The 109,240-nt window shown below is 29.8% G+C and overlaps 6 protein-coding genes across 8 annotated transcripts; 1 reads left to right on the top strand and 5 right to left on the bottom strand.

Moving 5' to 3' along the window:
* Positions 1 to 22,348: 22,348 nt before the first annotated feature.
* LOC137810003 (leucine-rich repeat receptor-like serine/threonine-protein kinase BAM1) lies at positions 22,349 to 26,550 on the bottom strand. Its single transcript, XM_068611102.1, has 2 exons — positions 23,644 to 26,550; positions 22,349 to 23,015 (listed from the first exon to the last, which is right to left on the bottom strand). The coding sequence occupies exons 1-2, from the start codon at positions 26,213 to 26,215 to the stop codon at positions 22,570 to 22,572; spliced, it is 3,018 nt and encodes a 1,005-aa protein (XP_068467203.1). The 5' UTR covers positions 26,216 to 26,550; the 3' UTR covers positions 22,349 to 22,569.
* Positions 26,551 to 42,442: 15,892 nt separating this feature from the next.
* Positions 42,443 to 44,944, bottom strand: LOC137810002 (transcription factor bHLH25-like). Of its 2 annotated transcripts, none has more exons than XM_068611100.1 (5): positions 44,807 to 44,944; positions 44,491 to 44,556; positions 43,831 to 44,406; positions 43,127 to 43,480; positions 42,443 to 42,953 (listed from the first exon to the last, which is right to left on the bottom strand). In XM_068611100.1, exons 2-5 carry the CDS (start codon positions 44,527 to 44,529, stop codon positions 42,876 to 42,878), a joined length of 1,047 nt encoding a protein of 348 aa, XP_068467201.1. In that variant the 5' UTR covers positions 44,530 to 44,556; positions 44,807 to 44,944; the 3' UTR covers positions 42,443 to 42,875. The 2 variants fall into 2 exon arrangements, with proteins under 2 accessions (XP_068467201.1, XP_068467202.1); XM_068611101.1 differs by having other exon boundaries at positions 43,831 to 44,370.
* Positions 44,945 to 52,399: 7,455 nt separating this feature from the next.
* On the bottom strand, positions 52,400 to 55,862 carry LOC137809578 (transcription factor bHLH18-like). Of its 2 annotated transcripts, none has more exons than XM_068610691.1 (4): positions 55,698 to 55,862; positions 55,039 to 55,593; positions 52,723 to 53,064; positions 52,400 to 52,647 (listed from the first exon to the last, which is right to left on the bottom strand). In XM_068610691.1, exons 1-4 carry the CDS (start codon positions 55,731 to 55,733, stop codon positions 52,570 to 52,572), a joined length of 1,011 nt encoding a protein of 336 aa, XP_068466792.1. In that variant the 5' UTR covers positions 55,734 to 55,862; the 3' UTR covers positions 52,400 to 52,569. The 2 variants fall into 2 exon arrangements, with proteins under 2 accessions (XP_068466792.1, XP_068466791.1); XM_068610690.1 differs by having other exon boundaries at positions 55,039 to 55,602; positions 55,698 to 55,861.
* Positions 55,863 to 70,696: 14,834 nt separating this feature from the next.
* On the top strand, positions 70,697 to 73,836 carry LOC137810001 (uncharacterized). Its single transcript, XM_068611099.1, has 9 exons — positions 70,697 to 71,316; positions 71,580 to 71,731; positions 71,824 to 71,919; positions 72,015 to 72,077; positions 72,603 to 72,671; positions 72,787 to 72,889; positions 72,979 to 73,050; positions 73,404 to 73,492; positions 73,608 to 73,836. The coding sequence occupies exons 1-9, from the start codon at positions 70,887 to 70,889 to the stop codon at positions 73,752 to 73,754; spliced, it is 1,221 nt and encodes a 406-aa protein (XP_068467200.1). The 5' UTR covers positions 70,697 to 70,886; the 3' UTR covers positions 73,755 to 73,836.
* Positions 73,837 to 75,689: 1,853 nt separating this feature from the next.
* LOC137810000 (acetylornithine deacetylase) lies at positions 75,690 to 80,817 on the bottom strand. The gene is made up of 10 exons (XM_068611098.1): positions 80,365 to 80,817; positions 80,036 to 80,280; positions 79,772 to 79,880; positions 77,155 to 77,293; positions 77,024 to 77,081; positions 76,923 to 76,940; positions 76,622 to 76,744; positions 76,288 to 76,441; positions 76,173 to 76,206; positions 75,690 to 76,086 (listed from the first exon to the last, which is right to left on the bottom strand). The coding sequence occupies exons 1-10, from the start codon at positions 80,686 to 80,688 to the stop codon at positions 75,983 to 75,985; spliced, it is 1,308 nt and encodes a 435-aa protein (XP_068467199.1). The 5' UTR covers positions 80,689 to 80,817; the 3' UTR covers positions 75,690 to 75,982.
* A 14,785-nt stretch (positions 80,818 to 95,602) lies between these two features.
* On the bottom strand, positions 95,603 to 97,292 carry LOC137809999 (transcriptional regulator SUPERMAN-like). Its single transcript, XM_068611097.1, has one exon. It carries the CDS (start codon positions 97,002 to 97,004, stop codon positions 96,240 to 96,242), a length of 765 nt encoding a protein of 254 aa, XP_068467198.1. The 5' UTR covers positions 97,005 to 97,292; the 3' UTR covers positions 95,603 to 96,239.
* Positions 97,293 to 109,240: the final 11,948 nt, after the last annotated feature.

Raw genomic sequence — 109,240 nt, 5'->3', positions numbered from 1 at the left:
CACATGCGCACAATTAATTAAAAATAGAAATGCTTGATAATTTGGTACGTAGGTAGGTACAGTAGCACAGTCATGGGAGTGAGAAATAGTAAAACCCCACAGCTGAGATGGGAAAATGACAATAACACTACGCATAAGTTGTATTACGGATTTGAAAATAGAATTTTTAAAATACAGAAGTTAATGTTTGGGAAGAATGTGTAGCTCCTGGCTCTGCGTCGCCGTGAAGAATCAGCTATTTGGTACAAGACAGGAGTTGTCTCCCACCTCCTCCCCCTTGCAATGTTGTTCCCGATAGTCACTGTAAATAAAGAAATACTAGTAGTTAATGAAGCTCACTTCTTCCAATTCAACTTCATCAATAGTTCGAATTATACCACTATTTTATGCTTTAAGAGTAGTGACTAATGACGCAAACAATTAGTGGAGTCTCATCCAAACAAAATGTGCCACGGTTTACTCGTTGTTAGCCAAGAAATTACTACAAGCATGCCATGAGAACTTAACCAGCTCTCTCGTGATGGACCCTTTGGCAGCAAATACAGCATCACAAATAATGAACCGTATAATAAATGCATTTGCTGACTCTGCAGTTGTACTGCTGAATATATTGTCACCTTGTCAGTGCAATTCCCTATTAATCTTCATAGGGTGATAGTGACCTTTGCAAGTTGGCAAAAGAATTAGTTGTGAGTCGTGATAAAACATCATTTGGTCATTGAAATACAAAAAAAAGATACCTCTATTTACGCGTCATGAAGCGGTAGAATCATGCCCATTTATCATAATGTCATGGACTTCTTACTGGCTTTGGGAGTGAGGCACTACCAAGCATATGGCATATCTAATGTTACATTTCCTATAATAAAACAACTTGTAATTGAAACAAGAAATTAGTTGACCTACTTCAGCCTTCTGGTTTATAATTAGAGACATTCGCTATCAGATTCCCTGTTGCCACATCTATATAGAATCACACATATAAGCGACAAGAGAAGAAATACTATAATCTTCTGTTTATGGTATAACTTTTTTGACTTGGTTAACGAATATTGGGAATATTATTGTCACTTAGTCATTGGATTAGGTTCCTTAATTAACCTCTAAATGGAAATGGCTTTTAGCACTTGAACTTTTCTACAGCTGTGTTGTGTATGTCATGTTTCGACGTTGAAACAAATGCTACACATGTTGACCTGTAATGACCTGTGTTCAATCGAATAAATACCAAAATCTTAAATATTCGTTTCAAACAATATTCTCTGAAAATGTTTTCTGATTTCTGACTAGGGTTTCAGTCTGGGTTCACTAATTTTGATGCTTTTTATAACCCAAATTGAATATCGGAGTAGGTTAAAAAAAAGGCCTGGTAAAACATGTGAATAACTTGTTTATGTAAGGATAATAAGCAAAAAGAGGGAAATGCCGCACCTTTTGACTGTACTGTAACACCACAGGAAAATTATTTTGAGGTTTGAAAATAAAATAAAGCATAAAGAAAACCGCGTTTGGTATACCACTAGTATTACTCACTTCATTCATATTTGTTATGATGATATACGCTCATTATTCAAGATATACATAAGATATTTGAGATGAAGGAATGCTGAACATTTCAAAGTGAACATTGAAGATGCTATGAATGTCTCACCCACCATTATGAATTACCCCAACCCAAAGAATGAGTTATTATTATTATTATTATTATTTCTAACCAGAATATAAAAACGTAAGATTGGAGTAATTAACTTTTATGATTAGCGACAATAAAATTAAAAAAATAATGGTTAATTAGTGTCATTCTCTGCAACATGAGGGAAGCCTAAGCATGATTTGCTTTGATAAATTTACCACATACATTGAGGTTTGTGTTTATTTGAGGCATTGGTTGATTTCAAGAATGAGTGCTAGCAAGTAGCACCAGTTTTAACTAAAATTTATTTATTAAAAATTATAAATAAACTTATGAATAGAAAACTAGATTTATTAAAGAGTATTATTGTTGATCAATTTTAACCAATAATAAAAGGTATGTTCGACAAAAATATATTATTAGCATTCTCTTGTATACGAACACTTTAAACTATATGAGTTGTTACAAATTCAGCTTCAATAATGTTCCTTTGTTTTAATAAATAAATAAATAAAATTGATTTTATCTTTAAATTCAATTAAATAAACAAACTCAAAATTTTAAAACTGAAAATACTTTAAGTGTGCATTATTGTAATTATCAAAATGTTAAGTAATTAATTATATCAACTAATCAATTAGTATATATAACATGATAAATGGTTTTATTCTTTGAACATGCGATTAAGAGTTTAATTGTTAACTCCGCATTAAGTAAAATCTCAAATTCACTTAAAAGAGTTGTCATTATTATACCATTTGTATGTTCAATTATTATTTTCCCCCTTGCTTTTATCTTAGTATCTTTTAACACAATAATATATATATATATATAATTAATTGGTAAGTTAAAAATACTTTAAAAATATTAGTTTCATAAATAAAAGTTAATCAAGCTATAAATTAAATTAATTGAACTAAAAAAAGTCTGTTCAAGCTTCATAGTTTTATAGCAAATCGGGACTTTAAATTTCAGTTTCTGCTAAATGAGTAAAGTAGTATAACATTACATGTTTTCCAGGTGAAACTTAAGTTTTAAGTGCCCAATTCATGTTCCAAGTTATTGCGAGTACAATTCACATCTTTAACAAATTTTAAATCCATTAGGAACTTTGATTGAAGAAGTTCCTGAAGTAACAGCAGAGCTTGAAAACTGTTTCACCAAAAGAGAAAATGAAGAGGGGATAGCTAGGATATTAACACGAAGAAAAGTTTATCAGCCCTGCCATATATATTTCTTTGTAATCCTTATAGAAGCAGACACAAGCCACAATACAAATCTTCAATATATTTCCTTATGAAAAAATTAAGTGCTACCAAACATATTTAATACTTAGTGGATTAATAGAAAAATAAAAGAAGATTTAGAATCATTCTGATTAAAAACACAAATACTATCTGAACCTAAAAATATGGGTGGATGAAATTTCATAGGAATAATTGATTCATTGCACCGGATTCCTCCTCCGACAGATAAATGATAATCAGTAGCTATTTTCTTGACAAATAATTAATGACAGAACCGAAAGTGCAGAAAAGAAGAAAATAGCTTGAATCCATTATGAATGAAAGTTAACCGAAGAAGAAGGATGGTTATGAAGAAATCACAGGCACAGTATGAATAATTGCTGTGCCCAGAAAATGAGCATAAGTAATCAGAATATCAGATATCCTTATAGATAATGATGATACACGACCTAACCCAAGTGAAAAAAGTTGACCTTTTCTATGTGCTTCCCCTCCTCTTCAGAAGAACAAAAGCAGGAGAAAAGAAATTTGGACCAAATTTATTAACTTTTTCTGCTATAAAAGGGAACCATAAATCTAAAACTATCACTGCCTGGCTCCATTCTGTCTGCCTTTTTTTTCTGTGGAAAATTAACAAAAGAGAAAGGTGGGAAGAGCAAAGTTACATTGCAATCCTGAGGATTCGAAATTGCGGAGAAACGTTAGAAGCTCAGGTCTTGTTGGCGCAGCATGAGAAGGTGAAAATGTTAGCTTATGTTGTTGGTGTGGGTTGTGTGTTGAGGGAGAGAAAGAAAAGGAAGTGTGGAGTAGTTTTGTTCTTCTCTTCATTATTGTTGTCTGTGAGAGAGAAGGAAAAGAAGCATGGGATAGGATAGGAAGAGAATGGTATATAAGAGAAGAGAAGAGAAGGGAAGAGAAGTGTGTTTTGTCTTGTTCGTGCGGCAAAGCAAATGCGTTTTTCGGCCGGTGACGGGCCTTTTTCGGCTTACGCTTTGTCCCCTTTTTTTTTCGTAAGACACAAAACTCTCCTTTTCTCTTTCGCATATTACCATATTAATTATTAATTACATTATCTTTTGATTGTATTGGCGGATTAATGTTCTAGTGTTCGCCATATCCTTAACCATCACATGTGTGTGTATGAGAGAGTGCGGATGCTGACTGATTTTTTAAGCAGTTCTTGGCCGGTTTTGTGCGACAAAAATCGTTTCAAACCCATCCTTCATTTTTTTACTATTTAGATTTGTACCATTATCACTACACTTAACATTCAAAAACCATACAACTTCTCTTTCCAAAGCCTTCTTGTCATGCTTGGCTTTAGGTTAGAGCACTGCATACGACGTGATTAAAACGGAACACAATCATGAAGCATAGCCTAATTCTTTGTCTTGCCCGATCAAGTCTAATGCTCATAACTTATTATCCACAGTATAGCATGGGTCGAATCTGATATCGTATATGAAGAGGTCGCCTACCGATATTCATATTTATTGACATTAATGTTGAATCAGCATAAATCAAGGGATCTTGGATAATCAACCTTAAATTGGAGGAAACAATATTTATTACTGAATTAAGTCAATAATAAAAACAAATACAAAGAGAAGGAAGAAAGAGAAGGAGGAGATCACTATCCTATATAAGAAAAAGAAAACAAGTCACAATACACACAACAAACTGGAAGTAATTCCAACTCATATTTTATACCATACTCGCTATATTTTATGGTCTTACTAACTTAAACGTCGGAGTATTTTCTACAGGTGGATCTCCCTCATTCCTTGGAAGTTGAACCACTCGAAACCTACCCGGATTTCGACCGACCTCATCTCGGCGATAATATTTGGAGTCTATCGTGGGGATAGTAAAACTTTTCCTACCTCCGTAATATATATGTAAAAATTTTCTTATTCCACAAGGCAACACACCACCCATAATGGACTGTCCTACCAAAGTTGATACAATTTGCAGCCACTGTGCCAGGTACACCAGCCTTGCTTTTAATTTTTAATGAGTATATTAATTTCTATTTTGTTATTATTTTCATTATGATTGACCACCTTGAACTCAACAATCAAATCATAATGGAAAAACATGTGTGAATAGATGAATGGAGTAAAATGGTCACATTGGTATACCTTGAACGTCATATATATTATTCATTGATTTGGTGTTCATGATATGTTACATAAATTTATCCGAAATTTTTCTAGATAAAAGATAATTAAAACTCAAAAGAAATATCATAATAAATAAAGTAAAATTGAATTAAATTTGTAATATGTATCAAATAAATTAAAATGGATGAATGTACTTATATCACTCTATAATAAGTTATTATTTTTATTTTATAAATTAGAAATATTGCCTCTTTGTGTCATCATAAAATATAATAAGGTGTTTTTATGAGTAATGAAGTTAACTTTTTATAAATGTTAGTATACCAAAGAACCTATCTTTTATCTAATTCTAAAATATTCTAAAATATTGTGTCCTATTGGTATGAGAATATGTTAAGAAATGTATGTTTCTATACAGGAAATCATGTTTATGTGATTCGGTGTCTGAATTCATTGTTATGACTTATGTTATTAATGTTTTGTTTATTTCCTATTTTAAAATATTAAGAATTAGTTAATGAAATATTATTTTGATGTTGATTTATAAGTATTCTATTTTACTTATGTTGATTAAAACAATTTAAGTATTAATTAAATAATTAAAGAAATTAAAAAGAAAAACTTTAATTTGATGGCATGTTAATAAATTCGAAAATTATTATTGTAATTTAATATATAAATTCTTAAAATTCTATTATAAATGAAGAAATAAATACGGCCATACTTTTTTTTCAATTAGAAGCATGAATTTATACGACTACAAATGAATTATTTTAAAATATATTTGGTAAGAATTAGGTAAAAACAATTTTGGAAATTTTTTTGAAATTTTTGTTAATGGTGTTTATAATACATTTCTAGACTTTAAGAAGTTTTTTACTGTTTTTAAATGGATTTAATTTTCTATTGGTTGAATTTGTCCCGTTTTGGGTTTTATTTGGTTAAAACATTCAAGAGATGTTTATGGAAAACTAGAAGAAATGTTATGTTAATAATGTATGGTGTTTATGATTTTTTCTAAATTTTATATATTCACTTAATAGTTTATAATAATATAATCTGTACACGGCGAATTTAAGTTTTTAAAATTTATGAAAAGTGAAAAAAAAATAGTATTATCACCCTGAAAGTTTATCCGGATGTTTACAAGTATTTAAATATGTTTTTATTATTATTAAGGTGAATTTTTTTTTACTATAAAATTATCTTTTATGTTATTATATATACATTAGAAAACTTATACAAAGTATTATGATTTTTTTTAATATTATTTGATTTTATAACAGATTTAAAAAAAAATAAAAATAAAAAATGTTTTGCTTATTTATTAATATAACTTACCCATTCATCCAGACCTTTTTCTTCTATAGTTTTTAAAGATCATGTCATATTTTGTTATAAAAAATCACTATATTACAATGTTGTTCTTATTAAAGAAAGAGTATAGAAGTAAGTGAAAGAGGGAAAAATAATGATGGAAGTTCAATTTTCTGTCAAGTTTATTTCTTTTAATTTTTATATTTATTTATCTTGATTAAGAGTGCATACACTATTTATTCACTTTATTTTACATACCAAATTTAAAAGAATGGGTTGGCACGTTTGCACTATGAGTCATAAGATTTTGTCCTGGTGATGGATTATGTTGTTGCATTATTAAATATATTTTGACCAACAAAAAATAATGAATCTCATAAATTTTGAAAATCCATTTGATAGAAAGTTTATTAAGTTAAAAATGTCAAAATTCAGGAATTAAAAATGGTTTCTTGTATACGAACAAATAGCAGTTACAAAATATATAGACTATTTATGTTTTTGAACAGTTTCTCTTACAATGATCATTCCGTTGGAGAGTTTTTATTTAGTTGTTTCTAAATTATTTGATAGGAGGTTATACCAAGGACATGGAATGTGGTGAATCTACGTTTCTATTATAGTTAAGTTTTAATTATTGTTTGTAATATGAGGGTTGGTTGGTTTGTGTTTTACAGCTTGAGTTATTTCAAACACACTCACCATCTAAGGGTTTTAACCTTCCATGGAGTTGAACAAGACCTCAACCTACAAATAAAGGTACAAATACTTTGTAAAAAACATATTATCCATGAGTTTTTTGTATGAGTCATTTCAAATTTTGTAGAAATTTATATGTACATTTGGAAGACGAGCAGGATAATTATGAGCTCCTCAAAGAAAATATTTTTATCATAAGTATGTTCAAAATTTGTATATCAATGATGTATATATTCAAAAAATTAGCATAATAAAAGCAACTTTTAGCTTCATTGGCTTATGCTTGAGGCTAGGGGGTTGTAGTGTTATGGGTTGAGCCCGGTGTTAAGAGATATGTAAGTTGATTGTAGATCGTCAGAGTAAACTTGGTTTTTAGCTTCATTGACTTATGCATGAGGCTAGGGGGTTGTAGCGTTATGGGTTGAACCCGATGTTAAGAGACATGTAGGTTGATTGTAGATCGTCAGAGTAAACTTGGCTTTTAGCCTCATTGGTTTATGCTTGAGGCTAGGGGGTCGTAGCATCATGGGTCGATCCCAATATTGCATATGAAAAGGTCGCATACCAATATTCATATTTAAGGACATTAATGTCGTATCAGCGTAAATCAAGGGATTCCGGATAGTCAACCTTAAATAGGATGAGACCAAATTTATTACTGAATTAAGTCAATAATAAGACCAGATATAAGGAGAAGGATGAGAGCAAAATCCTATATAAGGGAAAGAAAACAAGTCATAATACACACAACAAATAGGAAGTAATTCCAACTCATATTTTATATTATACTCACTATATTGTATGTTTTTACTGACTTGAACGTCGAAATATCTTCTACAGGTGAAACCCCCTATCTCATTCTTTGGAAGTTGAATCATTACAGCTTAAAGGAAGACCACTCGAAACCTACCCAGATTCCGACCGACCTCATCTCTACGAGATCATACACCCTTATCATTTGTTAGTCCTCCCTTATCATTTGTTAGTCCTCAAGTGACCAAACTAGTAATCATATCTAACCGATACTTCAAGTTTTTTTTTTCATATACGAAGAAACTAAACTCTTTTCCAATCCTTAGTGCATTAACCTAAAAATCTTAAGAGATTTCTCTTATAAATATACCACAATCCTAAATTAGGTCTAATTGTTTCCATGGATATAAACTCTTTACCCTTCATTAGATAAAAATTATTTTATCTATCTTGTCAGAAAAATCATTTAACCAAAATGTAGTCAATACCTTTCATTAAAAATTATTCTTTATTATTAATGATTTAAAATTTAATTGGTCATTAATTAATTAGTAGTAATTTTTAATTTTAGTTTTTGAATATATACTTATGATAAATATTTTTTTAAAAACTTCAAAATCATATTGTAAACCTCCAAACAAGGATAAAACTTGTAAAACACTTGACATCAGTTCTAAAATCCACAAGGAAAAAATTGATCTTTAACAATCCTTTTATGTTTTTTTAAGGTTAATTTACTTTTGTTTTTCAAATCCCCCTTTTAAGTTAATTCATTTCTTATTTATAGAGAGCTCATTTCAAATCCCCCTTCCAACTTGTTAGGTATAAAAATATTCGAATATAAATAAACTAATGTAGTATGAACATTAATCTTTCATAAGAAAGAAAAAAAAAATTGAAAATTTCTCTCCTTGGTTTAGAGGAACTTTATAAAAATTTGTTTGGTTTAACAAACGTGGTCATTGAATGTGCCGTGTGAATGCGACTGAAAATGGGATTTGCATTTACTAACACGAACTTAGACAACTTCTGACGCTCACCGTGTTTACTGGAGTGTGGTGGAGATTCCTAATTCAGCCAAAATGAGGGGAAAAAACACCTTACATTATACTCTTGTATTTTGTGCCTTTGTGTTTGTGGAACTGCAAATATTATTAAAATCATTGAATGGAACAATCAATTAACAAAGTTTTGGCACGTGCGGTCTTAAGAAGTGGGAACCACCATTTTCTTTGACTGAACAAGAGGAGTCATTAGGAATTATTTAAAAATTTAATTTTAAACTATCTTAGTTCAATCAAACTAAATTGATGTTTAGAAAAGTTCTCTCAAAAACAAGTTACTGAAATATTTGCCCAAGAAAAAAAATCTATAAATTAAAGTTATCTTATTAATAAAAGATTTATATAAAAGGTAAATACAATATTTCTCAACTCAAAATCTTAAATTAATGGGCTTCTAGATCTTTATGCTTATAAATTGATGATCTTACTTATTTATAAATTCTTACTTATAATTAAGAATTAATGGACATGTGTGAATATCTATTTATAACTATGTAATAAAATGATAGTGTTAATATTTCACCAAATTGAAGATATATACTAATTGAAATAACGAATTTGGATTATCATTCCATACAAGATGAACAATGATCGGATACCAAAAATAGAGTAATTGAAAACTAAATATAAAAACTAAGAGAAAAGTCAATGCTAAACATCTAATTAAAATTGTGGATATTTGATTGTGACCCAATTCTTTACATTTTGAATTACATTTGAATTTGTTTACACCAACTAATTCTACTTGAATTCTCTTATTTAGAAGTGAATTTAAGCTTAATTTATCCTCATATAATCAACTTGTAAGATGAGTTATATCCCTTGTGTAATTCGATCCTCTCTTTCTAAGGCATTGACATCTCAGGTGTGAGATTAGATATTTGTAGACAGTTCAGTAAGAGTTTAATAATAATAGATCCAACAAATCTTATTAAGATAAATTTTGATACCATATTGATATTATCAATGTAAAAATAGAAGAAATGGAAGAAAAAGAGAGAAACAACAAAACATGTATTCCTCAATGGATAAAAGAAATTACAAAGCTATGCTTAAATATTGGGGTAAAAAGAAAATTTATAGCAACCTAGCTCTATACAGAATAAATACAACTATTAAATCTAATAGGCATGAATTCCTGGTACATTAAAAAACAACTTTGTTTTATCCTTCTAACATACTTATGATAATGTAAATGGATTTCGCCACGGTTCTACTTGGCAAAATTTGTGAATTACGATTCGCAGAAATCGCATGTATTCCCAACATATTTTCTCAATGACGAATTTTGTGAACTATTTTCGCTTGGGGTTGGTTTCACAAGTTGGGGAAAGTTGATTCTGTATATTCAAGTTCCCGTAACAGAGGGTACCATGAAAAGAAAGTTGATTTTGAGTAAGTAAAAACTTTTCCTTCTTTTTGGTTCAGGCGATATAATGGGGACAATTGCACATTAGTTGAGAACGTGGCTTGCTTGTTAAAAATTCAGCTTCACACAAATTCTGCTTCAATGGATAAGATATGAAATTATATGACTCTCATCCTATATAAGAGAAATACACATTAGAGTATACAATATGAATTAAATAATTAAATTAAAAATATCAAGATTGAAATAGTATGTGTACATATTCTAAAACGGAAAAGGAATAAAATTGTAAGTAAAAAATTCATAATAAGAACAAGAAATAAAAACACGAGTAAATAGAATCTAAAATTTTTGCCACTTCAAAACATAGAGTCCAGACGAACACCAAGTTAGAGGCCATTTGATGAATGTTAAAAAAGTGTGTCTACAACTTAGGAAAGCAGACTTGGGCCTTACGATTTTATTATACGGACTCGGCTGCTTCTTCCTACCTCCATGAGAACACCCATACTAGATTTGAAAATATTTTGTTTTGTAAAAAAAATAAATTAACTTTTAAAATCTCACATTCTTTATATTCTGGATTAAATTATTTGAAAGAATTGTTCTCCTGATTTACCCAATCCAAAAGTAATTTAAAAAAAATATTTTAGATTTCATAATCTAGAAACTAATCTCGAATATGAAAATAGTTTCTGAATTATGTAATTCAAAATATATTTTTAAAAAAATGGTATTCTGGATTATGTAATTTGAAAGTTAATCACGAATCTAAAAAAAAAAAATTGGATTACATAAATCAGAAGTTAATTACGAATCTAGAAAAATACTTCTGAATCGTATAATCCAAAATATAAACTACACTTTAACATTTTTATAAAAAAACATTTTTAGAATACAAAAATTTATGGGGCGGCACAAAAAAGTATAGAGGTGCATGAAGAAGTAGGTTACGGATTCAGAGAACAATAATGTTGGGCTACGATACAGGCCTTCACACCATAACATTAAATACAACAAAATAGTGTTTTCTTCCTACACCTCCACAGTTTATTCTTCATGTCTGTAATTATTTTAATTTCAAAACTATCCTTCAGATAAAGGTGTTTGTTTTTTTATTTTCTAATTGTATGATCTGTAAATATATTAAATTCTATAATTCAGAATACAATCTATTTTAAAAGAATTTGAAAAGTATTTATAAATCTAAACAACATCTTCTAAATTTTACAATTCAAAAAAGATAAAACAATTTTTTCACAGAAAATACAGAAGAATAGAAAAAAAAATGTATGGAAGTGCAGGAAAAAACGTTAAACAAAATTCACAACTGAATGAAAATAAACTCTCTTAAGAATTGAACACAAAGTAAAAAAAGATTAAAAAAAACATGTATAGTAAGTAATTCAAAGTATAAATACAATTTAATAATTTCACATCATTCAATAAAATATTCTTGAAATACATTTTACTTAATTTAAATTTCTATTTTTAATGACTTCTTTGATTTTTATGGTATCAATCATATGATTTTTAAAAGGGGAAATTTCTCGATTAAAACCTGTTTATTATTAAATTAATTTTTTTCCTTGATTAGAATGAAGAAGGCATTTTGGAGGATTAATTTATTTTCAAATGTGAATGAGAAAATTAAATGAAGTGAACCAAAACCCAAGAACATCCATAGATAATTAGTTGTCTTCCTTCATCTGTGAATTTTATAGGGTTCGAATTTCTCAACACGTTACTCTCCCCCAAATACACTGAACATGTTTATTTTAGGATCTTGCTATGACACTGATTACATAATGATTTTTTTATTGAAAATCATATAACAATATATTAAAAATTATAAAAGGCATATTTTTAGGTGTTTTAATTAAAGAATATTTAATCTTTTATCAGTATCTGAAGATTACAAACATGGATCCAAACCATTCAATAAATATTATTATATCAAACGGCGTAGGGCAGTGGGAACAGCCTAAACAACTTAAATTGGGGGATCTGTTCTATGAGATGCATTGTAAGGATTCAGATTGGTTCCCAATTATTAATGTACAATGGAAAAGTGAGAATGGTATCAGAGATTGAATGAACTTAATTACAGAAAAATGAAAGCCCTAAATTATGGAAAAAGGAAGGTACCATGTTTCTTACAAAGGTATCACAGTGTTAAAAGACAAAATTACCTTAGTTCCCACAGTAAAACTACTAGTGCCCAAAAAAATATTATTTGTATGTGGTGGTTTCATAAAAAATTTAAATAAAAATTAATAATTGAAATACGCATGAAGTAAAAAGAAAAACAATATTCCCATAATCAATTATCGTTATAAATATAATATAATAAATTATCTTATATTTTATATATAACATAGACTAATTGATTAATCGATTACGTTAATACTTTGAAATGTCTTCTAAGAATAAGACTATGGAATTCAAGCTTTCAAAATTAATATTATGATTCAAAATAATTAAATTAATTTTTTTATAAAAATAAATGCTTATAAATAATAATGATAATAAAATTTAAAATATTAATAACGTAATAATAAATTTAAAAATTAATAAAATTATAAAATAACTATAATAATACTATAAAATAATATTTAATGAGAAATAATTTATAATATCAAAGATAGTTTAGTCAAAAAAATTATATTATAATTATTTTTATTTAAATTTTATTTCATTTATAAAAAAATATTTTGCATTTTTACATGCATATTAAAAAATAAAAAATAAAAATCATATTAGATAATTCTTATTTTTTGTAGTTAAGTTCAGGAATTGTAATGAGAATAATACTTCAACCAAATGTAATTAATGTGTAATAATTTATTATGGTTCATTCTAAATATAAGAACAATAATCTTACAAATTATCAAATAAATAATTATTTTTTATATATCATCAATAAAATTATTCACAAACTCTCATTTTATATTATTTTAAAGTAATTTTGATCATGAGGATAAAATTGTACAATTATTTTTACTTTTTTTATCAATTTCACTCACCAACTTTATATTCTTTTTCACTTTTTATTTTATTTTCCTTAATACAAAAGTTTCTCCTTATTTCTATCCTTTTCCTCTTTCTCATATCCACTCTTCTAAACAAATACACCTCCTAAAAAAAATAATCTATTCTTCTTTTATGTTTTTTATTAGCTATGCATATTCAATAATATCTTTTAAAAATAATTCTTCAACATATAAACTAAAGTAAAATTTTAATGTTAAAATACAATCAGAATAAAATCATATAATAAAATGTTAGTATAATAAAACTAGTCTTTTTAAAAAATAAATTTAAATAAATTACATTGCAAATTTATATTTAAATAATATTTAGTTTTGCAATCAATTTTAATTTCATAAATAATAATAAAAAATATAAAATTAAATTATAAATATTTTTTATTTTTTAATTATTTTATTATCAAGAAATTTACTTTTAACTATTTGATTGTGAAAAAATACATAAATAAAAAGTATTGATGAACACTACAAGAAAATCATCAAATACAAACCAATTTTTAGATACCAAAATAATTAGTTGCAATAATAACTAAATTAGAGACCATTTTAGAAACTAAAAAAAATGGTTTCTAAATTAGTTTATATTATTGTTAAATAGTTTTTAAATTGTTATATAATTAGCAACCAAGGTTTTAAATACCAATTATTTAGATTCTAAATTTGGTAAGAAAAACTTTGGTTGCTAATTAGATACCCATTTAGAAACTATTTAATAATAATATAAACTAATTTAGAAACCAAAAATTGATTTAGTATCTAAAATACTCTCTAATTAGTCACTGTATCAACTAATTATTTTTTGTCTCTAATATCAACTAATTATTTTTTGTCTCTAAAATTGGTTTCTATTTCATGATTTTCTTGTAGTGGAATAAAATATTATAGTATTTATTTCGTCAATAAATAAGTAGTTAAAATATTTATATTTATTATCTATTAAATATACTTATTTATTTAGATCTATTATGGATATATGTGAAGGTATTTGTTTTTTTTTTTAAAATTGGCATCTTAATACAAACATAAAAGTCAACACCGAATTTTTAGTTCTTTTCTAAAAATATCTTTAAATATTTTGTTCAGATATGAAAAAAAATGAAAAATATCTTTTAAAAATGAAACGGACAAACAAAGAAATAATAGTTTGTATTTTATTTAACTGGATTTGAAAATTAAAAAAATACATTACTACGATAATTATTTTTTCACATTTTTAAGTATACCATGAAATATACATATATCTGATAATAAAGTCCAGTGGTAAAATTTAATATATTTTTTAAGGCTTCCTAATATTATATTAATTAATATTTTAATGCGATATCACATTACATTACTCATGAAAATAAACACATACTAAATGAACATACTAGCTAGTTTAGTATATTTAATAATTTAAAAGTTGATTATAAGAAGTTACAAACAAACACGATAAATTTTTATAGACCACATTTGTGGATTGAATTTATGTCAATTTACTTTCCGAAATCCTAGCTAGGAAATTTATAAGATTTTGATAAAAAAAATTGTATGGTTATTTGTTAGGGTAATTGTTCCTCTTAGAGATATGAACTTAAAGAACTATTGAAGTCTTTGTCTTTCTCCTTCTTTCGAGCAGGTTGTTAGGGTTTTACTGAGATTTTTCTCGCCTTCGTGCTACTCCTTCGACTCTTAGTCTCGGGTGAATGTCAAATGGGGGAGGTACCTGCATAAGACACTCCAACGCTCAAGTCAGTAAAGGGTGTTCGGTACTCGGGTAGGTGTACAGTAATAATGATGTACCTTGTTTTTTGGAATGTGTGTTATTTATATTATTTTAATGGGTTTACCTCATTGAACCTAATTAGTGGAATTGATCACATTTATGATTGTATTACTTAATTCTTAATGGTAATTTAGATTCACTGACCTTAGTTTGAGTGTTAATAATTATATGTGTCGATCGACCTAACCGTGCATGATATCTCAATTCAATCAAAGTGTTCTAGACTCGTCAACATGTCGGTCGAATATATATCAGAATTAGACAAATTCATCAATGAATACTTGTTGACCTTTTAAATACTTCATAAAGTAATAAGAGATAAAAATATATAAGCCAGTATTTCAGAGAAACAACTATTCATGAGACGTGAAACATTATACTTGAACCTTGAATGTATAAAATGGAGTAACTTATTTAAGGGACATTTATATAAATATAGGTGTAGTGAAACACCTACTATTACTAATGATTGAGAAGGAGAAATGAATAGATGTCATAAACATTATAATAACTACTGTGGTGTCTGCAATAATAAATGAAGTCAAAGAAGAGTGATGAGATGGAACAACACTAAAAGATAGATCTTGTGGGCAACCACACAACACGTCAATCACTCCAGCTACTACTTGTACTTCTCATAACACATCTACTATTCCCATCATAACAAGTTTTTTTTTTTTTTTCATTTAAACAGTGTAATTTAGTTTATTTATTGTTAGAATGAGGAGAAAATAAAAGTATTTCTGATTTTGGATAACACACGAGTTCGTTTAAAAGAAGTTGTATTAATTTAAGGCGATTTCAGTTTGAATTAGATGAAATATTAAAGTTGTGTCATCGTATACTGATGTTGATTCAAAAAATTTATAAAGAAAATAATGTATAGTATGCATGATTTTAATTAAAAATGTAATTAGGTTTTTCTGCGTGATAATACAAGTTCTATAGAAAATGATTATTTGTATGATAATATACTTTACAAGCAATAATGTATTGGATACAATATTCAATATATATATATATATAATTTCTTTAAATTTATGATTATAACGTTTTTAAATTTATGAGTGACGATTATGTAAGTTTATTTTGTAATTTTTCTATGTTATTTTAATTTTATTCAAACTAAATTAGCAAATTATTTTTTATAAATACTACAATGTTTCACAACATACTTTTGTTCTTTTTAAAATACTGGATGAAAGAGATGTATATATATAAATATTTATTTTGATATTTCATGTATATTATAGTTTTTAAATGTAAAATAGAGATGTTACATTTCACATTTCTATAATGACACCAAATTTCCATCAATGCATTATTACCAGTTCATAATGTTTCACACATATTTAATATAATTACCTGAAAACAACAAAATACAACACAATAATAATATTTCATATCACCACATCTTAATATCCAACATGAACAATAAGAACAACCTCAAAAATAGAAATGATAATCATATAACATAGGGTCTCATAAATAATAAAAACAATGTTATTAAGCCGGCTCACTAAAACATGGTGTCTACTCAGTCCAACCCAATTGATCCTGGTTTCATACCCAACAATCTCCCACTTGAAGTCACGGAACAATGTTCACCTGCGCTTCAACTGTGTACATGGTGTCTTGTCAACCCAATCCAATTGGTCTTGACTTCATACCCAACAATCTTCCACTTGAAGTCATGAAACAACAATGTTCACATGCACTTCAAACTGTGTACATGTACTTCTATAATCTGTCGACGAAACTCAATGTTCCACCCCTAGTTGTCACCAGCCTTCTTAATCATTTTGAAGACTTCGTTAAAACTCCCCTTAGTCATGTGCTTTTTCAGCGTTTCTTGAAGTTCAAACTGCTTTGGTTGCTGAGTTTTATGGAGTTATACATGCTATGGAGGAAGCTCAAAAAATGGGACTTACTGATGTCTGGCTTGAATGTGATTCTGCCTTGGTTTGTGCTGCGTTTACTGCTAGGACTAATGTTCCGTGGATGCTTCAGAATCGATGGAATACTTGTCTTAATTTTTGTGGGACAATCAGGTTTAGGATAACTCATATTTTTCGTGAAGGGAATGCGTGTGCTGATAAGTTGGCTAATTTAGGATTTATTCATAGAGAATCTTTTCATTGGTATAATAGACTCCCAGCTAGTCTGTTCTTAGAATTCTTTATGAATAGGTATAATCTACCTATGTATCGTTTGTGTTAACATATGGGTTTTGGTCTAGTCCCCCCATATTTTTGTATTTTCTTTCTTTTTTCTTTTTTTAATAATATTCTTTTTTCATGTGATGGCAGATGATTGTTGTTACTTGAGGTGTCAGCTTAGCTGAGATGTCAAGTTGCATAGTGATGCCTAACACGAAAACTTTATAAAAATAAAAAATAAAAAAAAACAATGTTATAATCCACATTTATTTTTAATATAATTTATTTTACGTAATCTAATAGACTTCTTCTATATTTATATTATTTACTTTTTTTGTACTTAATAAAATAATGCAATACCATTTTATTTCATTTTACAACAAAGTTTATTAAATAGTTTTAACATAATTCATTAAAATATTGTAAAGTCAATAGATAATTTTTCAATACATCAATTCTGTACTTCATATACTGTTATACCCAAATTTTAAATAATACTTAATTTAACTTGTTAAATTTAAGCATTCATTGTTACCACACTGCTAAAAAAATAAAAATATTTTGTACATCATTTCTTTACTTCATATATTATTACACATAAATTTAAAATAAATTATTACTTAATTTAACTTATTAAATTATACATTCACTTTTAATTAACACAAATATACATGATAAAAAAATTAACCACTGAAAGAAGTTTTAAGTGGCACAAATTTAATGTTAAATAAAAACAATTAAAGTTACTACATTCATCCATAACTTCAATTAAACCTAATCAAAATTTTAATATTGAGAAAGAGACCTGACTTACCAGAAGTTGTTATAAATAAATTATTTTTTGTCCTTTCTAATAATAAAGAATGAAATTGTACCCCTGAAAAACCTTAAAAGGAAACTTTTTTTAACCCCCAACAAGAATATTACAACCATATAAAGAGTTATATGAGTTTTGTTTAGACTATGTGAGTGTGTTAAATGCTCTTTATTTTCTTCTCCAATATGTGTCAATATAAGTTTTAAGGAAATTAAATGTATGTCAACTTGTCTAGAGCTCACTTTACTCTGTATTGTTTAATTAAAAATAGATAACTAAATGCGCACCTTTGAATGATTCACCACCATTTTTCTTCCAAGAAGAAGAAATATGAGACGTTTAACCTGATTGTGAAAATTTCCAAATGCAACCTGCTAAATAAGAATCTTAAGAGGGAGAGTTTGGGCAAATTCTCAAAACTAGGGCTGGAAATGCGGGTTCGCTCGCCCCGCATAAACTCGTCCTGTTCTTAGTCCACAAAAAACAGGTTGGGTTGACCTGTCCCGTATAAGGGTTGACCTGCGGGTCTACAGGCCAGTCCGCATAAGAAATATTTAAAAAAAAAAATTTTAAATAATATTTTTGAATTTTTATTATTTAGATGTATTAAGTAAATGATCTCATAATATTATTTTTCACGAGACATGTGTAGTAAGATGTTATTAAAATTTTCGGAATGTAAAATATGAGGCTACATGAAGAAAATATGGAGATGCAGAAAAAAAATTTTACATTTTAAAATTATGCGGGTTATGCGAACCAACCCGCCCCGCTCCGCACTTGGCTCACACGGATTGCAAGTTATGCAGGACGGACCTAAGCGGGTCAGCAGATTGAAATAAGCAACCCGTTTCGCATTTTTTTCACCAGACCGCAGACTGACCCGCACGGCCCACCCCACTTTGTCACCCCTACTCAAAACAAATATAACAGTGAGAAAATGCTAAAAATGACCCAAAATTTAAATTCATCATGTTTTATGATATAACTTTTTTAAATACACCCACTATTAACTAAATTCATAAAATAATCATAAAATTTTATCATTTTCATTTTATTCACAATTTTTTACTAAATATATACTAAAATCGTTAAATTTAGATATATAGAGAGACCAATACCATACATTATGTGAATTTGTTTTTTTATCTAGTTTGTGACAGTAAAAATTTGTTATTACATAAACTTTGAACATAAAAAATAACTGAAATCATATATTTTAAAAGGTAGATAACAAAATCCATTAATTTAAAAATAAGCAATCGAATTTAAAAAATCAAAATAAAAATATTTTTCCCTTAAAAAATTATTAAAATAATTCATGTCACTGGAGCAACTGTGCGTGTCCTAGCAAATCCCTTTCCTGTCTGAGTTTTGATAGATTTTTGGGTAAAGTGGTTTGTCGTTTTGGGACATTCATCTCTCCCGTCTTTCAATCTTCATCTATCTCTACTTAATATATTTATTTAAATTATATTTTTTAAAAACATTTTTCATATAAAAAAAATATATTTATTTATTTAAATTCAAGATAATAAGATTAAAATGTTCTTAATATTTACTATTTAATTTAATTTAATTCTATATTTATATACAAAATACATAAATAAAATAAACGACAAACTCCTCTTCCATATAATATATCTGATTTCAAAATATATTTCCAAATCATTAAATTCCAAAAATAGTAAATAATTTGAACTTCAAAGCCGCATTTAAGGGCTTTATTTTGTGTTCTAACGTGTTGGATTTATCTTGCACATAGATGCTTATGGTGTCTTCATTGTGGAAAGCTTCTTTGGTTGAATTCCATGTTTCAATCCTCAATTGTCCAATCATACACCAATAATCACTACCAATTCAACTTATATATATCACTTCTTTTTCTTTTCAATCAATTGTTTTGGTATCTCCACTGTCATATTTCCGTTCATGGAAAAACCAACCACCAAAAGAGATGAAAAATTAAAACAACATTCTATCTTAAAACTAATATATAATGAAATGAAATAAGATGAAAAAAAAAAATTCATTAAAACAACCAAATCAACCCTATTTTAGATTAGACACTTAACCCAAGACTACATTGAATAATTAACCCAAATATAAACAACCAAACTCCTCCTCCCACTTGCAATTTTTTTTTTAATTATTTGGGTGAGTAGAGTTTATTTTTTTCAATATCTTAATTTGATGTCATATTATTTATGTCATTGAATACAAGAGTATCATTTCCGGACCTATAACATATGCTTTTATAAATAGTGTCTCAAAACTTGTGTAACACATTAATGTCATTTACGCCTATATGTTATCGTGTCAATTGTCCATATTTGTGTTTGGTATTGTGCATAATTTATTTCACCTGTTTAAAAATTAAATTATTTAAAATAATTATTAGTTACATCAAATATATGTGTATACACACAAGTGTAAATAGTAACCATGTTTAATTTCAATCTCAAGCTAAATATAAAAATATATTTATAAATATGATTTAAATTAATTATTTTTGTAAATGTTACTTCTTAACAAAAACAATATATATGTTTGATAAAATAAATAAATGATATTTTTGTATTTTGTAGCCAACTTTTCATGAAATTTTTATGATTTTTGTAGTATTTAGACACTATTTGCAAACTTATGTACAAATATTTCAAACATGTAAATGTCACGTTACATTCAATTATATGAATAGTACAATGTGAAACCAAGATGAAAAAAAAACTACACTCTACATAGCGAAACAAAACGGATTTAAAGAAGTCACAATTACTTAAATAAAATTCTATTAACAAAATTTATAAACAAATACAGTTTATTAATTAAAGACCATATTGTTTCAAATTTCCATTTAGTGTGACACTCTAATAATTTACTCCTATAAATTAAATTTTAAAAACTAAGATTAGTAGGTTAGATAAATAAAGTAGCATAAACTAAATTTCAACTTAGTAGCAAAGTTGAAAAATAATAATCTGTAGTCTTTCAAAATGAGACACCAGAATCCTTGGAATCAATAGATGGAATGATTAAATTATTCATATTTGCATTTTTAAGGAATCATTTGGTGATTTTATTTTGGAAAATTAATTGGATTGAATGATTTTTTCCAACGACCTGATTCACTGTATTATTTTTCTTTTATTTTTTTAAAGGTGTGAAATGACAAGACTATTTACCCATCTTACCTTTGTTTTATTTTATCATTTATTTAATTAGCTTGTTTCAAGAAGATAGATACTCTAGCAGCTATTTGAATTTCTGAAAGAAAAAAAAAATCATCCTTATGTTGATCATTCACACAAACCACTTATTAATCCTTCTCTGGGACCACATAAATGTTCAGTCAGACCTAACCAAAGAGCCCCATCTTTAGGACAACCGTGAGCCTTTTCCCCACACATTGCTACACAGTCTATGAACACTCATCTCCTGCATCCTAATTTAACAAGACTTTATGGAAATCCGAAGGTACTGAAACTTCTTTTCAGTTTGGAAATGGCATAGGGCAAGTGGTGTACAACTTTCAATTCCAGTCTTCTTTTTCTTTGTTATTACATACACATGCACCAACCCCATGTGATAAAACTGTCCATGCTCCTTATTTCTCTAAATCTAACCTTTTCTGACCTGACTGTACACAGAAATTGTGGCACAAGATTATTATGGTTGCTAGCACAAGGCATCCCAAGCAAAGGTTTGGCCACATACCAAGACATAGGTTAATTTCCTATGACAAATCACCTGTCAATCTTATTTTAAAAAATAACAACACTTTATTGTAAGATGAAAACTAAATTCAATGGCTACAATTCTCTTGGGATTATATCAAGCCCAGCTACAATTTGTTCCAAGTGCTATGGTCCACAACCAGAGTGATGGGGGGTTAACCCTAGGATTTGACCATTCATATAAATAGATCACAAGATTTATTTGTTTAGTTATCCCCACCGAGCCTCTCTCTTGCTATTGAAAAAGGGAAATTTTTCTATCCTTTTTAATGCCACAAAATCTTGTGCCACTCAGTTAATTTTATCTTTTGGGGGAATGAAAAAGCAAAAAGAAATGAGTTATTAACGAACTAAAGCTAAAACACGCCTGATTCACTCCGATTTTCTGGAAACATGTTAACTTCTTCGAAGTCACAGCTCAGGCTCACAATTCATACTGAGGCAATCCTCTAAGGATTCAACCATAGCATTCTAAACCATAATAGCCCACTGTTTTAATACCCCAACCAGTTTGCGTCGTTGTGTCCCTTTCACTCTACCTATTATTGATCCCCTTGGTGAACAAGAGTACCCTTGAACCCTCCCCAGCGTACGCTCACAGCACAACAACGGGTGTAACATAAAAATTAAAAGTAGCATTTCATGATGAAGACAATGACTTTATAAGAAAATACCCCCACCAATTCTTCCTACTGTACAAAAACCTTTCAGAAAAATCCAAACGCTAACACCTTCAGTTAAAAATAAAAACCAACCCCAGAAGACAGACATAAAAAGAAAGTAAACGAATAAGCTATCATAAACCAAGTGATCTAAAATGAAACCAATAGAACATTTTAAATGCTCAGAAGATCGGGTGGTGGAGATTGAGAAGGATTTTGACGATCTTTAGAGGCTGTGGATGGAGATTCTAAAGCATTGGATGATGACAAAGAGGATTCTGTTAAGTCTTCCTGTTTAGAACCAGGTGGTCTTGGAAGCTCTGTCAGTATTTGGACAACTTCACGCATAGTTGGTCTCTCTACAGCCTGTTCTTCCACACATAGCATGGCTACATAGAAAACATGCATCACATCGTGGAGGGGAACTGACGAAAGCCTAGGATCAAGAACTTTAAGAACTTCTTCCTTGTTAGAGTCCGTCATTTTCCTTGCCCATTGCACAATGTCCACACCGTCACCAAATTCCCCAACTGGTTTCCTGCCTGTGATAAGTTCTAAAAGAACCACGCCAAAACTGTACACATCGCTTTTCTCATCAACTTTCAATGTGTAGGCATACTCTGCAATGGAACATCAATCAGGAATCATAAACTGAAATGAAGCAGGCTAATTAGAAACTATAAGTAGCAACCAAACAAGAAACAGGTATCATAAACAAAATAAAGTAGGCCACCTTAATAAGAAACTAAGTAAAACATAGGCAATACGTGAAAAGTTGTATATAGTTCTATATATCTGATATTTTGCCCATAACCATCAGCTTTCTGTTGCGAATGATTCTAACCTTTTTTTTTCTTATCAGAATGATTCTAAGCTATGACTACAGTATTATCTACTCCATAGGTGTGTGGAGCGGGCTATGGTAAAAAATCAAATTCAAACGGAGCAGAGATACCTACCATTTACTTTCAGTACTTTGGCTTAAAATAAATAGACTACATAAACAAGGAACCAATCAAGTGATCATTTAGGTATGATAAATAATCAAAGTGAAGAAAAACCCCATGGCAATGTTAATTAATTTAGAGGCATTATCTGAATATCAACAGTCAACACCTAAACCCAATGGTGAGTCAATGAGTCAAATTCTCAACAGTAATTGAAGGTACAAACAGTTATAATCGGGCGGGAAAACAAGTTGCCACATCCATGTAGTAATGCATTAATTAGGACAAAATTGAACAGTACCTGGAGCTATGTATCCATATGAACCAGCAATAGCAGACATGCATTCAGATGTCCCAGAATCTTGCAGGAACTTGGCAAGCCCAAAATCAGCAACATGAGCTTCATGATTAGAATCAAGAAGGATGTTGTTTGACTTCACATCACGGTGAACAATGAGCGGAGAACAATCATGGTGGAGATAGCAAAGCCCTTTGGCAGCCTCCACGGCAATTTTATACCTTATGTCCCAATGCAAATGACCCCCCTTCTTTCCATGAAGAACCTCACCCAAGCTTCCATTGGGCATGTACTCATAGACCAAAAGGTTAGTCTCATGATTTGAACAGAAACCCAACAATCTAACAATGTGCCTGTGTCGGATTCGCCCAAGTGTCTGAATCTCTGCGTTGAACCCATGGTCGTGGGAAGAGCCTCTACTCATAGCCGGAAGCCTTTTCACAGCAACATGATCCCCGTTACGCATAGCCCCTTTGTAGACAATGCCTGCACCTCCTTTGCCTATAATATTATCCTCCTTCAAGCACTGCAAAACATCATCAACAGTGAATTCCAAACGTTGAAACGCAGTCAACTTCCATGCACGAGCATCACTGGCCTTCTTCAGTGATCGAGCCTTAAATATTGCCGCCACAGCAAAAGCAATGGAACATAGAAGCAACCCGACAACAAGTAGAAGCTTCAAAGAAGACGAGAGTCCTTTCGCATGAGGATGATGTGCACCATTGGCAACCCCATCCTTGCAAGCACCTAAATAGGGGCCACAGAGGTCGGGGTTTCCCAAGAAAGACGTGTAGTTGAAGTAGCTGAATTGACCGGTACCGGGCACCAAACCAGACAGATTGTTGTACGAAAAATCAACAGAAGTTAAACTTTGCATCGAGGATATTGAAGAGGGAATGCTACCCACTAAATGATTGCTTGAGAGATTAAGGCAATTCAATATCCTCATTCCAGTAATCTCATTTGGGATCTCTCCGGAGAGATCATTCCGGCTAAGGTCTAGAAAAGTTAACAACTTACACTGACTGATTTCAGGTTCAATACGACCCGAGAACTTGTTGCCACTAAAGTCAATCTTTGAGAGCTGTTGCAACCTCCCAATCTGAGGAGGGATCGGACCCGAAAACATGTTACCGTCAAGAAGGAGCTTTTGCACGCTGGAGAAGTTACCGATGGAAGGAGGCAAAGGCCCAGAAAGCTGGTTGTTGGAGAGAGTTATCTGACCAAGATTAACAGCTACAGAACCCGCCTCCGGAAACCCTCCAGAGAGATAATTATCCTGAAGCTCAACCTGGGTAAGTTTGGGAAGTCCAAAAAGCCCTTTCGGAATGGACCCATTTAGAAAGTTCTCTCCCATTCGAATCCGAGTAAGGGATTCACAACTCCCAAGCGCTTCCGGAATTGGACCGAACAAGAAATTCTCGAGAGTTATCAAAGTCTGAAGTGTGTTCCCAGAACAGAGGTAAGGAGGCAGAGCCCCAGTTAATTTGTTAGAAGAAATATCAAGAACGCTCAGTCTCCCGTTCTTGCCTAAACCCTCAGGAATGCTACCTGTGAAATTGTTTTCCCACAATTGCACCACTTCCAGCGACGGAAGTTCCCCTATAAACTCCGGTATTGCTCCATGAAGCTTGTTCCTGAACAGGTTCAGCAGCGTAATATTCTTCAGCTCGCTGAAAGTCGCCGGAATCTCCCCGGAGAGCATGTTGTTAGACAAATCCATCGATTTCAAGCTCTTCAGGTTTCCCAGCTCCGGCGTGAGAGGCCCTGATAGCGCATTCACCTGAAGGAACAGCGTGTCCAGCTTCTGCAGCTTACCCAGCGCCGCAGTAATCTCGCCGGACAAACCACAGTACGCAGCGTCCAGTCTCACCAGCTCCGACAAGTTTCCGATCTCCGGCGGAATGCCGCCCTCGTAAGTATTGTAGTAGCCGATGTAAAGCTCCCGGAGGCTGGTCAGGTTCCCGATCTCTGGCGGTATTTTCCCTTCGAGCTCGTTTCCGGAGACAGCAAGGTACTCGAGGCGCTGCCACTGTCCGTACTCCGGCGGGATCCGGCCCGAGAAAAAGTTCCCGCCGAGATGCAAGTGGCGGAGGTTGAGCATCTGCGCGGCGGCGAGAGGGAGCGCGCCGGTCATGTTGTTGTTGTAGAGGTCGAGGACCTCGAGGCTCTGGAGGCGCGAGAGCTCCGGAGGGAAGGTTTGGTTAAAGCCATTGTTGGAGAGATTGAGGAGGCGGAGGGAAGAGAGGGAGGAGAGTGCCGGAGGGATGGGGCCGGAGAACTTATTGGTGGCTAGCGAGAGATTGGAGAGGAATGGGAGGTGAGCTATGTCGGCGGAGAGAGTCCCGGAGAGGTCGAGTCCAGTGAGGTTGAGAGCAATGACGTGGCGGTGGGAGTCGCATGTGACGCCGAGCCAGGAGCAATAAGAGGTGGAGGCGTTCCACGAAGAGAGAACGGGTGGAGTGGCATCGGTAATGGCTGAACGAAGAGAGAGAAGGGCTGTGTACTCTGAGAATGGCAAGGAAAGGGTTTGAGGAAGATGGAAAAACAGAAACAGAAAGAGGACACGCATTGGGATGATTGGAAGAGAAGAGAAGAGAAGAGAAAGAGAGAATGAGTGATGCCCGAACTCAAACTCACTCAGGCCCCGTCTCTTATCTTAAAGAAGAGGGATTTTTGTGAATCCGAATTCAACTCTTTTTACTTTTTTGAAATAAGGGGAAAAGGTAAAATAGAATTAGGCATCAATCATTGAATCAGGGCAAAGCCATGGTGAATGTTGAATCTTGAGTTGGTGCAGAACTGGTGGATGTGGATCACTCCCTCACCAACTCTATCATTCTTTTAATCAACCCACTGCTAATACATAACCACATCATTATTCTTTCTCATTTAAACAACTTCTCATGCCAAACAACTTCGCCTCTATCTCTTCTGTTAGGTCCTACGGTTAATGCTGCAATTTCCATCATTTATTATCAATTTGATAAAATTTTATTATTTACTTTTACACATGACTTTAATTCAAAGAGGAATCAATGTTAAAATTGTATCAACATATCCACATTTTTACTTGAAATCAGTTTGTAATAAAATTGTGTGTGGAATTTACAAGACTTTCTTTAATTTTTATTAAAGTTGGATCGCATTAACACGATTAATTCAGTGTAAAAAAGTAATAAGATTTTGTTATTTTTTAATTGAAAAAATAATTTTAAAAAAATAATGTTAAAATTTTAACCTTAACCGAAAATATGTAAACTAAAACCCTAAAATATTTAAAAATATAAAAAAAATACTAGTAAAATTTTGGTTTCTCCAATCTCCTTCGAGTATTGCTCAAATCCTTTCTTTTTCTCGTTTCCAGTCACGTTTAACTCGTTTTAATTCTAACTCTTTATAAAATAATTATGACTTTTTAAAGTTTTTTTCTAAAATTTTTAATAATTTAATTAATTATTCTATTTAAAAAGTCAATAAACCTAAAGTCATGCTCTGCGTACACAGTTTTATTAATGTAAATTTCATAAAATTAAAGTCATGTATGAGTAACATGACTTCAATTTATTACTTTTGTATTGAAGTCGTGTCATCTTGTGTAATGAAAGTTGTGTAAGTCTTATACAACTTGAGAACAAATTCATTTTAAACAAAATCATAGACCTATAACACGATTTTAACGTTAAACCCTCTTTTATATAGAAGTCGTGTGATGTTTCCAACAAAACGCTACTTAGTAATATATTTTTTTACCCAAATTTATAATAAATAATGTAAATTGCATGATTGATTGGAAAAATCAATGTGAAACACATAACTATCTTGTACTTCTTTCCTTTTATATGTTTAATACGTTATGGATTTTATAAAAAAAATTAATAGGAGGTTGATAATCACCTTACCCTCTTATACTAAGTTAGTAATTTAATTGTAGTAAAAAGAATAAATATATTTAATAAATTATAAAAATATTAAGATATCAATTGTTTATAATATTGATGGTAGTAATAAGAATTCTATCTCATTTCTTTTTTTATTTTTTTAAATTTTATTTCTAAAGTAATTTTTATCTTTTTCAAGATTATGTTATATCTCGCTATAGAGAGTGAAAGACAGAGCATTATACATTGACACATTTTTTGTTGTTCTAAATTTTTATATTCTCTCAAATTTTTGGATTTTTTTTCTTTAGTATGTTGCATGCATAATTTTACCAAGAGATATAAGGTAAGAGAAATTAATTTGATATATGAAAGTTATAGATTTCGATAATGGTGATGGTAATGAAAGATAATTTGATATGTTAACTTGTAAGAGTGGGGTTGGCAATGCGAGATGGGTCATACAGGCCCGTTCGCAATCCGTTATATGAAAAATATGGGACACAATTATTATTTTTGTTCGCTGACCTGTTTAGGTATATCCTACTTAATCCACAACCCGTGCACGTCAGGGCAGTCTGCATAATAATACAAAGGGTGTTTCTTTATACACTCCTTCATATTTTTTCCTGCACTCCATCAATTTTAGAAATCAAAATTTAAAAGCCAAAATAATTGTTTTAAATTTCGAAAGGTAAAATAGTTGTTTTAAAAAGGTTGTTTTTGAAAAAAAAAATTAATAAGCTGCGTAACAAACACCTTAATAAAAAATAAAATATTACCTCATCCAATTTTTACTATATATATATTACAGGTAAATTAAACTTTTTTAATTGTAATAAAACGCTATTTTTTATATATACTATCACTTATATAAAACGGGACAATAGAGAGTTTGCATTGCCACCAGGTAAGAGCATAAAAGTTGTAGATATTATATAATATGTTTTTAGAGCATGTATTTGGGTTTTGATTAGTCAAAATGAGAAGGAATGGTTCTGTATTTTTAAATTTGAATGAAAATATTTTAGCAACTTGGTAGAATGTATAGAATTGAATTTTTGAAAGTGTGGAAATTTAAGGTGAAACTTATTTTAGGAATTTAGGATTTATTCATAAATACTGTTTTTTTTAATTTAAATTGATGAAGTTAATTATTTTTAGTAATGTTTTGGTTTATTTTTTATGTGTTGGAACATATTAATGAAAATTGGTTGAGTGATTGAAGGTCTTTAATATATCCAATTTAGAAGTTTGAACTAGTTATTTTTAATTAGGATAGGTTTTTATGTTAAGTTTGCATGCAAAATAAGTTGTTTAGAGTGTTTCAAATGTGAGGAAGATTAGAATTATTGGAGATTAGTTTTATTATTTCGGTTTATTTTTATGTGTTAGAGCCTATTATTATTTTAGAGTGTAGTTGAGTTTCCATTAAATGAAAATTTGGTGGCGTTACGATAAATTGAGTATATCCACTAAATAAGTTCGAACTAGTAATTTTTAATTCAATTTAGTTTATATACAAGTTTGTATGTAAAACAAGTTGTTTTAAGTGTTCCAAATATGCGAGGAAGATTAAATTATTAAAAAGATTAATCATTGAATATGTCTTACTTTGGTGAAATTTGTTATTTTCTGCATTTTTCTCTAGGTTAGATATTATTTTTTCCAATAAAAAAAGGGCAAAACAATTTTATCTTGTATAAGTTGAATTTTGCTAGTAAATAATCATTGTTTACACCAAATGATTTCTCTATAACAACACCATGGTTGCTCTACGGACAAATTTTGTTTAAGAAAATTTTGTCTTAAGCACAATTAACTCTTTTGAAATGTTTTTCACTTAAGGGAAGTCACACTTGTGGTGATTTTCAAGATATTATCTAACTTAAATTGAAATATTAACACTACAATGAGAGTTATGTTATTATTTACTAGTACAGAAAGGTACATTAATAGCGATTAAAAATGATATATAAAGATGATTTCTAAATTGTCGTTATTTTGGTTATTATTATAAATAAGTCATTTATAATGACGGTTGTAGAACCGTTGTTATAAGTGAATTATAACGACACGTGTAACCAACTGCCATTACTTTGACTAGTAAGTAACGAAAATTTAAAAAATATATTTATAGAGACGATTCTTTTTGGAACCGTCGTTATAAGTGTGTGCATGTGTTTAATTTTTTAAAAAGAACATGATTTGTAAAGACGGTTCCAAATGGAACCATCTTTATATGTTGCTTTTTAAAAAAAAATATATATTTTACTTTATATACATACACTCTAAACCTACATAAAATATCTAATTTCCATATATAAAAATATTTAATATCATAATTTAAATATGAAAAATACATACAACAAATTAAGTATTAAGTATATATAACATTCTACAAAAAGTTTTGCTAATATATGAAAATGTTTTATGTTATTCTAATAATTTATCTATCTTAAGGTGTTATACATAGTTACAAAATATTTTGATAATGTTGTCGTCACATACTCCAATGTGTTCAAATCTAGCGGTTGAGGGTGTAAGTGGTATCACATGTAATGTACATAAATTACTTACAACCTTTTGGTTATGAAGGAAGAAATTAAGAGCTGCACTTGTTTTTTTGTGAGTGTTGTGACAGGTTCTTAGGTTTTTTGTGTTCGGGTTTTATTTGTAATCATCATTCTTTTTTATGCTTTTGTCTTTTTACATTTACATGAAACACCCTTAATGTTTCTATATTCAATATATTTTTATTTGATATATTTTTTATTATTGATAAAAAACACTCATAATATCTAATAATGATATAAAATAATTGTGACATAAAATTTGATATTAAAATGGTTGTTTTATATATTTGTGATAAATCATTATTATCACTATTACATAGAATACACTAGTGAGAATTAAATTATCATTATTGTTTTATATATTTGTGACATTTTATTATTGTCACTATTACGTAAAATTATTAGTGATAATCATTTTTGTCACAATAGAACTTAGTTTTAGTGACATTTAAAATTATTGTCACATGTACAATAGTGACATGAGTACCAGTGACAATTTAATTTTTGTTAAAGATATTAATAGTGACATATTTATAACATTTAGTGACGAATATTTATATCACTAAAACTAATTTTTCTTGTAGTATAATTATTAAAAACTAAATTTAAATTGCCAAAGTCGGACACCCTCAGACTTAGAATTAGTGTGTTCAATATATGAAAACAATATCTAACTCAGAACAAACACGTTCAAAATATAGTAAATAAAATTTAATATATTATTAAATAAAATAAAAACATATTAAGCTGAAAAGTGGAGCAAAGCTGAAATGGCGAAGAAGCTCGTGCGTACACGCGAGAACTTTGTTAAGAAGCGGGGCAGCAAGGAGGAGATGTTGGCGGTGAGGGAGAGCACTGACGAAGGTCTTCAGAACGAGAAAATGCAAGGTGGGAGGCGCAATGCTCGTGCGGTTCTCGTGCAAAACGGTGGTCGTGGCGAAGCGGCGCTGGTGGAGCTTGCGATGGCGTGTGGAAGGGTGGCGCAAGGTCAATGGCGACAATCTGTAAGAGGGCGCGATGGTTGTGGGGTGAGGAGTGAAATTAAAGAGAGTGCGGTGAAAATGAGTGAGTGAAAATAGTGAGGGAAAATGAGTGAGAGGGAAAGAGAGACTTCTGCTAGTGTGAGTTTAAGTGAGGGAAACACCACTTTTTACGACAGTTCTATAGAGAACCGTCTTTGTTCTCACACAAACTCCAAATTAAGATGTATCTTGCCTAAATTGTCGTTAAAAATATGCATTTTAAAAAAAAAAAATTATGAAACTACAATCGTCTCGCTTATTACAACTGATCTTTAAAGGAAGTCGTAAATTACGTATTCTGTACTAGTGATTGTTTCTTAATTTTAATTAAGCGACTTATTTTGATATGCTAAAAATCCCTATCAATTAAAAACTATAATATCAAACTTATGCGATAATAAAATTCCTTTACTTTGAGAGATGATATTGTATTAATAATCAATATTTATCTAAAATGTATTTTTTATATATTAGTTTATCACCATAATAAATATAAAAGTACATTTTTGAAGTCAATTATAATTTCACGTAAATTTTAAAACAATTATGAAGAATAATTCTTCAATTTTATTTTCTGCAAATGTGAAACCAAAAGGTAGTTAGGATTTTTTTTAAAGTGAAAATGCATTTAATTCAGTGTAACTTAGATAAAGTGGAAGACACGATCAAGTTATACAACAATTTGATGACTTGATTTGAGTTGTTACATTTTGTTAGAAAAATAATTTATAAAAAAACATTATTTTTTGAATTTGTTTATAGATTTGTATTATTAATTTTTGTATGAAATTATGGTGTCATTAAAAACTATATATATTTTGAATATTAATTATTTATTATTGTGATGTTTTTAAATTTGAATTATAAAATTTGATGAATCATGCTATATTTTATAAAATATTGATTTTAAGTATTTTAAATTTGGATTGACTTTATTAAATAATAAGGTTAATGATATATTGTTTTTTTTAAAATAATAATGTTAATGATATATTGTTTTTTTTAGTATAAACTGATTGAATCTTTAATTAATAAATCAATCTCCTATTATTACAAGTTTAATATGTGAGTTATATATTTCATTAATAACTAAAGAAACGAGTCTTAGAACTTTAGATAATTTTTTTTTTCTTCACATCATTATGCTCATCACATTTAAATTATGATTGTAAACATTTTAGATAAATATTTTTTTTCACATCAATGTAGCAAAGACACACACTCACACGGACATTGATACGACACAGACATGAATATACGTATAATCTCTAAAATGTAGGACACGGGAACACATATCTATATACAATATAATTATGAATTATATAAATTCACAACAAAGATTTATGTGCACAAGTATGTTCCAGATTATTTTTTGGAGCAGAAAGATGTTTTTCATAACTGGTTCAAAATGATTTGTTTCTTATTTTTATAATTATAATAAAAATTTATACAATAAGTTTGAGTTTTTAGAAAATTAATGTATTGTTCTTTTTTAAGATTGTGTTAGAACCGTACTAGAATTGTCAAAAATTCAACAAATACTTTTTAACTTGGACACTTCATGGATACGTGTTCTACAAGTGTTATACGAGTGGCGGGGTCCGATACAAGTATCTAACACCGACACGCCATTTAAGAGCAGTGTCTGAGCTTCATAGCTTTATATCGTTATCATGGTCATCACATTTAAATTATTATTCATTTTAAAATTTGGATAAAAGATATTTCGATTAATTAAGAGAATAAATTATATTTAAAATATCTTTCATCTATACTCATAAGTGATTAGAGTATTCAAATAGTAGTAATTGACAAAATTGAAATTAAAGAAAGTGTACTTGACTAGTTAGGCATGCCCTCATCGATAATAAGGAACACGAGTAACAGAGTCATTCCGGTTTTATAGAACAATGATGCCAAAAGGACAGTGGTGGTTTTGAATCCAAGATGTGCAATGTTGACCCACTTCAGCTTTAAATGGCCCGTTTGTTCTTGTCCTTGTTATCCCATTAGGTTCATTATTAAAGACTATGATCCTCACTTCCACTTCTCACTGTTGACCACTTGGATCATAATGGCACAAAAGGTCACGTTACTATACTCTTCTTCATGCTTACTGCAGCACTGCATGTAATCACATTGCACGCTATAACATTACTCAGAGCAAAGAAAATTGTTGTGTTGGTTAGCGAGCTAGAGAAAGTTGTAGGGACACTTCATGTTTCACTCTCTGTAGTTATAATTTTCCATATTATTGAGAGTGAAGTTGAGTTGGTGATTGATCAGCTTTCAGATTGGAATCGCACCACCAGGGTTATATGTCCTTGATGTCACCATTTCAACCCTTTTTATTGGAGATCTCACATCAATTAGAGATTAGAGCCTTTTATAGTATATAAGTAGGTACAAACTTCACCCATGAGCTGGTTTTATGGGTTGAATTAGACTTAAATTCACTTTGTAATATGGTATCAAAGTCATTTCGAGTCTATCCTAACGAGTGTTTGTGTTGGGCCTATCGTGTCACCCACTATCGGACCGCTATCGGACCATCCATAATATATAGTCTCACGCACGAATTGACAGTCTCAGGGTGAGAGGGACAAGCAAGTCAAAAAATTGAGCAAGAATATCCTTTATAAGTTTGCATTTGGCCTAGTTTTTTTTAACTTCAAAATTAAATTTTAAGTTAATGATAAAAATTAGAACTTAAAAAAACAAGCATAAGTTTTTTTTTTTTGTCAAAATTCATTATTTTAACTTAAATTATCCTTTTAAGTAAAAAGCTGATATGTTTTTTCCACATAAAAATGTTAGTTTATTTAAAACTATTGCTTTATCTCATAAAAACAATATTTATAATATAAAAAAATGTGTAAAATTAATTTAATATTTACATAAATTATTCTGATGATAATAAAAACATTATTGACGATTTACGAGATACACAAACTAAAAACGATAAAAATATATAATTAAGAGATTCTCTATTATCTTTCAATAATATAATGAAAGAAATAAATATTTTTTATTTAAATGTAATTCAATAATATTAATAAAAAAATTGTAATTAATATATAAATGTTGAGTATTTTTTTCTCGAAAACCCCTCAAGGAATATCATAAATGTAAGTTAAATTAAAAATATTATTAATTTTCAACTAATATATAAATGTTGAGAAAAATAGCAAGAGTGCGGTTAAAAAGAATAGTGGAAATCTTTTATTGAAAGATTTGCGGAGTCTTTAATTAGAAGATTGCGGAATTTTTCATAGTGAATTTTAGATTTTGTTTAAGAAAAATAAATTAAAAAGTGTGACAAGAGTTTTTCATTGTGAATTTTAAATATTGTTTTAGAAAAACATAAAAATAAAATAATAAAAAAGAGAGTCAAGGTTCGAGAGGCAAATATAAAAAAAAAACACTACAAAACAAATGATAAGCCTTGTTAATTCAAGTTTATCTAGCACTTGTTAATTACTATATTACTTAATATCATCTTTTGAGTAAATGCTTTTCGTGGCAAAATAAAATGGTTGGATGAATAAATTTCATGTTTCTTAATTAAGTTGTTGAATACATAATAATGGATAGAAACTATATTCACTTAATTTTACACACACATATTATATGTATATCCTTCTTAATATTTGAGTTTATTTTTGGTAACTTAAATGCTTTTGGTTAATACAATAATTTTATAATTTTATATTGTAAATGATGAAGCTTAAAATATAGATTGTGATGAAGTGAAGTATATTATTAGCCAGTAGTTTTGAGAGTGCATGCAAGTTGATTATGGGACCACCCTACCTAATAACCCTCAAAGTTGTCCTTACAATACCTCTGTTGTCTTCTTTAATACAACTAATTAGACCTGAAATTGAGAATACCTTCAAATCCATCTTATTCAGTCACCCAAACTTCAAAACAAAGTCTAAACTATTTAAACATCACTGTCCCTCTAATTTGAGAAAGAAGTTTCATGATCCCTAGTTCCTACTCTAATATTTTGTTATGCAACTTTCAGATGAAACAATTATTCTCTAAGTCACCAAAAATTCTCTAAACTCACCAATAGAACAATGTAGATTTCATGCCCTTTATTTAACTTGTTTTATCAGCACTTTTTTTTTATTATAGGCAAAACGGTTAGAGATTCCATATAATTATAATTAAAAGAAATTTTGTAATATAACATATAAGTAAATTTCATTTAATTTAATAATTATGTTTTATAAAATTGAATTAAATTTAAAGTTTATTTTTTAATAAAAATATTAAAAAATATTATATTTTATGAACTAGTTTTATAAAATTGAGTTAAACTTAGTTCAATTCTTAATAAAAACAACTAAAATTTTCCATGTGCATATAATATATTTTTAAGTTTTTATTATACCTTTTTTAAAATGAATTGAAGTATAGAATTAAAGATTGAATGAATTGGTATTTTAACGAGAAGTAATGAGTATGAGATATTATGAATAGAGTAGGAACTATGATTGAGAAATGAGAATGTTGGTTGAGGACGAAGTGAATAGTGAACCTTATAAATGCGTTTTTTCTGTCGTTTTGAATCCAACAATTTCTGCTTATCCGTTCTCCTACAGAGCAATTCCTATCACCCAACAAAATGCACTTCCTTTTTTTCACAAATTTTGAACTTAATATAATTAATTGTTTGAGGGAAAGCGAAAGAAATAGAAATATTATATTTGAATTGTTTATTTGAGATAGAAATAAAAGGAAAGAGATAATAAACATTTCTCTTTTTAAATAGACACTAATGAAAAAAAAAACAATGAGAATTTATTAGGACGAGTGTAGTGTATTTTTACTTGTTGGACCATAATATAATTACTTTCTAAAATGTGTTAACAAGTTATTTATCAACGCAATTTGATTAAAAAAATACCTTAAGGATTTAATGTTAGAATTTATAAATATTCGTTTTCAAGAGTAATATGAGATAGGGTTTAAATGTTAATAAAAGAAATATATGTATATTTTAAGTTAAAAAAATTATATATATATATATAAACTAAAACTAAATTAATTTTTATTTCTTTAAAATTGTTTTCTTTTTAAATCTAAATTGTCTCTCCCTTCTTTCTAATGTTGTGCGTATCTTTTACTCTCTTTTTCCAAATCACAAGTTTGAAGATAAGAGATATTAACTCTAAAGTAGTCAAACAAAACTGTGTTTAAAGTTTGACTTTGCAAAGTAAATTAAGATCGGTTTGAGTATCCCGACACAATCATTTATTAAAAAATAACTTCTTGAAGTAAAGTTATTGTCAAATAAAAAAAAGTAATTTAAGATATGTTTTAAAATTTGATAATATATTAAGTGTATTAAAAACATGAATATATTTATTCTATGTACACATAATTTTTCATTTAGAACATGAAATTGATACCACGTGAAATATAATTTATAAAAAAAAGTACTATTTACGCACTTCTTAAGACACGTATTTTGGCAACAACAAAAAAGTGGAATAAAGGCTTTATATACTGGAATGATTATTATGTAAACCTTTTCATCATAACACAGAAAGTATGAAATTTCAGTCACAATCTGGATGGTGGCCTTGCCTGATTTGTATCTAGCCTATCCTTTTTTCCTTTCTTCATGGCTTTAAGCTAAATTATGCCCTAGCAAGATGCTTAATGCAAACCTTATGTATGCACCATTATGCATAATGCATACCTTATGCAACTGTAAAATAATTAAGGTTAATTTTTTGTAGTTTGAATATGTCACATGATGCTGTTCTGTTGCGGCTGCGAACAAGTAGGCTTATGGAGAGGCGTTGTCTGCATGTCTGTCTGAATCTGTGGGATTGGGATTCCTTCTGGCGATTCCTATGTGCAGAGCAGTGTGCATGATGATGATGATGACGGGACTGCTTTGTTCTTTCTTCAAAATCTATAAACTCAAGTCCTTTTCAATTTTGTCTTTCCTCTCTTCTGCAGAACTTTTGTTTGGTTACCCACATTTGGTCAGACACTAGTACATTACGGATTATTCACAATCATCACCTTACCTGCTTTTATAAAAATTATTTTCGATTTTATATGATTTTAAATTTTAATTCGTAAAAATTTATATTAAGTACATATTTTGTTGGAAATTCTGCATAAACTAGAGATAATAGTCTTTCCTATTATATATATTATATATAAGTGAAGGTAAACTTCAATCTCATGAATCGATTTTATAAGATTGAGTTAGACTTAAAGTTCACTAATATATTTTATGATATATAAATAAATGTAAATCTAGTTTTATAAGTTCAGTTATACTAAAAAAATATATTTTTTAATTAAACCGTGATTGTTTTGTTTGAAAATAGTCATTATCAATTATTCATCACATGAGGATAAAAGAGCTTTAAATTGCCCTGCCCCATGTTAAGTCTAGCAAAGCAATGGAATGCTAAGCATGGGAGAAAGTAAATGGTAAAAAAGGGTGTTCAACATTTAATTCAAAAATTACAAAACTCAAGTAGAGCAAGAAAATGTTGGAAACAAAAATATTTAATAATTTTATTGGATTCAATTTGGTTTTTGAATCTAATTGAAGTTAATTTATTTCCATGCATGTTAAACTTCTATGAATACATTTTTTTTTTACAAAAACAGTATCATATGTAATTGAATAAATATTAATATAGTTATTAGTTATAAAATTATAAAATTAGTTTATCTACTTTATATTTTATATTTTTTTCTCTAAATTACATATTATATTAATGTATTTTTTAATTTATTGATTCAGGTTTAATTTTAAAATATTTCTTAGATCATATCTTCTTAAATTCACTAGTAGAATCGTGAATGGACTTAGTGCTCCAAATAAAACCCAGTCCATCTCAATAACTTTTTTTTAGCAAATTCTTTCTTTACCATATCAATTCTAACATGCATTCAACCTGTTATTGAAAATGATAAAACTATTCTTCTAAAATGACAAAAATAACCTTAAATAAAAGAGGGTGTAAATAAAGATTATTTTTGGAATTTTTTATCTAGAAATATTCTGGATTTGAATATGCAGAACACATTTTTGAATTTTGGAATTTTTTATCTAAAATGCATTTTTAATTTTGTGTTATTTTTTTTTGTCCATAATTTATTTTTTATTTTTTGAATTATATTTATTGTTTCAATGCTTAAATTCAAAATAAGGGTAATTTTGGAAATTTAAAAAGTAATAAGGTGCAAGTTAGAATTGATATGATGTAGGAAGAAATTATTTTTTTTTCGACCATACTATCCTTACACATTCAAAAGGTTGGGCTTCATGGCCCACATAATATGGTGCCCCTTCACATTCAAGGTTTTACAATCTGCACCCCGATAGAAATCAATTGCACCCCATATAATATAATATAAAAATCCATTTTAATTGTTTAAAAATTGTATTTGGGATTGTAGATACCAGAATACAAAAGATATATTTCAGAGTATACATTTGAAAATACATTATTTTTGGATTTTTAAAGTATATTTATATGTTTTTGTAATTAATTTCAAACACAAATGATTTATTTTAAAGAGTTTTTGAATTTTAAAACAAATAGTTTATTTAATAGAATTTTTTTAATAGGAACAATATTCACCAAACCTTAGTGTGAGGTGGGACTGAATGCAATTCTTGATTAGTGAACCAGTATAAACTGTGTGTCATTTTCTTCTCAATCCATGCACTCAATTCTGCATATTTGATAATTTGCAATAAAATAATTCTGTTGATTTGAAATTGAATCTGTTCTTTCTGGGCGGTCATATACTGTTATTCAAGATTCTAAAAAAGTTATTGGTTGTGGATACCTGAATCTGTGTGTTTAAAGAGAGTAATAAAATATTTAAAATAACTTTGTTCAAGATTCATATTCTTTTCAAGATTGGTTGTTAAAGATTCAAAGTTGGATTTCTTGTTGTAAAATCTTTCTTAATCTTTGGTGTTGTTAAGGTGTCTGCACTGTTCTGGGAAATCACTCACTGGATTTAAAACTAATCTGGTTAAGTTTTTGGTTTTGATAAAGTAATCAGAAAATAAATATATTATTTTTAAAATCAATATGTTCTTTTTCTCAGGATTACTGAAAATCAGTTTTGTTTGCAAAAAATTTTAAAAGCTCAAGTCACCCCCTCTCTTTAACTTAGACACTAATAGACCCAACATATACAAGATAAAAAAGGAAAAACTGGAATGCTCTAAACACTCGCCTAAGCCAAAAGCTTTAAGAGGATGCGAGATCACTTCAGAGATGTTGGACTTGTTTTTGTCCAATCACGCCTAGGTGAGAAGTCACTTAGTCTAAGCCTAACTAGGTTAAATATGAGGTGTGAGGTACAACCATAAACATCAATTGGGAGAATATGAGGTGATAGAAAACCCTAAAGGAGGTAGTCATCAAGGAGAAACATTTTGGATCTTCTTTTATTGTTTTCCATGCTTGTAATGATCAACATGAATGGCTAATTCTACCCTTTGAAATTTGGAGTAATCTATTCAAACTCATTGAGGTGATATTTAAATATAATATTTTGTTCTTGATTGAAGATTGGTACTGCATTTTATTTGTAATGCATGTTTATCATGATATAGATCCTTAGATTTGACTGAAAAGTATCTCTAAGTTTCTGACCCAAATGATAATGCTTAACATATTTGAATGCTTGGAATAGATTTGAAATGTTAATTGTTATTAACATCTAATCATAATGCTAAAGAATTTTTATAAATATGTGAGGAATCGATATTTAAGAGACTCTCTTAATAACTTTATATGCGAGGAATCGATATAAATTAATTTTATATGGGCATCAACATCAATCAAATGATAGAATATTACTATGCTTTTCAAAATACAAAAAGAGCAAGAAGGATGAATCTCAATCCCAATTTTCTTAATTGAATTAACAAACTCTTTAACTTGCTTTCTTTATAATTCTTGCAATCATTATAACAAACTTCCAACAAACTTTATTATTATTTTTTTATTTATTGAATCTTATACTTGATAATTCAATTATTCTTTATGAGTTCTATATTTGTCATAGGGACAAATTATTACTTTTGACATTGTACACTTGTCGTAAAGGAGTCATCAATTAGCTAGGCACTTGAAAAAGAACATGATAACATAATAATGAAGATAAATCACCAGACAAGCATACTCATGTTGTGAAGACGATCATGTCAGACCATCATCTAGACTATGTGCTTGACGATAATACATAGGTTGATCTTAGTTTGTCTGAGGAAGTGTGTAGGGATGTGACACTGATCTAAACCAGTGTATGTATATGACTACATTTTTTAAAGGATGTGAAGTTAGTGTCATAAGTAACAAGATGGTCAACAAAGTGCAATCATCGATCATCAATGATAATAAATACTCCTTGCACAACTAGCTTAGTCAAACATAAGAACTACGACATTGCCTCAACTTTTCCACCAAAATCTATCAAAAGAAGCTCTACTAACAATAATGACGTTGGTGTGATATATAGTGTCACATACTTTCATAAATGCCCCTTAATGGGTGATTGAACAATGCAGATACATAATCCATAGTGATAATAATCTCACTAATAGGGAGGTGGAAATAGTTGGTGTCACGGTGCCACCTCTCAACAAAATCTTATATGAGACCTTTATTACTGGTCTCAAAACTAAGGTTGCACAGTAACAACAACTCAGTATTAAGCATCGTGACCTTAATTTGGGATGAGGAATCCCATACTTACTGAGCTTGTGTCCATGGAAGACCAACTTTAATTCCCGTTGATCCTCGCCTTCCCATATTCTACTCGTCATGTAATCGACGTAACTTTGTTGCAACAATATAAAAAAATGATATATAAAAAATGGTAAGAAAAAAAGATATTTCTTATTGTTGTTTACATGAATTTATGTATAGGAAATAAATATATACTAGTATAGGGAGACTTTCTCTCTCCAAATTACAATCTAATTAGGCAAGGATCCACTTCTATCATTATTAAATTAATTGTATATAAGTATATAATTGGGTACAATATTGTACAATATTGCATATAATTTGATTATTTCCTTAATAAACAAGGTATTGGTAGGTCTTCCAGATAATCCTACTCCAATTTCCTCATCAGTGACAATGACAACTTGTTCCCTATCTTTTTATGAATCTATGTCATTGGTCTGCGCTTCGGATGATGACAACATGTTTCCTATCCCTTTTATTAGTTACCAAAAATATAATATCTAATTATATTATAATTTTTATTAATAATAAATACCATTTTAGTATCCAATAATTTTTAATTTATAAAATGATATCTAAATTAATTATTATAAAACTATTTTTTTTCTAAATTAGTTGCTATTCAATCATTTACTCAAGTGACACTACCTATAAAAGAGTGAAAGAGATTCAGCCGAATTTAAAACTGAAAACACATTGGCCATTTCACCCTATTCGTATAGCCCACTAAAGAAGACCCAGTGAATTGACTGTTTGGGAAATTGGTATGAATGCTTTACTCTTATGTATAAAAAACGTTAATAAAAAATGAACATCCTGTAATGGTTAAAAGTCAATTAGAAATGAGGTGTATATAGCATTTGCTTTCTTGTTCATTTTTTTAATTGGCATGACTCGAAAGGACAAAGAGACTTGTAGATTGGTTTATGAATTAACTATAATAATATAATAGTTGGAAGTATTATGACGAAACTAATAGTAATATAAAATAATTAAACATAGCTGTAGATCGAAGAAAGGCATGGGTATATTCAAATGATTACCAGATTAGCAAGGAGATCGCATAATCTCTTGTGGGACCAACTGGTTTCCTATATTAATTTCCAATTACTTCTTATATTTATAAAGAAAAGTTAAAACCAAAACTAAGACCAATATTATTTACATTTAATTACTCATTTAACTTCTATAATTAAGCACAATATTTTTCATCTTTACACTTCCTTTTAATTCCTAGTAAAAAGTTTAAAAAAGTTTAATTTAAGCATAGGAATTAAACAAGGTTTTTTAACCATAGAATGACGTATAATGTTATTTATTATACTTTTATTTTTTTAACTTTATAAGTATGAATTGAAGTTTAGATCCATCATTTCCAAAACAATATATAAATGAATGAATATTCGAAGCAATATATATATAACTTGACCCACAAAAAAGATATATGCAACTAAACAGAATAAAATATATTTGAGAAAGAAAAGAATACCAAGTTGTCGCGGCTACAATTAGAAGAATTTTATATAGAAGTGTGACCAAACACAAAACGACAGAGGAACAAATTTAAAATATGTGTCTGCTATTTAGTATCTATCAAACCAGAACCTTTTTCACAAGCTGAGATAATACAAGAAAGAGGTCTATATGATAAGTCAAAGCCTCTGAAAAAACCCCCTTGATGATGGAAAAAAATCTACCAAAAGATTGAAAATGCTATTCTGGTGTAGGGTAACATAGCGACTAATCAACTACGCAAAAAGCAACAGAAGAAAACACCTTGGCACCATGTGCTTCTGTTGAAAGCCCCACACCTCAGACCAGAACAAACCCTTGTACACTCTGTGCAAACTACTCGCAGGCCCTTCATATATAACTCCAGAATCCACATCATGGATGAAAAAGGAAAAATAAAGCACTGCGATTAAAATCATTATTCACTAAACTTATTCTTGTATCATGCACATCATAAACATAAATTCCTTGAACCAGTTAGGCCCCATCAACTTGCTTCAAAGCCTGTCGTAACCTTCCTAGAAGATCCTTTGCTGCCATGTAATTTTCCTTCATCTGCAGGAAAGCGAAAATACTATTATGGTCTTGGTCTAGCTGTGAGAGACTATTATGTAGTAGAGAAAAGAAATTGAGCAATGAATTTGAATTTAATCTGAAACGGTGATTAACTAAAGCATACTTGCATTGCATGAGTATTCTTCACTAGTACTACGCAATAAACTTTTTACCTGAGCAATAATAGTTACATCAATATTGTTATTGCCGAAGGGCAAAAGGCTGCTACTCTGGACAATGAAATGAAGCTTTTCTAATTCGCTGAGTATCTTTGCCGCGCGCCCACTGTGTTTATCGCTTTGAGTTCTTATGAGTACGTCTTTCCCGGTAACTCTGACTTCGATTTCAGGGAGTGAATGGTCGCAGTGGCTGTCAGAATTTTCATCGTCAGCAAAGAGAATAGATCTTTTCAACAGGACTGAAGAACCGGTTGTGCTCTTCGCTGTTTTCTCCTCCAGAGTTTGCACGCGCTCTTGCAGTTGTTTCACATACTTGATAGCATCTCCCAACACTGAAGCCTTGTCCATCTGTGCATGCAACCACCCAGATAACTTAGTTCAGCATTTATTTATAGTTGGTTGAACTTAGGTTAAGTCTTCAACCGTGTGTGTTGTTCATATATATAAATTGTAACTGTGATTTAATTGGAGGTGGATCGTGCATGAGAGTTGAATTAACATAGCAATTGTTATGCCAGGTTGTCTAATAAAGTTTGTACATACACGAGTAGGAGTCTGTCAACAGATAACATATAAGTGGCTCAAGTGTTCATTGAATTCAACCTAGAGGTTTGTCATGACCCTGATGAGGATATCACCTAGCACACCGAAACTTTCGTAGATAGAAAAAAGAATAGCAATTGTTAAGCTGACAGTACCTTCTTGAGGCCAGGGAGGACGGCAGAAAGAGCGATGAACTTCTGGCTGAGCTTTTCCCTTCGTTTTCTTTCAGCTATTACGTGCTCTTGGGCTTGGATTGGGTTCCTAGTGGTTATGCCAACCAGGTTCGTTCTATTATCAGAACTGAGGAAACTTTTGCCCTCATATGAACCTTGAGAAACGAAGTCTGTAAAGTCCATGTTCTCACTAGACGGGTTTTCGATTTTAGGCCTCCCATGGAGGTTGTGAAATTGGTGGGAACCACGTGGTGAAGCATTAACGTGGCCAAAAGAAATAATTTGAGAGGATGGAGAAGCGGAAACATTCTGGGAAATTAAGTGACTGGCACACGTTTTGAAGGTATTGAATGTCTTGATCCTCTTGGTTGGTCTTGGAGGGGTAACAGACAGATCAGGACTTTCAGCTGGGAAACAATTTGGTGTGCTTTCGGAGTTGAGCTGATAAGATGAATTGCTCTCTGGGGATCCGGAGAAAGACTCGAAGTCGAAGTCATCCAGTGGGCATGCAATAGAATCCATCTGGTATTGATCAAGAAAGCTAAGATACTCCATTTCCTGTTAAAAATCAAAGTAAGATTACCTTTTCTGTTTATATGTTTCCAAATTGGTGTGCTAAGAAGCTTGTGATGAGTTCCTTACAAGTTCAGGGAAGTAGTTGGTGGACGCGATTTCCATCATCTTCAGATTCCTTCGTTTATAGAGGGCCTGAAAGAGAGTCAATCAAGAGATCAATAAATTATTTCAGATGATAATTGAAGGATCAAGAAATGAGATTATTTCCCAATAGTTAAATGAAAATGATGTGCATGTGCATGAGGTGAAGTAATAAATGAAACATGAACGAGTAAAATGCCAAAAGAAGTGGGAAAGTTGATGGTTATTTGAAAACAAGAATTAGAAAAAGAAGAGTATATACGTGAACGAAGAGAGTGGGAAGGAAAGAAGATTGGGGTACCTTGAGTGAAAGTGGAGAAGAGGATGGATAGAGATTGAAGAGAAGAGATTAAGGTTGTGAAGGTGGGAGATGAGAAAAACGATGTTGTTGGGAAGGTAATATAAGGAGCATCGAACACGCTTCATACCCGGGTCCATATGAGCACGTGTGAAAATGTATCCCATTTTCTTTCGTTGTCAGTTGGTGACTTTTGAATGCGGCTGATCTCTGTCTTTAATCACATTTACGTTTGGTCAAACTATGGGTTCTTGTTTAGATCCATCTAATGTATTTTCTTTTATCTTCCTCGCTTTTGGAACATTTTCATAACTTAAAACCGTGTTTGGACTCAAAAGTGAAAATCAGAGAAAGTGGAAAAGAAAAGAACAAATACTCCCAAAGATTATTAGGAAGTATGCTCGTTTCAAGTAAGTGAGAGACAAAGAAAAGTGAAAGAAAAACAAAACAACCTAGGTATTTGAATGTTGTAATAATTTTTTTTTATAAAATAAAATATTTCTTGGAAATCTCATATCGATTAGAGATGAAGACAATTCATTGTATATAAGTGGGTATCAACCTCACCTTATGAGCTGGTTTTATGGGATTGAGTTAAACTTAAAGTTCACTTTATAATATGGTATCAGAGTCATTTCAAGTCTATCCTAACAAGTGTTAGTGAAAGTGTAACCCATCAGTCGATTTTTATGGGTTCACTTCATAATAATATTTATAAATTAATTTTAATTTTAATTTTACTTTTACTTTTATTATTATTATTTTTATTTTATTTTCCATTTATTATTATTTCACATTATATGATATACTTAATCTATTATTATTATGATTGACATGTAATTTGCATAACATACATAATATATAATTAAAAATATAAATTAATTATATAGAACGATAAGACTGTAGCAAAATAGAGATTATAACTGATTATTGGCTTCGACGTAATTAATGATGTTTTAAAAAAAATACATAATTAATTATGATTGCATGTATAATTGATTATATAATTTTTGTTTAGGTATAATGGATTGGGTTGATGGTTATAATCAACAGTGATTCAATCTAATCTTTCTTCAACGCATTTTATGAATGAACAAATAATTTTACTCATCCACATATCAAGCAAAACACGGATTTGTGAATATAGTCAAACGTTTTAGTTAGACAAGTATGATTTCTACCATGCACACAGAGAAGGAATACAATTACATTAAAAATCCTAGTAAACGTTGAAATAGGAAAGGAATAATATCACCTGCAAAGTCAATAAACATCGTAAAGCATGGGTCTAAACATAAGACAACAACAATGAAGTGATCCAGATTATAATTTATAAAAATAGAAGAAAAAATAAGAAAACTACATTTTGACATAGTTGTATATCATTTTTTATTTCATAAATTTAGAATATATATATATATATATATAAAATAATAATAATAATAATAAATAAATTTATAATTAAAAAATATAGAAAATTATTAAAATAATATTACCATTGATTGGTAAGTAATTGTAGAAGAAAGAATTAGATGTGAAAGTATAATGAACAAAAAAAATATCTTTTACTTAAATGTGAGTTAGTGTGAAAAGATTGAAATTTTTTGAAAAAACAATAATACTTTAATATTGATTACATCTAATTGATATCTAAATAAATTATTATTTTATTATAATGTAATATTTTATTATAACAATCAGTTGTAAAGGAATTTTTTTTAGTTATGTCAAACAAATTTTATTGTTTTGAAATGTTGTAAATGCTTACTGTACATATGTTAAACTAACATCTTTTTAAAGATAAACAAACAAATTTCAAGGTTTTACTGTCATATTATCTGAGAAGCATGGGAGGATTCTCCCACAACAAATGTCACGTTATAAAAATAAATAATATAAACTCATAATTAATCCAAAAAATAACATAAATATAAAAATGTATCTAATCATATTTTTAAAATGTTTCTTAGATATTAGGGAAATTCTAAAAAATAAATAAAAAGTACTTTTATTTTTTAAATGATATAACCACGTTTTGTATTTTGAAACATAGTTTCATGGATAATTTATTTAATTATACGAAAGTTGTGTTTTAATTCATAACTTGAAATTAAAGTTGTATATTAAAAACTGACTTATCTTTTGAATTTTTTTAAAGATAATTTAAAATTTTGTTAAATTAAAAAATGTATGTAAATATACGAATTTTTTATTGAAAAAAATACAAATTTTGTTAAATAAAATAAGTTTGTGTTGCAATACTTTGTAGTATGTATTTTTTTTAGTAAAGAATAAAATAAATTAAAAGAAGAATAGTTTACAGGTGTCCCAACACATATACAAATATCACCATTTAATTAGTCTATACACTATTTAACAAAATTGTCCAAACTAGAGATAACAGATGCAAGATACAAATCCCTATGAAATCACTTAACATTGTCTATGTTTCTTAAGGGACTTTTTATTATTCTTGTCATAATTATTTAGTTTGTTCTAGTTATACAAAACCTAATTTATTATTTTATTGTATCGGTATCGGATGACAGATAGAGATCTCAATATCTAGTTAGTGCAGACCAACAAGACCAAATTTACTAAGTCCAATCAAAAAGTTAACCACACCAGACAGTGATTAAACATTAAGTAATACGCTCTTAATTACAATCCAAAGTTCTAATTTGACCTAATAACAAATGATCTATGATAATCATATAAATAGTCATGAGTTTTGAGAAAAATATACATCATCATTACACATTAATTACACCAAACACTAAATACCAATATCTCACTTGAACGTCAGAATACCTCTCTTTATGAAATAAAGAAAGAAGAATGAAAAATAAAGAAAGAAGAATGAAAAATAAAGATAGAAGAATGAAAGTAAGGAAGAAAGTCGTTTAATGATACTATAACATTTATAATTATTAAACTCACGTATTGTTTAAAATCATAGGTTGTGTGTGTGGATAATGTGGCGTACCAACCCTTTGGTCATTCCCTCTCCCATCAAACCGGAAGGAAAATGCTCAAATTAAAATATAACAACATGCCTTTCTTCAATTATGTTTATTATTTTTAAACACCACTATCACTTTTCTTCCTTAATTTTATGATTATTTGTTAACCTAGGTACTACATAATGATAGTATCATACTTTTTTTATTCACTCGTTGCCTTTCAGAACTTTCCATTCTACGCTTACACGTTGTTTTTTTTCGTATATCACTTTCAAACAAGAATTGGAGGATCGTCCGCGTAAGCCTACTGACGAATGAATCTCAACTCTCTTTTCTCTCTTCTATGCATTTTTTTTCAAACATCTCCTAATTATCAAAGATTACATAAACTAGATTAAATTCTCGCCATTTTGTAAGACTAAGTGATATTTAAAATTCATTTTCATGTCTATTAAAATCTTCTATTTAATCCTTTTATTTTATTTTTTTCATAAATTCTTAACTTGGTTTTGATGAAAATTGTAAAATATAACCGACTATTTAATAATGTCAAGTGGGGTGTAAAAAAATAAGTGTCAAAACTATCATCACTCTGAATAAAACAAAATGTCACACTCTCATCATTCAATTTTTTTTCCTTCTCTAGAAAGATGATGACAGTTTGACATTATTATTTTTCAAACTTTCACTTCATAACCAATAATACTATTGTTTTATTTAAATTTATTTATTTATTTATATTAATTAAATATTAAAAAAATTAACAAAATATGTCAAATAAATAAAATAAAATAATCATATTATTGATTGTAAAATAGGAGTAGGAAAGCAAAAAAGAAATGATAATTGAAAGTATGATCATCATTATTTAGATCATCAACTACAACCATTTATTCAACGATCAGCAACTATGATTTGGTTAGTTAGTAACACAGCTAAAGGACAATATTGAGTTTGAGACGAAGCTAAATGTGCATTATTGACCTACATTTTAGTCTTCCGTTTATACTTATAGCATTTCATGGGCACTAAACATATGCTCTCACACAAAAGGATAATGCTAATCGCTTGTCTGATAAAATATTTAATTTGGTAGATGAATTTTTGATAAAATTATTTCATTTATATTAGATAAAATATTTTTAATTTATTTTAAGAAATTATTTATATCAGCATTTTAAAAAACATAACCTATTAAAAAATCACAACCCATTTAGAAAAAAAGTAACATGAGTTTGAAATAATACGGGTTTGGAAAACTCCTAGAAAGAATGGGGTTTTGGAAAACCCTTGAAACTAATGAGGGTTTGGAAAACTCCTGGAAAAAACTGGGATTTGGAAAACCCCTGAAAATATCAAAGTTAAAAAAAAACTCTAAAAGTAATAGGATTTACAAAACCATCATAAGATAATTGATTTTTCAGAAACTACTTAAAATCACAGTAATTTGTTAATAACATTGGATCTTTTAGTGAAAAAAATAAACTTTGTCAACGACGCTAAATATTAAAAAAAATGCACTTAACAGAAGTTAAAATCACTGAAATATAACTCCATTAAAAATAATTTTTCTGGTGTGTTTATAAATGCATCATTGTTGATGTTTTACATATTTTAATTTAAATGTTAGAAAAATATTATTATTGTTAGCTTTGCACAATATAGTACCAATATTTTATTTAGGGATAAAATAATTTAGGAAAAGATTATAATTAGTATCCTAACTGATGAATTAAAAGTATCTTCAATTAAAAAAATCATACTTAAGTTCTTCGAAACAACTTAATCGCATAATTTTATTTATAAATTATTTATCAAAATTTTAATATGACACTTGTTAGCATAGTCTTTATAATAAACTTGCAAAAAATTATACTTTATTTTTCGATCCATATCTAGAAGATTACAAAGAACATTTTCATATAAATGAATTGCGCAATCCAACTGCATGCTTCAACCCAACTGTTTTCACAGACTGGAAAAATTAGATATTGAATTATATATCTATTTAAGATTCTGTGTGCAAGCTTCTCTCTTGCATATAAAGGAATCTTTATATTTAGTCCATACATGTTCTTTTGTTTTTGGTAAACCAATAATACATAGTTTCAAACATCGTGCAATGAAGACTTCAGATTTAGTCCCAGTTTGTCTGTACTTAACTGCAAATCTTTTATCAGATCTTGATTCAATTACAGAATACATGAAGATATAAAGAAATGAACACAACTAGACTAGATTTTAAAATTTTTGAGCTATAATTAAATACGTGCTCGTTGAAAATTAATAAAAAAAATGTGCGGTTGAAGAAATCTTCTATATCATGTGAAATTCATAATGAGAAGTTTAGAAATGTCTAAATCATGATTTCAGGTGAGTCTTAAATATGAAAATCAGAAGAAAGTATTTAGAATTGGGTTATGGCCGATGACTTATTACAATTATATTTATATATAATGCAGGTCTCTTCAATAACAAAAAAAAAAAACCCTAATTATTACACCAAATAAATTTTATTATCATATATAAATATTATTATACTTATTATTATGATTATTAATATTATTTAAATTAATAATTATAATAATATTATTTATAATACTAATATTATTATAGTATTATTATTAATATTATAAATAGTCCTAATATTAATATTATTAATTTTATAATATTAATAGTATGGATATCTATCAATTCTAGTTTGTAAACAATATTTATCAACTTCAATTCCTAGGCATACTCAGTAACTTTAGTCCATAGTAATATCACCAAATTCAGTGTGTAGCTATTTCCTACCAACTGAGATTTGTAAGTAATACCCATAAACTTGAGTTCGTATGTAATATCCATCAACTTTAGTCCCTGGATAAATCCGAAAGTATCTTTTTTTAATTTTTTTCATTATTCCTTTTATCTTTTCTTATTATTTACAATCATTATTTATAATTACTATTTACTATTATTATTTATGATTATTAGTTATGATTATTAATTATAATTATTTATAATTAATTATATTATTAATAATATGCATATAATTATTACTCATATTATTAAAATTATTTATATTCTTAATATTGTTAATATTTATAATAATAATATAAATATTAATATTAATATTATTAATAATGTTAATAAAAATATTTATATTAATAATAATATTGAATTGATATAGATTTGTGGGTAAAATTTGTGGATAATGTAAAATTTACTTACGGATAGAGATCCGTAGATAATAATTTTTAGATAATGCTAAATTTACCTACAAATTTATATTCGTAAATAATATTTCATAGATAATCCTGAGTTTACCTACATATTTAAATTTGTGGATAATATTCATAGTTAATACTGAATTCACCTACAAATTTAGATCCATGAATAAAAGTTGGTCGATAAATCTAATTATTTTTTTTTAATACAATAGATAATTAGACTATCAAGACTCCACCCACGCCCACATAAACCATCACCAATAGAGTAAGAACATAAGACATCAAATTACAACCAAAACAAAAAGTCACTCCACCCTCCCTAATGAAGTTGATACAACCTATATACTGTGAATAAATTGCAAACGAGGTTGCAACTGCTATGCGCCAGATCATGCAGTAAAAACCTCACATATTTAACCAAGGAGAAGACCCCACTTCTAATACGCCCATGTTATAACCCAACATGTGATTGATACTTATCGTTAGAAACACACAACAACACCATATATACACAACACTGAGGGGACTTGGTGTATATTAGATAAAATTAGAAACTAAACAACATATAACATATGCACATACACGACTATAGGTATGAAAAGAGTTATTTGGTTGCCAAATTCATACATATATTATCAGGCATTGAACCTAGTTGAAATACGATATATTTACCTTTAGGATCTTATTTTTCATCCAAGCTCAGGATTGAACTTGTGCCAAAGATTTAATTTTCTTTGTGCCCACTTTGTCGATTAAACATTATCCCGTTCTTATACTAAATGACGGATATCCACAAACCTTTCCAGATTTTGTTTCCTTCTTTATTGAAACAAAGGTAATAAAACTAGTCAAAATGTTCAAATATAGAATTATGATTTACTGAACTTACCATAAGCCACTTATTATACATGTTCCACACCGCATTAGAGATGTGACGAGTCATATAAAGGTAAGAAATTGCTTCCTCCTTAAACCCACATAGGGCACACTGTGTGTCCCTCGGCTGAATTGCCCACCTGCACAATTTTTTCTTAGTAGCAATCTTTTTTTTTTTGCAATTTAAAAAAAGTAATTTAATTATATAAATAAATATATTTTTTACTTTTAAGAATCTCTTTCTTATTCGAAATTAGGATTTTAAATTCAAGATGTTGAATGTAACACGTGAGTATGCCCAAACAATTTCTTTTATGATTAACGTACACATCTAGGTAAAATTGTTGTATTAGTTACATGATGAGCAATAATTATGCCAACAGGGAATAAATTTGTCTACCCTTTCCAACGCTCCCCATATATTCTCACGTCAAATATGCGGGGCTAAAGTGTTTAATAGCAAAACCTAATTCTTTAATATTGCTTGTACTACATTCGATTATTTTTAAAAAAATAATCAATTTTAATTAAAACACCAAAAAAAAAATAATATAAAAAGTTACATATAATTTTTGTCCTTTTGAAATAAATAAAAGAGGCGCACAGAAACCAGCATCTGAGTTTCAATAATTTTTTGGGCAACCGTGCACCGATGTATTATTAATATTATCACCGACCCCTCCGCCACATGTTCATGCACCACATGTTAATGTTATGACATGGATTTCAAAGTGGCCCTGCGTAGGTTCTTTACAAGCTCATTTATCGTCAACTTGTAATCCGTCCCCATCTGCAAAAATGGTCGTCACTTATCACTGTAAATTATTAACAACAACAACAACAACCAGCATTTACTTTTCTTTACCTGAGCAACAATGGTGATGTCGATAATGGAGTCCCCAAAAGATAGGACACTGCTATTTACAACGAAGAGATGAAGGTTTTGAATCTCCACAAGTATTTTGAGCAGAAGACCTTTTTGTTTTTGGCAGTGGATGCGAAGGAGCACATCCTTCTCTGACACTCGTGCTTCCACGCGAGGGAGGCTTGCCCTACCACACCCGTCGCGGTAGCTCAGCCGTGCCTTGTTCACCATCACCACAGACCCCACGTCGTCTCTGTTCTTGTTCTCCTCAAGAGTTTTCTGACGCTCTTGGAGCTCTTTCACGTACCTGATAGCGTCTCCCAGCACTGAAGCCTTGTCCATCTGTTCATTCACACTACCCAATTAACAACCTTTTCTTCACATACTACTACAACTTCACCCCATCAATATTTAACTTATCTTTCAATGAAACTTCTTACTTGCACTTTACAATTCAAATTAATGTCTTGTACTTATGGGACGGACAAATACATATGATCCATCACAATTGATGAAAATGAAAATTAAAAATACATTTTTTTAATTAAAAAAAAAAATTAAAAATAATGAGGAATAACACCATAAATTTTATATTTTTTTTAGAAAATTAGTTATCATTATTTCAAGACCAAAACAATTCACAGAAAATCATGAAATAGAAACTAATTTTAGAAAAAATAATAATAATTAGTTGCTATAGTGACTAAATTAGAGACAAAAAAAATTTTGATTTCTAAATTAATACCTATTATTGTTAAATGGTTTCTAAATTCATATCTAATTAACAACCAATGTTTTTACTACCAATTTTTTATCATGCATTTTAGAAACTATTTAACAATAATATAAAATAATTTAGAAACCAAAAATTTATTTAGTTTCTAAAATGATTTTAATTTATTTATTATAGTAAATAATTATTTTTTATTCTAAAATTAGTCTATTAGTAGTAGTGATTTATTGATTTATTGATTGAATAGTCAAATATGATTAAATTTCTTCAACTAATATTTTCTCTATACTCAAATATAAAGAAAATTATATGGATATTTAAATATAAACACACGAGGCAGATAATGAATAAATAAGGAGGTAGGTCCTATCTCAAACTTTTTACCCAAAAAGAAAGAAATATAAAAAAAAATGACTAGGAGATTTTCTGTTAAAATGAAAGAAAAATAAGTGTTTTTTTTATGATCATAAACATTTATAATCTTATATATGTTTAGTTTTTATATGGTAATAAATAATTAAAATAATAATATCAATATTAAGCAATAAAAAAGTAATTAATAATAAATGAAATACTTTTTCCACTTTTTCTTGTTATTTCCCTGTATTTCTCTCCTTTTTACCTAAACAGAACATAAATTACTTGATTCCTACACCCAAAACTCAAGTATATCAATAACTTCCTTCATTCTTATTTATAAGACATTTTATTAGAAAACTATATAAGACATTCTTTTTTTTCCAAAATATTTTTAATTAATTGAAATGTATTTATCAAAAAATTATAAATGCTGTAAATTATTTTCATAAAGTCTCTTAATATATTGGTTGAAAAGATCTTATAAATGTTTAAATTTTTTTACACGGTTAAATGGAAATATATTTATAAATTAGTGTTATAATCACTATTTTTAAACTACGTGTTGGCTTTTTTCTTATGATAATAATAAAAAATAAATATTATATAATAACTATTAAAATGAAATATATGATTAAATTATAAAAAAATATGATAAAAAATTTATGAAAAATATGATAAATTAGTTTTTTTTTTGTTCTGTAAATATTTTCTTTGTCGTGGTAATTAATTGAATTTTAAAAAATAGTCATAAAACTTAAAAGATAAAGTAGTAATAATTTATGTAGAAAAAGGTAAAAAGGAACAAATACTGTGTTAACTGTATATATAAGCATTTAAAAATAAATTAATATTCATATATAAATCGATTTAATTTTTTAAATACTAAAGCTACAATATTCATATATAAATCGATTAATCATTTTAAAATAAAATGAACATTATAATTTTAATTCTGCTTAGAAAATTAAGTATATGTCAGTATAAATTTTACATTTTTAATTTTTATTTAATGTTTACAGAATACATTTGTAACTAACGAGTAATTTCTTGCAACAATTATACTACCATCTTCAATGGGGTTTTCTGTGTTGACAATATTTAACTAAAAACAACTTGACCTAATTTTTAGGTTAAATAATGTTTTATAGTAAATAATATTAATAATGGATCATTCCTTTGCCTTTGGAAATCAATATGAATCACTAGCTTATAGTGAACAGTACCTTCTTTAAGCCTGGAATAAGAGCAGCTAGAGCAATTAAGCTCTGGCTCAGTTTCTCTCTCCGTTTCCTCTCCGCGATGATGTGATCCCCACCATGACCGGAAGTCTTGAAGCTCCCTTGGCTTTTGGGGCTTTTAGTTTCGTAGTTCGGGTTTTCTGATGATCTTTTTCGGGTCTCTGGGGGTGAAACTGAAACACCTTTGTTCTGTTGCGGACTCAGGACAGCAGAAACAATCCCATGAAGTTGAGTGTTCTCAACCGGAAGCATAATCTGGGAGGTTGGAGAAGAAGAGGTAGACGAGGAAATATTGGGTGAAAAGTGTTTGTCGGTGATGGGGGATGAGTTCCAACTGGACAAATTCGTTTTGAGCTGCTTGGCGGGCCTGACCAAATTACTGGTTTCCGAATACGATGTGTGACTCTCCGAAGAGAAAGGTTGCTGATGCTGCGGCGGCGGAAAGTTTTCCAGGGCACTTGCTATCTCAAGGGAAAGTAACTCTTCATCGTCTTCAATCTCCAGCTGACATTGTCGGAACAAGTTGCAATCCTCCGTTTCCTGCAACAGCTGAAATAAAACAAAATAAGTAACAAGAATAAGAATAAAATTGTTATAAATCATCATGTTTGATGACAGAGAATAATGATGAAAGAAATGGTTACGAAATCCGAAAACCAGTTAGGTTCTGATGCATCCATCGAGGTGTGTAAATGTGTTCCCTGCTGTTCCCTTTCCTTTGAGAATTCAGAGGTTTTCTTTGTTTTCAAATTGGATTCGCCATCTTTATAAGGTTCCAACGCAACTCGTGTAAAGGAAAAGAATAATTTCACAGCTACGGGAAAAAAATGTTAGATCTAAATAGTAAGGACGTGTTTAAAAAATTCAACACTAAAATGTATTACAGGACTACATTTTTTTTGGTGTCTCTTTGAGTAAATTTATTTTGATGTCATCAGATTAAAATTATTTCTATTTACTTTGTATCTTTTTATTTGTCTCTCCATTTAGATCGTATTACCAATATTAGTTAATACGATAAAAATTATTAGAAGAACAAGTAGAAGACCGAAAATAGAGAGAAGATATTTATACGTGTATTAAATGTTATATTTAATAAATTACTGTTACATTCAAAATATTATATTTTGATCATAAAATTATTGTGGTTTATTTTAAAAAAATTAAAAAATCAAAATCTTTATAATACAATCGTCTCATTTATAAAATAAATCACCTTTACAATGTTTTTCACATTAATTAAAGTTGTTTGACGGCAAGCAAGAAGTGAATAAGTAAATTTAAACTAAATTAAAACAACACATTAAGTGATTTGGAACATGCGGTGACGAGTTTGAAATTGATCACACAACTAAACATTGTAGCCAAAGAAGTGTATCTTATATTAGCTATTATTATATAGTTGAAAAGACAAACAAAGATTTTACAATCCTTTAAATAATAGATTATCTAGGGCACATGCTATTCGAAAAATGTCTAAATAATAAATTATTCATTCACCATAGTTGATTAATTACTCATGATAATTAATTATCTGTTAGTCTAAATATTTTAATTTTGAACATCTCAATGTTAGGATGACAACAAGTTGAAGTGAAGTCTATTACATCCTATAAAAAAAAATTGTTCTGTTACTTGTTAAGTATATGCATAAAAAATATTTATGAATTATTTTAAACTTATGGGTACTTTATATATATATATATATATATATATATATATATATATATATATATATATTAAATTTTAAATAATACTATTTATTTATTTTTAAATATTAGAAATAAGATTACCGATTTAAAGTGTAATTCAAATAAAATTGCATCATAAATTTTTTGAACAAATAAAATTAGTCTTCCTAAAAATAAATCATAATAAATTGTACAACAAAGTATAAATTTTTAAAAATTTAGCATCTTTAAAAAATAACTTAATTCTATAAAATTAAATAAAAAAAAATCATAAATCTATAAAATTAAAATAGAAATAAAATTTCAATTGTTAACGTGTTTTTACTCATAATTTTAATTTAATTCCTTAATTCTAAAAAATTTCAAATAAAAATTACTAACTATCATGTATTAGCTGGTTGAATACCATTATACCTATAATTACCTTATTAACACATATACTAATATTTACCTTATTAACGCCTATAGATAATTAAAATAACTGTAACTATTATCAATGAGTAACAATTTTTTAATTTAATATATTTTATAAATTTTATTCACAAACACTAATTTATTTTATCATTTAATTGAATATATTATTTTTAAATCGATTAAATTGTTTTTGATAATTTTAAAAACAATTCGAAAGACATAAAAATTTAGAAATGAAATAAATATCTCAAAATCATAAAAAAAAAAATATATATATATATATATAATATATAAACACATATAAAAACAATCCGATATAAAGGTATTACACACTCATTCAAATAAGTATTTAAATAATTAAAACATCCATTTAAAAAATATACTTTAATAGTTAAAACAACTGTTGGAGATCCACATCGACTAGATATTAGAGCCTTTCATTGAATATAAGTGGGTGCAAACCTCAACCATATGAACCGTTTTTATACAACAACCATCATTAACAATTATATTATCATCATATAATAATATAAAAAAAATATTCATAAATTAAATAAATATGTCATCTCATTATTTTATGTTTAAACGAGTTATGTTTACAAAATCTTTTATAGTGTTTTACTATCAACAAAGTTGGTAAAATTTAATTTATCATGATTCAGTCCATTTCAACTTTTCAACTAGATACTTAATTAACTTGTCTAATACATATAGGTTATCCTTTATGTGTGCTAAAGAAAAAGGAACGACTTAAGTACAAAACTTGATATTTATTAAAATTATTGGTTTACATGGTTCATGATTTTGGTTAAATAAGTACAAAATTTGGTTCACACATTTCCTTATGGTAGTGCATAGTGTATCAGATGAGAACAATATATGAGCATCATTGTAAAAATGAGTTGAGGTAGACACATGATAATAGCACAAAGATGATACTTTTGTTTGTAAAAAAAATCATTTAAAGGACAAAACTTCATTTTCAAAATACAGTGGATAATGAAGTGAAAGAGTTTGGTTAAGTTAACACACTACTTCAATATTCAATATTATGGTAATTAACAACTATTAAGAACTTATCTTAGATAAAATAATTTTGTCAAAATTTCGTTTACCAATTAAAATGATGTACCAAACCTTCAATGTAATAAATTTAAAGTTCAACAATTATGAATTGATACAAAATACTACTGGTATTGTATTTGAAATAATCTTGGATTCTTCATTTTAACTCTTTTTTTATACTAATGTTTTCTTATTTTATTTTTATATTAATATTTCATTTTGATTATTTCATTATTTTATAATTATTTAAATTTAAAATTAAAAAATATTAAATTTGAAACTGATTTGATAGACATGATAGACAGTTACTTTAACTTTAGACAAAAAAAAAGGCACAATACACAAAATATTAAGAGAAGTGTGAGAAAAAAAATTAAAAAAAAAAAGAAAATAGAAACATAAAAAATAATGTAAATTACAAAATTTTAGTTTTATTTTGTTATTCTTACCCATTTAAAGGTATTTCTTATTGAATTAATACTATTATGTTTATTTTGTTATGATGTATCAATAGGTTATATAAATTCTAATGGTAATGGTTTAATTGTTAATGTTCTATTTTTATTTTTTTATTCTATTTTTTATTTTCATACAGTGGAAGTGGAAGAGAAAGAAAATATAGAAACAAAATTTGCCAAGGATTTTCACTTCGAAATCCTAATCAACCCACCCCTCCATGCATGTCTCCAATTTCCCAAGGAAGTTATAGATTTCTCACCAACCATTCACTACAAATCACGCAACTCTGTCATCGTCATGGGCATGGTTCTAGTCATCCTTACCCACAACATTATCACGCAACTCTGTCATCGGCATGGTTAGTGATCAGAACTACTCATCCTTACCCACAAAATATCACCCTTTCTCTCCAACTCACTTACGAGGGTAGAGATCATTTCTCAGCTTCCAAATTTCTTTTAACAATACATTTACCAACCACATTAGACGAGTCATGTCATTAAAGTAAAATTAATATTGATATACGATAAATTTGAGATCATTAAAGTAAATTTTTGGTCTTCTATTTGTGGTTTAAGGGAATTACTATGTAAAGCTTAAATTAGTTGGAAGGGTTTTAGGATACTTGTGTTTTGTTCTAAGTTTAAAAGCATTTTTTTTTATATGGGTTGGGATATCCCTAAAGTATCTCTTTAATTTATTTAATTTTTTGCCGATAAAAAAAAGAAAAAATTTGACTCTAATGATCAATGACTAAATATTATAAATAAATATTCAAGAGATATGTAATTACATTTTTAATCAATTTTTAATATACACTCTATATACCAAATACTTATTTGATTGTCAGAATATTTTTTTTAATCAATTTCGAAGACCAACATTACAAAAAAAAGACTTGAAATAGAAGTAATAAAATAATCAAATAACCGACACATTACAATTAATTTCAGGTACTATGTAGTTTATACAAGTACACACAATGTAAATATTAATATTAACAATATTGTAAAATGTCTATTATTTTTTCATGATGTTGATATTTTGAATAATTTTTTATGAGTATTTTTTAATAAATATAGTATTTTTGAATAAATTAAAATTAATATTATTTAAAAAATCTGTAAAAAATTATTTATTAGAAAATTGGATGAAACAGATGATATATATAATATATGAAATTGTAAAAAGCTGGTGAGAACATGTGAGGAATGACAAATGGTATGTACGTCTCTATGCATATTTTTCAAATTTTGGATGCCTTGCCGCTATTGTCATTCCCACAGACATTGAGAAAACGAGGTTATTTTATTAAAAAGAGAAATAATCAACTTATGATGAAATTTTAATTATTTAGTAAGTTATATATTAAATTAATTAATAAATTTTAAATTATATAAGAAGATGTGTTGGAGATCCCACATTGACTAGAGATTAGAGTTTTTTATTGTATATAAGTGGGTGCAAACCTCAACCCTATAAGCCGGTTTTATGGGGTTGAGTTAGGCTTAAAGTTCACTTTGTAATAACATGTTTATACAAGTTTTATATATAAAAATATACTTTTAGCATGTTTATACAAGTTTTATATATAAAAATATACTTTTAGGTAACTATATGTTTAAGTTTGAGTTAATAACTAATTTTTTAAGATGATTTATTTTATTAAAAACCTAAAAGATGATATAAAATTATTAAATAATTATAATAAATAATGTATTATTACAGGATAAATAAGGAAATTATTTAAATATGAAATATTGGAATGAGAGAGAATATGATGTACTACAAGTTCAAACACTACTCATAGCAAGTAAAAAATGTTGAAAATTACTTAAATAATTTCTTTTATTAAACACTTTTATTTTTGCTAAAGTGAAAATAAGTACTGTAAAAAGAAGCACTAACACATTTAAGTTATGAATGAGCCGTTATAACTTGTAAAAACACATTTATGAACTATTTTATAAAAATGCAAAAGGTTTAAATCTCGGCAGTGATTTTTCAATTTAGAAAAGTGTAATGGTTTAAATCTTGGCAGTGATTTTTCAATTTAAAAAATTGTAATTTTTTTTCACTTTTACATAATTTGTGGAGAGGTCTATCCTTATTATCTAACTAACTAATATAATTAATAGTTATATCATAAAAATGTTTTAGTTTATGTTAACGAGACAATATCTAAATATTAGGAAATTTTAGGTAAATTTTATAATTAAAATTTCATTTAGTATAATTAAGGATATTGAACAACAATCAATTATTTGGAATATTGTAAAGAAAACAAAGAAATTAAATATTGGACAATGGGTCAATGAAAAGACTCGAACTTTGCGGTGTGTTTACATTTTTAAACGACCTTGTCGTGTGTTTACATTTTTAAGTTATAATTTAATTTTTACTATATATTTTCGTCACGATAATTAATTTGACTTCATTTTTTGGAGAAATATAAGCGTAACACTGAAAAGAAGCCCAACAACAGTAGATGTTTGAAGACTCATCTTCGAAAAACTCTCATGTTGTCTCCATTTATGACAATAAAATATACATCGATGTTGTTGGAGGTGGAAATAAAAAAGGGAATGTCTATGTACTTGGTGTATTGAGCAAAATGTTTAATAGTTTCACAAGTGCTCACTATACTACAAACCAAACTCTAGTAGTCCATCAAATATAATAAATGCATGAGACTATTCAAAAGTTAAATTATGAACTTATTCCGTTGTGTAATATGATTTACTTTTAATTTGTATACAATTTTTTCCTAAATTACGTATTGAAGATTATTCTGGTTTAGCTTGATTGAATTTTGAGTATTTATAAACATGTTTGAAAAGTGTTCATAAACAGGTCAAAATATCATTTAAAATATATATTAATAATACATATAAAAATAGTCACCAAACTTAATTTGATGGCTACATCTACAAAGTCATTCATTAACGATCGAAAGTGGGTGTGGTTGCTATTAATGTTTAACCCAACATTTATGGATAGAAATAGGATCAATGGCTATAATTAAAAAAAAATTGTTCTTTGTGCGACGATCCATTTCAACTCTGCTCAACGACATGGTGTTTTCTGGATAAAAGACAAAGTTAGTCAAATCATGAATGATAAAAGAAAAGTTCAATGGAGGACGTAGGTACCAATGTGGAATTTAATATAAGTAGGTTGCGATTCGAGCTTGAGGAGAACAAAGGTTTGAAAGATAGTGCCTAGTTCATCAAGTTTTTGGTAGTCATTCAATTCATTATTTTCTAGATCCTTCGGGGAGCGGGAAGATTGACATCGGGGACGAGACAACCAATATAACGGAAATACTTCTAAGAGTGTGGAATCTTGAGTGCCTTTTAGAACTTTAATAAACTTGCCTTTAAAGGTATTGTAGGAAGATTGGAAACGGTTTTGATTCTGATTTGGGAAATGAATGAAAATGCCATTCAGATCCTGATAGAAAGGAAGACGCTAAATTAGCGGAGGAGAGATTACGGGAAGTTATGAGGAAATAAAGCCAGAGAGGAAACTAGATATAAAGAAGAACAAGGAAGGACTCGTTATAAGAAAGAAGGAAGACCAATAAAAAAGGACAGACAACTCGACTGAAAATCACTCTTTCTAATAAAAATTATGCTCTAGTTGGGAGTTACCCCTTTTATTTAGAACACTATGTAATAAAAAATGTTAATGTTTGTTTTGCAAGATTTTGACATCTTAACCAACTTTAATCACAAAATAATTCTATTTAAAAAAGTTGTTCAATTTAATAATAAAAATTTGAGTAATGCTTAAATGACATTATGATTTTTTTTTAAATAAAAATTTCAATTCTAAACCCTAAATCCTAAAAAGTAAAATTTAAAGAGATTTTGTGAGTTCTTATTAGGATATGGTAACAGAATCAATATAAATTGCTTAAAATGTTTAAGCATGATATTACTAAGTCCAACCAGCATAACTCTCAAATTAAAATCTTAAGAAATGTTCTTTTACTCTTATTTACTAACAATGGTCAATTCAACGGTCTTTCTATGAACTCATGAATCTCACTAAAAACATCACATTACACATGATGAATCACTTTAATTTATATGATAAGATTATTTCTAAATAAGATAATTTTTAGTCCAAAAGCTTTCCATTAAATTTATATATAACGTTTGGAAATAGTCAATTACACATAATATGCGAATTAAGAAGTTTTTTACTACCCCACAGTTCTTTTTAATCTATAAATTGATATTAATCCCTGATTAGTCATGAAATGTAAACTCTATTATATTAATTTATTATTAATATTTAAAAACTTGTAAAGAAAAAATTTTAAAAATTCAAAACGTTACTTTCACTTTCACCATTACTATAACTCCAAGTTTACTCAATGCCTTTATAATTACATAATAAATTTAGTGTAAACTTTTAAATAAACTTCACAATAACTTTTTTACCGTGTCATACCTTAGATAAACAATATCAATTGTGTTTTGCAAACAAATAAAGACAAGTAGTAGTAAGTGGTGGAATTAGAGTTAAATGTCACAAACAATCAATACATAAACAACATAATAGCAAATTTTGATCCTTCATATTTTTAAGTATTATGCTAACACTCGATATTTAAGTGATGGGAAAGAAATTCAACTTTATTGGTCAAAACCAATCCATAAATATATTACACGCATGTCAATTTCTTGAAATAATTTATCATTGATTTGTTTGTCGTGTTATCCACCTTTTGTACTTTGAAAACACCCAAAAAAAAAACATGGCATTCCAACCAGCAAAGTACAAATTAGTATATAAAAGAAGAAATTAAGAAATAATTATTAATATAAACTAAATTGTAAAAATAATAGTTATAATGATAAGAGACAAGTGTAAACATAGAATGTTAATGTAGTTAAATTATTAATGAGTAAAAATACTTTCTTAGGCAAGAGGTTAGATGAAAAAATTAAAATCTCAATCCCATCCAAAGTCCTTTTACAGAGAAATCATTATTCATCATGTAACTCACTAGTTGTTCATAACATATATAGCTGCAAAAAATACACACATGTCCATAAACAATATAAAACCAAACTTGTTAGTTACAGAAAAAAAAAAACTTAATAAAACTAAAAAATCATGCGGAAAAAAGTAAAGATTTATATTTTACTGAAGATTTATTGTTTCAGCATGGTCTTCTTCAAAAGTATCATTTGGTTGCAGTTTATAGTTTTGTGCTCTGTCTCAACTACTTGATCGGTTTGAATCTATCAGTTGTTGATTCTCTTGGCAGAGGTTTTCTTATTTGCTCAATTGTTGTTATGCTAGCGGATTTTATACTTCCAGTCTTGTCGTTGCTATCGTATTTCTGGCTTGCGAACCATACCGGATCTTTAGGTGTTCGGTTTGTGGCAAGGGATGTTATATATATATATATATATATATATATATATATATATATATATATATATATATATATATATATATATATATATATATATATATTAAAATTAATTAAATAAAATTAAATATAAATTATGAATAAATTTAATTTTTTATTTATTTAGATGAATTAGGTTGAATGGTTTGACAAATGCGTAATAAGATATAAGTAAAAAATTTAGAATATGAAATTTATAAGTTTTTGGGATTATAGAATTTGAAAGTTAAAATTTGTGTTTTGGATTATACAATATTTCATATTACACACTCCAAAACACAAATTTGCATTCTAGATTGTAAAATTTCAAATGAATAATTTCAGAATTTTTTAAAATGAGACTGCGTGAAGAAAATATGTGGGTGCAGAAAGAAATTTACAGATTTTAAGTTACGCAGATTATGCGGGCCAGCTTGCCCCGCACTACACTTGACCTGCATGGACAGAGGGTTATGCGAGTAGACAGGCCAGCAGGTTGGAACCGTCTTGTGTTTTTCTCAATGGGCCATGACCCACCCCGCTTGCCGTACCTATTTGTGTTTGTTTCTTTCTACACCTCCATAACTTATCCTGACACCCCATAGGTCAGCAAAAGACTACTTCGTCCTTAAAAAATAGTTTCTGATTTTATAATTTAAAAGGTATTTTTTTATTATTTACACCTCCTAGATTCTGGATTATAAAACCTTAAATATTTTTTCTCTTTAAAAAAAATATATTTCTAATTATAGAATCCGAAAGGTATTTTAGAATTAAGATATATTTTCTAAATTTTGTAATATGTAAATACCTTCTGAAATTTAGTTTTTAAAATAAACTTATTTTGGATTATAGGATATGGAAGTACCTCCCAGATATCTTCTGAATTTTATCATTCAGAGCTTTTCCAAATCATTCATTCTGAAATGAAAACGTAAATAAAATAAAAAGTATTTTTAATATTTTAAGAATTTAGGATGACAAAAGAAGCAATGGAAGTACAGGAAGAAACAACGGAGTTTGTTTGTGGGACTCTGGTTAGCTCATTCATATTCGACTGTTTCTTTCTCCATCATAACAAATGTCTTCCTGAACTCCATTATTTTCCAAGAAGACTGTTTTACTCCTTTTGAAAATGACTTTTGGAACATATTTTTCAGAACACATTTTATTAATTCTAGATTTACCAATTCAGAAATAAAAAAATGTGTTTTAGAAAAGATATTTTAGAATGATTTTTTGTTTTCTGGATTTTCTATTCCAGAAACACACTTTTTGGGAATCCCTATTCTGAAAACACTTTTTAAACCTCTATTCCAGAATCACACAAAACTGTGAAAGGATAATATTGGTATATAATGTAGGGGTGCAGGAGAAAAATGTAGGTGTACAGGAAGAAACTCCCTTCGCATCCGGGTGATGATGGGCATGTACCCCATATTTTGTCCAAATTTTGTTGAATAATTTGGGCCACGTTACTAGTCCAATTATCGGCAGGCTGCTTCTTCATGCACCTCCATACCTTCTTCTCTCACCTCCATAGATTTTCATATTTCCAAAAATGCTCCTCTGTAATATTCCGGATTACATAATCTGGAAGTCATTTTTCAAATTTGTAATTAGCTTTCGGATTATATAATCTGGAAGTCTTTTTTCAGATGCATGATTACTTTCTGGATTACATAATCCAGAAGTCTTTTTTAACTTCCGGATTATGTAATCCGGAAGTCTTTTTTAACTTCTGGATTATGTAATCCGGAAGTTTTTTTTCAAATGCATTTCCAGATTACATAATCCGGAAGTTATTCTATGGGGGTGGCACAAGAAGGATAAAAATGTATTTTCATGTTGTGTATGGAGGTGCCAGAAGAAGATATGGAGGTGCAGGAAGAAACAGTCTTATCGGCAACGGCAACCGCTAGGTCTGTTTCACAAATGATGAAGTCGACCGTTACCCTCTTTCTATTTGTCGTTTTGGCTTTTGCGAAATTAGTGCTACACTGTCCCGTTGCTCCAGTGATAGTTTACTTTAATTTCCTTATTTAGATTTACACTGTAATGTAGTGTGAATGCTTCCGGCGATCCCCCTTTGAGTTTGTCCCCTCTTTTAATGTCATCGACGGTTTCCTCCGGTGACTTTGAAGCTAATTTCTCCTCATAATATGTTCTTGCAATCTTTAGCCAATAACACACGTGACTTTGAAGTCCACATATGATAGAGAATACAATTATTTATGATATATAAAGTAGTGATAAACACAAGTTGTTGTCGAGTTAGGTGACCGTGGCTTGTGACCCATGGGACAGTAAGGTGATGAAAGAAACAATATTAGTGTAAGAAGAAGATAGTGTCTTATTTAATGTTTCTTTTCCTTAAATATAATAGACATAAGTGTGGCTAAATTGTGATTCCTTATTAGGACTTTCGTCGACGGTCATTGAGCCTGTACCGGATAGCAGTGTGTCTACGGTAGAAGAGAGAAGTCAGGAGGATTGTTAGAGATGGTGGAAAATGGGGTTGAAGGTAATTTCAAACGGTAAGTCATTATGGAAATTTCAAAACTCATGCTATTTTAGCGAGGTTCTTAAACCCATGGTATTTAACTTGAGTTTAAAAACGTGTGGTATTTTATGGAGGTTTTGAAACTTATGGTATTTTACGGAGGTTCTTAAACCTATGATATTTAACTGAGAGACTTTTCTTGAGATTTAGAAAAACCCTAAATGATTTAATGGGAGAAACTGCAACCATGAATAAATAACTTAAATCAATGTTTTAACCTTGAATAATGTAAAAATAAACTCCTGTTAAAACTATTTTTTTTTTTTGCAGTAGAGAAATTATTTTGTAAAAATGATTTCAAAATGTAGTATATTTATTATTGGTTTTGATGTGTGATTTATATTTATAATTGAACTCAAATATAAGAAAATAAAATAATTATGCTAAGTGAACTTCAATATAAGCAAATTCTAACCACTTCAATCTTATTTAATATTATTATTAAAAAAAATACTCTTATAAAGTAAAATTCCACTAATTTCATCACTAGTATCTCATTTTCTAATACAGTGTTATGCTTAAATCCAGATACATATTTAATAAACACGAGTAAGGATAATTTAAAATATACTCTTTTTATTTTATGAAATAAAAAATTAAATATACTTGATGAAAAATTAAGTAATTTTATTTATATTTGCATCAATATAAATAATTATTAGCAATGCTATCAACCATCACATATTGAGATCTAAAAGTAATTATTACGAATATTTTAAATAACCTTTTGCCCCACTGTTGGTTTAAGAAATATTCTCCAACAATAGTTAATCTTGTTTTAAAGTTATCTATATAATGTTTTATAACTACAACATTTATTATTATACATTTTACTATTTTTTATCTTTCTTTTGTGTAGACAATGCAAACCACACCTCATATTGGCATGGTAACATACCATTTGTTTGCTTAAAGGATGAAAAAAAAAGGAGACATGAGATAACTATTTTTTTTCTTCTTTTTTATAGACAGTAAGATAATTAATAATGTAATTAAAGGATTTACAAATATATTTTCTTTTATTTATTGGTGTCTAATGATCTCTTGCCCTTTTTAAATAATTCACAATAAAAATGTTAATTTATTTTAGATTTATTTAATTTTTAAGGTTTTCATAAATTTATATATTTTCAGTCTCTATTATAATTTTTTTTTCTATTAAGTATTTAAAATTTTATATTTTTCAATTGAATTTTTTTTATTTAATCTTTCAGTTACCTAAAAGTCACTTGCCATTCATCTTAAATTAAGTTAATATTAGTTTACATTAACTACAAAACCTCATATTTCTTAACTGAAAATAAGCAAAGTGACGAGGCAATATAATAACCATATTACTCAATTAACAGAAAAATTAAATAATAGGAATTCAATTAAAAAAATATAATAAATTTTATTGCTCGATCAATCAAACAAAATTTAGAGACACATGAGTTGATTAGTTTTGTTCTTTTATATAAAGTAATTGAATTGTGAGTTGGAAGTGATATTGAAAAGGAAGAATTATTATTAAGGTAATCATAATCGAAAAATACTTAAAAAGAAAGGTTTAAATGTGTTTTTTTTCAATGTATTTTAACACGAAGTTGGTTTTTGTCTATGATCTAAACTTTAGACCATCCAGTTACTTGTAGTATGGAAATGGATCATTTTGTATGTAGAATTTGTTCAATTTTATGTTTCACTTCATCAACCCATTGAAAATAGTTACAGTAAGCATCCGTCTGGAATCAAAATAACAATGAACTTTGAAAAAAAAACTAACAATCTTTGGAAAGAGCTAACAATCGTTTCCATACTATAAATAACTAGATGGTGTAAAATTTATTCTACATATGATATTTGGTCTACATATGATCTTTGGTCTACATATGATCCTTCTATATGTAAAATGATTGTCTCTCAAACTCTTTCAAATTTAATACTAACTCTTTTTTTTAGTTTTACATTTAAGTAATTATAAAATGGTGAAATAACCAAAATAAATTAATAAAATAAAATATTGATATAAGAATAAAATAAGAATAAATTTGTGTACAATAAAAAACAATTAAAATAGATAATTCTCTTTATATATAGGTATAAATACATAGGTATAGATAATCCCTATATAAATAACTCAAGTTTATGTATATTTTTAGAATAAAACCTCAATTTATAACGAAATTAATTTAATTAACCAACTTAATTACTATTTTATTTTTATTGGTATTAAAAATTATTTATTTATTTTTTTTGAAAAATATAAATTATGTGTATAAAATAATATTGGATATATATGAACATTTCAACATCATAAATATCTCATTAACATTTACAATGTCTTTTTGTTTTTTTCCACCTATTGTCATATTATCTATTTTACTTACACTTCTCTTTATTTTCTCTCCGAAAGCCAATTAACGTTGTAGTTTTATTTTTATTTAGAAGATGTGGACCTTGTATTTTAGAAAAGAGGCTATCTTATATTTTATTTACAGAGATGAAAATTACTTATAATATATTTTACAAACAAATAAAAAATCCTTTGACAACATGAAAATCTAAAACCTAACTTGGACATTGCCACGTTGAAGTTGAAATCCATGTTAACTCTTATGGTTTTTGTGGTAGTAAGCCCAATTAAGAAAAAGACAACATGGATGATTGATTCAGGATATATTTGTAGAGACTTATTTGGTGACCACAGAATCAAATTTATCTATAATTAATATTATGTTCAACTACTAATATATCATTAAAAACCAACCATTTATGTACGAATGACTTCACAGTTGCTGTTAAAAATTTCCAATAATGCAGCTATTTCAATAAAAAGAAAATGTCTCATTCCACCAAAGTCGACATCTTGTTCTTGTGTGAAGAGTTGAGAGACTAGTGTTTACACCTATGAGTAATTGATCTTTCACTTTTCAGTTGAATGTTTCTTTCTTTGGTTTTTTTTCTAGTGTTTGAACTTTGGTTCTTGAAAAAAAAATTCATAAAAAATGTATGTGTACTTTTTTTTTTACGTTGAAGTAACACTACTACAAAAAAATTATAAACCAATTTTTAGATACCACAATAATTAGTTGCAATAATAACTAAATTAGAAATCATTTTAAAAACTAAAAAAAACTGATTTCTAAATTAGTTTATATTATTGTTAAATAGTTTCTTAATTGGTATCTAATTAACAACCAATGTTTTTGCTACCAAATTTAGAAACTAAATGATTGGTAGTTAAAACCTTGGTTACTAATTAGATACTAATTTAGAAACTATTTAACAATAATATAAACTAATTTTCTCTAATTTAGTTACTATTGCAACTAATTATTTTGGTCTCTAAAAATTGGTTTCTATTTCATAATTTCCGTGTAGTGTAAATAATAAGTATACAGACATAATAAATACCATAATAATGATATATCTTTGCTTTGATTATTGTGTGTATTTATATAATTTTGATGAATCATTTTAATGTTGAGTCGATATACCGACATAATAAATGCAATAATAATGATGTATTTTTTTTTATTGTTTGCATATTTATATGACATTAATGAATATTTTACTCTTTGGTCCATATTAACACGTATATCAAGATTAAAAAGTGTATTATTTAATTTTTCATACATTTAATCTGTGTTATCTTGTTACCTTAATACATTTTATACATGATAATGGGTATCGAGGTGTCGTGAAATCGTGTAGCCCCTACTTATACAAGTTTACTAAATAATTTCAAGAATAAATGTGTATCAAATATTCAAAAGAGAATTTTTTTTATCACACCTAATAGTATTAATTAGTTGATTTCAGTATACTGCGTGTTCGTTAATGAAGGGTGCATGCTATCACTAATCTCCATTACTGATGAATTAGGTGAACCGTGCAATAAGGTAAATTAAGTTGGGAGAAAGCTTCACGTAAGAAGACAGATTATAAAGCTGGTAAGGTTTTAACCAAGCGCCACGGAAATGGAAAAAAAAAAAAAAAATTAGTTGGTGGCTCTGAGACAAATCGAAAACCATAAAAAAATCATGGAATTTCACGTAACTGGAGAGTTGCCAACGTTATCTCCAGATGGCAGGGTTTGGTTGGGTGTTGGGATATTCTCATCAATCCTGTCCAAGTTGACCACTCCACCTTCAAATAAACTTCTCTCTTTCTCACGACTCATACAAACCACACCCACAGATAGATACAGACACGGCCATTGGTATAGCAATACAAGGGATGCTGTCATATGTTATTGTATGTTCCAACCTCGGTGGCAATCAATGAACAACAACAAAGCTCAAACTTTTGCTTCTCTTTCGTCCATCTGAACCAACCCTTTTCGTTGTTGATGATGGAGCTGTCTCTGAGACTCACTCCTTCCCCTTCAAGCTCAACTTCATCGCTTCCTGCAGCACTTGCTCACTGCTCCAAGCTATGTGAATTTCAGCCCAGGAAGAAGAAGAACAACACGTGTTTCGACGCGCCTAAGCTTTCGGTGCGTTGTGCCAAGGCTTCGGCGGAGAGAAGCGGCGATGCAATCGATGAGGGAGAGGCTCGAACTGGGTTCACTACACCTGCCATGGAGGTTACCACATTCAATCGCAGCACTTTCAACGACGCTGACTTTCCCGTTTGGGAAAAGATTGGTGCTGTCGTCAGACTCAGTTATGGCATCGGTGAGTTCAGTTCAGTTATGATGACATCACGCCAAGTTTTCAAATCTAATGAATACCAAACTTCTGAACTTTTCTGCATCCCTTTTACTTTCTTTAAACTGAAGTAGAGTGTTGCTTTGTTGTGTAGCACATGAAGTAAAAGCGTTGAAAGATTCTCTGTAAATCAAATTAATGAATTTTCCACTCGGGAAAATGGAAATTAGATTATATTGAACTTTACATTTTCTAGCATGGGTTGATTGTGATGAGTTTCCTTGTTCCAGGGATTTATGGTGCCATGGCTGTTGCGGGGAGTTTTATTTGTTCGATTACAGGAATTGACTCTCTGGGGGGTTTCCATCTATCATTAGATGCCATTTTGGAAGGGCTTGGATACGCAGCTCCTCCAATTATGGCCCTTTTGTTTATACTCGATGTAAGTTTGTTCACATGAATTGAGCCTTTGTCAAAAGAAACTTTCTTCTCGTGTAAAGCTTCAAATTAACGAGTTGACATGTTAATTAACAGGATGAAGTTGTGAAGCTTTCACCCCATGCCCGTGCCATCAGAGATGTAGAGGATGAAGAATTGTGGAGCTTTTTCTATGGGATGTCCCCTTGGCAGGTAATGATAAAACTTGTTTGCTTTGACATACTGAATTGTTTGAAATCTAGTGCTATGACGAAGAAGAATCTAATTGACTGTACTATACTATACAGTTTATACTGATGGTTGCTGCGAGTTCAGTTGGAGAGGAGCTCTTCTATAGGGCTGCTGTTCAGGTTTGTGTTAGGAGCTTCTGCCTCTGGTTTTGATTATATATGCCAAGAGATGTCTGAAAATTATTGTTTGGATAAGCTTATAATTGGGAATAATGAAATGTCTTTTGGGTGTATGTATAATGAACAAATATATTCAGAAGAACATATATGTTGCACATTTCTCCAAGTGTAGCTGGATTCTATATTTGAACTCTATAGTATAAGGCCCTGTAAACAGTTTTGAGCTCTATGAAATCTCCCGTCACTAAATTCATTTCTGAGGTCACCAAGTGTTTTTCCTCTTAATGATTATTCGGAATAGAGAAAAACCTTGCTTTTCTGTAGAGATTGATGAAAAAGTCACACCTATCCTGTATATATTTCGTTTAGTTCAAACTTGCCAGTGGACGAATAACTAGAGCTGTACGATGAAAATTTCTTCATTGTGAAAATGAAAGAACTTTTTTTTTGCAGGCTTTGTAATCTTGTTTTATGCATAGGACACTGTATATGTGCCTCTGATGATTTATTATTGCAATTCTACAGGGGGCATTGGCTGATATATTTTTAAGAGGCAGTAATCTTATATCAGATGCTCAAGGAATGGCATCATTGGTATGTGTACCAATTTTTAAATTGTCTTTTCTTATGTTATGAGGTGCAACCACAAGTATTCGAAGATCAAAGTTTCATTCCAATGGCTAACTTATGATTGTATGGTATAATGTAGACTGGTGTGCTGCCTCCATTTGTTCCATTTGCTCAGGCATTTGCAGCTGTTCTTACAGCAGTTCTTACTGGATCTCTCTATTACATGGCTGCCTCTCCTAAAGGTGACCTTTTAACACTTTCCCTACCATGTTCTCAGTCTCATTATAAATGGCCTCTCCTAATGGTTATCCTTTTTTCCTTTTTCTTTCAGATCCTACTTATGTTGTTGCACCTGTTACACAATCTCGCTCTGGTCGTCAAGATTTGAAAAAGCTGTTTGAAGGTTCAGTTCTTTTCTCCTGTAGCAGAAGTTTAGAATCAGTTCACATTTTCCTTCTCTGTTATCATTCTAGACGACTGAATTATAGTTCTTTCTTCAGCTGATTTATATTCTTAAAATAAAAGTTGCAAGTACTTACATTTGAGGCGCCTGTTGTTGTTTACATGAACATAATTTTTCATCTTATCTAAGCAGAAGATTTGGAGTAAATTTGACTTGTTAATTTACTGTTAGTAATGATGGTACATTTGATCAAGAAAGTTTCTTTAAACAACATTTATTATTTGACTAAAAAAAGTTCATCTTCAACCTATGATGTCTTGTTCTCAATCACTCTAATTTTGGTTTGCATGCAGCCTGGTATGAGAAACGGCAAATGAAAAAAATCTATTCCCCACTTCTGGAAGGACTACTAGCCCTCTACCTTGGTTTGGAGTGGATCAAGGTATTCTTTAACTTAAAATTTTATTTATTTCAAAATTATTTGGTTGTTGTCTTGGATTTCAAAGGCAAAAATTAATTTGTTTTTTCTTTTTGTGTTTGGAATGTCAATTTGACAGACTGATAACATTCTTGCTCCCATTATCACACATGGCATATACTCCACTGTGATATTGGGACATGGGCTTTGGAAGATACATGACCACAGGCGTAGACTACGTCAAAGAATCCAACAGTTAAAATTAGAAGAAAAAAACACCAACTAGATTTTGAATATTATGCCTGATTTTGGTTAAAAAGAAGTGTATATTAGAGTTGTTGTATAAAGAGAATATATATTTATACTCATTGTAGTTCTTGTCTCGTACATACAGAATATGCAGGTTTTGATTACAGAATTTTCGAAATAAGAGTTGTAACCTTTTTTGCCCCTAGTAAAATACCCTTAAAATGCAACTGCTAAACAAATTTTCTAATTACTAAACGCTGAACAGAACGTAAAGAGCAATAATAATAAATGAGGAGGTCCATTCTACAAGAAGAAAAAGAAAGGTAACAATGAAAAGAAATGGAAAAGTATTTGGACCAGTTGAAAAGAAAAGACAGTACTGAAATAAAATTAACAACTTCTTTTTATTGCCAAAACAAAGATTTTTTTAACGAAACTATTGGTAAGTAAAAACAAGGGTGTTTCCTCCTGCACCTCTTTTCTTCCTGCATCCCTACATTCTTCAAAAAATATCAAAATTACCTTTTACAGTTTTAGATGTTTTTAAAATATCAAAATTACCTTTTACAGTTTTAGATGTTTTTGGAATAGTAGTTCCATAAGCAAAAGATATTTTCATAATAGAAAATTTGGAAGAGAAAAATAACATCTTTTCTGAAACACATTTTTATTTTATTTCCAGATTTATAAATCTGGAATTCATAAAACATGTTCTGGAAAAGACGTTATGGAAATATTTCAGAAAGAACAATCCGGAAGTCAATTTTTAAAGGGGGCAAAACAGTCTTTTCGAAAATGAGAGGGTGCAGGAAGAATTTGTAGAGGTGCAGGAAGAAGTTGCCTAAAAACAGACAAGAGAATTGGATGAGTTGTTGACCCAATATAGGTTTCAAATGAATGGGTCATTGATTGAATAATATATTAATGATTAAACTGAATCAATATTTAAATAAAATTTGGCATACACTTAATTGAAAGAATTAATTCAGTGGTAATAATGCTTTTGCAATTCAAGGGCATGGGGTCCAAGTTTCAATCCATAAACGACACCTAAAAAAAGAGAACTTGGGGAGAAATAAATGCAGAGATTGAGTTTGAGAATTTGCGATAAGTGAAGTGTGCATAGCCGAGAGAGAAATGATGAGAAGGAAGAGACTCGAGCGATACCTAAAGAGAAAGCAGCATCAACCAAGTATAGAGAAACACTGAACGGTTGTAGCATGTTTTATTAGGGCAAATTGGTAAATTCATATTCTTTTGGGCTTTCGTCCATTAGGATTCTTTTTTCTTCCTGCACCTGCATAAGTTTTTCTGCCACCCCCAAATGAAATACCTTTTTATTCTTCTTGTATCACTCCCATCTAATCATGCATATAAAAAAAACTTCTTGAGATTTTGTAATCCGAAAGTTAATTACAACTTTGAAAGAAAACTTCCGAATTACGTAATCCAGAATATTACAGAAGAAATATTTTTTAAAATATCAAAATTTACGGAGGTGAAAGAAGAATATATAGAGATGCACGAAGAAACACCCCAACCCAAACGAATAAGTTATCAAGTTCATGGTTTTTTTAATTTATTATTTATTATTCAAATACAAATATGATTCATAATGTTATGGATTTTTTTTTACAAACAAACTATGTTCATCATAGTAAAAATATTCTACTTCTAAAAAAGTCTCGTGCGTGGCATATGTAATAATACCAGTTAATAACATTTTCAATCTGAAAGTATGATTGGTCCTAGATCCAATTTTTGATTGAATCAACTAGTCTGGTCCAAATCTTAAAATACTGCTCATAATGTAAATTATTTATTATAAATTTAAAGTATAATATAAATGTTAACAAGCAATTATGAGTTTTAATTATAGTATTTGTAAGTTTAAAAATATTTATTTATTATAAATGTTAAATATATAAAATAAATATTTCTTTTATATGTATTCTACAAACTAAAATACTAATTTCACAATAAAAAGTATGACAATTACTTGGCATATGTTTGATGTTTAAAAAAACCACTTAGGCTAGATAATGATAAGGAATTTTAGTAATTTACCCAAACCATTTGTGTACCTTGTGGCTACTTGCTGCCATTGTAAGTGCAAGGAACGCTAAATTTTCATGAAAAAAAAGGTACTTTGGCAGGAGAAGTATATGGGGAATGAACTAGTTTCCCCTATCATGCAGAAGAGAAGTCAGAAACACCTTCACAGCCCTCCATGGGGCACCAGTTTTATTAGTTCCTCTGCTGTTCTCAATCTTCCAGTTGAGAGATGATTCTCGAAAAGACCCGATATCCTTGGGACATATCCGTGAAAAGGCAGTACTCGTTCTGAGCATGGTATGTAGCCATTAGGCCTGGACGACATAACGTGAATAACAATAAGGTACTTTAATCACTTTCAAATTCAATGTGCATAAAATTGTTCTTAAGCATGTCATACCGTAGCCAGAAGTTTGAACATCAAAACCTTCATCCTGTGACACAGAGGGGGCTTAAGTATAGAATGAGAGTAATACAAACGCCTTTCATGAACCAATTAGAGTTTTTTTTTTCACCTGTAGTTCCCGAATGAGAGGCAAACTCCCAGTAATCGAGTAAGGCTTTACGTGGCCAACTACTTCTTCAGTTGCTTTGCATAAAACATGGAAACCTCTAGAATTAAGATCACAAGCAACTCCAGACAGCACCTCGTTAAAAGTTAAAGTAAGGCTGTAAAGAAGAGAAGGGAAGCCAAATCAGTAATAGATAATTTTTATTAAAGAAAACGACCGAATCAAGAGATCAAAGAAGATATAAGTGATTAAAGATTCTAAAATAAAAAAGACTGACAATTTGGAGTTGAACGCTAAACCAGAATTTGCTAGTTCAGGGAGGATAGACAGGTCTCACCTTCCTTTTATGTTTTCATCGGGTAGGACATATTTTGAAACTGGACCTCTACTTTCTAGCTTCTGAATATTCTCATTAATATCGTCCACGTATTCTTCCAGCTTCTTCATTACATCCTTTACACTGACCGAAGCATTACGCATTGGATATGATATTATTTACATAAAATAAGTAAAACTGAAACTGTCATCCTATAAATATATAATTTGCAAATACAGTAAGCTAGTAAAATAAATAAAGAACAAAAACTGAACTCATTCATAAAACTAAAAATTTGACCGTACTGTAAGATGTAGCTTACTTGTAGAATGGAGTCAACCTGCAACAAACAAACGAGAGATATCTGAAATGTCATGCCATTCTTAATAAATACCCATGGTAATTCTAAGAAGGAGAATTAACCTGACATCTCCTGAAATAGTACATTCCCCTGGAATTTGGTTGATCCCCCCTCCTGGATCTGCAGTAAGGATGTAATAATTATGAAATCTGTAGATTTTGTTCTTCATAAAAACAAAAGCCAGACAACTTACAACTCCATTGGGTTGGTTTCATGGTTGAAGGAGTTGCAAACCCATAAACCTCTTCCTGAGGATGAGGTGGGAAGTCTCGGTAAAATCGGAACTGGATTTCCTTTAGAGCATCCATGCCTAGCTCCAATGCATTTATAGCCTACAAGTAACCAAATGGGAAATAAGTTTTCAACTGTGATACTTACAGCAAATATGCCTTGAAAGCGACTAGTGCCTCACAACATTATTCATAATCTCTATATAAAGTTAAGGATATGTTTTTGCAAACAACATTAAGACAATTATCTGTCTGGAATTTGGATACTTGGTCCAGTTCAGGCAGCATGGATATGGCAAAAGAAAATACAAATATAATTAATTAAGTTTTAAATCCCTAAAAAATTTGGGTATTTTCAATAAGTCTCTATTAAATTTTTGTGTTCTACTGAGTACTCAATTTCTATATTTTCCAATTAAGTCTCTGCCGTTTAATTTTTCCGTTAACTGGGTGACAGTGACTGATATCTTGACCTATCATCTTACTTAATAAGCAAAATGTTAAGAATTGTGAGGTTTTGTAGTTAATATAAAATGATATGGTCGTTAATGTAAAATGACAAGTGATTTTTATTGCTTTAACTAAAAACGTTTTGGATAATGAGGTCATCATACTCTCTATGACTTCCATGTCATCACCTACAACGACCAATGGACCGTCGCCGTTGCCATCATTAATGTAGGTGATGACGACAATCCCTTGTGATCTAATATGTTTTCAATGAAAACAGTAAAAGTCACTTGTTGTTTTACATTAACCGCAATATCATCATTTATATTAACCACAAAATCTCACATTTCTGAACACGTGGAAACAAGATAACATTCATGTCACTTAGTTAACGGAAAAATAAAATGACAGGAACTCAATTGAAAATATAAAAATTTGGAGTACTTAATAAGACCAAAAATTTAATAGGGTTGAACTGAAAATGCCCAAATTTATGAAGGACTTGAAACTTAATTAAGCTTACAAATATAGAATTGGCATTTTCTTTATATTTGAAGGAATGAATACCCAGCAGTTGTAACCTGATACACACACAATCAAGCACAGGATGCAGCCTAAACTATTTTATGCTCCTTAATTAATTTTGTCAATAATATGGTAGGAAGTGAAAGCAAAGGTGTATAACCAGGGATGAAACTGTAGTACAACAGAAATATTTAATTTTTACTCGTAGAAAATAGGTAGTATGTACCAATATTGTTGGGTTAGAGTGACGTAGAGTTGCAATCTGCTTCCAATGGTCCCACAATTTTGTTATGCCAAGTATGAAGTACTATAGCTAATTTTTTACCACACTACTTAACCATCTTTCTGCTTATTTTGTGCTCAAATAAGCATAGCCTAAATATCTGCAAATAAAACCCCAGTACAGTTTTCATCAAACCTTTGTTATAACTCTCTAAGATGCTAACTGCCCAACCCTTTAAATCCAAAACAATGACGCCACAAACTAGCCAGGATGTCCTGACACCAATTACAAACCAACCAATACTTTTGTTCCTATAATGCAGTTCATATAGCCCAAATAAGCTACATGTCTTAAGACTAGCCTAGATGGCAGATACATGGCTACCCATAACACTCAAACCATCAAAGGTCTACATAACTTAACCTGATGGCGAATAAAGGATAGAATTAAAATTTAAAATCCCCACTTATTTATCCCATTACTTTCCCTGCATTCTAAATTTTAATAATGTTAAAATTTGCACATAAGCTTAACTAGAATTCATTCCTTAACAACCAATATATATTATTACTCTTATGCATAATAAATAGACATGAGGTAATAGAATAGATTATTAGTTGTTAGCTTCTATCCCTGCCTAGAATTGGTAAATATCTTCTATTGCTACCAGATCAAAACAGCTACTGCAACATATCTGATGCATGGTCGGCCTTATAATGGTTATGACTCAATTTAATATTAAAATAGACGTAAAAACAAATTTGTATTGGCAAGGTACTCCCATAGTTCTCAGCTCTAAGAGACAGGTCATAGATCCTTCTAGTTAATCAAGTGAAAACTATTAGTAAGCATAAATGTGAAGCTTAATTTGAGTTGTAGCATTTCCGCACAACCAAACACTATCTACTATGTCCAAGTATCAAACCCTTCCCAAATATTTTATTAGCTTCAAGTTTGCTATGATTGCTCAACATTTTACATGCCGTTGTAGAGGAAAACACTTACTATATTTGATATTTGCTTGCCTTCTGAACTAAAGCAGAGCATTTTTTTTCACAGATTCCAGTGGTAAATAGCCATATTCACAAGACATTCTTCTTTTAATTTCAAATGTTTACAGATATTTCATTGTAAACCAATTTTGGGGCAGGGGGTTGAGAGGAACATACTTCATCCATTACCCAAAAAAATGCACGGACGCAATCATAAACAAATGTAAAGTTCAACTAGCAATTATGCTTGGATCAGTCACATTGTCGTAGCCTCTTGGATAATCAGCACAGAGAACTTTGTGTCAATCCTATGTCAAGACTTTATCAAACAGAAAACATAATTGCTCAAAAAATAAGAACATGATTGTAGACAATAATGCAAGAGCATACTTTATGAGCTAATCCACTATGAAAGACCTTCCCCGTGACCTGAAGTTTCCAAGGTATCATACCACCAGTCCCTACGCATGGTTGTTTATCTGCCGTGTCAATCCAGTACCTAAGCAGAAACTGCACAAGATTAAAACTAGCAGAAATATTAAAACTGGAACTGAAATCGCTAATAACGTTTTTTTAAAGAGATCAATTCACAGTTACTGATGCATTTCTTTAATTTTAATATAGACATGCATTAACGAGATACTAAAGACTTACAGAGGACCATCCTTCAGCTTATTGAGGAGACCATCTTTGACAAGCCCATCCACACCAATACCAGTAATTGAAGAATTCTCTTCATTGGCTATAAAAACAGCAACAACAGTTGATTTCAAATTCGGCTTGGTTTGCCCGAGCTTTTTCATGAGTTCCGCGACAAGTGCCACGTGGCCCAAACAATCAGTAGTTCCACGACCCCCAAGTTTATCTCCATCAATGCTCAGTGAAAACGGATCAAAATCCTGCATTACATCGATATGGTTGTGTGTAGCGGTGATAATGTGAGATGGTAAATGGCAGAAAAATAAGAAAGAATGAATAAATACCCAATCGTTGGGATTGGCGGTGACGACATCCATGTGGCAACCGACGAAGGAGAGGATTTTGCCGGGAACGGTGCCGGGGTACTCGACGATGAGGTTCCCCCGGCCGGGCGAGTAGGTGACGTGGTTGACGAGCAAGGGACCGCCGCCGGTGGTAGTGCTGAAGGGTAATAGAACGTCCAACACGTGCTTCACCACTCTGTCCTCTTCGGGAATGAGCTCCGGCGGATTGTTCTGCACGTACTTCGATTCCCCAATCAGCTTGGAGAGAAGAGGCACGAATGAGTCCCTCTCCAGATCCCCTAAGGTTGCTAACAACTCCGCCATGGAACTTCCAGAACCTTTCTCTTCTGTTCTTCCTCTTTCACTTTTCCTCTTCTTCTTACACTCTAATCCAATTCCTACCTGTTAGTTACGTCACAAGATTCTCCTCCTGGTTTAGTTTCAATTCACACTTCTTTCTTGGGCTTCGACGGCCCATCTTAAATCAGGCACCCAGATTCTGCTTAATGGGCCAGTGGAATGAATATCTACAGGGAAACAAATTTTAAAACTCAACAAGTTTTTGGATGAAAAATTAACTACTAACTAACATGAAATTATTTTGAAAAACGGGTTTTCAAAATAACAAATTGATAATGTTTCCTTTTTTATGCTGGTTGTACTTTGAAAACACCCCAATAAAAACATGGCATTCCAACCAGCAAAGTACAAATTAGTATATAAAAGAAGAAATTAAGAAATAATTATTAATATAAATTAAATTGTAAAAATAATAGTTATAATGATAAGAGACAAGTGTAAACATAGAATGTTAATGTAGTTAAATTATTAATGAGTAAAAATACTTTCTAAGGCAAGAGGTAAAATATCATAAGAGGGTTTATGATCACTGTCTAACCTGGAATTAATATGCAGATGTATTACCATTATTAAAATAATGAGATGCAAATTTAATCATAGTTAAGGGGAAAGATCTACTGGATGACAAAACATATGTAAAATTGGTAGAACAAATCAAATATTGTGAATCTGAGTAAGGAAAAATATTTCCATTAAATAACACATGATGTGAGATATAAGTCTTACTTGTAGCTGACAAACATATGTATTATTTGCTTTTCAAGTTATAACTCAGAAACAAACGACAAGTAAAATGATAAACTAGATTATCACTACTGTTATTATAATATGGGATAACAAGCACACTAAAAAACTTGAATCTTAGTATAGTCAGGTTTGGAATGATTTTTTTTTAAAATTACTAGAATTATTCAACACAGGCGTAGGCAAAACATTGATGATAAAGATTCATCCCAAATTTTAATAGATAAAGATGCATCAATTAGAAGAGTTAAGTTCATCTCATTTATATGCATATGTTTTCCATCAATAACTCCATTGTGTTCATGAGTGTGGGTACATGTCAAATAGTGAGAAATACAATTGTCATTAAGATAAAGTTTGAAGACTAGAAATTTTTTGGCATTGTCAATGTGTCCAATTTAAAGGTTTCAGAAAACATAACAGCAGCAATAACATGAAATTTAGTGTAAAGTAAGAAAGCTGAAGTATATTTCACTAGTGGAGAAATTACAAATAAGAGTGGCTTTATACACTCGTAAAAAATACGGTAACTTTTTTGAAATTAAATTTATTTATAAATACGGCTATTTATAACAGTTGTACTCGTAAATCAATCGCTTTAATTTACAAGTGGGGCTAAATTTAGAGAAACATCCGAAAACAAAAATATAACATCTAAAACCATTAAACGCACGCACATGAGATGTTCCTCAAACATTCATATACACAAGTTGTAAAGGTTCAGTATGCACAGTAATACAGTAAATAGATGATGAAAACGATAACAAATGAGATTTTCTTCTAACACAAGAATCACAAAAGAAATTTTGTTTGACAATTGTATATTACATTGATTTAAAATTTGCTTCACATGAAAAGAATAGTGACAAAGTCTAGAATGTCAAAGATTAAAACTAGATTGTCTAACTAAAGTAGTATTATTAGCAGAAACTTCAGAATGCGGAAACATAGAAAACACATACAACTCATCCTTAATTTGTCTTTGAAGAACAATCTGCTTGGTGGCTTAAATTTTAAAATAACAAGAAAATTTAAAAATAAACATGATTATCGTTGTCAAATTTTGAAACAGTAATAATTTTTTGTTACTTTCAAGAACATTTAACAAATTATTCAAATATAAAGCAATGTTCGTTTGTGGTATAGTAAAACATGCTTTTGTAGAAAAACTAGTAAGATCATTTGTAACATTATGAGACACTTCGCTATCAAGACAGTAAAGCGGATCATCCAAGGTGGAAGGCACATTAAGAGTCGTCTTGATCTTCATTAATTGTAGATGAAAACTGAGAAAAGTTAGCATGAACATTAGAGAATGTACTTTATTTATATCTTTCTCAACAATCCAAAGTTGTATGGCCAAGTTTCTCTCATATTTGACACTACGATATGTTGTTTTGCCAAGAAGGATTCAAAGAACCACGATTATTATTCTTAGGACCAGAAAAACGCATTGAGTTGAGTGTTGAGAATTGTTAGAACGGAAAAACATTTGTCCTCCCCTGCTTTGAGAACTGTTGTTGCAACTGCAATTCTGTTGATTACTTGAGAAAGACCACAAACTAGAAACTGTATTAGCTTTATAAAGGAGATTGATTAGAAATACAATATTTATCAAACCATTCTTATTGAGCAAAAAAAACCCTTCTATCTTATCAACCGAATAGGAATCTAGGATAGATGTAATAAACATAATGAAATGGTCATAATCTTCAAATAAATAAATCATCAAAGATAGCATCTATGTGATCTTTAGTAGTAATGGAAGCTCAAATAACAATCAGAATATCAACCGTCTTCTTGATATCAAGAAGATATGTATTAATATTACGATTCTTCTTTGGTATTTTTAGTTGCAGTTTTAGTTTCTTGATTCGTTTGAGAAGTGTAATACGTGCGTAATCTTGTTCAAACTTGAGAAGACGTTTCAAAATTCACCATTTTAGTGTGAATTGGAGTTGAAATTGATGCAATAAGTCAAGTAAAGATGAGTTGGTCTTGCTGTTCATGACGTGAAATCAGGATTAATATAGTTGGCATGAGAATCTTCAAGTCTTGAACTTTGGAGGGATTGGCAAATTATCCAAGAAGATCGAAAGCTAAAAATAAGGGTGACGGATATGGTAAAGGTAAACGTTGAAGATGAAAAAACTTCAAATTGAGCGTGACAGAGAAAAAAATAAGTCATTAGAGACTATTGATACATGAAAGACAAAAAAAATAAAAATAAAAGAGAATTGTATCATTTGATTAAGATATGTAAGACAAAATAAAATAAAATAAAAGAGAATTGTATCATTTGATTAACATAAACGTATAAAATATTAACAGTCATATATATGCATATAAAGTAGACGATAATAGTCTAATTCAAAATAGATGATAATCATCTAATCCATAACTAAATAATTGTCTAACCTATCCATAATTATATATTATTCTTAACAGAAATACACAAAAATATAATTTAAATATTTTCTTAAATAAAAATATAATTTAAATATTTCCTTGATGTTTGCGGCATACCCGTGGAATTGCATTTGTTTAACTTTGATCAACATTTCTCAATTTGCATTCTGCAGATAAGCACAAATTGAATTGAATATCAATCCACTCAACGGTCCAAAATAAAGCCAAACAAACTCTTAATTTTTTTAAGAAAAAGGAAAAACACGAAGGGTAATAGCTATTTCACAACTGTATTTTAAAACTCTTAATCTTGTGATGATTAATCTTTAACCATTGTAATAACGCGTCACTGTTGAATGATGACCAAGATATTTACGTGATCCTTTTTTAAGTTAAAAGAAATATGTTGTGTATTAAGAAAATGATAAGGGATGGAATATGATGAAGATGATTAAAAAATAAAGGAGAAGGTGTGTGTGAGAATTGAGAATTGAAAATTGAAAAAGACCAAGTGGGAATTGTCATAGTCTGAGTGGGAGGAGAAATGTGAATGTGAATGTATGTATATATATGTTTACGTCTATTTCTGTGCGGGAAGTGTCACTGTTAAGAACAGTCAATCGTTTAGAAGGAAGGGAAAGAAAAAAGAGAGAGACAGGGTTCCATGCAGATGCAGGTAAGGTAAGCATAAGGAAAGGGCAATCATTATTGATTTGTGAATACTGACTCGGTATTCGAGCCCACACCTTGACCACGACTAAACCACAGTCCCATTTCCCACACAACTTCTCCTTTAGCAACACCCTCCACCCTATAACAACTAGAGTCTACAAAATCATATATATATTATTAATATGGTGAATTATTAGGGTTGGTTTAGCAGTGGTGTGTATTATTAATACATTAGTGCAGTTATTAAGAAGTGCATGCATGCAGAGTCGATAAGTGAGAGAGGGTTTATAAATATAGTTTTGATGAGTATGTGTGTAAGTAGAGATGGTATATGAATGCAAAGACGTAGAGAAAGTAGTACTGGAGACAGAAATGGTGGTTTATGATGAGAATGGTGGTAATAGAGGTAGAAGAGAAGAGAAGAGAAGAGGGGGACCAATGCAGAGAGGGTGAGTGTGGTGGGAAATGAAGGTTGAAGAGTGATGCAGAGGCCATAAATATATGTGCTCCTCTTAGCTGGCTGTCCTGCGCTCCTATGGTTTTCGCGGGGACCGCGACAGGGTAACGTTAATTATCCAATCTGTCCTATTCTGAAATACATCGTCATCAAAAACTACTAACCCAAACACACTCTCTCTGTTACTCTTTACAAAAATGATATGTGGACACCACAAATCTATTTCTTACCTACTCATCAAAGGACCAAAATAAACTTTAACTAACTCTCATCACTCAGATCATCATCTAACCAAAATTAAATTTATTGTTTAATGGATATAATATCAATAAAAATGTCCGTTTGAAAACACATAACAGTATTCGTAAAAATTAATTTTAAAGTAATTTGAAACTTTTTATATATAAACTAAATGTATTTTAATTTATTCTTGTTTTACTTTTAATTATTATTATATCAAGTAATAGATAGTTTTAAAGAGTTCAGATTGAGTAATGCTCCAAAGTCGGTAAATTTTGGCTTGGATAATATTTGGATTCCAAAGTCGGTAAATTTTGGCTTGGGTAATATTTGGATTGCAATGGTCAGGTGAAATATGACGTCATAGAAATAAGATAGTTTTTAATGTGGGAGTTCTACACTTCTCTGAAATCTTTTCTTTGGCTCAGTTGAAGGTTTGGGCTTGACTCACATCTAAATTTCCCTAAGCTAGTTTTTCATTTTCTGATTGGTGTTTTGCCCCTTTGGTTTTTTTGTATTTGTTTTAGTGAGTTGTCGGAGGAAGTTTCTGTCAGGTTTTGTTAGGTTATGTCAGGAGCTGCTTTGTTTTTTAGATGATTCAAAGGTGTTATGCAGTTAGACTGCTCATATACCTGGTATGTTGAATCACGTCTGAAGTGGTTCTTGTGTATATATATTTTTGATTGCTGATAAAAAAATAATCAAGTAATTAATAGATTATTGTCATCACTTGAATATCCAAATCTGTTATTCTTTACAAAAAAAAAAGTATCTACATATGCAACAATGAGAAAAATAGTGCTTACATATCTATGATGAGAGACTTACATAACATTCTTCTGTTTTATATGTAAGATCACTGAATTGATTCGTGTGTATAAATATTAACATACCAGGAAGCGGTTTATAATTTAATTTTATTTTCTGATTCGAAATAATTAAAGTAGATTTTGTGTGAGGTATGTAATCATCTTATACTCATGTTGTACTCAATTTAATAATAATTTTAGTATAGTCTCATTATCCTTATACTCCTTTATTCAAATATATTACTAAATATTTTTTTAAGATTTTATTGTGAAAAAATGAATTACATTTATATTTATAAACTAAAATTTCCCTTTCATAGCTACTTTTAAGTCATTAAATACTTTTATTGTTAAATAAAATTATGGAATATATACTTTATTTGATTCGAAAGACATATATATTAAACTTAATTACTCTTATAACAAGTTAAATTTAAAAAAAAAATTAATGTTACTTTTATCTCAGTATAATTAAGTGACTTAAATAATTACTACTTAGTATGATTACTCGTCAAAGAACAAATGACAATAAAAATTAAATATTTTGTGCCCTTTCCAACCTCACTCTGGTAAGCAATCATTAACAAAATCAATTAAAACTTTAAAACAATCAAGTTACATGTAAAATGATACACAAATTACAAATACACATCAGAACAAGCCTTCATGAACCATCATACAATCGAAACACAATCACCACCGTAAATGTCAAACTTCAACAAGCCACATCAAATGTAACATCCCACATACAACTTATTTACTCTTCATAACTTATATGTATCTGAAACTAAACCTTGACACAACTAAATATAACTTGCACTTGCTCTACACTTATTGGGTAACTATCCATTTTACTTTCTAGAGATTTTGAAACTATTGTTTTCTATTCCTATTTCTATAAAGGACAACTTTCAATTAAATAAATAAACACTTAATTAAATAAAATATAACACACGAATAAAAGAAACAAAGTTTCAACATAATACCTTATAGCAAGCTTAGAAAATCACTTTATTAACTTCAAACAACATCCATTACTTCAGTATTTAAATCAAATATACCACAAGAATAAAAGAATCAAAGTTTCAACATAATACATTATAGCAAACTTAGAAAATCACTTTTGTTAACTTCAAACAACATCCATTACTTCAGTATTTATCATAGATGAGAAAGTTTCCTGACCAATGATTCCTAAGCATGATTGCATTTGTACATATTTAAAATTATTTAAAATGCTAAACTAAGATAACAAACAATACGCAAAAACAATAAAACTTTATTTATTTATTTATTTTAAGAAACAAGGGGTGTTCCACCTATTTCTAACACTAGTTTCATCATGCATAAGGATTATAAAAGTTGAAATACAAACAATCTATATTTCCATCTTGCATAGAGATTATAAAAGTTGAAACACAAACAATCTATATTGTATCAGGAAAGAGAACAACATAATTAATTATGTCAAAATTATGGTCGTAATTGTGTATCTTAGGAAGTTTTATATGTTATTCTTCTTGTAATTTTCTTCTCTATAATAGTCATATCTCACTATTAATTAATACTAAGGGTTTATGTATTAAAAAAAAATCTCATAATCATAGGGATTTGTCTTCTTAAAATTAGTTGTTCATATTTCCTAAAATAACTAGCAGCTATATATATAGCTAGCAGGTATATATTCCTTCTAAATTTGAGATTAACATAAAGGACCTGCTTCTTTTAATTATATGCAACATACCCCTATAGCATATGTATTGGGTAACCAAACAATGACCACAAACAGAGATTTACAATATCACAACTTTTTTTTTTATTTAAACCAAAATAAAAGTAAATCAGTGCAAATGTTAAAAGTTTTTTTTTTCTTTTTTTTATCAAGATCTTTCATTCTTAATACTGATTTTTTTTTAAACATACATTTAACTAGAGCACAACAAAGTACAATAGGATTAAAAAAACACTTTTTTTAAAAAATATGAAAACTCTTCACTATATTTCTAATTTAAACTCAAACAATAATCTATTAGCAGAAGAAACACAACGAACCCACTACCCACATGTCATCTTAAGGATGAACTGCTCTGATACCAAATGTAACATCCCTAATTTTTACCCATATATAATAAAATAAAAGTAAAAAAAAACACTATCTACTTAACATACGAATATATATATATATATATATATATATATATATATATATATATAATTATCTAAAAAAATATCCCTCTTCATAGATTTTAATATATACATCAAAAGTTTTAAAAACAAACAGAGCATTCAAATTAAAACTATCACATCCTCCATCCTCCAACTGCTCACTTAGGAGCTCTATTACCTGCAATCTCATCTGCTCCCGTGTACAACACGATCATCACAGATAAAGAAACAAACACAAACAAATAACTGATATAAGCTAACTATAACAAAATTTTCTATATAATTTAAATTTCAAATTGATACACAAAATTCATAAATTCTCATACAATTTTTCTAACATTTCACATAACCATCAAGTGTTTATCAAAATTCATAAATCATCTTTCACATGTCAAACTTCTACTGACTCACAAAACATAGACATTTGACTCTACTTCCGGAAGACTCGTGTATTGAAATTAGAATCCTGAGACTTGCACCTGTCATACTACTCGCTGTGAATCCACATAGTCATGCGCATAAACATCTCATTATCTCATCATCTAGTATGACAGGGTAAATTCATATGACTTGAAAGACCAGATTATATTTCAAACCCCAGACAAAGTCATATGAATCTCCATCGACTCTCACCAACTGAATAACTTCATCTATGTATTTCCATTATATCACTAGAGTCAGGATGTCTCATTACGGGCCTGACAGATCAATACACCCTAACAAAAATCTTAACACGGTATTTTCTTTCCTGAAAATACTATGTCTTGACCACACTTTCACATCATGTAACACATCAATACACCATTCAATCACACCATATATTTTAAATTTTCTAAACAATCCAAATCTATCTCAAAATTCACTTAAACACATAACTAAGTTCCAAATATATGCTCTCTAAATCAATATCTTCTAACATCAAACAACCACTTTTCATCAAACATCTCATTTAAGTAATTCAACAAAATATTAAAAAATAGTTCAACTCATTTATATTATCATTCAAATACTTTCAATTCTCAATCACAAACACCTTCAACAACTTATTCATCTTAAAATCAATATTAAATATTCAAAATTTAACTATTTCAGTTAATATATTACTTTACTCTTCAAAAGAGACAATCATGCAAGCAAAATCAATTGAAATTGGTGACCACATCAACCCCACATTCATAATCTTCTAACCCAGGGTTCTATTTTTTTTAAAAAAAACTAGCTTCCCTTACCTGGACTTGAGCAGATGCTCACTAAGAGCTCCAACCCACCAAAAGCTCAAGGATAATCTAACCTACACCACAAAGTCCTGATAAAAAAATCTAACTATATCACTAGGACCCTAACAGAGACTAATTCTGAAGATAAAAACCTCACATGCAAACTTAAACTAAAAGGAAAATGAGCCAAGAATGAACTTATTTTATCTGGGATTTTGATCGAGCAATCTCATAGAGTTCACTTCCAGGAGTCCAATGGCAGACTCCGATCATCAAACTGATAAGCGAGGATGTCAGAATCTTAGAGAGAAGGGAGATGAAAGGAAAAAGAAACTTCTAGAGAGATGGTGATTCTTTTAAAATGAAACCTGAATAACTAAATTTCTATTTATATAGCTTTTTCCCTTTTAATAATAAAATATTCATGTGTCATTTTAATTGTACCATATCTACTCTAAGACTATTTTTTCTCGGTCCTTACATCACGCCTTCTATTTAACCTAATTGAACTTGGGTTAAGTGTCATCTCGCTTAAGGAAATATTACATTCTTAAGCGAGTTTTACGAGAAAAAAATCCAACTTCACTGGAGTGAACTCGCTTAAGCAAGCCTTGCACGAGTCTTTGGAGTGATATTGTTTGGCCGAGTTTGGGTGAATTTTCAATTTTTCAACTTTGTCTTTTCATCTTGTCTTTAACTTGTTCATTCTCCTTTAACCTTTTTATCTCCATTTTTTCTTAAAATCCTGAAATTAACACAAATTTACAAATAAATCATTCATTCATCTTATAATCCAAAAATATGTAAAAAAATTAAATTTCTAAATTAAAAATTGAATTATTATTATTTTATGAATCAAAGTTCATAATTATACTTTATTTTAATCTTTTACCTCCTATGATCTTACATATATTGATTCAGAACATTATCAAACTTTCTTTTATTAAAATATATTGCGGGTTAAATACACCCAAACAAAATCAAATCAAGATGAGTATTTAATTATACCTTTTGGAGTTAATCATGGACTCAAGTCAAGACATACATGTGAATGTCAGGGTCAAAATCGCACGCAACCAATCTATATTCACACGCAGCAGCACCTGGATCCTACAAACCTAGTCTATCGAAAGTTGAAGGCTTCAAACTAATTAAGCAAAAATCATGCCCTTTATGGAATATACTTTCCCTGAATGTTTTAAAAAATGTATATATACATATACATACAACTCTGACTTGTGTGTATATATATATACACAGAGAGAGGAGTATCTGATATTATGAGATGGAGTTAGTGCTGATTGCGTTTGCTGGGTCATGTGTTTTGTGTAATAAAACGACATCATATGAAACCAAAAAAGGTCATATGATTACTCACGTATGATTCAGGTTTAGGATATTTGGGTTGGAGTTAGGACCACATGCAGGGAGAAGACATACACATACATATTGAAGTATGCAACAAAACTGGAAAGCTATATGAATGTACGATTTCTGCTAAAGCCTTTCTCAACAAAGATTGCACGCCAATGCTGCTTCTTAATAACTATCAAGAACACATGCACATGTACCACGGGGTCCCCTGCATAGTTGTAGCCCACTGACTCACATTTATAGTCCCTATTTTGAGTTTGTTTTAGGAAAATGTTTGGTGGACATGCATTGGCCTGTCCACATCCCCATTCAGAAACAAATACAAAAGAGACACAAATCATACTTCTCTCAATTAACATCAACTCATAATAATATATATGCTACCCTTATTTATTGAACTAAATATCACCAAATTTTTAAAAATCTATATTTGCAAGAATTCACATTTCTGTTCCCAAAAAATCACTCCTTATTGACCCTCTTGAATGGATTTGTTGGTGCCAATTTTGTTAAGTTTGTCTTCTTTTTTTTTATCGTGATTCCTTAAAATTATGTCTCTAAATCATCAGTTCTCTTGTCTTTTAAGTGGGGGACAACTAAGGAAAGAGGATGGGTAATTTATCTGAGAAAATGAGGCGCAATCTACTGTTAACACGCTATCAGAATTTACATTAAACTTCTGTAAACTTCACACTAGCAGTGGAAAGTACAGGAGTGTAATCAAGTACTCATAAAACTTTTTTTCAAATATAAAATTAACTTCTCTAAAAGAAATTTAAATAATAATCTGAACTTTCTACCGATACTAGTCTATTTATTTGTGCAAGACAATGACGTGGATCTTTACAAAGAGGCCAAGCCTACTAATTTTCATTACTTTAATCTTTCTTTTGAGTTGTATGATTAAAGGAATAAGATCAAATTATACCTATGTAGAAAAAAGTCACATAAGATGCGATTTTTATAGTTATTAACACAATTCAATAAACTTAATCATGCATACAAATTTATAATCATCCACTAATATCTTATGTCATTAAAAATAGATAAAATAATATATGAATTAATGTATGTATATTGTAGTATTTGCAATTTATTTTGGGGATATTGCATTTTAGAGACTAGTAGCTAGATAGGTGCAAATCTATAGAGTGGAGCATTTGTAGCTGCAGTTAAAGAGGGTACTTAGACATTATAATTACGATAACAAACAAGTTACGCAACTGTTGTCTTAATTTGTTGAAGACGGAGCAGAATGTACACACCCATTTTGCAGCTTTTTCTCCCTTTCAACTTTGAACATATGTTTATATCTTCTTTTGATTTTTTTGATTCTTTTACCTCCATGAAGACGTTGGGATCTCGTCTTTTTGTACTCTGTAATCTATGATAAAATTTTTAAAATAAGATGTAATATTGAACTGAATAATTAAAAATGAATTAATTTGTTTTATTTGTATATAGATCAGTGCAATGATATCAGAGAAGTCTTTTAAATGATCTGCAGTGGGCAATAATTAATAACTGTTGAAATAATCTCAGTCATCATTCTATTCCATTGTGTTCTTTCTTTTTCCCTGTGCTCCATCTCTTCTGTCATGAAACTCCTTTGTTACCATGTGCTTCGGTCTGAAAATTCATTTTGATGGATGATATTGAACTCTAACTATGTAAAGATAACTTAATCCAAAAATTATTAATTAATTAATTATAGTCAATTGTAGATAGTACTAGAAAAGCTTTTTCCCCAAACAATCAGTAACGTAAGTTTTAACTCAAATATGTAATATTGTAATGGCCTTCTTTTTCCCTAAAATTCATTTTCATGATTTTCATTTCAAGAAGTTACAGAATTTGTTTTTTTTTATATATATATATATATATTATTGAGTTGTTAATTTATGTTTTTGGATCATCTTGTGTTTGTTTGGTTGTGCAGAAAATAAAGGAAAAAAACTAATCAAATTTAAAATTTCTGCATTGTTGGTTTAATATTAATGAGTAAGTCAATTAATATATAAAATACATAATCCAGTGCAAAAATATATTAAAGTTGATGTTGAAAAGACATAATTGAATGTTTTTCACAACTCTAATTAGTTAAATTTGTACATATTGTTTTATCATGTATAAGTATTTGCTCTATCAACTGACATTTTATACCAACAATATAAATGAATGTGTAAATAATATTTAGACTCTTTTATATGTTTTGTCAATTGAATATTAATTAAATAAGTGAGCTAGTAATAAAATTAAATCTTCAACTTTTAATGATTTTTAGGAATTTAGAAAACTTGTCTACAAAAATAAAAAAAACATAGAATAAGTTTTTATCTGATTTTTGGGATATCATTTAACAATAGCGCTCAAGTTCTTAATTCTATAGGTTGAATATATATTATTTGATTAAAAATTTGAATTTGACTAAGTATTTAAATTAACTTACTTTATTCACATATTGATAGTAACACTAGTTGACTAGTTAATTATTTTTTTAATTTAAGACTTGGAAATATTATTAGTAATGGATATATTAACTTAATCTTATATAATATTGTTAATTTATCTTTTTATAAAGAAAATACCTATTAATTAATTAAAAAATATAATATTATAATTAATTTTATTCATATTATATTATTTTATTATGGTTTTCAAACCTAACCACTGAATTCATTTTATTTCATAATTTATTTATTTTTACATTTTTTTTCCGACTTTAACAAAAAAAATGTATAAATGTAAAACAAAAATTATATGAAAAACTATATTATTTTATTCACTTCTCCTTTTTATTTTATTTTTTTAGGTTTTTATTGTTTCAATAAAATACCGGTTTATTATTTCAATGACAATAATGACAGTTAGACAAAAAAAAAAACACAAAGAATAGTAAATAATTAATAACTATATACCACGATTCACTAATTTCCTTCAGTAAAAGAACCAGTTAAAGTTGTTTACAACAAATATCCTGTCAAACTATTTATGAAATAAATATGAAAATAATTAAGTATATAATATTGATATGATATACATTATTTTCTTTAAAATTAACTTATTGTGATGAATTTTTCTATTCTCCCAATATACATATGGAGTTTTCTTTGACAAGACAATGGGACACCCATTTTAAAAAGATATTTATTAAAATGTTTAAAATTATCCTTTCATTTTTTTAATATTTTTTTATAGGAAAAAAAATTATCCTTTCATATAATAATTTTATTTTATTTCTTAACAATAATGTCTTAAAGATTTTATTAGTAAAATTATATTTTTCATTGACTATAATATTATGAGATTTTTTTTCATTGACTATAATATTAGATAACAGAATAAAATTTTTAAAGTACAGGCAAAATCAAACTCTCAAAAATATAAAATATTATTGAGAAATTTAAAACAGTATTTATTAAAAATAAAAAAAATGACTCGTAACTAAATATATTTTTGTAAAAAATAATTAATACTTGATATTTTTATAAAAAGTATCTGACATCACTTCTAATTTTATTATTATATCAAGTTCCGGGTTTTGTTAAAAAAATTAAGAAATATAATTAATACAAGCTTAACTGTGCTTGTTGTTGTGATTATTAATTACTCTTATTATATAAATCTAAAATTCCATAATAAAAATTAATAAAGAATAGAAAGGTAAACATTAGAAATTTAAAGAAGTTACCATTCTTCTGTAATAGTTCTAATCCCTTTATCGATAATAAAGAAAAGAAAATGAGAAAAAATAGCCAAAATCAGATTACTTTCTCCATGTAACTGCATGAATTTAAAGTAGAATAAGACATGCTAATGTTAATTATAAAAGGAAGTGGCTAAGATGGGATTGGAGTGGAATAATATTAAATTACTGTCTGTAATATAGCTGAGCTAGGATAAATTAACCTTTATAAGATGTTTTCTTATTGTATAGAATAATTGTAATACTTACAATTTTTTTCTTCTATAAAAAAATAAATGCCATACAATTTTTAAAGTATTAAATGTAATTATTTAAAAAAAATAGAAAGATTTGGAAGATAAAAATTTAAGAGGATATAATACTGAATATATATACAACCTTATGTTATCCTGTGATGTTCCTTAATAAACAATGCATTAAATAAAAAGGCAAATGGTGTCTTAAGAATATTAAGATGACCTAACTGCTGTAAGAAGTTTGCTTTTTGTTTTTTAAATGAGAGTAGTGCAGATAAATTTTAAACTTTCATTTATCTACAGATTTATAAAAAAAAACCAACAAATTAACTCATTTTAAATCATTTAAGCTTAATAATTAATAAAAAAAAGCGTGGTGCATGAACAACAGATATTGGTTTCTTGAGAGATTTCTAAAAAATAATGTAAAAATTGACAATATTCTTATACATATAATAAGAAAACATTGAAGGTATAGCCTTCTTTTGTTTTTAGACTTAGGAGTGAATTGAAGATAGGGGTAAAAAAATATTATTGACATGTTAAAAGAAAAATAAATAAATAAGATATGTATGATAAGAATTCACATTATATATGTAATCCAAGTAAGTGAAACATATATTAATTAGGTTCCATATTTCATAATCATAAAAGTTTGGTAGCATTTAATCTCTTAGAATTAGAAACATTTGGAAGTTTAATTCTTCTTTATACTTACATGATCAAGTTTGGTACAAATAAATATATATAGATAGAAAGGCAGGTGCAATTATATATAATATATCATTAATGAAGCTAAATTAATATACTGAGAATGGGAAATTTGCAGTTTTGTGTAAACAGAAAGGTGTGATCACAGTGTAGATAATTTATATTACTAGGTTTACTTAAGAGGTGAAGAATGGTGGAAAATAATCCCCACGGAGATGTATGCCCAGACAGACATATGTATGTACTTAGACAACTCTAAAATAGAAAATGACACTTCACTGCAACCTTTTTCAGTGTCTTACTCCAAAACCCTAGTCTCCTCCCATAATTACTGCCAATATTTCTCTAAAAATTAATACCAACTTACATTTTTTCTTTTTTCCTTTTGAAAAATTTACATGTGGTGCCTCTCTCCTTCTTTCCCATCCCTACCCATGCCTTGTTCTTCCCTCCATGTGCACCTTCAGTCACAAAACAATCACACACAGAAGAAATCAATCAACCAAGAAAAACAACAAAACAAAATCGAACCCAAAACAAAACCCACAAGCCCATCAGCTAGTTCAGAGCTGGACATGGTAGTGGTATCATATCACAAACATCTACAAATAATATCACTCTCGATCTCCTCCACACACACAGCGGAGAAAGAGATCAGCGAAACAACAATTAATACTTCAGTGACTTTACTTTCTCTTCTCACTTGATAATACCACTATATATGGTTGTGGTTTAAGCTATATATTTATATTTCTGAGTTTCTAGGGGCAAGATTTATGAGGTTTGTGTTGGCTTGTGCCCGAGGCGGAGCTCTAGATCAAGCTCTTCCAGGTGGCCGGTAGCGAAAGAGGAAGAAGTTGCCGATTGTTCCACTTTGCTAGAGTTATTATAGCAGAAAGAGGAAACAGTAGCAGGGTTGATCCCAGCTGATGGTGCACTGGGAAAATTAAAGGAAGTTTGCATCAGGAAATTGTTTGAAGGATAGGAGGAGATAGAGAGAAAAGTGGATGGAGAGGGGGAAGAAGAAGGGCCATTAGAAGTGGGGGAATTAGGGAAGGGTGGTGCACTAGGGCTTGATGGCAAGTGGTAGAGGAGGCATAACCCTGCATTTGCAACAAGGTCTTGAGGAGGGATGTTGATGTAGGGTGAAGAAGTGGGAAGAGAAGAGGTGGTGGTGGTGGAGGAGGAGGAAGGAGGGGGTTGGTGGAGGCGTGCACGGTCGCGGCGGTGGACGTTCATGTGGCCGCCGAGAGCTTGGGCGGAGCGGAACTCCCTTCTGCAGTAGGTGCAGGTGTAGGACCGTGGAGGCCATGTGGTTCCCATGATGTTCCTTGTGTCTTCTGCAAAAGCTCTGACCTCCCACGAATCATCATCATCTTCTTGCTGCTGCAGTTGTTCCCTAGGATTCCACATCCAAGAGGAAGGGGTGGTGGTGGTGGTGGTGTTAGGGTTTGGTTGAGTTTGTTGGTTTTTGAGGTGTTGGGATTGTGATAATTTTTGGATCTGGGTCATGGAGACTAGGCCAATCTCTGCAGCCATGGTACAGACACTGACATTTAAGATAGATAGAAAGATAAAGAGCTGGACAGGGAATGGGGATGAAATTTGAGCAAAATTAAAAGCAAATTAAATTGGTTAAATAGGGGAATGAGGTAATTAAGCAGCTGGGTCAGGACAAAACTAAGCTTTAAAACATCAAATCGAAAGTATCACCAATGTTTGAAGTAAGCAGTTGGAACATAGTGAGATTGACATTGTAGCAGTAGATTAATTTATTATTGTCCACACAACTGGTTTTTACCTTTGCTATGGACAATTTCTATTCCTTTGGCATCTACGCCACACAAATATCTCAAAAGCTCTTTTAATCTTTAATCCTTTTCCCTCCCACACTGTTTGTCTCAGATGCTAACCAACACATATGTAACTTCGCGTCATAACTTCAAATTCTTACAAACATATCAAACTATACCACGGAAACCAGAACACAAATAGACCAGATCTTGTTTTTTTTATGGGGTTTAACTTTTATGCAACTTTTTATGCCTGAGGACTAATAAATAGCCATGGTTACAAATGTTTTTAAATAATCCATAAAAATTAATAAATTTATTTTTCAATTAAAATATCATTTATGTTGAAAGATATACATAGGTCATATTAAGGTCATGTTAGTCCAAAGACTGCCGTCTTTATATTAGAAAATTAAAAATTTAAAAAAATATATCATTTTAATCTTTATCTTAAGAAAATATTCAATCAATGAAAAATAAATTATTTGACATTTTTAATTTTTCAGACAAAAAAAAATTATAACCAGTCATAATTTCTTAAGGATATGTTGTACTTGTGACAACAAGTTGTCAATTAAAATTTAAATTAGTTTTATACCAATCATTTTATAAAAAAAATTACTATTAATAAATATAACTTCATATTAATTTATTTTTAAAAAACAATTAAGGGGGTAAAACATTTGAATGAGAAACAATGGAAAATTTAGATTGTTATTATATATTTTTGAAATTTTGAATTGTAAATTAAGTGTTCAAAATAGTTCTATATATACAATACTTTAAATTAATGATATTTTTTATCTGAAATTTAATGATGCGTTACTGTCACATTCTTTACATTGATTTTAACAACGTCATTACAAGAATGTGAGTCTTCCAACACATATCAAAGTATCAAAGTGACGCAATTTATTCCTTAGTCACACAACACAAAAACATCTTCAATAAAATCCCAAACATATATACTTTACAGCTAAAAACACAAATAATACATAACCACGACCAGGTAACTTTACTTTCAATTACTTAGACTTAATAATTTGATTAATTCCAAAAAATTCTAATAAATCCCACGAGTTAGAATAAGCACTACTTAATCTTTTACCAGTCATACAGATGAATGAATTAGTAACACAGCTTATAAAAAACAAATCAACAATGAACAATATGATTTATGAAGAGGGTACTTTTGGTTGCATGTAGCTAAACCAGAAAATGCTAAGATTGCATATTGCCTTTATTCGACATCACATAATCAAATCCCAAACAACAACTGAGACATTCCATCCAAATCTCACAAAATATATATATCTTGCATTGAGAAAGAGGCATGAACTAAACTTTTTCGCCGCTCTGACATGCATAAGATTTTGCTGATGTAGTTGTATTGTAGCTCTCTCCTTTTCAGGAGAATTTAATTATTAGTTATTAGTTTACTTTCTTATAACCAATCTTTTACAAAGTAATCAAATTCATGATGATAATCTTAAATCTAAATCACATCTCATATTGGAGAGGATATACCTTCCGAGTGAAAACGTTAGTGTTCAGAGGTATGGGCTTTTCCCACTTCCAATGTCATAGTTGGTTTCTCTAATCACTTAAAATCAACAACCATCACAACCCCTTAATTGATGCTATGTATGTTCTATATGTTGTAAACTCTGAGATATGATCTAAAGTTGAAAACTATTTCAGCAATCTACGAACCATGCCAAAGCTTAATCTATTTACCATCATTACCATGACTCGCCATTTTCATTTTTTATTTTTTTATCTGCAAATATTCACCATCTATTTACCATATTCATCATTCACCATCACTGTGCTTGAAACCTCAATGTTGTATGAGGTATTTGAAAGATTAATATTTGGTGTTTCTTGTGTATACTTATCCAGGTTTGGAAGGAATTGTGTGTTTGTGCAGGTTGTCTTGGTCATTTCAATTTGGCAGGGTCGGACTGATGTTTTTGTTCTGGACTGCGGTAAATGAAGTGTTTTTTATGTATGCTTATCGATTTGGTGTTGAAATCTTTATGGTGTTTGAGTTATGGCAAATGGATATGTATCGTTTTTTGTTACTGTTGTGTCCAGGTTGGGAAGTTGTTGTGTGCCTTTTGCAGGTCATCTCTTATTGATGTACCCTCCTCGTAGGATCGGTTTGTTGATGTTAACAGTTATTTGGCACAATTCAGCTTGCTACAAAGATATGGCTTAGTTGTTGCATGTTGTGTCTTGTATTGGTTTGTCGAGTTTGACACTTGATTATGGTACTTCAGCCTGATTGCAAAGACCCTTTTTAGTTGTTGGGTGTATGTCCTTGATTGAGGGTGTGACCTCTTTGGGGGTTGATGTAACTGTATTTGTTGGATTTCTATATCTTGTACTGGGTTTTTATCTTGATTTGTAGTGCAATGTTGTTGGATCCTTAGTTGGTAGGGTGCTAAAAAATTTGTTTTTGGAGTTTTGTATAAGGGTTGGGAAAGTGTCTCATTTTATTTTATTTATTTTTTGCTGATAAAAAAAACTAATATCTTTAATATGTTTGTAGTAAAATAAAATAAAATATTTTAAATAAGATGATGCATTCTAAAATTACTTAATTCCATTATAAGTCTGGCTAAGAAAGCAATTCTTTCATAAACACAATGTTCACAAACAAAACGTTTATAAATTTTACTATAGATTTTTTTTATTTTATTTTAACATATACATCTTTAATTTTTTTTTATTAAATATGTTTTTTTTAAACTTTATTGTGGAATTGATTCTCTAATCTAAACTAATACTAGTAGTAAAAAGAATATTATAATGAATACATATAAACTGATGTAAATATTTTAATATTATAATAAAACACACACTAAAAATTCGTTTATTACTTAAAAAAATATTAACGAGTCATTTCAATAACTTTTTTTTTACAACTAATCAAGAAATCTAAAGTTCAAAAATAGTAAATAAAATAATTTAAAAAATATTATCTATATATATAACCCAATTTATTTTACTTATATGTGTCCATGCAGTGTACTGTGTGCATGGAAGTTTTGCTAAACTATGTGCTGTGCTGCTATGACTTTGGTGAGACACAAAACGCAGAATTGATACTTGACAGCCTTTAAAACATTAAAATAATTAGGAAACATAAGCCTTATTTATGTACTATATTTTCTTGTTCAGTTTCTTATTTAATAAAAAAACCTGATATTATAAAAGTCAGGGAGCTTTTTGGTCTGCTTGTCTTTATATATGAAGGAATAAAGTAAATGAACTGTTTTATAAAATAATTAAAGAGCAACACTAATGCTCTCTTTTGTAGGTTTTTCCTTGTCAACACGCAACTGCCCCAGCAGAAAAACCTTTAAGGATTGAAACCAAAAGTTATGTATAACACACACTTGAAATTAATGAAGAAATTAACATTTCCTGAGAGGAACACATAGCTTTCTTCGCCTACGAACAAACCAAGAAACACCTTCCATACGTTGTAGTGTCATTGTTCATGTCGTCCCACTAGTTCATGCCACTAAATTCCCAGACAGACATGAAACCTCTTTGCACTAGAACTCAATATGTTACGTTCTAATTAAATAAACAATTGCATATCCTACTTGTTTAAGAAGTATAACGCTACGTTTATAATGCATTTCAAAGCAAGGTTCAATTTCTGTCACTGTCTGAGTCTAGTGAGTAACGAATTGTTTGGGTATTTGAATTAAAAAAAAACCATGTCAGTCTTTATCGGATTATTAGCCTTATCATTCCAAAAGTATATTCCTCGTGGCTGGTGTCATTAATTCCCAGCTCCCATCTTGTTTTGCACTTCGATGAGTATGTGATATCATATTACTAATCCAATAAAAGACAATGATAAAGGTCGCTCAGAAAGAAGACAAAAGGAGAAGAAAGGGAACAATTCTTGGAAAGTTGCATGACAACAAATCTTGCATACGTCTCTGTCAAATTAATTTACTAATCTATCGTAAAGAATAATTCCAAACTAATCTTGCACCCTGTTAACATATTATGACTTCATCTTTAAACTGATTTTTTCTCTCCAATTTATCACAATCGATACTATTATTTTTTCTGCTGAAATTTCTGTTGATAAAAGCTTTTCGTAGCTGCAATGTTTTTTCTGATCTAATTAGGCATTGTTTTGGTTGCATTGCTGGATGTAATTATCTATCATTATACTGTCTCAAGCAACAAAGTCTTTTTTTTTTAATAGAGTTCGCTCTTAAATACTCAATTAATTTAATTCTTTTTTATTAATAAAAAAACAATATTGTTCCTGTATATTTCTCTTCCTGTTAAATTACAATCGTGTGATATTTTCTCTGATTCATAATTAGGGTGTGTAAAATGTTTAAAAATAAGTAGAAACAAAAGAAAATTAAAAACAAAATTAATATTTAACTCCAAAAGTTACCCGAATGAAGTAAGACAATGTCTCCCGTTTTCTCCTAAATTTTTAAATAAATAAAAAATGAGTGAGCAGCTGAAGTAGTTTTTCCTTGACTGTTCTTGTCAAGAACACGTTTGGTTTCATAAGAAAAAGACATTTGGGTGTCATAGAACGCAAAGTGCTCGATGGATCAACAGAATAGAAGCTGCTATTTGGGAACGAAAGACTGGTGGGATTAACATGTACATCTTTCTTCTTCTCTCATTTCTCGATTAATTTTGAGAAAAAAGAGATGGTTGGAAATTCTGTTTTTTAACTGCAAATAAATGCACGTGATATTTTATTATTTTGTTTTAGTTCTGTTTTAATTGTTAATTTAATATTTCTAGATAACTGCTCATAAAATTAGTTAAGAATTTGTTATCGCAAGTCCTATAAATGTAATTGTTAGAAAAGATAATAAAATATTTTTCTCTGATTTATTCTAAAAAACTAACAATTGGTATCATAGCTCTCTTCTTGAGGGATTTGTGAGGTTAGTAGTGTGCATCAATGGAAGGAGGTTTCAATTTTTCAACAATGGCACCACCTGTCTTTGATGAAGACAATTATCAAATGTGGGTTGTTCGTATGGAGACCTACCTAGAAGCATTGAATTTATGGGAAGCTGTAGAAGAGGAAATTCAGTCCCTTCCAGAAAACCCTACTGTGGCACAAATAAAATCACCAGAAGGAAAAGAAGATGAAAAGATCAAAGGCAAAAGCATGTCTATTTGCAGCTGTATCTCCTATGGTATTCACAAGGATAATGTCCATGAAGTCAGCAAAAGAAATCTGGGATTACCTCAAGGCTGAATATGAAGGTGATGAGAGGATTCGTGGAATGCAAGTGCTGAATCTAATCAAGGAGTTTGAACTGCAGAGAATGGAGGAATCAAAATCCGTAAAAGAGTAGTCTGGCAGACTTCTAAGCATTGCCAACAAAGTGAGGTTGCTTGGATCTGTGTTAAAAGATTCAAGAATTGTGGAAAAACTGCTTGTAATGGTTCTAGAGAGGTTTGAAGCCACCATAACAACCCTAGAGAACACAAAGGACCTATCAAAAATTTCTCTTGCAGAGCTCTTAAATGCTTTACAAGCACAAGAACAAAGAAGAGCCATGAGACAAGATGGAGCAATAGAAGGAGCCTTACCAGTCAAACATGAAGGTGGATGGAGAAACAAAGGTAGCAAGATCAAGCAGAACCAACAAGAAAGTGGAGAAGTTGTTGCACACAATAACAACAAAAGGAGAAATTACCCTCCTTGTAAGCTTTGCAGCAAGTTAGGTCATCCACCGTTTAAGTGGTGGAGAAGACCTAATGTTAAGTGCAACAAGTGCAATCAACTGGGGCATGAAGCAGTCATTTGTAGAAACCAAAGTGCGCAACAAAATGTAAACCAAAGTCAGCAACAAGACGTAGATGCTCAATTTGCAAATGAGGAGGATGTACTTTTCGTTGCAATTGGTTTCTCCAACAATATTTCAAGTGCATAGTGGCTAATTGATAGTGGATGCACAAATCACATGACTTATGACAAAAAACTTTCCAAGGAGTTGAAGCCTTCAAAAATTTCAAAGGTCAAGATAGGCCATGGGGGTCACATTTCAGTAAAAGGAATAGGAACCATTGTTGTAGCAACACATTCAGGTACTAAAACTATTACAAATGTGTTATATGTACCTAACATAGACCAAAATTTATTGAGTGTTGGTCAGTTGCTACAAAAAGGCTTCAAGGTGTTTTTTGAAGATAACCACGGTTTGATCAAGGATGCTACAAGACAAGATTTGTTCAAGGTACAAATGAGAGGCAAAAGTTTCTCATTAGATCTATTTTAGGAGGAGCCGTCTGATCAAGGACTTCTTAAGATGCAAAAATCTGAAATAGAAGATGATCCACCAATTAAAGGCAATCAATTACTCTCTGACATATATCATAGACGTAACGTTGCAACATGTGAACCTGTGGATCACAAAGAAGCTACAGATCACAAAGAAGTTATCAATGACCCAAAGGCGGAAAAGGCAATGGAGGAAGAGGTATATATGATTGAGAAGAACAAAACTCGGGAGCTTGTTGACATACCTCGAGATAGAAAGGTACATCAAATGGATGTCAAGTCAACATTCCTAAATGGATTTCTTGAAGAGAAAATTTCTGTTGAGCAACCTAAAGGTTTCATTGTGGAAGGAAAAGAACACAAAGTTTATAAGTTGTCTAAAGTTATTTATGGCTTAAAAGATGTTCCCAGAACATGGTATAATCAAATTGATGATTATCTGATCAGCTTAGGCTTTGACAAAAGTCTTTTAGAATCTGCACCTTATGTCAAATCAAAAGGTGTTGAATGGAGATTAAGCAAAGCGAGGATGAAAAAAAATAAAAATTGCAGATTTGTTTACCAAGCCACTTCCAACCAACAAGTTTGAGTTCTTAAGACAAAAGATTGGAATTTGCAGTTCAAAACATCAAGGAGGAGTGTTGGAAATTCTGTTTTTTAACTGCAAATAAATGCAGGTGATATTTTATTATTCTGTTTTAATTGTTGATTTAATATTTCTAGGTAACTGCTCATAAAATTAGTTAAGAGTTTGTTACTGCAAGTCCTATAAATGTAATTGTTAGCAAAGATAATAAAATATCTTCCTCTGATTTATTCTAAAAAACTAACAGAGATGACTAAGATATTTCAAAGATTGGGTGAGATTCATGATGTGTTTGTAGCTTCCAGTGTAGCACAAATAAAAATGTGGGTATTATCACAAATCTGAATAAAAATATGTTTTCACTTATCCTATTTGGTGTTTAAACCCTATAATATGTTTACAGATGACTTTGAGATGTTCTGTCACAGATTTTATCCAATAACCTTATAAGGAATGGAAAATTTTCTACTAGTCGTTTTTCTTCTCTTGGACATATATACGGCTACATGATTCAAGCAATTTCACCCGCTACAAAGGAGTCCATTGAAATGAAAGATTATGTGACATTGAAGAGTCTTAGTTATGCATAATATAGTGCACAAGAACACGATTTAGTGGGTAGGTTTGTTTTAGTCTTAGACTTTTGGAACAAAAAATTTGAGGCGTTTATCTTTGGATGTCTGATAAGTGTTTAATTTCAGTAATATTTCATATTAAATATAAGTACTTATGAGGATTTATTGTTAATTTACATATAAAATAATCCATAATTTATGAATTTATACTTTTTTACATTTTGGATGAGCTTTATTTGAATAAGAGCGTTTTATTCCCAAATTTGGTGTTAATTGTAGATTTTTAAGGAGGATTGAAGATTTGGAGTAAAGGAAAATAATTTGAGTTAAAAAGAGAAAGTTGGAAGGTACCAGAATGAAAAAAGATGCAGAGATAGATTGAACATTTTTTATGTTTTATCAGTTAGCTCATTAGCGCGACACAGAAAACGACCTAACCCTAGAAAACTAAGATAAATAGGGGGCTAGTGGCTCAACCCTAGTGTGTTAGATTAAGAGAAAAACACCATAGAGTGAATTGTAACCCAATTGGGAAAATGGAAGGTGCTAGAAGTATGCGTGGCTAATACTATCTTCGGGATTGGGAGTAATCTGCTCAAACTGTTATGTATTCAGGTGATATCTTATATATTAATATTCAGTTCTTGATTGATTATTGATATTATTGTTTTACTTTTAAATTTCGTGACAAATTGAAAATCTTAAATTTGACAGAGAGGTATTTTTAGGGTTCAAACCTAAACAACAATACTTAGCATATATTTGAGTACTAGAAATAGACTTGAAATTAAAGTCTGAGTGTGATTCTAAGTTGTTTTTATAAGTATGCGAGAGATTGATATTTAGGAAACATTATTAAGCATTTTATATGCGAGAGATCGATATAAATGAATTTTCTATGGGCATCAAATTCAATCAAAGAACATAATATTAACATGCTAATCAAAATACATGAGAGTGAGACAGATGAAACCTAATCCCTATTTTTCCAATTGAAGCAACTAATTCTTCGTTTGTTTTCTTATTGATCAGTGCCAACATAACCAACTCAAAACACTTTTTATTGTTCTATTGTTATATTTAGCGAATATTGTACTCGATAATTTATTGTTCCCTGTGTGATCGATATTCGTCCTTAAGGACAATTATGACTTCTGACAAATGTGGTGCACTTGCCTAAAAAGTCATCAATGCACAATTAAGTTATTTTTCCAGTAGAAGTTTGGTTTATGTTGTGTTAAGTTCTCTATGAGTCTACATCTCATCAAAAGACATGTTATATGGTGGTGTTTCATTTATTTACACATGCTTTTGAAGATTGTATACCAGGATTGTTGGTGCATGGTTATGGGGATTAAAAGGCAAATCTTTCTTGGTGGTGGTTGGGGTTTTGTATGAATTTTTTCTGTTTTTTGTAATAGGGTTGAAGCATCCCTAAAATGGGTCTTTTGGTCTGAAAATTTTACCAGACATTCGAAATTGTGTGTATTGAGTTTTGACTGAGATTTGTGCCCCAGATTCGTCCCACAAGATTTTCAACAAATTTTTTATTCATCACTGCCAGAGTTGAAAGGAAGGTTCGTTTGTGTGTGAAACTGTTTGACTTTTTTCGTAGGTGAATACTCATGCGTTTGACGTGAAATTTGTGGCGTTTTGTCCCAAATTCAGTCCAGATACTTACGTGGAATTTCAGGAAAAAATTATTCCGGGACAAATTTTGTGAAAAACCAAGGTTTTCCTCTAGCAAAATTTGTGAAATTTCGCCCTACTTTCTGCAATTTTATTTTGTGTTGAAAAATTGCGTTGAAAAATTCACACAAGTACTTTCATGTGCTGTTTGCACTCTGCAAAGGAGACACGTCCATAAAAAAATCACAAAAAGGAGATATAGGGAAGAAAAGTCAGGACATTTTGTTATCGGAAAATCGGTTTTGTTCACTCTCGGTCTGGGTCTTACTACGCCCTATTCCTTGGGTCTTTTGGTCTAAAAATTTTACCAGACATTCGTCATTGTGTGTATTGAGTTTTGGCTGAGATTTGAGCCCCAGATTCGTCCCACAAGATTTTCTACAACATTTTTATTCATCACTGCCAGGGTTGAAAGGAAGATTTGTATGTGTGTGAAACTGTTTGACTTTTTTCCTAGGTGAAAACTCATCCGTTTCACGTGAAATTTGTGGCGTTTTGTCCAAATTCAGTCCAGATCATTAAGTGGAATTCCAGGAAAAATGTATTCCGGGACAAATTTTTTGAAAAACCAAGGCTATCCTCTAGCAAAATTTGTGAAATTTCGCCCTACTTTATGCAATTTTATTCTGTTTTGAAATATTGCTTTGAAAAATTCACACAAGTACTTTCATGTGCTGTTTGCAACCTGCGAAGGAGGCACATCCATAAACAAATCACAAAAAGGAGATATAGGGAAGAAAAGTCAGGACATTTTGTTTTCGAAAAACCGGTTTTGTTCACTCTTGGTCTGAGTCTTACTACGTCCTATTCCTTGGGTCTTTTGGTCTGAAAATTTTACCAGACATTCGTCATTGTGTGTATTGAGTTTTGGAAGAGATTTGAGCCCCAGATTCGTCCCACAAGATTTTCTACAAATTTTTTATTCATCACTGCCAGGGTTGAAAGGAAGGTTTGTATGTGTGTGAAACTGTTTGACTTTTTTCGTAGGTGAATACTCATGCGTTTGACGTGAAATTTGTGGCGTTTTGTCCCAAATTCAGTCCAGATACTTACGTGGAATTTCAGGAAAAAATTATTCCAGGACAAATTTTGTGAAAAACCAAGGCTTTCCTCTAGCAAAATTTGTGAAATTTCGCCCTACTTTCTGCAATTTTATTTTGTGTTGAAAAATTGCGTTGAAAAATTCACACAAGTACTTTCATGTGCTGTTTGCACTCTGCGAAGGAGACACGTCCATAAAAAAATCACAAAAAGGAGATATAAGGAAGAAAAGCCAGGACATTTTGTTATCGGAAAATCGGTTTTGTTCACTCTCGGTCTGGGTCTTACTACGCCCTATTCCTTGGGTCTTTTGGTCTAAAAATTTTACCAGACATTCGTCATTGTGTGTATTGAGTTTTGGAAGAGATTTGAGCCCCAGATTCGTCCCACAAGATTTTCAACAAATTTATTCTTCATCACTGCCAGAGTTGAAAGGAAGGTTCGTTTGTATGTGAAACTGTTTGACTTTTTTCTTTTGTGAATACTCATCCGTTTGACGTGAAATTTGTGGTTGTTTGTCCAAAATTCAATCCAGATTCTTACGTGGAATTTCAGGAAAAATTATTCCGGGACAAATTTTGTAAAAAACCAAGGCTATCCTCTAGAAAAAATTGTGAAATTTCACCCTACTTTCTGCAATTTTGTTCTGTGTTGAAAAATTGCATTGAAAAATTCACACAAGTACTTTCATGTGCTGTTTGCACTATGCGAAAAAGGCACGTCCATAAACAAATCACAAAAAGAAGATATAGGGAAGAAAAGCCAGGACATTTTGTTTTCGGAAAACCGGTTTTGTTCACTCTCGGTCTGCGTCTTACTACGCCCTATTCCTTGAGTCTTTTGATCTGAAAATTTTACCAGACATTCCTCATTGTGTGTATTGAATTTTGGTTGAGATTTGAGCCCCAGATTCGTCCCACAAGATTTTCAACAAATTTTTTATTCATCACTGGCAGGGTTGAAAGGAAGGTTCGTATGTGTGTGAAACTGTTCGACTTTTTTCCTAGGTGAATACTCATCCGTTTGACATGAAATTTGTGGCGTTTTGTCCCAAATTCAGTCCAAATTCTTACGTGGAATTTCAGAAAAAAAAATTATTCCGGGACAAATTTTGTGAAAAACCAAAGCTATCCTCTAGCAAAATTTGTGAAATTTCGCCCTATTTTCTACAATTTTATTCTGTGTTGAAAAATTGCGTTGAAAAATTCACACAAGTACTTTCATGTGCTATTTGCACCCTGCGAAAAAGGCACGTCCATAAACAAATCACAAAAAGAAGATATAGGGAAGAAAAGCCAGGACATTCTGTTTTCGGAAAACCGGTTTTGTTCACTCTCGGTCTAGGTCTTACTACGCCCTATTCCTTGTGTCTTTTGGTCTGAAAGTTTTACCAGACATTCGTCATTGTGTGTATAGAGTTTTGGCTGAGATTTGAGCATCAGATTTGTCCCACAAGATTTTCAACAAATTTTTTATTCATCACTGCCAGGGTTGAAAGGAAGGTTCGTTTGTGTGTGAAACTGTTTGACTTTTTTCTTAAGAGAATACTCATCCGTTTGACGTGAAATTTGTGGCGTTTTGTCCCAAATTCAGTCCAGATTCTTACGTGCAATTTCAGGAAAAAATTATTCCGGGACAAATTTTGTGAAGAACCAAGGCTATCCTCTATCAAAATTTGTGAAATTACGCCCTACTTTCTGCAATTTTATTCTGTGTTGAAAAATTGCGTTGAAAAATTCACACAAGTACTTTCATGTGCTGTTTGCACCCTGCGAAGGAGGCACGTCCATAAA

Source organism: Phaseolus vulgaris, chromosome 2 (assembly GCF_000499845.2).
Source record: "Phaseolus vulgaris cultivar G19833 chromosome 2, P. vulgaris v2.0, whole genome shotgun sequence".
Taxonomy (NCBI): Eukaryota; Viridiplantae; Streptophyta; class Magnoliopsida; order Fabales; family Fabaceae; genus Phaseolus; species Phaseolus vulgaris.
The sequence above is the reverse complement of the archived record's forward strand: the minus strand, read 5'-3'. Positions and strand labels throughout refer to the sequence as shown.

What these genes read in the sequence shown, in the direction of transcription:
- LOC137810003 (XM_068611102.1), bottom strand. Translation starts at nt 26,215, where the DNA reads ATGCGTGTCCTCTTTCTGTTTCTGTTTTTCCATCTTCCTCAAACCCTT. An exon ending in ATATGGATACATAGCTCCAG is followed by an intron (nt 23,016 to 23,643) that starts GTACTGTTCAAT and finishes GTTCCATTGCAG; the next exon opens with AGTATGCCTACACATTGAAA.
- LOC137810002 (XM_068611100.1), bottom strand. Translation starts at nt 44,529, where the DNA reads ATGATGGAAATCGCGTCCACCAACTACTTCCCTGAACTT. An exon ending in TCCTCCCTGGCCTCAAGAAG is followed by an intron (nt 43,481 to 43,830) that starts GTACTGTCAGCT and finishes TTGCATGCACAG; the next exon opens with ATGGACAAGGCTTCAGTGTT. An exon ending in ATGTAACTATTATTGCTCAG is followed by an intron (nt 42,954 to 43,126) that starts GTAAAAAGTTTA and finishes GCTTTCCTGCAG; the next exon opens with ATGAAGGAAAATTACATGGC.
- LOC137809578 (XM_068610690.1), bottom strand. Translation starts at nt 55,733, where the DNA reads ATGGATGCATCAGAACCTAACTGGTTTTCGGATTTC. An exon ending in TTATTCCAGGCTTAAAGAAG is followed by an intron (nt 53,065 to 55,038) that starts GTACTGTTCACT and finishes GTGAATGAACAG; the next exon opens with ATGGACAAGGCTTCAGTGCT. An exon ending in ACATCACCATTGTTGCTCAG is followed by an intron (nt 52,648 to 52,722) that starts GTAAAGAAAAGT and finishes CCATTTTTGCAG; the next exon opens with ATGGGGACGGATTACAAGTT.
- LOC137810001 (XM_068611099.1), top strand. Translation starts at nt 70,887, where the DNA reads ATGTTATTGTATGTTCCAACCTCGGTGGCAATCAATGAACAACAACAA. An exon ending in CAGACTCAGTTATGGCATCG is followed by an intron (nt 71,317 to 71,579) that starts GTGAGTTCAGTT and finishes TCCTTGTTCCAG; the next exon opens with GGATTTATGGTGCCATGGCT. An exon ending in CTCAAGGAATGGCATCATTG is followed by an intron (nt 72,672 to 72,786) that starts GTATGTGTACCA and finishes GGTATAATGTAG; the next exon opens with ACTGGTGTGCTGCCTCCATT.
- LOC137810000 (XM_068611098.1), bottom strand. Translation starts at nt 80,688, where the DNA reads ATGGCGGAGTTGTTAGCAACCTTAGGGGATCTGGAGAGGGACTCATTC. An exon ending in ATAGTGGATTAGCTCATAAA is followed by an intron (nt 77,294 to 79,771) that starts GTATGCTCTTGC and finishes GGTTACTTGTAG; the next exon opens with GCTATAAATGCATTGGAGCT. An exon ending in CTCTCATTCGGGAACTACAG is followed by an intron (nt 76,207 to 76,287) that starts GTGAAAAAAAAA and finishes TCTGTGTCACAG; the next exon opens with GATGAAGGTTTTGATGTTCA.
- LOC137809999 (XM_068611097.1), bottom strand. Translation starts at nt 97,004, where the DNA reads ATGGCTGCAGAGATTGGCCTAGTCTCCATGACCCAGATCCAAAAATTA.